The sequence below is a fragment of the Chanodichthys erythropterus genome, chromosome 18 (assembly GCF_024489055.1).
Source record: "Chanodichthys erythropterus isolate Z2021 chromosome 18, ASM2448905v1, whole genome shotgun sequence".
In the NCBI taxonomy this organism is placed as follows: domain Eukaryota; kingdom Metazoa; phylum Chordata; class Actinopteri; order Cypriniformes; family Xenocyprididae; genus Chanodichthys; species Chanodichthys erythropterus.
The window spans coordinates 15226645-15370823 of record NC_090238.1 but is presented as its reverse complement, the minus strand read 5'-3'; positions in this window follow the sequence as shown (position 1 = coordinate 15370823).

The following is a 144179-nucleotide window of genomic DNA, read 5'->3' as shown; positions in this document are numbered from 1 at the left end:
ACAAATATAGTTTAACCTGTTAACGGTCACCACTCCCTTTGAAATACAGACCTAATGTTTGTTTTAAAAAAAAAAAGACCACTGAGAGGTGAAAGCACTTCAAAAAATGAAAGTGTAAAATAGTTATAAAAGTTTAAGTTTACTGTAAAGCAAATGTCATGAATAAATACAAAATATATACGTCATAAAACATTTTGGAATTGCTAAAAAAAAAAAAAAAAAAAAAAAATCAAAGTTTCTAACCAAGTTGTGTTTCAAATTTGAAGTTGACTGAAAAACTGAGCCTGTTAAAAGGGTTTAAATTCCTGTTTCCATGGTAATGCAGTTTTAAAAGTTTTCACAAGATGAATGTTGATCATTTAAGCTTTCAAATGAAACCTAATTTTTGATGATTACTAAAATATGTGATAAGGAAAAAGGGCAATAAAAAGCATGGGACATACAGTTAACATGCTATAACTAGGGATGCTCATTTCGGTTAAATTTCTCGACCGACAACCGACGCTCGTTATCCGATTATTAACCGTTAACTGATAAGATTATAATATTGTATAGCCTATATGATGATAATATGACATATATAGGCTATGACATTAAATAAAAAATACAATTGACGAGTGTCTGTGTCTTCCACGGGTTTATTTTAACATGCAAACAGCAGCATAGAACAGATAAACAACAGAACCTGGATTCACATTATCAAATTGTCACGCACCTGCAGTGTTTCTGACAACAGAAAAAAATAATTTAAATAAAAGGCATAAAATAAATAGGCCTACACTAAAATTATTTTTCACTTAAATGTTTAACTAATTAAGATGACAAACAACCGGTATTTTAGACATTTTTTCCATCAAATATAAATAGCAGGCCTACTGTACCTCAAGCATTGTTATTGTTATGACCACGGTGCAAGTGTGCATACCGAACGCATCTTTCCGCACTCATGGGCAATGGATTTTCTTTGAAAGGCTCGCACACGAGACTAAGCGGAATGCGGGAAATGAAGTATACCATGGCCCTAAATTGTAATGGACTGGAGCTCACGGTTCACATCGAGAGAAATGGGAACGCGGGGGCACCGCGATGCGACCGCAAAAGGCACTTTCACTTTCGTTATCAAAGTGCATGCCACTGATAAGCTTTGTATTATGCAGTATTACAGTAGCATACACATTCCAATTAAACGCGCAGGTCTCCTCTCGTGCGTCCTCCCCACTGTGTCGCCGGTCGAAGCAATAATTTTCATTTCGCTTTTAGATATCTCTTTTATACATGCCATCAATGCTTTTAACTCAAAACAGTCCATAAACTACAAATCCTCACGAAAACTTCAGTCAAGCCAGCTCGCGCGTCAATCTGAGAGATCAGCCTCTTACCTTAAAGTGTCAAATTTCTCGGTTTCTGAATGGACGGTTTTGCTTGATTGACAAAAGCTAACGTTCGGGCACGATTTATATACCATCGACCTGACCTAAAACATTAGCACGCTGTGATCGATTGCTTGGAGATCGCGTGTTTCTCTGTTCGAGAGCGCATTTCCTCTTCTTCACATCTGCAACAAAACAGTTGATTATTTAAGAACGAAAGCTCACAGAAACGTGAAAATGGTCTCATTTGAAAGAAAATATCCTAAGCTAAAAGATGATATATTGTGACTGATTGAAGCAGCCCTTATCAAAAGTGCGGGGGTCGATTTCTGTCTTTTCAAAACTGTCCCCCGTGCCAACGGCGCGACCCTTTCTATCGAAATGGTCAGTACTTATTTTCGCTCGCTTCATTTTGCTTGTTGCTTAGCGAAATATGTCTGGCACGTGTGAAACGCCCTGCGAGTTAACAAATAAGCATATATGTATATATAGCATATTTTTCTTTAACCATGCATCAAAAAAAAAATAAAAAATAAAAAAAAATTTAACTGATTGTATTAATCGGTTAAAATTCTTACTTTCGGTTAACGGTTAAACGGTCAATGTGAGCATCCCTAGCTATAACCATGAATTGTGTATTAATAAAGTCCCTTTAAGTCAAGTCATTTCTCTCAGCGGCCATCTTTGAAAAGGCCTCTTGGGCATGCAAGTGCGGCTCCTGTCTCTTTGAACGGGGAAACATCAAATTCTCCAAGCTTTCGATTATATTTGAAATCACCAATGAAATCTGACAACAACTGTCTCATGAAGTTTGTTTCTTAACACTCAAATCATGACCAAAAAAAAAAAAAAACCTGTATTTTTCTGGCTGGATCAAGCTAATGCACAGTCCTAATTGCACATCTCTACAGGAAGCACGCATCTGACTGTTTCTATAGGAACCGGAGCTTCTAACAGCCGCAAGAAGCTCTTATTTAGAAGGTGGGACTTATTCCGGCATATTGCGTGTTGCACTTTCTCCCATTTAAAACAATATGAATGATCCATCTTGTAATAATTTTCTAGTTTAGCATTAAAGGGATAGTTCACCCAAAAATGAAAATTCTGTCATTACTCCCCCTCAATTTGTTCCAAACCTGTATGAATTTCTTAATGCTGTCATACACAAAGGAAGATATTTGGAAAAATGTTTGTAACCAAGCAGATCTCACCCCCCATTGACTACCATAGTAAGAAAAAAATACTTAATACTTGCATTAAATAATGGCACAAATACCAGTACGTTAACTAGCGCAAACCTTAGTAATTTATTCACCTTAGTGATTCATTTATATACTCTCCTCCCATAAATTTTACATCTGAAAGGGAATCTCCTATAATGCATATCCAATATGGTCAGATGCAAAAATAACTGTCCGCGCCTTTTCAACACTAATTTTCCCTGCATCTTTAGTAAATCCTGACAGTACTTTTTAATGTCAAGAGAATTTGCACTGACAGAAGCTGTTAGTAAATCTGACCCTTGATCTATTTATGTATTAGCTACTTGAAATGTTAGGTTAATGTTAAACGGGACATCGGATGCAAAATTCAATTTTACATGGTGTTTGGACATACATGTGTGTTGGCTGTATATCTACACAACCACCCTATAATGATAAAAATCCACCCCACAATATTATCCCCACAAATCATAAGCACTTTGTCAGATCAAGCCATTCACAGATTCTTGGCAAAGTGAAATAAATTTGCACAGGCCCCTCCCACGACTCTTGACAGTCGTTTTAGCATAGACCTGCCCTGAGTGAGCTGTAACCGTCAGCCATTGTTTCGACGCCACGCAGGTGTAGACAAGAATGTCTCCAAAACAACTGAGTCATTTTGTTATTGGATATAAGAATGAACATAGCAGTCTTCCTTTACTCTCGACATCTGAGCGGCTGAAGACGCAGTGGATTCATTTTGTTTAAGGGAATGCGCCCCCAGATCTACCTATATGCGTTTATGTATGTGCTAAAAAGTTTGTTTTGCTAAAAAGTTTGTTTTGCTAAAAAGTTTGTTTTGCTAAAAAGTTCCTGAAGAGTGGATCAGTACCTCCAGAAGACATGAGTAACGTTAGTTTTTTTTTTTTTTTTTTAATTTCATTTCCTAATAATGTGCTAGTTAGCATGTTCCATGATGAATGCAGCTAAAGTTAAAGGCCAGGTCACACCGCACAGATAAACCCCGACAAACACGTCTGTTGGAGTTTGTAGGATCAGGACTCAGCCTAGCGTGATACCCCTGTCGGCGTCTGTTGCCGTTGGTCGGAGTTTGTTTTCACCTGACTGAACACATTTAATTGCCGTTTGTTGGGTCGGGGAATGTCTGAGCAGTGTGGTATGATTTTCCAACAAACGACAACAAACTCTGACGTAATCTGACCTGGCCACGAACCGTTGCCATGACGATGAGGCAAGTCCCTTGCAAAGACTGCTGTTTGATCGCGCCGGCGCCTCACGCACACACAGCAAAGCACTGCAGACGAGACATCACAGCTTGTTCATTATCAAAATAATACAGTCGAACAAACATATATGTCATCATTTCTATTTAGAACCTTCTCACTGTAATTCATAACTGCACATTTATAATGAACAATACATTAAAGTGATTGTCTTATTACAAATTGTGTACATTTTATGTAAAGATAGCATGGTAACAATACGATAAGGTTTATAAAGGTGTTAGTTAATGACTAACAATTCATTTTCAAATGTATTTTAATCGTTTTTGAACATGTATAACTGTATAAATAAGAATGTTGAGTTCAGTGCAATGGGGTATATGTTGAACGTCACATGGAAAACTGGGCTCATTGCATCCGTTTGTCAGAGAAAGTGTTAACAGCAGTATGAACTGATGGCATATCTTTGGACTTTTAAGGTAATCAGAGAAACTATCTAGTTCACATTGTTATAGGTTTTTTATTCTATTAAATATCTAAACGTTAGTGTAAAGAAGAAAAATTAAAAAAAGCTTTTAAATATCAGTCTGCATATGCGGGGGACATCAGTTATGCTAATCTTGGCTCGCTCCTTTTAAGTTATCTTGAATAAACAGCACATTTTTCATGAAGTACATACAAAAGGCCTTGAACCGGAAGCGATCTAATCTGTTTTACAGAAAATGGAAGTTAGATTGCGCATAACCCCTATACCTGCCATATAGTGTTTACAGCCAGCCCGCAGAAGATAGGGGTGGGGTGAACAATAGCTCATTATCATTTAAAGGGACATGCACCGAAACGGCTTGCTGTGAACAGAGCTGTTTTTGACGAGGTAAAAAGGGTGTTTTTTTACACAACCATTAAGAAAATTTAATCAAAGTATGTTATAGACTTTTCATGAAGACCCTAAAGAATCATTCTAACTGGCATCCGATGTCCCTTTTAAGTTATAGTTTTAACATATCTATCTCAAGACTCAGGGACTTGTGCCTCCGATGTTTCAAAAAATGTCACTGCACACCAGAGTGAGCAGTATTTATGTAAAGTACCAACTGTAAAAAGCATAGATGTGACTGTTGCACTAACAATGAGAACAAAGCCTACACATCAATGAGCCTTGAAATTCTTTGTCACACTGCTCAGCTCAGCTCATTTGAGTTCAGAATCAATTAAAATCTAAATATAATCTCCAGTCTTCATTCTAATGATCCTGTGTTGTTTTTATTGAGATATTCAGTTTAAACAGAGAAAGCCAAAAGCACTGCACATCCACTCTCATACACCTACTAACAGTCTCTCTTCACAACACACTCATTATACAATGTCCAATTATTCTTTTATTCACTTTCAAAAAACACTAAGCAACACAAAAAGGGAGATGCCATTGCCTAATTATAGGTGACTGCGGTTTAGTTGTCTTATAAGCAGCTACTTGCTCCACAGCACAGGTTGTTTATGCAAATTATTAGCAATTTGTCATTGACATGATAGACTGCAGCATAGTATGCCTGTATCAGTAACACCTCTGCTGCTGTTCTCCTGCTGGATTTTAGTGTCATTTATCCTATTGTCAAGATATTATTTATAATGTCACCCCTCCTTTTTTATCATGATGGTCTAAAATAATGCCTGAAGCAGGACATAAGCGAAGGTCACCACACACTGGTACGTTTGCTCAAGTATGGTATATTATCAGCTTCTAGTAAATATACTAGTATAAATAAACAATTCATCTGCCAAGTAGTATAGTTCTTTATCCTGTATGTAGGCTGTTTGCAGCCAGCAAGCAACATATGGCACAGTAATATTTAGGACATTCAATCAGAATTTAGGGCTGGATAATGGATATTTTTTTCATTTATGTACTACATAAATGGAAAAAAAAAAAAAAAATGAAAAAAAGAAAGAAAGAAAATTGACCTATCTATCTATCGATCGATCGATCGATCGATAGATAGTCAATCAACAGTTTCAGAAACAGATTCTCTTAAATGTAAGCAAATAAACACCAACTGGTCATTCAAATACAATACAGCCTCTTCTATTTTACTGTTACATATAGGGATGCACCAATAGGATTTTTGGGGCCGATAAGATACAGATTTTAACAAACAATTATTGGCCAATACCGATATTTGTCACTTTATGCGATTTGAAATTTTGTCGATTTGTAGTATTTTGATCATGTTCTAAATCAGCAAAGTTCAAAAACACCTGCATTAAATTATACTAGCTAGTTTTTTGCTGCATCATCAAATAATTTCTAATGAACATCGATTGGATCCATTTAACATTCAGCAGGCCTACATAAATACAACTGAACAAAGATACATATGAAATAAACAGTGCTTTTTAAGTAGGTTTAATACTTTTCAGGTAGCCTACAGAAATAAAGTAAACAAATGTAAAATAACACTGCATATTCTTCACTTTATAAATTAAATACACGTTAATCCGTTATTGTAACAGACTTTATTATGATTAATCTTCTAATTTGTTTTTGTATACATTTTGATATTTTTTGTAAGTTTAAATATGTATGAGATCTGCGGGATTATTTTGAAGGGTGTTCTAATCTACGGAGCTATATGGGTAATGACAAGGAGTGCATGTAGTTCTTCAGAGATATTTTGCAGATGTAAAGTTTGTCATTTTATTAAGCACACCCCAAAAAGGCATAAGATCTGCATGTATTTATTTACTGTTAGTTGTAATAAGTGTTTTGTTTAATTCGCTGTATGTTGATGAAAATGCAACGGAGAGAGAGATTTTTATGTGCACTTCTTGTTTAGCTCTTATGGTGATTATTGCGTCCATTTATGTCTGTTATGAAAGTTACAAAAGTTGTTTAGTCATGAATAGTGTGAAATCTTTTGTTATTTGATTAGCATTGAAGCGCAGACAGCAGCGTTCGCATTATGCAACATCATACAGCTCAGTGCCTTCATGCAGTTAATTAATAAACTAGTTATACTGGCCTTTTTCCTGCTAAAGCCGATATGCCAATAGTTGTAAATTGAGAAAAAATTGGCTGATAAATTCTCCCTCGGGTCAAAAAACTGGCGCGGAGCACTAGGAGAAGAGCGAGCACTTTCAACTTCACTATAAATGAAAAACACTCTGTTTCAGAGGACACATACAGTCAAACTGCAATAAAAGTCATTACCCATTTGCCGCTTCTCTGCCGTTTCTGTTTGTAAGTTTCTCTGACAACGTACATGACGAGCTGCTTCTTCTTCGCTTTTGTTTTGATACTCAACACGACCGTGGACACTGCCTCCTAGTGATCTGCATGCACGTCGACGCAGACGACGCAGAAGTATAAATGAAAACAGACGCATAGCCTACGGCGCAGAGGCTCCGGCGTTTTTGTTGGTCAATGGCGCAGTCTTTTTCAGTTGCCTCAAAATAGCAACACACCAACAACATGCCTGAACAAACCTCATTTTCAGACCAGCACACCCATGGGCGAACAGATTGGCATGAGTGCATTTGCTATTTAAACAATGAGGCGCTGGACATGAAAATGATAACTGCGTCAGGCTGAAACTAGCAAAAAAAACACTTGCGTCATGCCTAGCATCACATTGCACCAGACGTATGATATGTCATGATTCTGGTTCCTTAGTGCATGTGTCTTGTTTTCATGTGTCGTGTTCTCATTGGTTGTCATAGTCATGTGTTCAAGTCAAGTCCTTGTTCATATATTAACACACTAATTAAATTATACAGTCAAGAGTTAAAGGGATAGTTCATCCAAAAATGAAAATTTGATGTTTATCTGCTTACCCCCAGCGCATCCAAGATGTTGGTGACTTTGTTGCTTCAGTAGAACACAAATGAGGATTTTTAACTCCAATCGTTGCCGTCTGTCAGTCAAATAATGTGGGTGGATGGGAACTACTACTATAAGAGTAAATAAAACTTGCATAGACAAGTCCAAATTAAACCCTGCGGCTCGTGACGACACATTGATGTCCTAAGACACAAAACGATCGGTTTGTGCAATAAACTGAACAGTATTTATATCATTTTTTAACTCTAATACACCACTATGTCCAACTACATTCAGCATTCGCTTAGTGAGGTCTGATCATGCTCTGACTACGGTAGTGATGTCTCGCGCTTAAACTTCAATGAGAGCAAGACATCACTGCCGCTGTCAGAGCGCGATCAGACCTCACTAAGCGAATGCTGAACACCGTTGGACATAGTGGTGTTTTAGAGGGAAAAATATGATATAAATAGTTATTCAGTTTCTCGCACAAACCGATCGTTTCGTGTCTTAGGACATCAATGTGTCGTCACGAGCCACAGGGTTTAATTTGGACTTGTCTATGCAAGTTTTATTTACTCTTATAGTAGAAGTTCCCATCCACTCGCATTATTTGACTGACAGACGGCAACGGTTGGAGTTAAAAATCATTTGTGTTCTACTGAGGAAACAAAGTCACCTACATCTTGGATGCGCTGGGGGTAAGCAGATAAACATCAAATTTTAATTTTTGGGTGAACTATCCCTTTAAGATTATGGACTGTATTGCTTAGCATAGCATAAGTGTTTACTGTCATTATTATAAATATCATAATTTGTACAAAGTTGTAAATATTTCTATGCTTTAATCAGTGAGACAGTCAAAAAGAGAGAATGTTCTTTTTCAGCAGTTGTGCATCTAATGTAGGAGAAAATAAAGGTCATTATTCATAACTGGGCACATACAATGAATTAGAAGAAGCTGTATTGTATTTGAATAACTGAAATGGACTCCATTAAAATGACGTTTGCAATAATCTCCCTGCAGTATTCATATTGCAGTTTGTATATCAGTGTGGTGTCTCTAATGGTTAGTGTTACGTAACTGCTCTTTACACAGCATAATCTGGAAATGCTTTAAAAGCTTTTAAAGGAAGCACTGCATGTTTAATGCATGAAGTTTACACATTTTCACTCAATCCAATCATGCTTTCACCATGGCCAATATGTGTAAACAGTATTTTTGAAGTCTCCAATGTCTGATCATAAATTTCACTGTGTCACTGCTTCAGCATTATAATATTTGTATTGATTTTTTTTTTTTCATGATCAATATTACAAAGTTGTTTGTTCAGGTTTGGGAAGATACTGCATGCATCTGTGAATTACACGGTGCTACATGCGCAGCTATGATTCAATTTCAGCTGAAGGATAACCCCTCTCAAATTAAGTTGGCTTCATATTTTAAAGTCCCTAACTCCCATACGGAGCATGACAAATAACGCTGGGCTGAGGATGTCCCTCGAGGAGCGGGCTGTAAAATAGACACTCTAATATTCATTCTAGCTCATCTTCCCTTCCAACACAGATGCTATTAAAATGCAAACAGTTTAAACACTTTGCCGCCTACCATTAAAACAAAATGATATGCACAGAATTAAGTGGCCGCTGTCCTTGAGTGTGCCTTTGCAGGATCATATTCTCTGTGATTTATCTAGTGCATTCCGCTCATAGCCCTTTAGCAGACATGATTGAATCTCTAAAGATCCTGCTGTAATCTGGGCCATGTTAGACGCAGAGGTATTGTGTTCAGTTTGTTCGTGTTGCGCCATTGAAGAGTCCTGTTTCCAACATCATCGTATTCCTGCTCACTTAAAGCCATAGTGCCACAACCACAGTCAGATACTTGATCGCGAGGCCAGGAAAGGCTGGAATCAATCAATCAATGACATCCGTCAAAGGCCTCTTAGCCACCAATTGAATCTTCTCATTTTTTGTCAATAGTCTTTTCTTTCTATATAGCTTATATGCTGCAATTCGTTATGTGCTTTGTGAATGCAAGGACGATGCTGGGGTTAACATACACTTCTTAATTGAGGCTCTTCAACCCAAAATACAATGATACACCATCAAGGAATCACCAGAAAATGTGATTCTGTTGACCATTATGCAGCTAAAGAGATCAATAAATGACATAAAAGAAAGGTCAGTCATTTAGAGGAGTCTAGAGTGCATTACATAAGGCTGCTGATAGCTGCCTAATAGAATGCCAAACAGCATATAATTAACATATTGATCTGGAACACATTAAAGAAATTCCTTATTTCCCTAGATGTTCCTACTAACACTAAGAAATTAAAGATAATCAATACAGCTGCTCTGGTTTACTTGCTTTCACTTACATGCCTAATAAACAGACTGCTTTTTTGTCTGTGTAGATGTACAAACTACATTTCCAAGTCGTCAAACCTTAACATGTTAATGAAACAGTTGCACTCAGCATTAAAAACTTCTTGTCTTGTTTACTAACCTTTTGTAATTTAAATTAATCAGGTACTAAATGCCCCAAAATAGTGCTTCTCCATATTTAAATCACTGTCATTCTTTAGTGTAAATGCCTCATATGTAAATTAGGCTCATTATAAATTGTGTCTTTCTCAGAAAACTCATCACTTTTGTCCTGGTGCAATTAATGTCATGCTGTTGCAGCACATGGAACGCAGGCGGTAAACATGATTTTATTCAAAATGGATATTTACGTGCATTTTCTAGTGATTATGGTGGGAGTAATTTATCAAGCAATGATCAAATGATGGAGAAGACAACATGACCAGGCACATATCCAGATCTGTGCTGTATTCAAATGCACTTTCTGCATTGCAGAGATGCTGGCATCATTCTGCCAGATTGTGGTAGTCATAATGTAAAATTCTCATGTGAGATTGAGAATTGCACCATGCAAATTGCATTCAGCTCTAAAGTTTTGGGAGTGTTTGTGCCCCCCGCTAGCAAAAATATGTTTGGCTAACATTCTTATTGAGTTACAAAAATGACATTTTTGAGCTAACTTTTTCAGAACATCATTACAAACCATACAAACAATGCATCTGAAAGCAGAACAAATAAGTGTTCTATTGATGTATGGTTTGTTAGGTTAGGACAATATTTGGCCGAGATACAACTATTTGAAAATCTGGAATCTGACGGTGCAAAAAAATCAAAATATTGAGAAAATCGCCTTTAAAGTTGTCCAAATGAAGTCCTTAGCAATGCATTTCCTCTCACAAAAATAAATTTATGATATATTTACAGTAGGAAATTTACAAAATATCTTCATGGAACATGATCTTTACTTAATATCCTAATGATTTTTGGCATAAAAGAAAAATCCATAATTTTGACCCATACATTGTATTGTGGTCCAGAGTCACATTTATTTCTGGTTAGGTATATTTTCAGTGTGCTTTATGCTGGGTACACATTACAAGATAATCGAGCTGATTTTGGGCCGATTTTTCCCCTTCAGACAATCCAAGGCAGTGTTGGGCATGTTACTTTATAAAGTAATTAGTTATAGTTACTAGTTACTTCTCACAAATAGTAACTGAGTTAGTAACTGAGTTACATCATTATAAATGTTACCAGGGAAAGTAACTATTGCGTTAGGTAAAAAAAAAAATAAATAAAGTCTAGAGTCTAAAAGTCTAAAAATAAATTATTCTTGATCTGACGTATCATATAATCGTACATTATTATCAGTTTAAAATTATATTTGTGCTTTGCAGGTCTATCATCTCTAGTCACACACCAATCATCATCAGTTAGCATGTGACCCACCCCAACACACACACCAGAGAAAAACTTTGCAGGTCCTATGGCTGAGAGAGAGCCTACCCAGATGAAAACCGCTTCAGTGAGCTCAATTATAGTAACGCAGCACTTTTTTGTCAGTAACAGTAACGGCATTGTAATGGGAGAAAAAGTAATTAGTTTTATTACTCGTTACTGAAAAAAGTAACGCCGTTAGTAGTGCCATTTATTTATAATGCCATTATTCCTATCACTGATCCTAGGTAATATCCCGATTATCTTGATGGTTCTACAGATTATCTTATCAGATTTTCCTGTGGTGTGAGGTGTATTAAGAGTGGCTGAATCTGCTCGGAAGAACGTCGGAGGTGCCCCGATTGCGAATCAATCGCATGTTGAATATTTACGATCAGAAATCATAAGGTGTGGGGGGAACCCCGAGGACAAACGCGTGTATGCTATGGAGATTATGACGTGAAACTAAACAATATCCTATCAGAAAGCGAGCTGGCAGAAGACAGAAGCATAACAAACACAGTTGAATTGTGGCAACAGCATGAGTGTTTATACAAAGTGTCCTCTAAAACATACCAAAATCATTCTAAACACTATCAATGCAATTTCTTCCTGCCCATCATCCGTCATGTTTATTCTGAAATGAAGATTTTGCGAGATTTCCTGTGTTCACAGTCGGGACTCTGGTTGAAAATTTGTTTGTGTGTGGTGTGCTGTGTTTGTCACATCATGGCACACCACACACTATAGGAGCAAAACAGTTAAATCTAAGATTTTTTTGTCTTCTTGTTTGTGGTCTCTCACATTTTGAAAATCTTATACGTTTTAAAAAATCTTTTAGTGTGTTGCCACCATTAGTAACTTAGTTAACTAAACACCACTTAAAATGAGTGTCTGCAAAAAAAAAAAAAAAAAAAAATTTAAAATCTGGACATTTTCAGAGATGGTCACAGAAGAAGGGATATTCTGATGATTACAGTGTAAAAAAAAAAAAAAAACTCAACAGAACATGAAGATTTAATACAACCCAAGACAATCTGAGAAAGCAGCGGCTGGTAACCAAACATAGCTGATTATTTCATCACATGATGTCAGTGCGCTAATGAGAGTGAGAGCTGATGACTAAGGCTACGTTCACACTGTTATTTTTTGGATTTAACAACTGCTTTTACTCACAGGTGTGTCTCAAAATGTCTCGTTCAAATACTGCCTGTATGGCAACAGGCGTCAAGCTCATATTCAGCGACTTTGACCAAAGTAACAAAGATGGCGGCATCCATAAAACTTAAGTGTCTTATCGCTTTTAACGCAAGAGCCTAATGGAGCTGCAAATTCATCCGTTAAATCTTCATTAACCGACAGAAGCTTTTATATTAGTCACGTGTAGAACACAAAGCTCTGGTAGAGAACAATGACTGGATCTAAAACGTTCAAATGACACACATGTAAGTTAATAAAACCACACATATATTTACAGTATATGTCAATTTTCATTGTCGAACATTTCACTCTGTAATTTAAATGTGTTAAAATTCTTAATATTCAAAGTAGTAGCGCTGTCAACGCATTACTGTTTAAGATTATAATTTAACATTAAATTTAAATTTATTTTAAGGCATGTACCATGCATTCCTTCATTCAACTATGTTAAAAGACTAGAATAAGAGCACCAATGCCTTTTTTGCAGTCAAATTCATTTTCAATATTAAACTCAACAGGTATGAACTATGAACAGTAAGAGAAAAGCAGTTAATGAGCAGACCAGCACTGGACTGCTGCAGGTTAGTGGAGAAATATATTTATTATTCAGAAGGCACATTTATTTATAGAAACATTCAGCAGGTTCAAGATAATTGTGCAAAAAATTGATTCTTAGCAAACTCTCCACAAGACGTCTTTGAATGTTAACTTTACAACAAACGTTTCACAATATGCTGTTCACACATCCAAGCTTAATCTTTTGTTCACATGAGTAGTGAACTAGAAAGAAAGAAAAAGTCCATTCTTATCTTCAGAGGGCACAGACTTGTTTCAAATAAAAATATCTGATTCCACAATTTAATTCAGCTGCACTGGAGCACAGAGATGTGAGCGTCAACTCTGTGCATAATCATCCACCTTCAGACTGAGTGCTGGCCTTCAAAAGAAATCGCCTTTCTTTCTCTCATCTTGGCCTGAGATTGCTTTTCTGAATGGAAATGCATATGAAAGTAGGTTAATGAACTGTGAAAGAAGGTCCTACCAGCAAGTGAGTGTGTTGGAAAGAGATGCTTTCTCATGTGGTTTGTATCTCAAATCACCCTTAACTATTTCCCTTTATGAGATACCTGTGTCCTGTCTCACAAAAAAAAAAAGGTCCTTGAAAACCAGTGTGTACAATGGCAAGAATACAAGAGCAGCTTTTTTCAAAATACTTTAAAACATTGGTAGCTGTTGTATTCATCATGGCCTGGGACATTATATACAGCCAGGTCATAAAGACATTCACGTAGAACCCAGAGTTCCTCGGGATCTACAAGATGGTCCATAATGAATAAATAGATCTCAGTAGCACCCAAAAAAGACTGGAAGGCTCACAAGATAAAAAAGAAATCACACAAATATAACCAGGTAACCTGCAAACTAAAACTAACCTTCTGAAGATCTACTAAAGAATTTTAATGGTCTTAACCATTTTAATCACAAATCACTGGTTGGGAAATTAGCAAGAATTGCACACATACTGTAACTTGACATCTCTTCCTCCATGCTTCACTGTGGTAAAAGATGCATTTATTATTATATTCCTCACCAGATTTTCGAAGACACCACTCTGAAACATCACCATGTGATTCAAGTTTCATTGTGATTCATAACTCCAAATAGTTCTGCTGAACCACTCTGAATCTAACTTACCATATTCTGCCAAAACTTCACTGTTTTGAGACAGCTATGGATTTTTAAGGTTATGATAAAAAAGCTTTTGGCCTCTTTTTTTCTTTTTCTTTTATATAGACTCCACTAGATATTAAATATATACATATTATATATCTTTTTAACCATATACTTATAGTATAAGTAAAGATATAATCCCATGTCCTTGTCCTTCACCACTGTTGGAGATGTTAGCTTTCACTAAATGTTTCACTCCATACCACCATGATGATTTTCGGTGGTTCACACAGTGTAACGTTTCACATTTACATTTTTCACATGCCAAAACGAAATGCTTTTCTGAATGAGATTTTGTTATCTGATATATGCACAAATTGCAGATTTGTTCAGTAATGGATGCAGATCTGTCCTTATGATAACTTTGTATAATATGTTTCATATTCTAGTGCCTTTATTTTGTCATAAAAATAGATTTTCTCCAGCATGTAATGTTAGTTGCTGCAATATGGCCTACAGCTGCATGTGGATGGTGGGAAGATCTGCAGAGGTGTCAAGCTACAGGCCTGACCTTGACAGAAGGCAGAGAATGAGAACGAATGAGACAGAAAGACACAGCAATGGTCTGGTCAGCATACATCTGTAATACTATCACATCAGGGTGCCACTGAATCCAGACGGGTCTTTTACGTGAGGGGCCAGTGCTGGAGACTTAATCGGCTGTGTATTAATATAAGAATCAGCTCCCCGGTGACTGAAGCAGGCAGGTTAAAACTCTTTGACATCCGATAGCCCTTCCATTAGCTATATAGTGTATGTCTGTGTGCAAAAGCAAGCAGCTCTCAATTTAACATTTAAAGTTCGTAAAAGTACAAGTTCAGAAAACTATGCTTGTGCTCTTGACTAAAATATGGCTTACTAAGTCTAGAAGGAATAAAATACCAATAATAATAATAAAAAAAAAAAAACTGATAATGGCAGGTGGTTGCTAGGCCACACTAGATGGTTCTAGATGGTTGCTATGGTATTTTATGTAGTTGCTAGGTTGATCTGTGTGGTTGTTAGATGATTGCTTTACAAAGAGTTGATAAAGCAATCACATAGCATCTCAAGCAAACACCGCTAATAATTTGATGAAATTTCCATACAACTAAATTTTGTAATTGGCATTGTAAATGGCTGAGGAGCACGGATCTGTGGTGTTCCAGCTCGACTTGCGAACGGGCTAGAATGAGCCAGTCGTTGAGATAATTCAGGACTTGGATTCCCGCCTGTCTGAGAGGGGAAAGTGCCGCGTCCATGCACTTGGTGAAAGTGCGAGGAGCCAGAGACAGCCCGAAGGGCAGGACCGTATATTGGTATGCCACTCCCTCGTATGCGAATCTCAAGAATCGTCTGTGACGAGGGGCTATCTGGATGTGAAAATACGCATCCTTCAGGTCCAGCGAGCAGAACCAGTCCTCGGGGCAGATGTGCGCGAGGATCTGTTTCAGTGTCAGCATTTTGAACTTCCGTCTCATGAGGGAATGATTCAAAAGTCTGAGATCCAAGATGGGTCTGAGACCACCATCTTTCTTGGGGACCAGAAAATAGCGGCTGTAGAAGCCTGACTCGCTTTCCGCGGGGGGGAACTATTTCCACAGCCCCTTTTCTTAGCAACGTCATGACTTCGGCTCGGAGGACATGGGCGTCGTCCGGATTGACCAAAGTTTGAAGCACCCCGCCGAAGCGAGGGGGCCGGCGTGCAAACTGGAGCGAGTAACCCTGAGTTACGATCCCCATGACCCAATCTGACACATCGGGGACGGCCTGCCAAGCCTCGGCCCGAGTGGCAAGGGGTTGAATGATATCGTGTGACAGACCGCCGCTGAGGGGGTTGTACACCGAGAGTAGCGGAAGAGGAAATTTGCTCTCTTTTAGATGATATAAAAATTTGTTCACCGTGAAAACGGCGTTTGGAGTGGGCGCAACAGTTGTGGGCCCAGCTGTCACTTGAAACATGTTTCCCACGCCCGGATTTAAACGAGGCGGAGGGGAAAATGTTCGTGGGAGCTTTTGGGGTGGTCCGGTCGCGACGGGATGATTTCCCATCCTCTTCCTTCCTGGCAGATCAGGATGACTTCGGAGGCACCGGGTCCAGCACAATCTTGGGCCGGGGTCCCTGGCGTCTCGGGAAGGGATGGCGCTTGGCAGAGCGCGAGCGCTGGCGTTGCTCCTTAGGTGGCGCTGACTGCGGTGCTGCAGGTGGAGCGGGCTTGTGCTGCTGAGCCGACGCAGTCCTGGGGCGGCTGGAAGCAGAGCTGGAGCGCTTGGGCAGGAAATGTCTCATGGCCTGAGACGATTTCTGTGCCGCTGTGAAGCGCTCAGTGAAGCCATCCACTGCAGGGCCGAAGAGACCAGAGGGAGAGACCGGGGCGTCTAAGAAGGCCGTCTTGTCATTGTCCTTGATCTCCATCAAGTTAAGCCACAGGTGGCGCTCCAACACTACCAGGCTGGCCATGGAACGGCCGATGGCCTGAACCGTAGCCTTCGTGGCTCGCAGGGCAAGGTCAGTAGCGCTGCGAAGGTCCTTGAAAGCCGGCGTGTCAATCCCAGACTCGTCCAGAGAGCGGAGGAGTTTGGCCTGGAAGACTTGGAATATGGCCATGGAGTGTAGCGCAGAAGCGGCCTGTCCTGCCGAAGTGTAAGCTCGACCAGCTAAGGTGGAAGTAGTCCGGCAGGGCTTGGAAGGGAGTGACCTCTTAGCTTTCCATCCCACAGCCGCGGGAGGGCAGAGGTGAGCAGCCACTGCTTCGTCAAGGGGTGGCAGGTGCTCGTATCCCTTTTCCTCTGCGCCGTCGACGGCAGTGAGGGCGGAGCGGTGCGTGGTATGAAGGCGGGCGGAGTACGGAGCGCGCCACGACTTCGTCAGCTCCTCGTGGACCTCGGGAAAAAAGGGCGCTGCTCGCTGGCGAGGGGCTTGGCGGCGGCCAGGCAGGAACCACTCGTCAAGGCGACTGCGCGACGGCTCCTCAGGTGGGGCCCAGTCGAGGTCCAGCTCTTCTACGGCTCTGGATAGGATGCGGAAGAGCTCGGCATCCATACCCTGGCCATGTTCAATGGGCTCCAAGGCAGGCGGGGGGGCGGGATCGTCCGATTCGCCAGCCCACACTTCTGCTTCGGAAGCCGCAAGAGACATGGAGTCGTCCTGCTCGTCGTCTGTTCCACCGAATGAGACGAGGTCACTCGCTTCCGCAGAGGGACGCTGCTCAGGCCGAGAGAACAGGACGGGAGAGGGTTCCCTCGGAGGAGAGGGCGAGGCACGCGGGAGCTGGGCCGGCGTGAGCTCGCCTATCTCCTGGCGCTGGGTCGCTCTGCCTCGCTGTCTCTTCCTAGCCGGCTCGTGGGAGGAAGGATACGGGAGGGCGCGAGCGGCGAGATCACCCTCTGTGAAGAAGGCGACCCGCGAGCGCAGGGAACTGAGACTTATGCACTCGCAGTGCGGGCATGAGTCCCCAGCGAGCGCGCCGTCTGCATGGGGCTTGCCCAGGCAAGCAACGCACTCGCTGTGACCATCACCGTCGTGCAGGGGGGCCCTGCACGTGCCACACGAGTGGCGGGGCATCTGAGAAGACGCCGTTGCCGTGAAAACGGCACTTGGGTGGCTCTTTTAGAGCGGCGAGGGCCGCGGAAGCTCTAGAAGCGGTGAAAACCGCTGAAATACGCTCTTTTAGAGCGGCGTTAAGCCGCGGTGAAGCTCTCAAGACGGCGCGCCGGATGGCGGCAGGGGACACACAGGAAGCGGCCGGGAGCGGGAAGCGGGAGGCGGCGACTCGGCGACGGCGCTGACGCTGCAGTCGGAGAGGGCGCCGGCGCTCTCCTCAGTCCGGCGAGTCCAGGCGAGTCCGCTGCGGGAGCCTCTTCAGACGGCGGCGAGAGCAGTCAGGAAGGCGGCGAGCTTCTCGGCTTCAGGCGGAGATCAGCGAGGAGATGATGAGGTCGTCGCTGAAGGAGAAAACACTGAAATCCTATGGCGAAACGCCTGCTTATATAGCCCTTAACCCCGCCCATTTCGGCGGGAATATTCGCGCGCTTTGTCGCCATAGGCCGCGCAGCTATGCCGCGCCGTCATTGGTTCAACAACTTGTCTATGAGTGAACCAATGACGGTGCAGTTACACTGCGTTATTGAAAAAGGCTTCAGCAGCGGGGAAAAAGGGAGACCTTTCCCCATACGCAGTACGAGTAAAGTATCGAAAGGGAACTAAAGTTTGAAACATGGGATCACGAAGAACGGGACCTTTAAAGGTGCAAATGTAATATTTTTGCAGTAAAATATTCAAAAACAACTAGGCCAGTGTTATATATTTTGTTCACTTGAGTAATATCCCAAATGTTTCCAACTATTTGTAAATTGTGAGAAAATTGCAATTTTAACCAAGGCTCCGGGATGTGTGAGGAGTCGCCTTTCAATGGACCCTTCGCTAAGCCACGCCCGAAAAGCGCCACAGGCCAATCGTGGTTTAGCAACCGTTACTAGGCGCGGGAGGTCTGTCAAGCTTTCGAGCGAAGGAACGTGCCGAAGCATTGTGCTTTATGGATTGTGTTAACCTGATACCCGGTATCTTAAATGTTTGGACGTGGTGGTGGAATTTTTTTCCCTTCCCGAAACCTAAAACCCAAGGGGAGAAATGCCGGTGTTCTGACAATTTGTGCTACCCTGTCCGATTTTGCTACCTCCCATTGAAACAGTAGTTAACGTTAGCAAAATCTGAAAAATGCTAACGTTACCCATCAGATTGTGCTTCCAGCATGATATTAACATGGTCTATGGCTTTATTACCATCTACACCTACCCCAACATTAAACCTACCCTTACAATAATGCATATATGCAATAATGCTTCATACTACAGTAACGTTAATAATCCCATCCATGAACATGATTTCTTCCCGAGTCCTATCCATATTTTTTTGCACCGTCCGTTGAGATGGAGACCACATGTCCCAAGATTCCGCTCTCAGACTTGGCGTCATCAAGCTACGCCTTTGTTTTGAATAGGCCTCTAGCGACCTCTAGCGGACAGAATTCTTACATACTGCACCTTTGACTACATCAGTTAACATGAACTAATAATTTTCTACAGCATTTATTAATCTTTGTTATTGTTAATTTCAACATTTACTAATACATTATTAAAATCATGAGTTGTATTTGTTAACAATAGTTAATGCACTGTGAGCATGAACAAACAATGAACTGCTTTATTTTTATTAACTAAGATTAAAGTTTAAAAAATAAAGTAACAAACGTATTGCTCACGGTTAGTTCATGTTAGTTAATACATTATCTAATGTTAACAAATGAACCTTATTATAAAGTGTTACCACATAAATAAATAAAAACATACAAACATGCACAAAGTACATAGAAACAATAAAATGTTGTGTTTCACATATTGAAGTTTTTTCATCTTAAATACCTGTTACTATAATAAACAATTTTTATTTGTATTGCACCTTTCATAGATAAAATTCAGCTCAAAGTGCATTATATATCAGCACAGAAACATTTTTTAAATAAATAAAAAAATAAATACAAAATAATTAGATGATTGAAAATAAGGAGTCCCCTGCACAGATGCCTGATCCAATTGGCATAATGAGAGGAAAAGAAGTGTAGATTTCAGAGGAATAATCCTCAAACCAATGATCACTCATTCAGCAACTCTGCACAAACCCACAGACACACAGCTATATTTAGCTCGAGATCACTGCACCTCCTGCTGAAGATTAATGGCCTGTAATGGCAGGAGAAACTGCAGGTGAAGACATGGCGGATGGATGGTGAACAATTGGCACTCGACGGAGCAAACAAACATGGTTCCTCATTAGAGGCTTGATCCAGTTCCTGTTCACATTGCTAACTTTGATAAAGACCCACTCAAACAAGTAGGTCCTGTTCTATGTTCTGATTAAAAAGACTATTTGTCAGGTAAAGCATGTAACACCTGCACGGGAAGACATTAGAAAATGCACATAGGAGAATGAATATTATAATATGAACTACTTTTTTTTTTTTTTTGTATTTAGCTCACCTCTGTGCACCATTTACTTTTGCATTTGCTAAAGTAAATTTAAAATTAAATTGAAAAAAATTGAATAAACTATAGACCTATATAATCTAATAATCTAAATGGATCTTTTTGTCAGGGTTCTGTCACTTCTGTCTAGTTTATTTCTTGGTTTTGTGACAGAGCTCTGACAGTCCCGTTTTGTCTTGTCTTTGTGTGAGCGTACGGTCTCGAGTTCTCAAGCCGTTGTCTCTCGTCTGTGTGTCATGTTTCATGTTGGGCACATGGTGTTCGGATCCCGGCATTCATGTCTGTTTCGGTTTTGTGTTGGGGATCGGACACTCACACTCCGTTACTTTCACTCACCGTGCGCTCTTGTCTCGTATGTCTTGTGTGTGCCTGGTTTATTTTTATTGGCCTGGTTTATCGTGTGTTGTCATGAACTGTGTAGCATGCGGTTTGTTTACACCTGCCATGTGCTTTCATGTCATGTTTTGTGTGAACACGCAGTCTGTGAGTTCTCATAGTTGCTTGTTCATGTCTCGTTTTGTATGAGCACGTCTTGTGGTTTGTTTTCACTGGCCATGTGCTTGTGTTTTTGTCTTGTTTGGTGTGAGCACATGGCTTATCATGTGCTCTCTTGTCTATTGTCTTGACCCCGCCCATCTTTTTACCTGATTATTGGTTCATTTGCCCCACCTGTCCTCCCTCTTTCCCTGCCTTGTTTGCTCTCTTATTGATTCTTCTTGTGTTTACAGTCCTGTGCTGGATCGTTGTCGAATGCGTTTCATTTTACCATTCCCTTGTGTGTATTCCTGCAGTCCAGTCCAGTCCAGTCAAGTCTTGTTCCTTTCAGTTGGTCACGTCTGACGTACGTCAGAAGTGAACCGACGAATTGGGATATCACTAGAGAGCCCAATCACCTTCGAGTGTAAACTAAATGAGGCAATGGATATTGGCGTGCATGATTAATAACACCTGCTCCGGATGCAGATGTACGCACACTTTGTCTTTTGCTTCGGAGCCAAGCATTTGTGTTCCTGCAAGATCGCCTTTACTGAGTAAAGCACAAGTCTTTTGGAGAGAAGAAAGCCTTCTTGTGAAGTCTGTGCCGGTGTTAAGGCACTTGTAGCGGCGACCGCGAACTACAGAGCTCTCAACTGCTGTTTTTACAGCAAAGCTGTTTTTATCCGGTCAGTTTGCGATTTCGGTACCGGTTCCTTCTCTGTGTGTATGACTACAGGCGTTTAGCATGTACTCGCAGTCACACCGCGGCTGATCCCCTGTGTGCTTCAGCACAACACAAAGAGCTGTCTCCTTCCCCCTTCCAAAAGAGTTTCACAGATGGACACTGCATCTTTTTCAAGTCATTCCGTCTGTGCGTTTCTGGAGGTGGTCGTTTCCTATCCTCACTGACGGCCACAATCACTTTTTCTCATGTCTGCATAGCGTGCCGAGACTGTTTTCGGTTGGTTCATGTTCTCTCATGAGAGCATGCCCACGTCGGCGCGTTGTTCGTCTTCCCTTTCCCGTAAGGGCTTGAGTACTCAGCGCGCCATGTGCCGTCGAGCTGCCGGCTGACAGCAAGGATTGTCATAGCAACTCAGTGCATTGTTCGGTGCTTTAAATGCACAGTTCGGACTTGAGTGCCTCAAATGAGGTGGAGTCCCCTCACCTATTCCCTGATCAATTTTTTTTTTTCTTTTTCTGAATCAGAAAAGTGCTACTTTGGTGAATAAGCCAGGGTGACCTGAGGATCACAGTGGGGCAAATACCCACCGAGCTGATCTCCATGGGCCCCCCACTCCTGTAGCGCACCGCAAACATGCTGTGACTGCATTCGTGGGTGGTTTAGGTTTAGAAAGAACATGGTCAAGTCGGCGCTCAGCGCGCCGTGTGTTGTCCAGTTAGACGGCCATGTTCTCGGTCCCACATGGCTGGTTACTTCTGGGTGGATTGCTGGTCCTTTTCATGGAGGACCTAACGTTTCAGTCAGGGCTTTAGCAGAGGATCAGATGTTGATGGGGGCACCCTGTGGCACCCACGTCCGGACCTCTGGAAACTTCATGTCTTGTGCCTAAATGGAATGCAGAAGTTCTAAGTGATCTACCCCAGTCGGTTGTAGACACTATCACTTCTGCTAGAGCTCCTTGTATGAGGAATCTCTGTGCTCTGAAGTGGAACCTGTTTGTCGATTGGTGCTCCTCTCACCGAGAGGATCCCTGATCATGTTCGGTCAGGTCAGTGCTTTCCTTCTTGTAAGAGGGATTGGAGCGAAGGCTGTCTCGCTCCACCCTCAAGGTGTATGCTACCGTTATTGCTGCACATCTCGATGCAATCAATGGTAAGTCTTTGGGGAAGCATGACCTGATCATTAGGTTCCTGAGGGGGACGAGGAGACTGAATCCACCTTGCCATCCCTCTATACCCTCTTGGGATCTCTCCTTGGTACTTACATCTCTCATCCCTTCGAGCCTTTGCAGTCAGTGGAGTTAAAAGTACTGTCCCTTAAGACCATCCTCCTAGTTGCATTGGCCTCGGTTAAAAGTTATCCTGAGACCCAGGCCTGGTTATGTGCCCTAGGTTCCTACCACTCCCTTCAGAGATCAGACAGTGAACCTGCAAGCGCTGTCTTCGGCTTTTCTCTGTCCCGTCCGTGCTCTGCGTTTTTACGTAGCCAGAACGCAAAGTTTTAGGACCTCAGATCAGCTATTCGCCTGTTACGGAGGCTAGCAGAAGGGAAAGGCTGTCTCCAAGTAAAGGATGGCCCACTGGATAGTGGGTGCCTTGCCCGCTTGGGTTAAAAGCTCACTCCACTAGAGGAGTTGCCTCTTCCTGGGTGCTGGCACACAGCATCTCACTGACAGATATATGTAGAGCTGCAGGCTGGGTGATACCAAACACGTTCGCTAGATTCTATAGCCTTCGTGTGGAACCGGTATCTTCCCATGTACTCACTTCAAGAAGCCGTTAACTTCAAGGACCCGTTCTAGTGTCAGCTTGCTATGCCATTCCCGCCCTCTGGGCCGGATACGGACACGGCCAGTCCATATGTGTATTTCTATGTAATACCTCCCCCTGGGTAGGTTGGGGCTTCCGCAGGGTCCCCTATGGGTTCGCTTCCGCAGTCTAAGTCTCACTGAACGGGTCTTGCGGAACAGCAGTAAACTCTCTCAGTGTAAGCTTGCCCCCTTCTCCGCCCCAAGGTGCGCCGGGTGGCTGGAGCTTACGCTGGGTGCTGGAAGCGGTCAGTAACTGTGGCGTTTTATTTGGGATCCCAATTCGCCGGTTCACTTCTGACATACATCGAACGTGACCCACTGAAAGGGAATGTCTCGGTTACATATGTAACCCTCGTTCCCTGAAGGAGGGAATGGAGATGTACGTCCTGTCACCACAGTTCCTGTGCCTTCACTGTAGCGCAGACTCATGCTTGTCTCCTCAGTGAAAAACAAAGTGCGCGTGCATCTGCATCCATACTTATACCCGCACTGTGGGACGGAGCAGGTGCTATTAATCACGCATGCCAATATCCATTGGCTCGTTTGGTTTACACTCAAAGGTGATAGGGCTCTCTAGCGATATCCAAATTAGTCAGTTCACTTCTGACGTACATTCCGTAGGTTCCCTTACTAAAACCTGACACTACTATGAATTTTTAATATACACACTTTTATTATGCAAGATATATATGAGCAATATGACACTCGTAGCCATGCGATATGGCTGCATATCAGCACGGATGTGATTCAGCTGTAGGCAATCACAGCGTGCTGATATACAGCCATATTGCACGACTACGAGTGTGATATTGCGTTTATACAATAGTTCGACGGCACAAGTGTGTAAATAAGAACAACGGATTGTCTTTAAAAACCCTCCTTTGTGAGGAACTACTTTCCACCACCTACTTTCCACAAGCCTCCATTACTACTTCTAAAACATCACTTTAGAACTAATAACGAAGGAACGTTGAGTTGTTTCATTGAAACTCACTGTACTATGTAGAGTATTATGAGAGAGAGAAATCGCCTGAGTGAGTGAATTACCTGCATCTAGCTGATATTCAGGTCAATCTTATATTCATAATCAAAAAATCTGTTTGAATGTCCACTGAGGAAAGTGATATCTTTGTATTTGTCCTTTTAACATTTCAGACATTCCCATGACACCGTTAGTCAATGCATCCTTGTTTCCTTGCTTCCCAGTCCATTTCAATATAAATGTCTTCACGAGTCTTCGCTACCATCTAATGCCGTTAATGTAACTTCCACTTAAGTTGAAATCACTAACAGACTCTGTCAATACCAAAAAATACAGCATGTTATTTATATAAAATATTATTTATTGAACTTAAATTAACAACAATAGCCATTATAACAGTATAAGAAGTAAAATAGGAAATAAGCAAACAGTTCAGTCGAACATACCAAAGCAGCGCTTCAGTTAGTAAAGGAGCCAAATCTATTAGCTCTGGAACAAGTAATAGATTAATAAGAATAAAGATTGTGTTTGGGTATATCAAACAGGCTTCTACATAAGAGCCAGCAGCAAATTCCCGAAGGACTGGCCGAGACGAAACTGTTCTTTTTGGGTACATGAGTGCTAAACCGTTGCTCATGACCTTGAGCTCGCATCTCAGAAAGCGTCTAAACAAAATTTCAAATAGGTGCTATGTTTACATATAAATCGCATATCTGAGGTCTAAACAATTATATTCTCGCCTAAAAAACTCCTAAAACTACATTTCATTACGAAATAGCAGTAGTATCTATAAAAATATGGTGAGTTTGCTCATACGCCATGACACACACTGTAAGAATGCTGACAGCGTGGTGATTCAAATGGTGAAACGGTTGCCGTGGCAATATTAGTAGAATATCGCATGGCTGAAAAACCTCTCAGATATATATTTTATTTAGATATTTAGAGCAGATTTATTGCACCATGTAAGTAATTATGTTCAATAGCTGAGATTTCCTGCCAGTTCTTTGAATGAGTGGCATTGCTAATCCATGGCCAATTAACCAGCTGCTTTAGCTTTCAATACAACTCCATCAACAGGACCCTTAAACAAACAGGCTGCATTGCCTACAAACTATACATAGATTAAAAAACTCACTGACAGAAATGGAGTATATTCTGTGGATTTTTGACAGAAATCACCCCTCCTCCCAAAATACATGCTGATATCTGTCAGAGCATTTTCTCTGCTCTCTGCCAGAGAAAATCACAGCAATTAGTGATTCACAGAGCATAACATTAATTACAGAGTAGATGAGAAAACAAACAAACTATGTCTTTAAATGCCCATCATATTTTATCTTTTAAACAGCATGACTATTAAAATTTCATCTGTATTCTGTATAACAGTATGGATATGAATACACTACATACACTTGTAATGATAGATAGATAGATAGATAGATAGATAGATAGATAGATAGATAGATAGATAGATAGATAGATAGATAGATAGATAGATAGATAGATAGATAGATAGATAGATAGATAGATAGATAGATAGATAGATAGATAGATAGAAAATAATTCCTCATCAAATTAACATAATAAAATTGGACTAAATTCAACAGGAAATGCATACTCAACATTGTACTGTGTTCTATCACATTATGTCACAACAGATCAAAAAGAAGCAGCTGGGGTTAATGTAATTTTAACCATATTACTTTGTGACAGCAGATTTATAATGACAAGGCCTCTTATAGTTAAGAGCAGACATGCAAACCACATCCCATGTCATTCCCTATATAACCTCTTGATTTTACAGTACAGTGTGTCAAATTATCCTTAAAGGACCTTTAACTGGATAGAAGCAATGCAGCACACAAAGGCTTCTTCAGCAACTTAATTCCATGTCTATAGAAGACTTAAAAGAATGTTAAAAACCTTGCACTATAATATGAATGGTTTATATGCAATCAAAAAGGTCTGTAAAACCCCATTACTTCCAAATGAATAAGATTATAACTTCAGTTCTGACCTACCTGATTTAGTAACATGTATGACGTACAGTGATCTTGTATGTATTACAAGTTCACTTCTCCAAGGCCAGTGCCATTCAATTAATTAATCATGAAAACAAGTTTTATTATTTATTTGATACGAGTTAGGAATTGCATGAAAAGTACTATAGGTATGGTCTAAAAAACAAGGTGTTGAGATGCATAAGAATGGAGTTGGCGCTTAGCTCAAGTGTGTGCAATTAATGTGCATGGATCAACGAGATGGATTGGTGGGTATTTTCCATCCCCCAGACAAATCTGCAGTCTTATAAAGCGAAATAAAAGCACTCTCGGGTCACACTGCATGATTTTTAAAGCTGGTTTTTGTATTGATATCAAATTAATGCAATAGCTGAACTGTGCTTAATGACTTGAAATGATAGTCCATTTAATAAGCCTGTTGAGCACAGTACAGGTTTTTCACATTATCATAACCACAATAGAGCCGCCTTTGGATGCACTTTTCAACCTGCATAAAAACAAAGATTTATTTTTTAAATTTTTTTTAATTATTATTTTTAGGATTATGAATCAGATTTAATGTGTGTTCTAAAGTTCCGTTCACTACTTTTCTACTAAATTCCTTCATCAGCTTTTTTATTAAATCAAGTTGACTGTTTTTCAATTTATTTATTTTTTATTTTTTATGGATTGCATTATTGTATCATAACAAAAATAAATACAGACAAGGCTAGAAAAAGCTCATCACAGACATCTTTGTACCCAGAATCCCTGCTGTCTGCAGCTGTCTGCTATTATCCACCAGTACTCCAGACCACTTTGACTCAAAACGTTTATTATTGTTATTACGTGCTTTACCATATACTTACTGAGCCATTTGAGACATCTAAGGGATGCACTAGCATTTGCATCTTGTTTGTGATTTGCAGTAGCAAGTGGTGCTTAATTATTCAAAATTATTTAAAGGTGCCATCGAATGAAAAATTGAATTTACCTTGGCATAGTTGAATGACAAGAGTTCAGTACATGGAAACGACATACAGTGAGTCTCAAACACCATTGTTTCCTCCTTATATAAATCTCATTTGTTTAAAAGACCTCCGAACAGGCGAATCTCAACATAACACCGACTGTGACGTAATGGTCGTGATCATTAATATGTACACCCCCAATATTTGCATATGCCAACCCATGTTCAAGGCATTACACAAGGGCAGCCAGTATTAACGTCTGGATCTGTGCACAGCAGAATCATCAGACTAGGTAAGCAAGCAAGAACAATAGCGAAAAATGGCAGATGGAGCAATAATAACTGACATGATTCATGAAAACATAATATTTTTAGTGATATTTGTAAATTGTGTTTCTAAATGTTTCGTTAGCATGTTGCTAATGTACTGTTAAATGTGGTTAAAGTTACCATCGTTTATTACTGTATTCACGGAGACAAGAGCCGTCGCTATTTTCATTTTTTTAAACACTTGCAGTCTGTATAATTCATAAACACAACTTCATTCTTTATAAATCTCTCCAACAGTGTAGCATTAGCCATTAGCCGGAGCATAGCTTCAAACTCATTAAGAATCAAATGTAAACATCCAAATAAATACAATACTCACATGATCCAATGCATGCATGCAGTATGCATGACAAACACTTTGTAAAGATCTATTTTGAGGGTTATATTAGCTGTGTGAACTTTGAAAATGCACTGTATAATAGTCGAGAGCTCAAGGGGCAGGGAGCGGAGGATTTAAAGGGGCCGCACATGCTTAATCGGTGCATAGTTAATGATGCTTCAAAATAGGCAGTTAAAAAAATTTATTAAAAAAAAAATCTATGGGGTATTTTAAGCTGAAACTTCACAGACACATTCAGGGGACACCTTAGACTTATATTACATCTTGTGAAAACTGGTTCTAGGGCACCTTTAATAATCAACACTTAAATAGCTTAAATTGAGTTGTAAAAAACATTTCAATTGCACTTCAGGCAGTTTATCTCAACTTTTCCATAAAAAAAAATCTTGATCTTATGTCTTTTCCCAATTTCAAACCTGCCTTTTATCTCAAAGATTATGGAGGAAGTTATACTGGTTCAATTGCAATCTTTCTTGTCAGATAATTCTATCAATAAAGTTTATCAAAGCTTTACATAGCACTGAATCTGCTCTTTTAAGAGTCTCAAATGACATCTTTCTCACGACAGATTCAGGGAAATCCATGGCTCTGGTCCTTTAGATCTAAGCGCTGCATTTGACTTTTGTCAAACAGGTGGTTTTACTGTTTGCTTGGGGCATTAACTCATCTTCCAAGATACCTCTTGGTTGTGGTGTTGCACAGGGATTAATCCTTGGACCTGTGTTGTTTTCCCTGTATTTGCACCCCATGGTGTCTCTTTTCATCTATATGCCGATGATACCCAAATCTTCGCAACAAAAAATATTTTCTTCAGCGACTGTTATTGCTTAAACTTAAGTCATGGCTCTCAAGCTTTTTTTTTTTTTTTGTTACACAAAATGATGTTTTATTAAAGTTCAGGAGGAGAACTTGCAAATGATCTATCCAATCAACTCGTCATCAGCAATTACCATGTCTATCCTATTAGCATGAGAGGAAGCCTATATATAGGGTTCAGGCCAAATACGCATACCATTTATTCAATCAGACTTATTTTTAAGTGTGAACTCGTGAAAATGTAAATAAATCTGAAATTATTATGTTTGGTCCTAAGGAAAACTGTGTTTTTGATTTTGATCTCTGCTTTTTGTGCCATATAATATTCAGTGTGCCAGGGCATCCTAATTGACTAGTATTTGTCATGTTTTTGTGACAAATCTCTGTAAAGTTAAGTCCTTTTCTATCCAGGAGCAATATTGAAAGCACAATCCATGCCTTTGTAACATCTCATTTTGACTTCTGTAACTTGCTGTATTACACTCTTAGAAAAAAAGGTTCTTTGGGGTTCTATATAGAACCCTAGGGTTATTTAACCAACTTTATAGAACCCTTTCTGCCTAAACGGTTCTATATAAGGAGAAAGAACCCTTTTGGCACAAAGGGTTATTTGGGCTAAATGTGCTTTACATGTTTTTTTTTCAAGAAGCAAAAAGAAGAAATGTGGTTTACGGTGCTGTCCGGCCAGGCCTGCGCTATTCTCCGCCAGGAGGTTTATCATTTCTCATTTCTTATATGAATTCCTAAAATCTCTGTTAAAACGGTTGTGGACTGATCAATAATGGTGGCTAGAGTTCATGTTATATCCTAATACACTTTTCTTTGTACTGTAGATTGTATTGGACCTAGAAAACGCATAAAACGTCGTTTCAGGAGCAGTCAAATCACGTGATCACAGCCAGACCGCAAGAGAAACCCCGAAGAACAAAGAGAGGAGCTGATGATGTTTCTTCTGTGGATATAGCTGTGAGTATGTGGTGTTTGCAGTTATAGCAAACTTCTTTTCTGAATTAATTGAAGGCCTAATTTATGCTAAACACTGTATTTGGTTCTTGAAGATGTATTATGAAATGAAGATGAAGAAAAGACCTTCAACTGCAAACCAATGACACAAAATAGTAAAGTTTTACTCACAGTACCAGGTTTGGGAAACTTATGAAGCGGCTTATATTTGTTTTTCTATTTTCCATGTTTAATGCAATAATTTATAATAATAAATTAATATTTCTGTTTGCACTCTCACTGCAGGGATGGACTCTGGAGTGCAGCATTACTTGAATAAGATGAAAATAACACACTCCTCTATGATTCACGTAAGTTTTAAGATGTAATTGTGATAGATTACTTTGTTTTCTGTTGTACTGTACTCTCCATAAGTCTAATAAATGTTTTTCTGACTTGCATCTCCATCTTAGGATGTCAGGCCCCCTGAACGCAAAGAGTCTGCATCAAAATGGACGTGAACCTGATTGAAAACACAGGATGTCAAAAGTACCTATTGGCTGTTTACTTTTTGTTCAATATGGAGTATCCAAAAGCCAGTTTCTTTCATTCAGCACTATTTAGCCCTTCTCAGTACTGAATTTACCATGGGTCATTTGTTTTTATTGTTTAAATGCTTATCTGAATGTTGTAGCAAATTAGCTCAAAATAAATATAATTAATCATAACTAGTTATAATTATTAATATTTTAATCAGTTAATAAAATTAACTTAATGTAATAAAATTAATATTACAATCAATTAACCTGTTGTTCAGTGAACACACAGTGTTAATTGTTTATTAACTAAGAAATGTTCATTTCCAGGTTATGGGAAATAATCTTATTCTACTAAAAGCCTGTAGTCAGGACCGACATGAATAGGGACTCCCGTATATGAGCGCAAAGCACAGACAACTTTACGTGTGATATGAACAAGACTTTTTTAACTAGACTAAACATTTAAACTACTCTAACATTCACACACATACGTGCATACAGTTTACCAGGAGAGAGAGCTAAAAAAAAAAAAAAAAAAAAAAAAAAAAAAACAGTAAAGCAGGAAGTTACAGCATTGTTGGACATTCAGCAGATCAACAGCCTTGAGCAAACCATCAGTTTAGTTTTAACAGGCCCTTCTTTAAAAGGGGTAAGGATACTCAATGTATCAAAACTGTCCTGATGAATCTTTGCTGATATTGTCTTGATGAAGAGAACCAGTTGGATTCTATCTTTGGTGAATTGAAGGTCTAGGCCGAGGCCTGGCACAAGCTTGGGGTTCCTTAGAAGCTTCTAGCTTCTTACAGCATCATCTTGACGTCAGCATTTGTCAGTAAAAGAGAAGAAGAGGAGGAAGAGCAGGAAGAGAGGAGTTTGATCTTGTGATCAGTGAATATAAGAGGTGAAGATGTCACACCCTCTCTTAAGGTGTCTGAGCCAATAAGGAGTTTCCCCCTTGGAGGGAAGTTTTACGAGTCTTTGTTCTGTAGCAAGATATTAGCATAAGACACTGGATTGGATGAATGAGAAAAGAACCCTCTAAATTCTTATAATACTAAAGTGTCACAGAGTTGGTAACATGTAACATAAATTACCAAATAGGAAATTAAAGTTGGAGTCCGTAGATACCAAACATGCTGCCAATGTGATCTCAGTCAACTATACATTTGCAACTATGGAACATTAATACCAAAATAGTTCAAGAGAGAGAATTAATACATAGAATAAAGCCTATAAAAGGAAAGTCGTGATATGGGAAAATTGGATACATGTTTACACATTTCCCAAGTGGTTATATAGAGAATACATAGGATTAAGAGAATTTATTTGTCCTTCTCAGGAAGAATGAGTCACTGGTCTCTGCAAAATTGTTCCTGATCGTAAAAGGTCCAAGTATCTGTAACAGGACACCTAGTTCTTCCTGTAGTTTAGCTAGTTTGGGATGCTAGTTGCAGTTTTAGGGGGATGGGTTCACAGAGCTTTGATAAAGTGAGTTTATAGGTAATCCATTAAATATATTGAATAATTTTGTGTGCCCGATTAGTCCAGACGCTACAATGTTAAATTATCATTTAACGCTTATGAATTTAAAAACAATTCTACTAGCTAGTCTTTGTTCTTTTTTTTTAGAAACATTTATGTTAACTCTAACTATTGCTCTATGAATTGCAGTGTGTTTTATGTTGCTTGTGTCATTGTAAATGCTAATAAAAATGTCTTAAATGATTACATATGTTGATGTGTTATGCCTATGGGTATTTAAGTTTTTCTAGTGATAAAGTAACTATATTACATAAAATGTAATTAAAATAAATTAAAAACTAAATCAATAAAATGAACCCCTAAAAAGGTTCTATATAGAACCTTTTCTTCTAAGAGTGTATGGCAATTCTCAGGCTTCCATCTTTTGTCTGCAGTTGGTTCAAAACACAGCCGCTAGACTGCTCGAAAGGAAGCGGAAATATGACCATATAACACATTTATCATTGATCTGATTTAAAATCTTATTTGTCTGCAAAGCCCTCAATAACATGGCACCTCGATACTTAACCAATCTATTGCTACTGTATACCCCTTCTAGAAATCTGATCTTGTGACCTTGGCCTACTCACAGTTCTTAGAGTTAAACTTATAAATTGTGGTGATTGCACTTTTGCTAATGCTGGACCAAAACTTTGGGATAGCCTTCCTATCTACAACATATTAGGCATTCCCATTTATCAGTACTTTTAAATCTTATTTCAAGACATATTTATTCTCCCTGGCTTTTAACACTCGTTATGTTGCATACTGTGGATTGCTTATTGTTTGTTATTGTTTGTGTACTGTTTTTTACTTTTGCATTTTATTTTATTCATTCTGATTCCATTTTTCCTTGTAAAGCACTTTGGTCAACCTCAGTTGTTTAAATGTGCAATAAATAAACATTGATCGATTTGCTGTTTGCATTTATTATTCACCATTAGCATTTTGTTCTGTCAAACTTGTCGCCAAAATGAATGCATCCTTAAATTTGCTTCAATAATGTTGTCCGACGTAATTGTGTCAATATTTTATTTTATTTTTAATTTCATATAATTATGCTGAAATGCTCAATACAGCCATTAAAAAGACTTCACACCATCTCTTGTGCCCATTATAAATGTCATTGGAGGGATTCTGGGAATAAATCTTAGATTCATCTTTCACAGACATGTTGCTGATGCTTATTTCCTTTGAGCTCAACCTCAGACTCCCACAATCCCTCACTGGAGCCCAGTCTGGCAGCTTTGTCTGCTTCGATTTCCATGACAACCTTCAGCAGAATGAGGAATAACAAAAGGGAAGATAAATGATTGTGCTTGGAAAAGAAACCTAGAATAGCAAACAGTGTTTATTATGATAAACTATGGGGGCAGCTATGTGATCAGCCACCAACCTAGCAAACTTTGGTAAATCCAGTGAATTATTCATCCTCAAAATGTTGGTCCCTGGTAAACGTAACTTTGATTCCTGGCAGACTGGTTTAAAAAAAAAAATTGCAATGTGCAATATGATATGATGATCAGACAGCCTGTGGCCGGTCAATAGACATAAGTCCGAGAGTATGAGCCAGATCACATTATTTTAACATGTATCTAACAATGCAATGGGCAGGATATCTAACTTCGTGAATGACAGATATTCCAATTCTGTGGAAGTTTCTGTGGGTGCAGATTCTGTGTGGGCTTGCTTACGGATTCATTCTTGATAAGAAACAGAGCTCAATAACAAGGGCTGTATGTTGAAATGATGAGAACAGCTTTTGGGTTTGAACCAACTGCATTATCGGTGAGATTTATTGCCGAACAAGTGCTGCCCTGGCACATTGCTGTATTTAACCTAAATAATATTTGGGTTTGTGATTAATGGAACTATTTTAGCAATCTATTACAATTCACTTACAGGACATCTTCAAATAGTGCACCTCTGCATTTCTTCATAGAGTTCCATAATCTACCTTTAACATAGACATTTATACTTAGTTGAAGCAAAATCATTTTGGACTGCTTTCAAGCAATACTCCATTAGAGGAAACTCACAAAGGGAATGAGAACAGTCTGGAGAATGAAGATAAGGCCTTTTGATTTTTTTCAAAAACACTCTTTTTACTTTGCATTTTAACCCTATTATTTTGTAAGTAGTAAGATGCATGCTTGGTTAAAAGCATGTCCTACACGTATATTGTTAGGACAGTGTTAGCAAATGTATGATAATGTATAACTGCAAATGAGCTATAGTTCTGCTCAGCCAGTGAGATGAAAATGTTTCATTCACACCATTTCCCTGTAGTCTTCAATTCCTTCCAGCATCATCAACAAGACCTCATATTAAGACCCCGAATTAGCAACACATGACTGTTCTTCCCATGAGCAAGCTCTAAAATGTTATGCCAGTGGGCTATTTTGGTCTCTGTGTGAGGATATTCTGTCCCCGATGAGCGTATAACTTTACAAAGGCAACATGGGAGGATATTTTGTGTGTGTGGGCAGCAATGCCAAGCTATCTGTGCCAAGAAAAGTGTCTAGCCTAGCACTTCCTGTATAATATGACGTTAGAAAGTTATAAGGTGACAACTTCATCTAAGCAGGTTATATCACATGGCTATCAGATTTAAGGTAAAAAGGGTCATTGTACCATGAATAGTAACTTTGAGGTCAGAAAATTAAAAAAAAAATATATATATATATTCTGACCGTTTTTGACAACCAAAACCATTAACATTATAAGTAGACCTAAAAACAAGTAATGAATGCAATGTAATTGCATTCTTGTTGCATTTTCTTCTTAAAATGTAACAATCATGCTGAATTTCAAAGGTGCATACTTATTTAGAGCTGTCCACTTCTCACTCAAGCTATTTTTGGTAGTGATATTTCACCTTGCACATGACACAAACAGACAATGAAATATCACAGAGAGGGATGATGCCCCATCGAGTCCGGAGGGCAAAAACATCGGGGTTAATAGACTCATGACATTTAAATTGGTGAGTCACAGCCATGTTTCTTTAGACTGCCAAAGCCACGTTTGCCCCATTACCTGATTGAAAATAGGTTCCCCCTCAAAACCACACAGGTCTTGAAGAAAATTCAAGTGGTAGTTGGTTAAAATATGCCCTCTGCACACCCCATGCCTCTAAATGTAACATTTACCATCATATATTTATCTGCATGTGACAATTGCAGCTCAGTTATGACTAGCTTTTCTTAAGTAGTGTAAACGTCTTTGTTCGTGTGCAATAGAGCATCATGGATATTAATGAGAGTGGAAATATTGGAAGCATAATGTATTAGTGTATTTAAATTTTCATATGCCTTGGGCAGGTAAGTCTGGAGGAAATCTACTTTTAATACAGTACCATTAAAAATTAAACAAGATTGACATGGGTGAATTTTGTTTTTTATTTAAGTTATGGAAAAAACTCTCTCTATTAAATTGAGGATGAATCTGGAAGGAAGCTTTGCCCTATTTGTCCTTTGTGCCACAATTAACTGATCTGCATAGAGACTTGTATGAAATGAGGAGTTTGAGCTACCGTTAAATCCTTCAATTCAATTATGTGAAAAAAGAAGCTATTTATGTATAATCCAGTGGAAATTAAGCTCCATAAAAGCATTATGGCTTTCTCTGTGCAATGCCAGTGGTTGTAATCTGCTAACTGTAACTTATACAACTGTTCATCAATTATTTACAGAGAGGACTAGGGCAAGTTTTCTAATAGCATACACTAAATAATAAATAGAAGCCCTTCTATGACTTTTCATTTTTTCGTGGAAGCAATGCCTGGACAGCTGGAATCAAAGATGCAGAGTGTTGTCCGAGAGGGCCTGAAAGGGTGAAAACAAGATATAGATATAGTATGTTCTCAAATACTGATAGTTCTGTGTGACAGTCTGTGTTGGGGGGTAACACATTCAAACTCTGTAATCAGATCACTTTTTTACATTTACAACAAAATATGATTGCTTTTTCAAATAAGTAATGCAAGTTACTTTGTTTTCCAATTATTGACTGACAACAGTATTCCATCAGTATTCCTCAAAATGAATAAAAATGGTGAAATGCAAACTCTGAATTTTACACAAACCTGAAATAATTAAATTAAATTTGTATTTAATCTCATTTTATTAACCATTGTCTTTGCTGCAGATCTTCGATGATCCAATTCAAGCATACTAAGAAGCAAAAAATTACTTTAGTTAAATGTAGCGTGAAACTTGTTTAGCGTGTCACACTAGTATAATATTCAATATGGGCCGATTGATCAGAAGAAAGGTGCGACTACTGGAGAGAGGAAGGTAACAGCAGGTGAGTGAACAACCAACACTGAGCCTCTTAACTGAATAAAGCTGGATTTTATATTAGAAAATGGTTTTCTTGTTTTTCTTTGAATAAATGAATCGCATATGATTACAATCTGACAGTGTAAAATTAATTACAATGTTTCCTCTTATTACTCTTTGGAACTTTCTAGGCACTTGGAATCAGCAGGTTAAACAGTTCAAGTTGAAACAATTGTCATGCGATTGACATAGTAGGGGAAATCAAATAAAGTAGGGATGCTCGCATTGACCGTTTAACCGTTAACCGAAAGTAAGAATTTTAACCGATTAATACTATCAGTTAAACGATTTTTTTGTTTTTTTTGCTGCATGGTTAAAGAAAAATATGCTATATATATACATATATGCTTATTTGTTAACTCACCGGGCGTTTCACACGTGCCAGACATATTTCGCTAAGCAACAAGCAAAATAAAGCGAGCGAAAAGAAGTACTGACCATTTCCAAGCAATCGATCACAGCGTGCTAACGTTTTAGGACAGGTCGATGGTATATAAATCGTGGCCGAACGTTAGCGTTTGTCAATCAAGCAAAACCGTCCATTCAGAAACCGAGAAATTTGACACTTTAAGGTAAGAGGCTGATCTCTCAGATTGACGCGCGAGCTGGCTTGACTGAAGGATTTGTAGTTTATGGACTGTTTTGAGTTAAAAGCATTGATGGCATCAATAAAAGAGATATCTAAAAGCGAAACGAAAATTATTGCCTCGACCGGCGACACAGTGGGGAGGACGCACGAGAGGAGACCTGCGCGTTTAATTGGTATGTGTATGCTACTGTAATACTGCATAATACAAAGCTTATCAGTGGCATGCACTTTGATCACGAAAGTGAAAGTGCCTTTTGCGGTCGCATAGCGGTGCCCCCGCGTTCCCATTTCTCTCGATGTGAACCGTGAGCTCCAGTCCATTACAATTCAGGGCCATGGTATACTTCATTTCCCGCATTCCGCTTAGTCTCGTGCGCGAGCCTTTCAAAGAAACTCCTTTGCCCATGAGCGCGGAAAGACGCGTTCGGTGTGCACACGTGCACCGTCTGTGGTCATAACAATAACAATCCTTGAGGTAGGCCTGCTATTTTTATTTGACGGAAAAAATGTCTAAAATACCGGTTGTTAAAAGCTTCAATGGATTCACCGTGTTTTTGTTTTGTCATCTTAATTTGTTAAACATTTAAGTGAAAAATATTTAGTGTAGGCCTATTTATTTTATGCCTTTTATTTAAATTATTTTTTTCTGCTGTCAGAAACGCTGCAGGTGCGTGACAATTTGATAATGTGAATCCAGGTTCTGTTGTTTATCTGTTCTATGCTGCTGTTTGCATGTTAAAATAAACCCGTGGAAGACACAGACACTCGTCAATTGTATTTTTTATTTAATGTCATATTATATAGGCTATACAATATTATAATCTTATCAGTTAACGGTTAATAATCGGATAACGAGCGTCGGTTGTCGGTCGAGAAATTTAACCGAAATGAGCATCCCTAAAATAAAGAATCTTTGAATAGAAAATATTTGAATAGTCTGCAACCCAAATGAAATAAAATAAAATGTAACTTAATACTCAAACAAAATGTTACAATCAATAATTCAAATATTCAGATAAACACTCAATATGATTCAATATACAGAATGTGATTCAGTAAATTATCTTGCAAATTCAATTGATCACTTTTCCCTTTGAAAAATCAATATCGTTTCAGCTGTGTAAATACTCAATGAAGACTCAAGAACCAGTGAATTGGTTAAACAACCAGAGTCCATGAACTAAATTATTCAATTCAAAGAACCGTTGATTCTTTTGAAACAGTTCGAGTTCAAAGTTTACGTCCTTTGATTGTGAATCCAGAGGAATAGCGATGGGAAGTTCGGTTCTTTCCCACAAACCGGTTCTTTCGGACAGTTCGATTCAATAAACCGGTTGAAAACGGTTCACTGGTTCTTTTACGCTCCAGTCAGTTACTGTTGGAGTAACTGAATAACTCTGGGATGTTAGTTTATTTCGAGAGGTAGTGTCAGGCACGTCAAAAAGTGAGAAACTTTAGTAATTTGTGGATTCGTCTTTGCTAACTGGAGATGCGAACTGTTTGGAACGATTCAGACCGATTCACTGAAAAGAACGATCCGAACCGGACATCACTACAGAGGAAAATTAATGAAGATAACAGTTCTCAATGAGTTCAGGTCCCGTTTTTCCAAGAACAAAATGAAAAGGATTCTCCTACCAGTTTGGTGGTTCAGAAACACAGTTCAGCAGAGAAAACTGTTCCGTGGGCGGCTCGCCATGAACAAATTGCAACTCGTGCGTCCAGCATGAATTCAGGAAACTTGTCAAAGAAGAGCTAAAATTTCACAAAAAAAAAACCCAGCCTTGTAGAAACAAAAGGCAGAATAATCAATGTTCAATTCAAACAATTTCATCATCAAATCACGTGTGCACTTCAAATAATACATTAACTTGACACTTTAACACTTATTGAACACAATGAGACTTAAATAACATTTTATGATACTTCGTTAGCTCATAAGCATTTTTGCAAGTGCGTTAGCTTTAGCCCATATGCTATCAACTTCGGCACGCACGCGGCCTATATAAACACACTCCTTATTGATTCTCTATCAAATTCGCAGCACTTTATCTGCATTAATATCAAGGTAGTGTTTTAATCGTAACTCACCAAGGAAAGGAACTGATATATTTCTAAATAAGGACGTTCAATTGTGGCACTTTGATGCTCCGTGCGTCTGCATTGGTCTCTATTTCACAAGCCCCTGCCTCATCCGCTTCTTAACCCGGCGACAGCTTCTTCATATTATAGCATCAGCTCAGAAATTCGGGTTTTCTGATGGATCCGAACACTTTGGTTTCTAAATTGATTGGTTAATGTGGAAGCCAGGGATTGAAGATCACTTCGTGCAGTTGCCTCGTCTCACTCTCTCTCCTCTCTCGGAAACTCTCTCTCACGCTGACAGTGCAGCAGCGCCGGCGCAGCCTGTGGGCGGGACTTATGAGGCTCAAGAGTCAGTCACTGGAATGAGAGCAGTGATTGGACAGAGTTTTCCTTCTAGAACTTTTCTCTTTTTTCCTTCTTCTTTGCTTTCTTTAAATAATTTTTAAGTCATCGTTTTAATCATTTAACTGGTAACCTGATTACCCGGGTTACATAAACATCACATTTGTTTTATTTATTTATTTTTTTGTATATATTGCTGAAGAATGCTGAACTTTCTTCTCATCTGTCCTATTCTCCTGCGATCCAATATGGCAGCACAGCTGAAAGGTTTTTTGAGCTGTGCCTCCAACTGTACAGGTGTGAGTTTGCATTTTATTCAGCCTACTTATTCATTTGACTTTTGGTGTAAGAGAACCTTTACATTTGCCAAAAGTATAAAATTTTTTGGTTATTAAAAACAAACAAACAAACAAGCTCAGTACAGGTGAGACAAAGTAATCCAAAAGTAACGTAACACTTTACTTTCCATAAAGCGTAACTATAATAAACACATAGGTTGTTTGCATTATACATAATTGCTGTGGCGCGAAATGCAGCTGGAGGGCAGGAAGTGATTTTTATATATAGGAATCGCTATCACAAACTCAAAATTCCTATTGAGCTTTTATTGTTAATGTAACTTTTAACATTTTTTTTTGCGTTTGCTTATAATGAAATTAATATGGATACCTGCTTTGTTTTTGAAATATTCACATTCTTCATGGTATCTTTTGCAGGGAAGAGAAACTATTTTATCCCATTGCACGATCATTTGGTGCTTTCACTTTCACAAGTTTTGTAGAATCCTGTTCACTGTTGATCTGTTTACCGTAAAAACAGTGTCACACACTGCTGCTTCAGCCATCATATGGTAGAAAATATCCAAATAAAAAAATGTGTACAAGCTGATGGAAGTCGATCCATTTCTTTGTTGGAAGGGTTGTAAATCTAACTGTAGTTTTAATGTTGTGTTTGTAGACATTCACTTTCCCATATAGCCACGGAGGAGAATCGGAGGGTCACATTTAGCACACAGACACTGACAACAATTTATTTCAACAAATGACAACCAAAATCAAACCCACTGAAGCTCGTGAACAGTGTTGAAGTGGCTGCGTGCAAGTTTTGGTCATTTACAAGCCGAGTGAGAGTCGCAAATGTAATGTTAATTATTAAAACAAACAAAATACAAAACTTTCAAAAACACTCAGCTTTATTTTATTGAGTGATAGGCAGTGGGTTTATTAGATTTGCTATATGGCGTCTTCCCGTCACCTCATCAATCTGTTTCACTTAGTGATTTTTACAAATAGAAAAGGCAAAAATTTTACAACGTCTAGTTTTCCCCCCCCGGAATGAGGATGTGAGTTTATTGTAATTCTCGATTCAGCATGAATCATGTATAATGGCAAAATTTTTCACAATAACGACAGAGACCTTTCTCCATCTCTTCAATTCTAATTTTCACTTCCTCCAACTGAATTTCTAGAGTAATTAGAATCTCGTGATTGCAAGCAAGCTATTAGTTCTCTATATACCTATAGAAAGTCATCATACCCCTTACAAATATAGTTTTTATTTATTTACAGTGCAATTATTCAAATACCACTGATTTAATGTAGAAAATTAGGTTTTAAAACTGCATGCAGATAAAAACTTACTGGATCTAATCTTACAGTTATTGTACTAAGTATGCGATTCTGATTCGGAATGATCTACAGGATGTGATGTTGCTCTAAATAGATAAACAAACAAACTGGGAAAATATTAGGTATTTGATTAGAAATTCAGTCTCACTTAATCAAAGGCCAGTGGAGGTTGGAAATAATTTCCTCTTTGTCAACACCTCATGAACAACATTTCACTATTATAAATGTGCCATCACCTGTGAAATGCCGTTATCGGTTTGGCTTCCGTCCTTAACTGTGTTTCATAACAAATTCATTATTCTAATTAAACAAACAAATGAAGGAAGATGCTGTAATAAGATATGGGGGAATACGAGTGAGTTATATAAGAGATGTAGCAAACTAGGAGGTTTGGTGCATGGTGGATTGATTCGTTCAACTCATGTGGCGAGTGAGCGTGCTGATTCTGTCCCAGGGGATTTTTACTGCAACAATGCTACACCACCAGGCCAAAGAAACAGCAAGAAAGACTATTGTGTGAGTGTTCATAGTGACCCCAAGTGCACTGACAATTCTTTTTTCTCCTGTTTACTGTTTCAGGCCATCTAAGGACATTCAGATGCACACAGATGCACAATTCTTTCGAATACTTTTACTCAGTCCAAAACAACACTTCTCACTGTTTTACTGCTGTTTGTAGTTGTGATCTAACTTCTCTTCACTGATCAACATTAACTGCTAATTCACACTGACTTTTCAATTAAGAGAGAGACAGAGAGAGAAAGGAGTATTTTAACATTAACATTAAACTTAAATTCTGTAGAAGTATTGTTTATTGCTAGTTCATGGTAACTACAAATGTCTTATTGTAAAGTGTTACCCATTTTTTTATTATTATTATCAATGTTAAAGCTGCAGTCTGTAACTTTTTTTAGTTAAAAATGATCCAAAATCAGTTTTTGAGCTAGTACATAACCAGCCAGAGTTGAAAATTATCTCCTTTGCCCGATTCACAATGGTAAGCTTGTAATTATGTTTCCTAATTCTGATGGTACTGGTAGGTTTCTGTGGGAAATTCAAGCATGCAGCCTTTGTTTCCCTAGAGAAGGAGTCCCAGCTTGTAGGCATGTATATGGCGTGTGAGGATACTACAGATGGCGGATCATTTATAGCTTTTCTCACAGCAGCTGCAATAATTACACTTATGACTTATCAGTTTGATGGCAGATTGTCATCCAGAAAGGTTCAAATGACAATCATCAGTGATAACTGGAGATTCACCCATAGTCAAAAGCAAAAGACTTTGGACGGCAGAGTGGTTACAGAAATTGAAATCTACAGGTAACGCTAATACACACTAAATACACATTGTTGTTAACATTAACCATTTGAGAACAAAGTATAACAATAATAATAATAATCGGCATGGTTTGACGTGATCCAAGCTAAGTTATATTTAATCACCATTGGCAGTGCAATTTATTGTTATGCTTTTTTCTGTTGGTCAGAACAAAAGTGGCAGACATGTTACTTGTTCAGATGACATTTTCCGGTGAAAATTATTTCTTTTGGTCATACTTCCAAGACGTAGAATCTGTGATTCCGAAGTACAGTATCCACACCGGTGTGGTGACTGACAGCAAACATTAGATTAATCCGTGCTGAGGAGCTGTGCCGAAGCACAACCCACGTAAAGATGATAATTCCACAAATAACTGCAATTGCAGGTTCCAAACAGAGATGGCAACACTTATGGACTGCAGCTTTAAGTGCCCCTATTATACATATACATATTGTAATATAGGTGTTTGTGAGTGTTAGAGATCTGCAAAGTTTTATAGATCAAAATGCAAGGCAAATAAAGTTATCCTAAAAGAAGACACATATGATTTTCATTGGCTGTCGCAAACAACATCTGTTTTCAGCATCCCTCAAACACTGTACTTGGTTCATGTTGTGGACACACTATATTGCCAAAAGTACTGGGCCACCCCTCCAAATCATTGAATTCAGATGTTCCAATCACTTCCATGGCCACAGGTGTATAAAATCAAGCACCTAGGCATGCAGACTGCTTCTACAAACATTTGTGAAAGAATGGGTCACTCTCAGGAGCTCAGCAAATTCAAGCATGGTACCGTGATGCAATAAGTCCATTCATGAAATTTCTTTACTACTAAATATTCCACGGTCAACTGTTAGTGGTATCATAACAAAGTGGAAGAAATAGGGAACAACAGCAACTCAGTCACGGAGTGGCAGGCCACGTAAAATCCCAGAGCAGGGTCAGCGCATGCTGAGGCGCACAGTGCGCAGAAGTCGCCAACTTTCTGCAGTCAATAGCTACAGACCTCCAAACTTCATGTGGCCTTCAGATTAGCTCAAGAACCGTGCGTAGAGAGTTTCATGGAATGGGTTTCCACGGCCGAACAGCTGCATCCGAGCCTTACATTACCAAGTGCAATGCAAAGCGTCGGATGCAGTGGTGTAAAGCACACCGCCACTGGACTCTAGAGCAGTGGAGACGTGTTCTCTTGAGTGACGAATCACGCTTCTCTGTCTGGCAATCCGATGGACGAGTCTGGGTTCGGCGGTTGCCAGGAGAACGGTACTTGCCTGACTGCATTGTGTCAAGAGTAAAGTTTGGTGGAGGGGGGATTATGGTGTGGGGTTGTTTTTCAGGGGTTGGGCTTGGCCCCTTAGTTCTAGTGAAGTGAAAGGAACTCTTAATGCTTCAGCATATCAAAACATTTTGGACAATTTCATGCTCCCAAATTTGTGGGAACAGTTTGGGGATGGCCCATTCCTGTTCCAACATGACTGCGCACCAGTGCACAAAGCAAGGTCCATAAAGACATGAATGAGCTAGTTTGGTGTGAAGGAACTTGACAGGCCTGCACTGAGTCCTGACCTCAATTGGATAGAACACCTTTGGGATAAATTAGAGTGGAGACTGCGAACCAGGCCTTCTCGCCAACATCACTGCCTGACCTCACAAATTCTAGAAGAATAGAAAAAAATTCCCATAAACACACTCCTAAACATTGTGGAAAGCCTTTCCAGAAGAGTTGAGGCTGTAATAGCTGCAAAGGGTGGGCCAACTCCATATTAAACCCTATGGATTAAGAATGGGAAGTCATTAAAATTCATGTGCACATAAAGTCAGACCTCTCAAAACTTTTGGCAATATAGTATATAGTATGATTTCTGCAATGCAGAAAACGTGGACGGAATCGTGGAATTCAGTCATAAAAACAGAATTTAGCACATAACGCGGAATGTCACGGAATTTGTCAATTTTTTTAAGAATGAATTAAAAGCAGATCAGTACACTTAAATCATATCACGATATAGACTAGTGTCTGTGAATATTAAACTGCATAAAGACTATTTAAATATGAATCCTACATGCCTGTATGCCTCTGAAATGAATGACGCGGAAACGCGGTTTAATTTACCTCACACACATGAGCACACGCACACTCAGAAGCCATTGATCTTCAGTGCCTCTCTGAAAGTCACTTCGTCAACGTTTAACAGCTCCATTTAAGAAAACTATCATTATAAACACAGTAACTCAAAACTCTAGGCAACCCATCAAAATAAAAGTTTGATTTAACTTGACAGAAACATATTACTGTTGTACAGTAGAATTTAGATATAATTTATTATTAAATTAATTTAACTATTTTTAAGAAATAATCTTAGTTTTTCTTCCATGTTTTAATTTTAACTGTAAAGTGCTGTTGTGCAGCACAGTGTTTGACAAGAAAGTTTAATTTCATGATTAAAAGACCATTTAAATGATATGCATTAATTTGATTGTCTGAAAAAATAAAATACACAACTGAAACTGAAAAAAAAATCATAAAAATATATTTTGAATTAATACATTTTGTTGTTTTTAAGTATTCAATTAATTAGACATGCTTTTTGATTACTAAAATTTAATTTAACCATGTAAAAAATAATAAATCAAACAGAAAAAAAATAAATAAACGGAATTTGGGAAAAAATTAAGTTCATAGATTTCATAGGTGTTACAGTACAGAAGGGACGGAGGCAAATGCAAAACAAACAGTATGGTTTATTGATACCAGCAGGGGTTGACAGAAGTGCAGGTGAGTAATACGTGATGTAGAGATGGATATAGCAATGCAGAATAGTGATACTGTCCTTTATGTGGTCGTAGGATAGAAGAACCAGGATGGCGCTGGAGACTTGGAACACTAGAGACTTGGAACACTCACGCACAGGAGGAGAAGCACACGAGGGAAACAGGAGACGTTGGAGACTGGTAAGTAGTTCGTCTGGAGTCCTTAAGGTAAGCATACAGGTACGTATGATACAACAAGACCGGACAGTGAGTGTGTGTGAGTGTTGGCTTCTTATAGTGCTGGTGATTGCGGTGATGATGATGTGCAGGTGGCGGTGATTAGTATTCGGGTGATTGAGTGCGCTGGGACTGAGTGAGGGTGGAGCCTGGCGTGTCTGTGACAGTACCCCCCACCCTCGGCCCGCTCCTGAGGGCCGAGGACCCCGACGTCGTGGTGGTCGTCCTCTTCCACGTGGGGCAGGTGTGTCAGGGTGGCTGGCGTGGAATGTTTCAAGAAGATTGGGATCGAGGATATCATTTCTAGGGACCCAAGAGCGCTCCTCGGGACTGTAGCCTTCCCAGTCCACTAGGTATTCTAGCTGACCACCACGGTCCTGGGAGTCCAGGATTTCACAAACCTCGTAGGCTGCGCCGTCATCTAGGAAGAGTGGAAGGGGGGGCTCGGCGGCTGCCACGTCAGGCTCTGTGGAAGGAGAAACAGAAGGGTGTTGAGGCTTGAGTAAAGACACATGGAAAGTGGGGTGAATTCTGTACTGTGGAGGGAGCTGTAGTTGGTAAGTGACCGGGTTGATCTGTTGGGTGATGGTGAATGGGCCAATGAACCTGGGACTCAGCTTCTTGCAGGGCAGACGCAGCCTAATGTCCCTGGTTGACAGCCAGACCTTCTGTCCCGGTTGGTAGGAGGGAGCATTGGAACGTCGAAGGTCTGCTGTCGTTCTGTGTCTGCGCAGGGCCCTCTGCAGTTGGTGATGAGCTGAGTCCCACACCCTCTCGCTCTCCCGGAACCAGTAGTCGACTACAGGAACATTGGATGGTTCCCCATCCTAGGGGAACAGAGGGGGTTGGAAACTGAGCACGCACTGGAATGGAGTGAGTCCGGTGGTTGACTGTCGTAGGGAGTTCTGTGCATACTCGGCCCAACCCAAGTACTGGTTCCAGGAGTCCTGGTGGCCGTTGCAGAAGGTACACAGGAAGCGGCCGATCGGTCACACCCAGGAGGGATAGGAACGCCTTCCATACACGAGAGATGAATTGGGGTCCTCTGTCTGAGACAATGTCTTCGGGGATACTAAAGTATCGGAATACATGGTTAAACATGACTTCAGCTGTTTCCATGGCGGTAGGTAGACCTCTCAGGGGAATCAGACGACAGGACTTGGAAAAGCGGTCTACTACTATCAGGATGCATGTGTGACCATCAGAGGCTGGGAGGTCTGTGATGAAGTCCACTCCCAGGTGTGACCAGGGTCGCTCAGGATCGGGCAGAGGATTCAGCTTGCCGGCTGGGAGATGACGAGGGCTCTTCGAGACGGCGCACTCCCTGCAGCCCTGCACGTACCTTCTGACGTCGTTGGCCATATTGGGCCACCAGAAGCGCTCTTTTAGCAGCGAGAGGGTCTCATTGACCCCCGGGTGGCCAGTGCCAAGTGACGTGTGCACAGAGTGGATCAGTGGAGTGCGTTGTATCCTGGTGATGTACTGCAAGCTTTGGGGGCAACCCGGCGGAGCGTTGGTGGAGGCATTGGAGGAGGGTAAGGTCTCTTCTGACCAGGAGATGGGGCTCACAAAGATGGACTCAGGTAGAATAGTTCCGGGTTCTTTGTTCTTTTCTTCGGAAGCATGGAGACGGGACAAGGCGTCTGCCTTTACATTTTTGGAGCCAGGACGATAGGAAATCGAGAAGTCGAATCTGGAGAAAAACATGGCCCACCGTGCTTGACGGGGGTTGAGTCTCTTGGCAGCTCTCAGGTATTCCAAGTTTTTATGATCCATTAAGACCAGGAAAGAGTGCTTGGCTCCCTCCAACCAATGCCTCCACTCTTCCAAGGCAAGCTTGATGGCTAGGAGCCGTCGTCACCGATGTCGTAGTTGACCTCCACCAGGTTGAGCTTGCGGGAGAAGAAGGTGCATGGGTGCAGTCTACTTGGCATCCCCTGCTGCTGAGATAGTACTGCTCCCACTCCTGTGGTGGAAGTATCCACCTCTACGACGAAGGGCAGCTCTGGGTTAGGGTGGACGAGGAGGGGAGCGGTGGTGAAGGCTTTCTTGAGGGCTTCGAAAGCATTGGTTGCTGTTTGATCCCAGGACAGAGACTTGGGCTGGTTGCGGAGTAGGTTGGTGAGTGGATGAACGATGGAGCTGTAGTTCTTTATGAAGCGGCGGTAGAAGTTTGCAAAACCAAGGAAGCGTTGGAGTTCTTTTATGGTGGATGGAGTGGGCCAGGATTTGATAGCTTCCACCTTCCCCTCGTCCATCCGGATGCCACTGTGATCAATGATGTATCCGAGGAAGTGTACTGAGGGTTGGTGGAATGAACATTTTTCTGCTTTTAGGAAGAGATGGAACTGTCGCAGGCATTGGAGGACCTCCGCAACATGGCGGCGATGTTCGGCCAGGCTCCGGGAGTAGATGAGTATGTCGTCTATGTAGACCAGGACAAACCAATGGAGAAACTCCTGGAGCACCTCATGGATGAAATCCTGGAATACGGAGGGGGCATTGACCAGGCCATACGGCATGACCAGATATTCATAGTGGCCGGTGGGCATGACGAAGGCGGTCTTCCACTCGTCCCCCTCGCGTATCCGGATGAGGTTGTACGCACTGCGAAGGCCCAGCTTGGTGAACACAGTGGCACCACGGAGATGTTCTAGGGCAGCTGGGACGAGAGGAAGGGGGTACCGGAACTTGACTGTTATCTTGTTCAGTGCATGATAATCTATACAGGGCTGCAAGCTTCCGTCCTTTTTAGGCATGAAGAAGAAACTCGAAGCAGCAGGGGAAGTAGATGAGCGGATGTGACCCTGGTTAAGTGCCTCTTTGATGTAATCCTCCATGGCCTTCTCCTCCGGTACAGACAGGGGGTAAATCCTTCCCCTGGGCACTGGCTCACCCGGTACCAAATCGATGGTACAGTCCCATGGCCGGTGTGGAGGCAGCTTGGAGGCTCTTTGAGGGCAGAAGACGTCGCTGAAGGGGGGCGTAACAGGCTGGTATATCCACGGAGCGTTTCTCAATCGGGCTCTTGATGGAGGTGGTACAGAGGGAGAGTGCTTGGTGATTGCGGTGATAATGATGTGCAGGTGGCGGTGATTAGTATTCGGGTGATTGAGTGCGCTGGGACTGAGTGAGGGTGGAGCCTGGCATGTCTGTGACAATAGGGCCCTACATATTGTTGGTTCAAGTTGTTGACATATCTCACCAAAAGCAAATTATTTTTGTATACACTCCCAAAGTATGAGGTTATGAAGAGTCAGTGGTTAAAATTCTCTTTTACTCCATAACTCCAACCTTTTGTTGTGCTCTCATCAATGTACTGATGGCTGCTTCTCTAATTTCAATGAGGTCAACAGGATTTTCAAAACGCTCATCCATTAAAGATGGGGTAGTACCCATTTTATTTGGACCAACTTGCTCACAACCGATAAGTATGACACAACCGATGAGTATGATTAATTATCAATTAATAATCAATTAACTTGCTGAAGTACTCTCTCTCAGTAAACACCCACAACAATGTCCAACTTACCACTGAGAAATGTCCTGCTCAAGTCATGAGAGCGATGGTAAAAAAAATATAAAATCAATGCCATCGTTACTGTCCTTACAGTGTGCACAATTGCTGTGAATTAAGGAAGTCTCCGGAGCTGAAATTCAGATATGGCAATGGATGTTTTATTTCCGACACACTGACCATTTTTCATTTCATTTTCATTCGTACAATGAAAGGGAAAAAAATACTTTTCAAATTTGGTTCTTGGTATATGTCTTAAAAGACAACTGTTTTCTTTCTGTTTTGTGCTTTCTGCAGAACACTTGAAATGAGCTTCTAATTTTTTGCAAATTCTGCAGAATCATTGAAGCTAAAGGCAGATGGAATACAATGATACTGTTTACGAAATATTATTTATTGTTTCTTAATGTGTTCATTTTATCTTGTTTCCCTTTTATGCTGCATATGGTGCACAGACCCTTCTGATTGCAACACTGATCAAATATAATTTATGAGAATTTGGTTATGGGCAAAGCAACTGACAGTTGGTCTACTTGGTCATCTCAAGTAATTATACTGTCATCATGAATATTTGTATCCTTCACCATCACCCCCCTTTACTCTAATTACGTCTTTTTAATTGTGTGGAGGAGGAAGTATTTTCCCTGCAGCCTCCGGTGGCCCTTGGTGGGTGGGCGTTCGGCTGGAGACACAGATGCAAACCTTTGAACTTCAAGGAGACAAACAAGCAGCTCTGTGCGTGCAAAAGCAGAGAGACCTCGCTGTGTGAACCAGTGTGAAGGCAGAGTACATTCTCAGTTCAGAGTATACCGTGCCAAGGGCTCTGCTGCTTAAAACCTCCCCCTCATTATATCTCCACATATGCCACATTAAAGTCTGTACTTTTCAGATTCACTTATAAAAATTTAAGAAGACTGGATAGTAACAGGGCATGCATAATTTGCCATAAGGAAAAAAAAAAGAGGCAAACTAAAGTTCTCACTACCAAGGTCTCTTAACCCCCCAACTTTTCCTGTAAACACAGAGCTTTCTCTCAGACATTGAGGGTATGTTTACATGACAACGATGTACCAAAAATGGAAAGTTTTTCCTTTGCGGTTTTGAAAAATTTTATGTGCAGACATTGATTCCAGGTCACACGGATCTGCCACAACAACTAAACGCTGTATTATGCATGCCAGGTCAGTAGGTGATGTCACTTTAGGAACTAGGGCTGGAACGACACATCAACGTAATCAATTACGTCAATTATGTTTATGTTCATCCCTAATCCCCTGTCATGTTTCACACAAAACAAAACTCTAGAGCAGATCCCCGCTAGAAATTTTTACGTTCCCAGAACATTCTCAGAACGTCCCCACTGGTGTTAAGGACGTTGCCTAGTAACGTTCCCAGTATGTTCAGAGTCAGCCATGATGTGGAGTTGTTTTAAGGTTTGGGGGACATTATTTTGCGGACCTTCAGGGAACATTCAAGACATTCTCTGAATGTCCCCTTAAAACAACTCCACATTGTGACCATCTCTGAACAGACTGGGAACGTTATTAGACAACGTCTTTAATACCAGTTGGGACGTTCTGAGATTTTTCTGGGAACTTAAAATATCTAGCGGGGAAATAACCTAGTAATGTTCCCAGAACGTTCAGAGATGGTCATGATGTGGAGTTTTTTAAGGTTTGGGGAACGTTATTTGGTGGACCTTCAGGAATCATTCAGGACGTTCTGGCAATGTTTAGGGGACTATTACTATAGGACATTCTGATAACTTCCCAAATGTCCTCTTTGTAACATTCTCGCGTGACCATAAAATAACCAAAATAGAACGTCCCCGTAAAAACTCACATCGGGAATGTTATTAAATGACCAACAGAGGACCGTGTGGGAACGTTTTGTTAATGTCCCAAATGTCGTCTTTGTAATGTTCTTTTCTGACCATAAAATAACCAAAATGGAACGTCCCCCTAAAGTCATATAAGGAACCTTAAATTGCAGCACTTTCATTACCAAAAGAGGATGTTTTAGGAACGTCCCGAATGTTCTGTAAAGGTTCAGAATTTTTGTCACCTTTAGAGAACTTTTTGGGAATGTTGCGCAAGGTCCTGAGAACGTCGCCTTCTACGTGGGATGCTAATGGCTAGTATGGCAGCGCCGCTTGATATGAACGTGCACATTTTCAGGACAACCACATTCAGCATCAAAAATGACAATGTCCATAACATTGGGAAGTTTTATCACAATTGACAGCGTGTTATTAAATAAACTGAGGTGTGAGTTCATCCATACGATATTTTAAACAACTAACAATGACTGTAAATGCACAGTTACCGAGTGTATACGGTAAAAAAAATAAATATTCTATATATATATATATATATATATATTATATTATATATATATATATATATATATATATATATATATATATATATATATATATATATATATATATATATATATAATATTCCACTACTACACACATGTTGATGGCACATGAAAATAAATAAATATTCCACATCATTTTTTGGTTCATTTTGGAACATTTTATTGATTTTTTTTTTTACCCCCACCCTCCCCCCATCCCAAAATATTTTTTCGTTGTGCAACAACGGTACAGAATCATAGAGACATTTATCATCAAAATCACTTTTTTTTTTAAATGTCAAGAAATCATCAAGAAAAAAGGGAAAAAACACATGAAAGACATTGATATATTGGATTTGATACAGGCATAGGTTTATATCATATAGTGTGTCATGCCATATAATGTACTACATGTAAAAAGATTTCACTCCGTACGAAACTTCAAAAAGCAGTTCTTCTCTGCTGTGAAATAGAGCTGTATATTACAATTTTTGCACATCATTTTGGGTGTTCCAATGCACCCAGGAACCCTGCCTCTTCCCTTCTCATAATATGTTATGGCCAATGTGAGTTATTGTCCAAAACATCCTTGAAAATACCCCTTATCGCACAACGTTGCCCTGAGGCAATGAAAAGAAAAACTGAATTTCTGAACATACAAAATAAAAAATAAAAACTTCATAAAACCTGACAAAAGGCTTCTCTACACCTTCATACACACACTTTTTTTTTTTTTTTTATGTGCAGATGTGCGTTTATGTACGTTAATCTCATTTTAAATAAGATTACTAAAGCAAATAATCCTGCCTTCTTCTCACACCATGTGCTCCTGTGACCATGTGTCAGAACAGGACATCCCACCTTTAAATGGTGCTTGATAGTGACTCCCACACCTTACTAGACTGTTCTTTGGTACTTTCTCGACATTTCTAATTGGTTGTAATCATTTAGAGAAAAATTTACTAAACATAGGGCTTAAAGGTGCCCTAGAACCTTTTAAAAAAAGATGTAATATAAGTTTAAGGTGGCCCCTGAATGTGTCCGTGAAGTTTCAGCTCAAAATAGCCCATAGATTTTTTTAATTCATTTTTTTAACTGCCTATTTTGGGACATCATTATAAATGAGCCGATTCAGGGCTACTGTCCCTTTAATTCTCGTGCTCCACGCCCACGGAGCTCGCGCTTGCTTTGAACAGTGCATAAACAAAGTTTACACAGCTAATATAACCCTCAAATGGATCTTTACAAAATGTTTGTCATGCGGCATGCATGCGTCGGATTATGTGAGTATTGTATACTGTTATATTGTTTACATTCGATTCTGAATGAATTTGAGGCTCTGCTCCGTGGCTAAAGCTAACATTACACAATGTTGGAGAGATTTATAAAGAATGAAGTTGTGTTTATGCATTATACAGACTGCAAGTGTTTAATAATGAAAATAGCGATGACTCTCTTGTCTCCGTGAATACAGTAAGAAACGATGGTAACTTTAACCACATTTAACAGTACATTAGCAACATGCTAACAAAACATTTAGAAAGACAATTTACAAATATCACTAAAAATATCATGATATCATGGATCATGTCAGTTATTATTGCTCCATCTGCCATTTTTCGCTGTTGTTCTTGTTTGATTACCTAGTCTGATGATTCAGCTGTGCAGATCCAGACGTTACTGGCTGCCCTTGTCTAATGCCTTTCATAATGTTGGGAACATGGGCTGGCATATGCAAATATTAGGGCCATACACCCTAACTGTTACGTAACAGTCTGTGTTATGTTGAGATTCGCCTGTTCTTCGGAGGTCTTTTAAACAAGTGAGATTTATATAAGAAGGAAGAAACAATGGAGTTTGAGACTCACTGTATGTCATTTCCATGTACTGAACTCTTGTTATTTGACTATGCCAAGATAAATACAATTTTTCATTCGACGGCACTTTAAGAAAACTTTCACTTGCTTGAGGGCAACGCTGTGTTGTAAAGGGACATTTATATATATAAATATATATATATTTTTTTCCCATAGCTATTTGACCTTCCTTGACATTACAAGGACATTAAAAAACATTTTCTTTTTCCCTGGGAATAGACTGCACAATGAATCTTTCACAAATAAAGTGTATTATAGTCAAGTAAGTATATAAAAGTAAGCTGTATTATTGACAATAAACAACCCACATAACAAGTCTATTGGTCTCACAAGTCTTGAACAAATCAATTATGTTGTTTATATTATTTTGAAAAGCTGTATCGATGAGGTAAGTTGCTTGTCTTCCTTCCTCAGAAGCACAATTGTTTACTCTAAACATTCAAGCACACATTATTAGGAAAGAAGACTGCTAGATATTGAATCTTTAAGAGGCCTCTTTCATTCTCAGATTGCTTATTTCACATGCTGGAAAAAATGGTGAGTAAATGATTAAACGGTAAGAATCTTCCATACTGTCAGAAGATAAAAAAAACCCTCTTATGGCACACATCCTGCCTGTCCTTATGGTACTTCAACCCTCTCAAAACCGAATAAATGTACTCCATCGTGGGCACATCAGTATTTACATTTAACATTATATCAACGTGGGTGGTTTGAGTGAATGGAAAAAGTTCCCTCATTACGAATAATATTACAGTCAACACTACAACAAGAGCAACTATTACTGCCAAGTGAAAACAAAACCAGGGCAACAAAACATGTCACAGAAAATCAACAGCATTCTTCGAGAACATTTGCAGAAATCTTAAGGCAAAGTTTAACGGGTTAAGTCTACCGGTTTAAAAATACCTGAGAATACATGACACTTCAGAACCTAAATGATGGAGGAACAATCTATCCCAGCATGCAGCCTGTGCAAGAAGGTGGGAGGTGTTTATGCCTTTCACATCACTGGCCTCCTTTTTCTCACATTCATCTTCTCTAGCATGATTGACAGGTTGTGAGCTGTCAGTCAGCTCAAATGAGAAGAGCCATCTGTCTAAATCACAAGGGTTCCAAAGCGCCATCAACACGTGACACTCCGAGACGAAGAAACAGCAAAAATGCTATCCGCTATTAAAGAGCAGAACGAAAGTACCCTGTCAATCTTTCAGTTATTAGCATCGCATTATGTTCATTAAGCCTTTATTGATCTGTTTACATCATAAAGGAAGTTGTAAATTGAGGGGCGTGTGCTTTCCGGAACCCAGGCTGTAAACATGACTCCCCACATGCTGTGAGAATCCATGTTTGAATCTCACTTTGTGTGTGATGTAACATGCTGGAAAGATGTCACCAAAAAGAACGCATAAACAACAACTTTGGCAGAGAATGATATTTTGCTATGATTAACAAGAAGTCATCCAAAAAGTCCAAACTACAATATATTTTACAATATGTGTTTTAGTTTCTTGCAATATATTTCAGAGCTGTCAATTTAATCACATTATAAAAATAGCAATGAAAATATTAAAATATAATTGAAATATTATAACAATACAGTATATAAATTAGGACTGGGACAATACACCGATTCTTGATTCACAATACAATGATTCTGAATCGATTCTGAGCAGATGGCACCCTAGGCTAGTTTTTAACCACACACTCAAATGCTCACGAAGAAGAGTGCTGGACAGCGATCGTGCATTTGGCTGAGTCTTGTAAGTGGTTAAATGTACTTGGACCTCGGCTCAGAATGCTTTTATGATGCAAGATTAATGTAAACACATTCAACCTATTTGAACTTCATGAATGATTATTTTAGGTCTAAGTGGTGTGTGTAAAGGAACTGGAAGCAAGCAGAGTACGGGTGTTTCTAAAGCATGTAGTGCCATCTGCTGTTAAAAACTAAGCTCAGAATCGATTCGAGTGAGAATCCCGATACATTGGAAAATATCAGAATTGCTATTATTGCAATACAAAGAATCAGATTCTTTGTATTGCGAATCGCGAATTGATGCATTGTCCCAACCCTTGTCCTAAGCATTAATAAATAATACAATAGTATTCAAATGATAATCTTTAATAATCAAGTTCATTGATAGCAAATTAAAAGCTCCCCATATGCATTCACAAATATTATATTATTTTATTTTATTTTAAAGGTGCCATCGAATGTAATATATGTCTAAGGTGTCCTGCGAATGTGTCTGTGAAGGTTCAGCTCAAAATACCCCATAGATTTTTTTTTTTTATTAATTTTTTTTAGCTGCCTATTTTGGGGCATAATTAGAAATGCGCTGATTCAGGCTGAGGCCCCTTTAATTGCTCGTACTCTCCGCCCCCTCCCGAGCATAAACAAAGTTCACACAGCTAATATAACCCTCAAAATGGATCTTTACAAAGTGTTTGTCATGCATGCTGCATGCATACATCGGATTATGTGAGTATTGTATTTATTTGAATGTTTACATTTGATTCTGAATGAGTTTGAGGCTGTGCTCAGTGGCTAACAGCTAATGCTACACTGTTGGAGAGATTTATAAAGAATGAAGTTGTGTTTATGAATTATACAGACTGCAAGTGTTTAAAAATGAAAATAGCGACGGCTCTTGTCTCCGTGAATACAGTAATAAACGATGGTAACTTTAACCACATTTAACAGTACATTAGCAACATGCTAACGAAACATTTAGAAAGACAGTTTACAAATATCACTAAAAATATCATGTTATCATGGATCATGTCAGTTATTATTGCTCCATCTGCCATTTTTTGCTATTGTTCTTGCTTGCTTACCTAGTCTGATGATTTAGCTGTGCACAGATCCAGACGTTAATACTGCCTGCCCTTGTGTAATGCCTTGAACATGAGCTGGCATATTCAAATATTGGGGTCATACATATTAATGATCCTGACTGTTACGTAACAATCTGTGTTATGTTGAGATTCGCCTGTTCTTCGGAGGTCTTTTAAACAAATGAGCTTTATATAAGAAGGAGGAAACAATGGAGTTTGAGACTCACTGTATGTAATTTCCATGCACTGAACTCTTGTTATTTAACTATGCCAAGATACATTGAAGTTTTAATTCTAGGGCACCTTTAAAACATAGGTACAGTACATAGTTGTATATTTTCCCACCCTGGTTTGTGGGGATTTGCTGGGTTGATTTAGCCTATAGGGCACTATGACCATAATCCCATTAACAACAGTAAAATCATTGTAAAGCCAGCCTTTTTTAAAATATTGCATTATGCATATATGTGAAAGTAAAACTATATGAGTAGCACAAGGTTTTAAGTGTGTCAGTACATGTCTATTGGACACATGCAGTCTCAGCAATAAACCGCTATCTTTGCTGCCTGTCTTCTGTTCCTGAAAAGAACTTGTGAATATTCCGTTGATTCTGTGCTTCCCTCAAACTCGCAGAACTCACAGCAGTCACAGCAGTCAAACTCCTTAACAATGCTACATAATTACTCACATAATAATGCCCATTTATCCAGTAATTGCAATCATCAGACTGTCAGCACACACTTGCATTAATTAGCGTGGTCTTGGACTTAATGGGATCATCTGCTGACTTATGATGGTCTATGGAGAGGTAATTTTAAGATGCTGTGTGTATAATTGCCTGCTTTTTTTGATTGGATGTTTACACCTCGATCGCTTCTTTGTCATGTCTCAGAAAAGCATCTGACTTGCTTTTGGATGATGTTTAGTGAGAATGAAAACAGTGATAATCTGGCACTGTCGGTTTGAAACCAGTTTGAACCATGATTGTTTTCTTACCGAACAAATAGTGGAAAATATGGGGCCAAAAAAGTCACAGGGGGAAGTGGTCATAAACAGTAATTTCACTAATTATAAGGTTTTGTGTCAAAAGTCCAATTAAGTGAATTATTGTGTTCTCTACCAGAGGTATGTATACTGGCGAAAACATAAAATTTTTTGGCAATTCTATGTTGCACCAGTGTTAACTAATTAAGTATTATAATGTGAATGCAACAAATCCACAGTGCCATACATTCAAGCAATGGTCAACTATAGAACTACAGTGAGGGCTAAGGTCATCGAATCTGATTGACTTAGAGGTCTTTCCAGCCATGCAGTATTCTACCAGCAGCATTTCTCATGGCAAGTGTCATGACTGAGGAGCTATTATTTTACTATAATTTGACATAAATTGTATACATATATAAATTGAAAATAGCTCTAAATTCAGATTACCGTGATTTTAACAGTAAAAGACTGTAAAAATGCTGCGGTGAAAAACTGTTAATTGGTTTACAGAAAGTTTCCGTACTATATATGGTGAATAACTGTAATAGATCTAACGGTACATTTAATGTAATTTTACAGTAAAATACCGTTAAATTCAGTTTTTGAAAGTGAAAAATAACAATTCATTGAAAAATTTACAGTGAAAAACCGTAAATTGACATTCCCACAATTCCCTGCGTGACACTTCACATTTGATATATTTTTGTTGAAATAGCTCGTTTCTTCTTAGTTTTTCTCATTTTTTTCTAATCAGTTATGTACATTAGGGTTTTATGTTACATCTAATGTTGTTAAATTAATGTTTATTGCATTTTGTTAAATTTCATGCATGTTACCATGATGGTGTTTAGTGTGTGTGTGAATGACACTGTGTGCACCTTCTATATGTTAGTGTTGTCCTTCTCAGCTTGTGGAAAAGCAGCTTGTGAAGAACTTTGATTCATCGTGTGACTCTTATCGCCACTGTGTTTGGTGACTGTCAGTGCATTATAAAGATACAAAACAGATATTAGTACTTCATTAGGTTGGTAAATTAACATTATATCAGTTAATGAAATATGTTATTTTACCGTAAATTTTACTGGGATTTTTTTTTTACAGTGTACTGAAATCCAATGTTAAATATACATATTTAAAATGTAAAATTCACATGTAACTCCGTAAGTATGTTTACGGTTTGATGTCATTTTTACAGTATTGTTCTGGTAACCACAGCTGCCGGTATTTTTCCGTAGAAACAACGGGATTTTTTTTACAGTGTATGTTGTACATACTTTTATTTTGGTCTTCACAGCTCATCATTACACCTTCACTATATCAAAGCCAGATTATGAGTGTCACCATTATGTTCAGTTTAGCTTTGTTCATGGACTTTTAGTTTGTAATTCTTCAGTTCATGTGTTATTTTGTTAGATTTTCCTGCCACTAATCTGTAACCATGGACACTAACTATCATCACAGCTGTTTGTCATTCAGCTTCTCATTTTGATTGCACATTAAAAACCCGAACAGTCTGTTTTCTGGCCATTTAAAGTTTGATTTTGAAGTGACATAAAATGGTGATATCTAAGTGACAGTTGTTTGCTTTTTAATTAGTCTCCTATTAAAAGCATCATGCAAACAAGGTGGGATTTATCACAAACCAATCATATCCAATCATAGCGCAATAGAGACATTGCCTCTACTCATATGACTTTCCCCCATTCATTCTCAATTACCCCCCACTAAGCCCACCACATGCTTTGTGACTTTTACAATGTCACATTTTGTAATATTGATTATTTTCATATGAATTAATTTGTTCTCAGTTTTATTTATTTTATTTTATTTATTTATTTATTTATTTTAATTCCTCCCTTGGTTCCTCAGAAGAAATGCCTCTGATTTCAACAAGGAATTAAATGTCTGTAAAACAGGGTTATTGTAGTGAATGAAAAATTTTAACTTTCTCAGGAATTGTCTTCTGTTGACAGAGGTGCCATCTGTCTGGGAAACAGAAAGTGAGGTAAATAATGAAAGTGAAGAGCACTGAGCTGGAGAATTCCACTGTAGAGAGCTGCCATGTGTTTCAGTGTGGTGTGGCAGCACCTTTTTTTTTATTTTGTGAAATGTAAAATGTTCCTGTGCAACTCTGGTGCTCAGCACATGAGTATCACAGCTTGAATCTATCTCATGGTGAATAAGCACAACAATGCTCAGCCAACACCTCCTGTTTTGAGATAATTTTAGGGCAGAATCACACATAAGAAAAAGTGAAGTGTTAAATGGCAGTTCATTGAGTTTGTTGTATTCGTAAGCTCGTGAAAATAATTCAAATACATTATTTGTGAATGATAAGCATTGGATAGAAAAGTTGGTTTTAGATGTCAATATATTAGTGTTTTATTTTCATATCATTAATTGTAAGTATTTATTCATGGCAAGGTCAAGGGGCATGATTTAATGGAATTATGGTCCAGTGGTTTAATCAAACAGTCTAATCTGAAAGCGTTCTGATTCTGTATACAGTTCTGAATGACTACAGTGTTTGCACAGCAGGAGTGTGTACTGTGGATGCTATTGATTGCCACACTTCATTTGTAGTAATAATCTCTGCTTCGCTTACAGCTGATAGATCAGTCATGATCGCAAACATTGACTTTCTATTATAGAGTGTGAAGGTAGGAGGGATGTGCTTTGTGTTTTTGATGTGTTTTGCCAAATTCTATTCTCTTGAAGCTATGTGTATGTATGTATATATATATACAGTATATAATAATTTAATAGCATCAAAGCGATTAACTGTTTTATCCAAATCCACATGAATGGACCATTCAATGTTCAGTAGCCTACTGCAATGTCTGAGAGTCTCTCCTGTCTCATGATATTTCTCATGTATGTTTTCAGTCGGCGCAAGCAATAAACTTTCTTTCATTTTTTTTTTTTCAATGTTCATCGGTCTAGAAAATCTGTTCATCACAGTCAAGAAAAAGGAGGTTGCCAATGTTTACTAGAATGAATGTGGACTAGTTTTGATTCTCCGAACAGTGAGTTTTTCTTGCTTGTGCCCTTAACTGGGCATTATGTGGAATAGGCTCTCACTCAGGATGCGTGCTGTCTGTGGAGGCCTGACTCAAGCCCAAAGTATACTTGGCCATCCACATTTTTTCTGTGTAATTTTAGCCATGAGGAGGGTTAGTGGATGTCTGCATACCCCTTCCATGTGCAGCCAAATTTTTGTGACCGCACAGGCGGTGCGCGTACAACTGTGTATGTGCGAGTGACTTGAATGCTTGTAAAGTCCATTAGATAGTGACCATGCACTGAACAGTGGATTCTCACCGGCCCCCGCTCCCTCTCCTGTAAAAGTCACGTTGGATCCAGAGATCCGTTAACGGCTCTGGTTGGTTCTATTGACGGAAATGAGAGGGAGGAGGAGAGAGAGCGGGGGCCGGTGAGAGGACTTTTCACGAGTGAAGATATTACTGCGCCAAGTCAAAGTGCTCCCGAGCACTTGCTGTGGTATTCCGCCATACAATATAGTTATCCATTTTACACGCTTAGAAAAGCGCAACGTTTTGTTCTGTGTCACCGTCCTAGGTCGAGTTACACTACTTGAGTAACTGTATTTAAATAGGGAAAACGTGGAGGTGTTTGGTAGCTTCTCTGCTTGGCCCCTATTGAATGAACTGGGCTAAGCTAAGTGCTAACAAAGTTTTGCCGCAAGACAGAGCGATTTAGTGCACGCACTGAGACGAGAGAGGTATGTATCAACTCGTCTTAGTTAAGGGAATAACATAGTTTAATATGAAAAAACGGTGGAGTATCCCTTTAACCCCAGCCCGATTGCTGCTGGCATGCAAGACAAATGCGCTACCAATGACGCTAAACACCGCATTCTTTAGCAATCATCAGTGTGCAATAGTTTAACTGCTTGCCTAGTCATAAACCTTCATTCCAGTGATATTCTTTTGAGCTGTTTTGTATTGTATCCCATCTCTCGTTCTGCAGTTTTTTTTCTTTCTTATTTTCAAATCTCCCTCTTGCACGTTCTCTCTCCTCGACCGTCATATGCCCCCTAACGCTGATTGATTAGACGTTTGTTGTTGGTATCAGCCCGACTAACTTCCAAACAGTGTAGTTGAAAAATGGATACCCCACCTTTAACCGCTCCAAATTGTAGCGGAGCTCACATTGGGAAACTTCATGACTAAAATATATATGTGGGGCATCTGCCAGCCTTGCCGCTGACGTGTTTTGGTTGTTCTGAATTGCCTGGGCAAAGTCTGTTGTCAAAGTGGTTCAGACTGAACTGTTTTACACGACTGCGTTCTCAACCAGCAGGCATCAGCCTCAGAAAGCAAGAGAACTTTATTGTATTTCATTAAAGTCCCTTTTATGTCCCTAAAGTCTGTTCACTCAGTGATCACAATTGCAACTCCAGGCAGCTGTTTCAGGCATCCAAGACCTAGTGCTATCTATTTGAATGAGAGAATCCTGAAATCCGAAACACTACTTGACGAACTCACAATTAAATAACATATTTCAAATCAGCAACCACATCTGACATGAACAGTCCTATAAATGTTGTTTCTTATGCACAAAGTGTATTTTTCAGGCTAGACCAGCCAATGTGCATGAGCAGTCCTAAGTGAGATTCTCGGGTTTGTATGGGAAACGGAGCCTCTAACTCAGTGACTTTACCAATCAACAATGTGCTCTTTTACTTAGAAGGGGGGATGTATTCCATCCATTGCTTGTTGACGTTTCTCCCATTCATTAATAAAAGTAGTTTATTACTATCTTTCTATATAGTCTTTGGTTTCGTCTGCACTCTGAGGCACAGGTAATATATTATTTACGTAAGTATTGTATACAGTGGTTTCTGCTGCAGCAATTTAAATTTTTCTTAGTGATATTTAGAACCAGTTTACCAGGATTTTATTATCTTCTCTGCTATTCATAATAATAATAATCTTTTAAATCATGATTTGATTACGCATTTTATTGATATCTGGTATTCCACACATTATAGTTACCTGTGCAAAGTTTACTCTAATCTTAGAATATTGTAGGTAAAAAAATGTAACAGTTTTGGTGAATTTCTTAGTTTTTAAGCTGAAATATGTCACACAGCCTAGGCGATTCATGCAGAAACCATAGATTTTTCGTGTGCAGGTGGTTGGCAGAATCCGTAAATTGTTAGCCTTCTATTAAAATGACTTCTACTGATCGACCGAACTCAGCATACGCTAGGTAATAGAAGATGTTAGGTTTGCAGGACTTCAAAGAACAGCCTCTGATTCACAAAATGTACTGTCAAATGCCGAGACAAGGAACAGTTTGTGGTGTCAGTGCTTATATACTTTAAATATGTTTGTATCTATAAGCTACAAAAACTGTGGAAGAATTGATGCAGCCTAATATTCTGGAATAGCGATAGTAAATGCATTAATAATTTAGGCCTATGTTTTGGCCTCTATAATTTAAAAGTATAATGTAATATGATGATATTGCTGTAATTATACAGTAAATGCTAGAGTAAAGTTTTATTATTTAAAAGCATGACGCCCCGGTTGACCATCATCCTCAAGTCCATTTTAAAAGGGAAAGCTGCGTGTTTTTCCTGAGAGCGGATTCATCAAAATATGGGAGCGCCGTGTGAAACCTAATTAGATTAGGTCTTGGTTATATTTCTATAATTAGTCCCATGGTGATTATCAATGGAAGAGAGCAGCCATGTTCTTCCTAATCAGTTTTATTGTCTGTAAATCAGGTTAAAGGCTGTTCCTCTTTCATTATAAAAAAACACAAAGATATGACAAGAAATGAATGCCCATTCTCAGCCGAACACACTGTGTGCAAACACATTTTGGGGTAAAGAGAGAGTTTTCTGAGTAATACATCAATGCTCTCCCGACTGAAAATGAGCACAGGTATCAGAGAATCTAGCAGTCTCTACTCTAATGTGTTTTTCATCACCTTCGTCAAAGCGAGGTCCCCATCAAAGAGTCACGCAATTCAGATACGCCAGGCTTTTCCACATTATTCTCTATAAAGCCTCAGTCAGTTGATTTCACAGAAAGACTATGCCACGGCTCCTTGACACATCCACATCCGTTGCCTGTTTCCTTTGTTAATCTTCTTGGCAAATGTCACTATCTATCAATCTCTGTGAAATTAACACTTTGAAAGATGTTTTTTCAGCTCAGAAATGAATATATGATTATTCATTCACATAGTGAAACACACTACGAAAGTATTTTACTGTACTGATTTGCACACAAAGTATGCATTGATGACATTTGAAATGCAGGTATTTTTCTTTGTTCTGCAGTAAAAAATAAATAAATAAAAATCTAATAAAATGAAATACATTACATTCAACATACTGTTAGCCATAAATATTATATTATATTATACACTCACCTAAAGGATTATTAGGAACACCATACTAATACTGTGTTTGACCCCCTTTCGCCTTCAGAACTGCCTTAATTCTACGTGGCATTGATTCAACAAGGTGCTGAAAGCATTCTTTAGAAATGTTGGCCCATATCGATAGGATAGCATCTTGCAGTTGATGGAGATTTGTGGGATGCACATCCAGGGCACGAAGCTCCCATTCCACCTCATCCCAAAGACGCTCTATTGGGTTGAGATCTGGTGACTGTGGAGGCCATTTTAGTACAGTGAACTCATTGTCATGTTCAAGAAACCAATTTGAAATGATTCGAGCTTTGTGACGTGGTGCATTATCCTGCTGGAAGTAGCCATCAGAGGATGGGTACGTGGTGGTCATAAAGGGATGGACATGGTCAGAAACAATGCTCAGGTAGGCCGTGGCATTTAAACGATGCCCAATTGGCACTAAGGGGCCTAAAGTGTGCCAAGAAAACATCCCCCACACCATTACACCACCACCACCAGCCTGCACAGTGGTAACAAGGCATGATGGATCCATGTTCTCATTCTGTTTACGCCAAATTCTGACTCTACCATCTGAATGTCTGAACAGAAATCGAGACTCATCAGACCAGGCAACATTTTTCCAGTCTTCAACTGTCCAATTTTGGTGAGCTTGTGCAAATTGTAGCCTCTTTTTCCTATTTGTAGTGGAGATGAGTGGTACCCGGTGGGGTCTTCTGCTGTTGTAGCCCATCCACCTCAAAGTTGTGCGTGTTGTGGCTTCACAAATGCTTTGCTGCATACCTCGGTTGTAACGAGTGGATATTTCAGTCAAAGTTGCTCTTCTATCAGCTTGAATCAGTCGGCCCATTCTCCTCTGACCTCTAGCATCAACAAGGCATTTTCGCCCACAGGACTGCCGCATACTGGATGTTTTTCCCTTTTCACACCATTCTTTGTAAACCCTAGAAATGGTTGTGCATGAAAATCCCAGTAACTGAGCAGATTGTGAAATACTCAGACCGGCCCATCTGGCACCAACAACCATGCCACACTCAAAATTGCTTAAATCACCTTTCTTTCCCATTCTGACATTCAGTTTGGAGTTCAGGAGATTGTCTTGACCAGGACCACACCCCTAAATGCATTGAAGTAACTGCCATGTGATTGGTTGATTAGATAATTGCATTAATGAGAAATTGAACAGGTGTTCCTAATAATCCTTTAGGTGAGTGTATATTATAGAGAATTATACACATATCTAATATCTACATAAAACACGCTAGACCAACAATATTGCCACAGATGTTTTCAACTAGCCTAAAAAGTTGCTGATGTATTACGTGCATTTCCCACCATGCATTGCAGAATGAATAAATGAACAAATGAAAACAATTCTCAACAATTATCGCATTTTAACAGTGTTAGAAAATGAATATAATTAATGTAAATCACCCATGTGCAATGTGTTCTGAAATATAAATTGAATAACAGGTTGATTTCCTTTCTTTGTTATTTCATAAATGAACTTAATTTTAATTCATTTTACTAACAGTGACAACTGTGATGCAGATGAGTATGCTTTGTGATGGTTTTCTGACACAATGTATAGAAAAAATACCTACACAACTGACATCAAATAATTTAAAAAGCCATGAAATAACTTTGTTCCCATTGTTGCCACAGTTGGGCATCATTTCAAGTTTGATGATAATGAATGTGCCTGCTTTTTAAAGCATGACAAAAGAAGTTAAATGTAAAAGGAAATGTAAATTCTCTACTTTGCTTTATAATTAAAGAACAGGTTAGAGACAAAGCGGTCCTCTTCTTGTACTTTAGACTCTGTATGAACGAGGATCTGCATGCATTATATTATACATCATCAACAAATTTTTTGAATTTTGTTCTTATTTATAGAGCCTGAATGTATTGATTATAATAAATAAGAGCAATACAGTTTTTGTTGTAGTACTGCTGGTGTATCACACGACGAGGAAGATAATAGTTACACAAGTCTTTACTTGATAGTCCAACGGGAGAATGCAGAACCCAGACAGGAACATACACCAACATAGAACAAATGATACCCGACAATGAACTATATCAAAATAAAGCATTGATATAAACCACAAATATATGTATGTAGCTCATTTAAAAAATAATGGTTAAGTTTATCTTTGTTGATTTCCTTGTTTCCTCCAGGAAAAGTCTTCCAAAAAGTTCAGGTCCTTCTCCTGTTTGAATTTCAAAGTCCTAACAACTTTCTTTTTTTTTTTTTTTTTATCTCAATCTTTCAGATTCCTGCACATGACATGATAGGGACATTTTGAAACGCTTAATGTGAAAAATGCTTAAAGGTGCCCTAGAATCAAAAATTGAATTTACCTCGGCATAGTTGAATAACAAGAGTTCAGTACATGGAAAAGACATACGTTGAGTTTCAAACTCCATTGCTTCCTTCTTCTTATATAAATCTCATTTGTTTAAAAGACCTCCGGAAAACAGGCAAATCTCAACATAACACAGACTGTTACGTAACAGTCAGGATCATTAATATGTATGACCCCAATATTTGCATATGCCAGCCCATGTTCAAGGCATTACACAAGGGCAGAACGTCTGGATGTGCACAGCTGAATCATCAGACTAGGTAAGCAAGCAAGAACAATAGCGAAAAATGGCAGATGGAGCAATAATAACTGACATGATCCAAGATTACATGATATTTTAGTGATATTTGAAAATTGTCTTTCTAAATGTTTCGTTAGCATGTTGCTAATGTACTGTTAAATGTGGTTAAAGTTACCATCGTTTATTACTGTATTCACGGAGACAAGAGCCGTCGTTATTTTAATTTTTAAACACTTGCAGTCTGTATAATTCATACACACAACTTCATTCTTTGTAAATCTCTCAAACAGTGTAGCATTAGCTGTTAGCCACAGAGCATAGCCTCAAACTCATTCAGAATCAAATGTAAACATCCAAATAAATACTATACTTACAGGAATCGATGCATGCATGCAGCATGAATGACGAACATCTTGTAAAGATCCATTTGAGGGTTATATTAGCTGTGTGAACTTTGTTTATGCACTGCATAACTGCACTTATATTTGAGAGCTCGGGAGGGCAGGGAGCGAGAAATTTAAAGGGGCCGTGCAGCCTGAATCGGTGCATAGTTAATGATGCCCCAAAATAGGCAGTTAAAAAAATGAATTAAAAAAAAAATCTATGGGGTATTTTGAGCTGAAACTTCACAGACACATTCTGGGGACACCTTAGACTTATATTACATCTTTTGAAAAGACGTTCTACGGCACCTTTAACGTGGCTAAAACAGAGATGTTAATAAACCATACTATGTACAGAAAAGCAGTTGAGCCCAGAATTTGATCAATTTCACATTGAGCATTTTCCTCCCATAGAAAATGCTTAACATCGCTTAATATACTAAGACAGTGATATTAAAAGAAAGAACTCCGTAAACATCATACTAATAAACCATACTATGCACAGAAAAGCAGATGAAATAGAACACAATTCATTTTACTACACACTGTGTTTTCATCCCATAGAAAACCGTTATAAAGAAAAAGCTCTGAACATCGCTTAATGTAGCCTACTAAGTGATTTTAAAAGATCAAATTCTGCACAAACCATTTTTTTTCTGTATAGTATGCTTAGTATGCACTATATTAGTATAGTGTTTACAAAGTTTGGTCTTTTAATATCACTGTCTTAATCATCTTAATGGGATGAAAATGTTTAATTAAACATGTTGCATTCATATTCTGGGCTCATCTGCTTTTCTGTACATAGTATGCTTTATTAGGATGGTGTTTACTAAGTTTGGTTTTGTTAATAACACTGTCTTAGTAAATTAAGCCATGTTAAGCTTTTCCAAGTTAAGCGTTTTAGAACGTCCCGACTGAAATGCTTTACTGTAATAAAACTGCAATAAAACGTGCTAACTAACCCAACAAAACAGATGGCTGTATTTTTATATATTTTTTTGTCTTTTATCTCAGTATTCCTATAAGTGTTGTAGGGTTTTTATGTTTAATAGTAACCATAAAATGACATGAAAGAGTTTAGAATGTGTTAATTAATTGGGTCACAAAATTAGATTGCGTCCATTTGTACCCCTCCAGGCTTTTGTAGGCTTTTAAAGCATCTCCAGAGTAGGACGAGGGAAAGTTGATAAGGTAGTTGTAGATATCAGGATACTGCAGGTCAGAAAAGTTATCCGTTCCTTTATCGATATATGTTAAAAGCACCCCGGAGCATTATAGGGATCTGTTATGTTTAATCTATTAAAGGTGCCCTAGAACTTTTTTTTTAAAAGATGTAATATAAGTCTAAGGTGTCCCCTGAATGTGTCTGTGAAGTTTCAGCTCAAAATACCCCAATGATTTTTTTTTTATAAATTTTTTTATCTGCCTATTTTGGGGCATCATTATAAATGAGCCGATTCAGGGTGTGTGGCCCTTTAAATCTCGTGCTCCACGCCCCAAGAGCTTGCGCTTGCCTTAAACAACATAAAAAAAAGTTCAAACAGCTAATATAACCCTCAAAATGGATCTTTACAAAGTGTTCGTCATGCAGCATGTCTAATCGCGTAAGTACAGTGTTTATTTGGATATTTACATTTGGATATGAATGAATTTGAGGCTGTGCTCCATGGCTAACGGCTAATGCTACACTGTTGGAGAGATTTATAAAGAATGAAGTTGTGTTTATGAATTATACAGACTGCAAGTGTTTAAAAATGAAAATAGCGACGGCTCGTCTCCATGAATACAGTAATAAACGATGGTAACTTTAACCACATTTAACAGTACATTAGCAACATGTTAATGAAACATTTAGAAAGACAATTTACAAATATCACTAAAAATATCATGATATCATGGATCATGTCAGTTATTATTGCTCCATCTGTCATTTTTCGCTATTGTCCTTGCTTGCTTACCTAGTCTGATGATTCAGCTGTGCACATCCAGACGTGTAATCCTTTTCATAATGTTGGGAACATGGGCTGGCATATGCAAATATTGGGGGCGTACTTATTAATGATCCCGACTGTTACGTAACAGTAGGTGTTATGTTGAGATTCGCCTGTTCTTCTGAGGTCTTAGAAACAAATTAGGTCAAATTAGATTTATATAAGAAGGAAGAAACAATGGAGTTTGAGACTCACTGTATGTCATTTCCATTTAACTATGCCAAGGTAAATTCAATTTTTGAATCTAGGACATCTTTAAGTTTTGCTATGTACAGGTCTTTGTTTTTAGTTAAAGTACGCAGAGAACTCTGTTGCCTTGAAACTCCATTCATTTTATATTCGCTCCTGCCTGTCCCTGCCTGCCAGCATGGTGGTGTAAACAGAATGGGACGTCCGGAGCTCTATGTCATGTTCTGCCATTAATCTAATAGTCTGGTTTCCAGTGAGTTTTAAACAACACAGGTGAAAAAGTATTTTAGCTTTATGACAGAATAATCACAGTGTTTTTGTTGAACAGTAATATGATTTGTTCTGTTAGCAAGTTTATTGTCTTGTTAGCAAGTTTATTCTTGTGAAACGGCCCACAGCAGTCACGCTCTCTCTGCCGATGGGAAGCAGCTCAGGGTTTCTCACCCCGGCACATATCTAGGCAACCGTTTGCTTCCTGGCCTAAAGGCAGCCCTCCAGATGTTTACCATCAGATAACACTATAGATTTAAAAAAATAATACGAATAATAAAATAACAGCAAAACCTGAGTCCCCCTACTGAACTTACTAGCAATGGGTTTGAGGGAATTTCAATTATTAATATGGTTTTTCACATTTTCTTTTTGTGCTAGAGGAACAAGCAGATTTATATTGTTTGTTTTCCTTCTTTTCTACTGAAACTCAGTGATGAATTAACTAAAGTTGCATCATGTTTGCACATATTTCAGCACAAAGACCTGCTTTCTTTTGGATCACACAATCCAGTCTAACCAAGTACTAAAATGAGCTGAAATACAGCTGTGTTGTGATTATTTAGGTCATATTTGAGGTCAATGCCAAATTTGGCTCAGCAAACACACAGTATTTTTTACATAAATTAGTCTTATTATAGGTTCTATTTTTAATGGCACAGTTAATTTCAAACGGCACAATTCACAATGAGCGGAATGCATTTTGTGACACGCTGAATCATAAAATAATAATAATAACAATAAAAACATTTAGTAGACAATGCATTTTGTTTAACCTGTTTTCTACACAAGATGCAAATCTCATTTAAAGACAGAGCATTCATGGAGTTTGTTACATTTTTTTCACAAAAGATATTTTTGGTTAACCACAAAATGAAAAGTACATTCACTATTATGTGCATGAAATGGAAGATACTTCATGCATGAAAACAGATTTGTTTGAAATTTTGTGTGCAGAATTATTTAACATTTCTTTTGATGAAAAGCAACTGGATTTTTCTTTCTGTCTACAAAATGCATTAAACTGTAAACTGCATTTTTCCATGAAATACTTGGTGCTCCATGTCTTTGCATTCATGTATCTACACTTGATCTTTTAAGTCCAGACATAAAAATTCACACTCAGTGTATGTATTTTATTGAAGAGCGGTTGTATGTAGAAAAAAACAATTCAGATTGTGAAAGGGTGCTTTGACTAGTAATACATTGCAGATAATTTCTACTGTCCTTTGCCTTTAATTGCTCTCAATGAGAGAAAGTAGTCATTCATAAATGCATGTACATGTACCCATAACCACATGGAAAAGCACACGAGAGATTTCATAGATGACTGGGATATAAAAGGCTTTTGGGTGATGTATTGATAATAACTCCTAGGGTGCCATTTGATGGATGCATTCATGGTGACATATTTCATGCATTTAAATCATATCTGCACTGTAACGATCCTTTGGAAATGACTCCCAGTGGTCACATTTAATCAGCCAATTTAAAGACCTGGGTGGAGAAGTTTCAGTTCGAGTGATAAATAATTATTCCACCCGAAAGTCCAATAAAATCAGTATTGCATGATTCAGTCTGTGCGGGAGCAAGGAACCATGCATGTTTTTCTCAAACCCAATTATAGCCGTTGTTTAGTTATGCGCCCGAAGAAAAATGAAGCAGGTTGCTTATTTACATGGCGAAGAGGTTTATCACCATAGATCTCTTAAAACATATGACCCAATTTATATGTAAACACCATCCCCAGGCCCTCCAAATTACTTTACACATTATACTCTTTATGGTTCACCCAGATTCGATGATGGAAGTTCATTTGAACAATAAATGCTTAAATGCACAACTAAACTGATTTATAATGTGATCTAAAAACATAACATGACATAATGTGCGGGGCCATCACTGGACCGGAGAGTGAAAAACTGCTGACGCAAGTTCTCTTCATGTAGCTGACACCTCACGCAACTGCTGACACATTCTCTGTGATGAGTGCAGCTGGTGCGCCTGAATCACTGCTTTCTGTGTCCATGTATCTACATAGATCGCAACCTTACAACGTCCTCCTTCCAACACCCCCCCCTCCAGCCCAAACAAACATGCCCCCATGACACTAGTGCATCCGATTTAAGGACACGTTTATGCTGTGGATCAGCAAAACTGGTGATGCCTGTTGTGAATTTGTACAGGGGTCTGGTTCTGTTGCTACTAGGTTCATGCTTACATACATAACACATTGTACATTTACTTGACAAATGACATGTCTGCACACAAGCCTGTGATAGAAACAAGTCTGCTCTATTGCCCTTAAAGGGGCCTTCATTCTACACACCTGTAGCATTTTATTACCCACTTAAAATGGTTTCTTGCACTCAAAATTTAGTTTTATATGACTATTTTCCACACTCTTGCTAACTCTTAAAATGAAAGGCATATTTACTCATTCAAATGTTGTTCTGAATGGTGTTATTTTTTTCCATGGATCATAAAAGGAAGGAATATTCTGAGGAATATTTAATCATAGTGAGCATGGCTGTGAAGTTTGAAAAAAAAGAAAAACAATGTAAATTCATGCAAATGTAATGTTTCATATCATAGCTGTTGGGAAGAAACCTTGTATCTCCACATTCCATTATTCCTATATAAATACTAACCGTTGGTCACTCATTATGCTTGTTTGTGGGGTTTGCAAATACCAATGAAAGGTATTAAAAAGAGGATACGAATAAACATCGTAACTCCAGTGGATCCTCAAACTGTCAGTCGAACCTCATAATTCCATTCTGCCTCGATTTTAAATGAAAGTTCTGCATGCAGTTTGGACCTTCTCTGCTTGTTTGCAATGCAATGATAAATAAAGAACAGGGTTTTTTTTGTTGCTGTTGTTGTTGTTGTTTTGAACAAGTACAGCATTTTCTTTACTTAAGAAACATGAGATGTTGGCCAAATGACAGAGAGAGAGAGAGAGAGAGAGAGAGAGAGAGAGAGAGAGAGAGAGAGAGAGAGAGAGAAAGAAAGATTGCACACAAAGCTACAAAAACTTTGTGACCTGCAAGTTGATGAAACCATAATGCAATGCACTTACTGCCATTATAATGATGGACAAAACACATATGTCTGAAATTCGCTGTTCATAGGAACCTTGTAACTCCATTTGAGCTTGATTTTTGCAAAATGTTAAAATGACACATGCAAGTGTCTGGCCATATATAAAACCACAATATCAACATAACAACACAGTGTTCAATTGTTTAAAAATATGTTTTCTTTTTCTTTCTGAAAAGTAGTGTTTTTGGAGGTATGAAGTTTCTTCCCAACAACGACAATAGATAATTTATTTGAACCCATGTAACACCCCAAGGTGCTATTATGGAATTGAACACAAGCATGAAACAGTTGTGAGCTCAGATCGGAAGATTAAAAAAATCGTCTTGGGTTACGAGTGTAACCCTTGTTCCCTGAGTAAGGGAACGAGACGCTACGTCAATGACGTGATGGGAATCCTCTGCATTTTTGTGTTCGTGAAGCACTATTGTATCCAACCAATGAGAGAACGTGACGTCAGAGGCGGGCGACGTCGCGGACCGGAACCTATAAAGCATGCCCAGAAACAAAGAACGCTAGCTTCTGTGATATGTCTGAAGTAAGCGCTCCAGGCATGCTGGAGGTACGGCAACGTGACGTAGCGTCTCGTTCCCTTACTCAGGGAACAAGGGTTACACTCGTAACCCAAGACGTTCCCTTTTGTGGGAACTATCGACGCTACGTCAATGACGTGATGGGAACGCTGTCCCCACTACGCCGTGCCTCCGAGTGCCTGGCTGCTATCTTGTAACACCAAAGCACCCGGAGTACTACTCACATTAAGATTATAAAATCTGATGAAGGTGTGCTGGGATGACCATCCAGCAGCACCACAAATATCCGCCAAGGAAACTCCTGACATGTGAGCTCTTGAAGCAGCCATACCTCTAGTTGAGTGTGCCCTAACATCCAAGGGGCATGGACGCCCCAGAGCTTTATACGATAATGAGATGGCCTCAACCACCCATTTACTCATCCTCTGCTTGGACGCTGGGCCCCCTCGACTCGGGGACCCATAACATACAAATAGTTGGTCTGATTTTCTCCACAGGGCAGCTCTGTGAACATAAGCGTCCAACGCCCTCACAGGACACAGCAGATTAAGTTTTTCCTGATCCGGATCAGTAAACGGAGGGGGATAAAAGCCTCCAGAACGATAGGACCTGGGACCCTAGTGGGGACCTTAGGAATGTAACCAGGCCTTGTATGTAGAAAGGCCTTAACCATCCCTGGTGCAAACTCTAAACATGATGGTGAAACCGAAAGAGCTTGAAGGTCACCTATCCTTTTCAAGGATGAGATGGCCAGTAAAAACACAGTCTTCAATGTGAGCATTTTATCTGACACATCTTCCAAAGGTTCAAAGGGCGCATCAGCCAACCCTTGTAACACGATGGCTAAGTCCCAGGTCAGAGATTTTGGGCGTACTGAAGGCCTCAGCCTCAGTGCGCCACGAAGGAAGCGAACAACTAAGGGGTCTCGACCTACCGAGACACCACCCATAGGAACATGATAGGCTGAAATCGCAGCCACATACACTTTTAATGTGGAGTGAGTTAAGCCTTCTGAAAGCTTTTCTTGGAGGAATTGAAGCACATAGCTGACAGATGAGTGGACTGGGTCCACCCTATGATGGCTACACCATGTAGCGAAAACCTTCCACTTATACATATAAAGCTTCCTTGTAGATGGAGCTCTGGACTGAAGGATGGTCTCCACAACCTCGGTTGGGAGACCAGATTCTATGAGCCTTGCCCCCTCAGGGGCCAGGCCCACAGTTTCCACATTTCTGGACGGGGATGTAAAACCATGCCGCCCGCTTGGGACAGGAGATCCTGTCTGACTGGAAGCTCCAGAGGAGAGCCGTGAAGAAGCGAAACTAGGTCCGCAAACCATATTCTTGTTGGCCAGAAAGGAGCCACCAATATCAGGTCTACCCCTTCCTGACGGACTTTGTCCAGAACTCCCGGGAGCAGAGAGACTGGGGGAAAAGCATACAGACGTCGCCTCGGCCACGTCTGTATCATGGCATCCAACCCCAGAGGAGCTGGGTGCCTCAGAGAGTACCACAGAGGGCATTGAGTTGACTCCTCTGTGGCAAAGAGATCGACTTCCGCTCGACCGAATGTTTTCCATATGAGCTCCACTGCCTCTGAGTGAAGCTTCCATTCCCCGGACTCGCGCTCTGCCCCTCGACAGAGCGTCCGCCCCCATATTCAAATACCCCGGAATATACGACGCCTTTAGCGAGAGTAATTTCCCCTGGGTCCACAGGAGGATGTGACTGACCAGTTTGCATAGTGGCCGAGACCGCAGTCCCCCTTGGTGATTTATGTAGGAGACCACCGTAGTGTTGTCTGTCTGAACCAACACATGGTGGCCCCTCAGGTCGGGGAGGAAGTGCTTCAGAGCCTGAAACACTGCCAGCATCTCCAGCCGATTTATGTGCCAGGAGAGCTGGTGTACCTCCCAGTGACCTTGAGCTGAGCGACCACTCATGATCGCTCCCCAGCCCGTGAGGGACGCATCTGTCGTAAGCATTACGCGACGACATGAAGTTCCCAACACGGGTCCCTGGGACAGGAACCAAGGCTTTTTCCACATGACCAGAGCACGAAGGCACCGCCGCGTGACTTTGATCATGCGAAAAGGATTTCCCCTCGGAGAAAATCCCTTGGTCCTGAGCCACCACTGTAAGGGTCTCATGTGCAGAAGGCCAAAAGTAACAACGTTGGACGCAGCTGCCATCAGACCCAACAGTCTCTGAAACTGTTTTACAGTGAGTGACCGGCCTAACTTCACCCCATTCACGGCCCCGAGAATGGAAGTCACACGAGCGGGAGTCAATTGCGCCCGCATCGTGATGGAATCCCAGATTACCCCAAGATAGTTGGCAACCTGACTCGGAACCAGCACACTTTTCTTGGCGTTGAGCCTCAGCCCAAGCTTCTTCATGTGCGACAACACAACATCTCGATGTTGAGCTGCCAGACGTTCTGTTTGAGCTAAAATCAACCAATCGTCGATATAGTTCAGCACGCGGATGCCTTGGAGTCTCAGCGGAGCCAAGGCTGCATCCACGCACTTCGTGAACGTGCGGGGTGATAGTGATAGGCCGAAGGGAAGAACCTTGTATTGGTATGCTTCGCCCCGAAAGCAAACCTGAGGAACTTCCTGTGAGAAGGATGGATGGAAATGTGAAAATATGCGTCCTTTAGATCTATCGCCACAAACCAGTCCTCGGATCTGATCTGTGGAATAATCTGTTTGAGTGTAAGCATCTTGAACTTCAACTTCTTTACAGATCGATTTAGTATACGAAGATCTATGATCGGACGCAACCCCCATCCTTCTTTGGAACAATGAAGTAGCGGCTGTAAAAGCCCGACATTTTGCTGGGAGAGGGAACCCGTTCTATAGCCCCTTTTTGCAAAAGCGTCGTAACCTCCTGTTCCATTACCAGAGACTGCTCTGGAGCTACCACTGTGTGAATCACTCCACTGAACCTGGGCGGAAGAGAACCGAACTGAATTCTGTAACCCTGTTCTACCATGAGCAGCACCCATTTCGAAATATTCGGAAGAAGTTTCCATTCCCCCAAAAATTCTACTAAGGGAACCAGCCTCTCGAGACTGGTCTCTGGTGTTTTTTGAGCACTTGGCTCGTTTATCTGGCACGGCGCACCGGCAGATGAGCGAATCATGTGCTGGCTGACCCTCCTCGAAGGATCGACGGGGACTGCTGCGCCCTGTCGCACACTGGGTGGCAGGGTTGGCAGAACAGCCCCCTGAGGGCACCGATGGGGAACGATAGATGTTAATCGTCGAACCCCTTCGGAGGGGACTGCCCTCAGAAACCCTGACCCATGATCGTCAGGATTTCTTTTGGGAAGCCTTCCGGGAAATAATGACGGTCCTCAGATCCGCCCTACCCCCAGAAGGCTTCTGCTGTACAGCGCGCACCGGTCCCCAAGCTTTCCGCGGGGGAGCACGGGCGGCCACACTAGCCTTCTGCTGGGACCTGTATCCCGAGGAGCCGGCTATTGGCTGAGGCTGCTCCCGCCCAGCAGCCTCAGGGGGATGAGATTTCCGGGGAAGGAATCTTTGGAACGCCGCTTTCTGTTTTTTCGCCTCCTCGAACCTGTCGACGACAGTAGCAACTGCGTCACCGAACAGGCCCTCGGAGGAAAGCGGCGCATCCATAAGGATATGTTTGTCTTTATCCTTAATATCTGCGAGATTGAGCCACAGATGTCTCTCCGTGGCCACCATGGCTGCCATAGAACGGCCTACTGACTTGGCCGTCTCCTTGGTGGCACGGAGAGCTAAATCTGCGGCTTTTCTCAACTCCTGAATTGTATCAAAAGTCGCTTCCCCAGACTCCTCAATCTCCCCCAGCAGATCAGCTTGGTATGCCTGCAGTATAGACATTGTGTGCAGACATGCCGCAGCCTGACCCGCTGCCGAATAAGCCTTGCCCACCAAACTCGATGTTTGTTTTAGTGGTTTGGTGGGCAACGTCGGGGATTTCAGGGACGATGCAGACTCGGGCGAGAGATAGCTCGCAAGCGTCTCCTCAACCCGAGGCATCGCCCCCATAACCGTGTTGCTTCAGCCCCGTAATATTACTATACATTGTCGTTTGTGGGCTGAAGACACGGTACTGCACGGGTCTATTCCACGACCTCGACACCTCGGTGTGGAGGTCGGGGAAAGAACGGCAGTCCCCGACGCTGGGGTAGTGACCTATCTGGGAGGAAGCGTTCATCTAACTTGCTTTTTATTTTAGGAACGCTCTCCTCCGCGGGCCAGCTTATTTTCAGTTTTTCTACTGCCCGGGTCACTACCTCCATAAGCTCCTCATGGGCTGGAGATGAGGATGACGGTCCCTCATCACCACCCTCAACACCTTCAACATCAACCTCCTCGGAGGAAGATATATTCAGTGTCGGTGCCTCCCTTTGCGGGGAAGAAACCGCAGCGCGTGCTTCCACCACCAAAGGAGAGACACTAGATCTAGCAGGTAAGGGAAGCGATAAGGCAGAGCCCGTCTCTCCCCCCTCTGCTAGATCCATCTGTGAACCCCACGAGTGCAGCCTTCGCTGTGCCTCGGCAGCAGCGGGACCAGACCCGCGGGGAACACTCGCCGCGGCGCCCTCCTCAAAGAGCGCCCGGCGTGAGCGCAGCGCCCTGAGAGTGAGCCGCTCACAGTGCACACAGACAGCCCCCTCAAGAGCTGCCTGTGCGTGCTCAACTCCCAGGCATTTCACACACATCTCGTGTGTATCTCCCTCCACGATGAATCGCGGACAAGGAGGTGCACACTTAGTGAAACGCTGGCCTTTCTCCGTCATTTTATATATATATATATGTCTATGCTTATTTCACTTGTTTGGAAACTCTTGTCCTCAGACAAAGAGATCACTTTCTGGCGAGATGGTAGACAGACAACAATAAATAAGACAGACAAGATACAAATAGCGCTTACTGAAGACAACAGAAGCTAGCGTTCTTTGTTTCTGGGCATGCTTTATAGGTTCCGGTCCGCGACGTCGCCCGCCTCTGACGTCACGTTCTCTCATTGGTTGGATACAATAGTGCTTCACGAACACAAAAATGCAGAGGATTCCCATCACGTCATTGACGTAGCGTCGATAGTTCCCACGAAAGGGAACACTTAAATTTCAGTCTATTCTCAAATAAAGCTATTGTATGACTTCAGAAGACTTGGAATACATTACTGAAATCATATAACTTTTATGGTGATTTTTCCATGTCTATGGACCAGTGTTTTATTAAAACAAAGAGTTATATTCTTCAAAATTTCCTTTTTTTTGCTGTTCTACAGAAAAACAAAACAGCATGTGGGATAGGAAACACATGAGATATATACAGAAATATACGGAAATATACATTTCATTGTGTGTATGAATATTCCTTAAAATGCTGTTTTTTTTTTACTTAAATGTTTTAAACTTATATGTAAATGACCTCTGTTGTGAATGGATAACATCTAGATTACTATTGTAACCCTGAATGAGGGAATGGAGATGTTAACGTCAGTGAATGACAAATTGGGATCTCGCCTGAGAGCCCAATCATCTTTGAGTGGTCCCAGAACAAGGCAAGCTAATACTCACATTAAACAATTAAGCACTCTTTGGGACAGAAGAGGGAACATTTGTTCCATTTAACCTGCCCTTATGGAAAGAAAATATATTTTCCTATATATGAATGATCAATATATTACATGATTCAACAGTATATTTGAAAATATACAGAAAAATATATTTCATAAATATATTACAATATATTGAATAATGCATAAGGAATTGCCGCTTTTCATATATTGAAAAATATGTGATAATATATTTACTAATATATCATATATGTACACAATAAAGGATAAAACTGTATGAATGTAATGCTATTTTTGTCTTTATTTATAAATACTTTATATTTTCCCATATATGGAAATGTATTATGTAATATATTGCATTATATTTTGCAGTGTATTCCCATATATTTTTGTTCTGTAAGGGTGTACAGTGAGACTGTTAGATAACACTGGAAAAGAGTACCAATTCCAATCTGGAAAGGAACAATGTGGAGACAACATCCTGCCCACAGGGAGGTAACATACTTATATGGACAGACAAGGGCAGTACTACAAATGGAAGATCTCTGTGGTAGATCCCGCCTAAACAGGGATGGAGTCAATATCGTACAGAAATGGCAGCGAGGATTCTGCACTTGCCAATGGGGAAGCCGTACCATGGAAATACACATATGGGGTCAGCCAGAGGGAGGAAATCAACATATGGGCATCTAGTCTAGAACGGGCATAGCACACTAGTAGTAGACCTGGCGTCAGATGCCTCCACCGCATCTGACTGCCGATGATGCTGGAGGAACTCTACAGGGCTCACCAGCCGGAGAACTCATCTGAAGGGCAAAATAGGCGATCTTACCCATCCTGAGAAGGGGAATGGTGCTGCAAGCGAGACACCGAGCCATTCTTCCCACACATTACCTGTTTGTACACAGCACACGGGAAGACACTGGCTCCACTCAGAGATTATAGAATCTCGCAAATGTGTTACAGTAGGTGTCGCTCAGCCCGCAGCTCTACATATGTCTGCCAGAGAGGCGCCATGCACCAACGCCCAGGAGGAAGCAACATTTTGTGTTGAGAGAGCTCTCACTTTAAGGGGACACGGCTCATCTCGAGACAGCCTTTCCCTTCTGTTGGCCTTCATAGCAGACAAAGACCTGTTCTGAAGTTTTGAAGCTCTGTGTGCAGTCCACGTAAAAACTCATGGCGTGAACGGGACACAGCAATGCAAGGGCTGGGCTGCCTTGCACTTTCACCACCTTTTCCCTGAAAGGAGTGGTGGGAATTTTGGGCATGTATCCAGGCCAGGGTCTCAGGATGATGTGAGACTTCATTGATGGATGTGAGTGCAGTCAGGAGGGACAGGATCTTTATCTCGACTGACTGTCAGGGCTCAAAGGGAGCTCTCTGCAGGGCCATCAAGATCAGAGAGAGATCCTAAGAGGGGATGAGGTTTGGCTGAGGAGGGTTCAATCTCCTGGCACCTCTCAGGAACCTGATGATGTGCGGCAATAGCAGCAACATACACTTTCAGGGTGGAGGGAAACAGCCTTTGCTCCAACCCATCTTGCAAGAAAGAAAGAACAAAATTGATAGGGCATCTATTATTCTGTCATTCCGGTCGTTCGCTGCAAACCAATCTTGGTTGTGAATGCATGTGAGAATGCATTTCTGTGTCAACATCTTGAACAGGAGCCTTGTGAAGGGCCTGGTTCAAGATTCTTTATTGCGTCCTTTGCCAGTAGGACTGCAAATCTTTACATGCAGGACAGGAGCATCCTTGTCTACTACTGAGGTAAACCGGACGCTGCTGAACCAAGGGGGGTGCCAGGCGAACTGAATCGTATAGCCGAGTTTGACCGTCCAAATGACCCAGAAAGAAAGGCTCCAGACCCCGTGCAAGTGGGACCAAAGGGACAACAGATGTACCCATGGTGGGGCAACCCAGGGGCCCCCCTCGGAAGGTACAGCATCCAGACTTGGGGGCCATGGGTGCGGTGACACACTTACCTGGCTCCATGGTTCCAGTGAGGGAAAGGCTGTTGGCGCTTGAGAAGGTGTTGCGTCCTCAAACCGCAGACTCCTGACTGTTGGCAAAAGTAGAGGGGGGTGAGAAGAAGAGAGGGGTTAAAAGTGCAAGGCACTACGTTGCTCACATTCAACCTTGCCCTCTTGTAACCCAGAGAATGAGGAAACTGCTCTTTTGCTGAGATTTTGGGTACCACTGGCCTCTAATTAAATAAACTCTTTGTGAAAAACTAAATATTCTCTGCCCGGCCTCCACCGGGGGAAGAATCAGTACATTTACCACCTCCTCAAGAGCAGATCCCTCCATCTCTGGGTTGCCCGTCTTGGGGCCGCTTTGCTGACCACTTGGATGGTTTGGCAGGCACTGAGACGGGCGATGTCACCTTCCTGCAGGGGGCTTGGCGCTGTGGCCTGGGTGAAGATGGACGAATGTTGGCAGCAGCATCATGCCAGGGCAGGTTGTGTTTGATCGCCTCCATCTGCTTTTGGACTGCCGATAAATGCTGGTGGAATTTCTCGACAGTGTAGCCAAAAAGGCCAGCCAGGGAGATGGGGCGTCAAGAAAGCAACCTCCTTCATCTCAGCCAGGTTTAGCCAGAGATGGCTAGCATGGACATGCCTTACATGCCTTGGATCGGAGACGAGGACGGGCCCTCCAGGTGGCATCATTTTGCAGGCATAACTTCACCTCAACTGCGTGCTCCACCAGAGGGATGTCCACATACTTTTTGGCCACCCCACCATAGTGAGAGGGTAGTGAGAGCAGAGGAGGCAGTGGAGTGGCTTTAGGCAGAAATAGGTGCCTTCCACAACTTTGTGACCTCCTATTGCCCTTGTGGGAAGTAAGGCACTGGAGCAGGATGCTGCTGTTCAGCATGCCTCCGCCCCAAGATACCAATCAACCAGCCGTAAATGTTTGGGCCATGGAGGAGGGTTCCACTGAAGCTTGACACTCACAGCTGCCTGGGAAAGCATAGCTGTCAGCTCTGGATCAGACTCGAACAATGTTGCTCTCTCCGAAGGGTGCAACACAGCTGAATCTTCTTCTCCAGAGGACTCAAGCCTGCCCTCTGATGCAGTGATCGACATTCCAGTCATCCGCGAGAGCCCCGAATGAGATGTTCGGTCCTCCATGAGAAGGACCAGCAACCACAGCCGGAAGCCCCACAGTCTGCGATGCAAGAGGGGTGAGAGGGCCACAGGGAGTTCACCCAGCAGACACACTCCCACCGTTATCCTCAGGTCACCATGTGCATCCACCAAAGAGGTCCTCTTTTGTGCAGAAGAACCAGATCGGGGGATAGCAGAGGTGACTCCACCCCTTTCGAGGTATCTCAGTCTCCACCTCAACATCCTGCAGTGGGAATTTGAGTCATCTACAAACACAACCTCGGCATGCTTACGGCCCAGACATTGTGGCTGTCAGATGAGGCCGTCAGATTGTGGCTGTCAGATGAGGCCAGGAAACAAATGCATCCAGAAACACATGGTGGAATGCCATCTTTAAAAAGACATAAGACATAATTTACTCTATTACAGAAATTTGCTCTTTGATGTTGAAGCACCCAGGAAAACTGGCTTCAGGCAAGATCCCAATTCGTCAGTCACTGATGTTAACGTCAAACATGACTGACATGACTGAAAGGGAACTTCAGATTACTAGCATTGGTTACATTATCCTTTATCAAGGTGGGCCAAATCAAAGAACACTAAGAAATTGTTGTTATTTTAAATATGGGTGTACAAATGCTAATACATGCATGGTTTTAATATATGCATATGCCTTTTCGGTTGTTAAGTCTAACGTCACGTGGCAGCGCTTCCGGGTCCAAACGAATATCTCATACCACAAGAAAAAACAACAAACAGTGTTAATATACACACACAATGTGGTGTAATACTAAAAAAAAAAAAATTAATCATAACCTTTATCTCCATACCAAAATTTCAGATGGCCAGACAGTGATTCATCTTTTATAAATCGTTAAAATGTTAATGTCTGTGACGCTGTGAGCATGGAGACTGTTGTGTAGACTGTAAGTATTTAAAATGCTTAACTTTTAAAAATGTTTCATGTTTAATATAAATAAATAGCGCTCATAAACGGCCGTCGATGGCATTTGCAAGTGAAAAGAGTTGAGGCTTTGACCCAGAAACGGCATTCCTTTCATTACAACTTAACAAGCAGATACCTCCAGAGCAAGACACTGATGAACAGTTATACATCATCACACCATAAGCCCCACCCACTGGCATTCAGTCACTTAACGGCTGACATTTGCATACACTGGATGTGAGCATTGTGTCGCTTCAAAAGAAAATAGAAAACATTATAAACACTGATGCTGTGCGCATTCAGTTTCTGACATACTCCACGCACTTGAGTCTGTCGGCAACAGGACAAATGAAGAGTGAAAGAACTTTCTCGTTGACGCGTCCAGTTTAAACAGCTTGTTTGTGTCTTCAGCATCAGCAACAAGTGGATGATTTATTTTCAATAGTGTCCCGGATTGTCATCAGACAATTATTTGTTTGTTCTGAGCTTCTTTTTTTTTTCTTCTTGTAAACAAAGCACAGTGTAATGGAGAGGTTGCCAAGAATTTTTTGTTGAAAGATGTCATCTTTATTGGATCTGACAACAGCTACATCATCAACCGTAAGTAAATAATTTCATAATGCTTTGTCTTTAAATACAGATAATGTTTTCAAAATACTTGTGCAATAGCCATTTTTTTTCCAAAAAACTTTATTAACATTATAAGTGAACCTAAAGGAACATATTAAAATAATAATAAAAAAAGAAAGTCCATGTCATGACCCCTTTAATAAATGGTCTACACCTCTAGAGGAGTAAATACAAAACTAACATCTCATTGAAGCTTGCTGCAAATGCTGTTGCAAGGTATACTTTCAGGAAAAAAACATCAAATGTGCTGGTTCTTTAAATGGGAGACGGCTTGATTTAGTTAAGCAGCCAACAAAACCCAGTACAGGCTGCATCAGACACCAGCTGGAAAAAGAAAACAGTGCCATCTGTTGATCTGCTTTGGAAAATAGGCAGTTAAAAGTTCTGAAAATCAAGATGAGATTATATATACATACATACATAATATATATATATATATATATATATATATATATATATATATATATACACACATACATACATATATATATATATATATATATATATATATATATATATATATATATATATATATATATATATATATACACACATACATATATATATATGTAACTGTTAGATCATGGTAAACAGGGCACATGTAAAACCATGCTTCTCATTACCATGGGTATTTAGCTTCTAAAATAAAAAATAAACTATAGATTGTGTAATAAAAATATTATAAATTTAGAAAATACAAAAACAGTCTTTGGAATGACAATATCATGGCAAAATGCATGGACTTTTTTTCTCATTTTATTATTCATATCCCAAGTACACTTTCATAGAAGGCCTTGAGGGACATGACAAAATAGGTGGTGTCAACTGAAAAGGAGGGACTCAAATCGTACAGAATGACTCTCATAGGGCATCAGAAACGCAGTGCATGTACATCAGCTGCAGCGGTGAGTGGGTATTTGCCTTTTGCAGTTTCCCATGCGCTCCAAATAAAAACAAAAAGAGCGCGGGAGGGGGAGGTCTCTCTCACTTTGGCCTGTCAAATCAGAAGACAAACCAATGGGCCGCTGTCCCTGTGTAATGGGCCAGTCCATGGCAATAAATAAATAAATAACCTTGTATCATCGTGTCCACCGGGAAAATGTCCGGAATGCCAGATTACCACCCTAGTGAAAAAAAATAGTATACTTAAGCACAATTTATTTGTATGTACTTTAGTATAATTAAATGTATTTGTGGCAAGCTATAAATTGGTATTCTTAAAGTCTGCTAAATTGGAACAACTAATTTTGTACTAAATGCATTTTAGTTGTCCAAAAGCAGTGCTGAAGTTCAACTAAAGTTGTATTAAATATACTTGTTTGTGCTAAAGTGAAACTATTCCAAGTATACTTAAGTACACTTTAAATATACTCTTGTATTTAAGTTTTGAAATGCAGAATTCACTCAGCATAAACTTTAAATGTATTTTGGTGACATTAGAATTGCAATTCAATTACATTATAAGAGTGTTGAACATACATTAATATTATACTGATAACAAACCTTTAGTGATTTTAAAACACATTGCAATGGCATTCCAAGTGAACTTGTAGTGTGCTAATGGCATCATTTAGTGTGCTTCAAAAAGTATTTTTTATAAATCAAGTCACAGCTTTAGAGTATGCCTTTTACAGACAGGCCCAGTATACCAGTAACTTTCTTATCCAGTGAACATCAGTGAGACAATTGGAACAGATTTATATTGAATGCAGGAACCAGTACAGGCTGGAATCGAACCCTGGTCACGCGGCTGTCGCACAAGAACACTCGGCTTACCTGTTGCGCCACCACACAGATATAGATTCTGCGCTAAACTGGTGTTACTTTGTGTTCTCCCTATACTGTTACAAGTACAGCTATAAGCGCACGGACATTATTAATGTCAACTATTAATGACAGCACAAATTATATGGATTAAATGACTGTGAATCGCCGACAAAATTATTAATATAGACACAGTAAGTGGAGCGTGAAAATAAACGCTAAACGCCCTGTGTCACAGACACGTCAGGCTCCACCTCCCGTCAGTATCCACGAACCCAATCACCAGAGTTCTGATCGTCAACACCTGCACATCATCAGTCATTCAATCACCAGCACTATTTAACCCACACTCACACACACACCAGTTGTCCGGTCTCGTTTGTATTACAGACTCATGTATACGAACCTCAAGGACTCTACCAGCAACTTACCTGCTACCAGCGATCCCTATTGCCCCGTTGTCTCCAGTCCTCCTCCTGTGTTCCTCCTTCCGTGTGTGTGAGTGTTCCTCGTCCACCATACTCCATCTCCTCGACTACCAACTCCATCTGCAATTACAAGGACAGTATCAAACCTCTACCTTCTCATTGAAACCCTCCATCTTCCATTTACTCACCTGCTTATTGCTGATTCTCTAATAAACCACTATACCTGCTTTTACTTCTGCCTCCATGCCGTCTGTATCATAACAGAAGACCGGACCGGTAAATACGGCTAGAGATCAGCATGAGCCAGCAAGATCCATTCCAGGAGCTCGTGAGCGCGCTGCGCCGAGCATTCACTCCACCACAACCACCGTCACCAGCAGTACGATACATCGATACATCCTCATCTACTCCCGGAGCCTGGCCGAACATCGCCACCACGTTGCGGAGGTCCTCAAACGCTTACGGCAGTTCCAGCTGTTCCTCAAGGCGGAAAAATGCTCCTTCCACCAGTCTTCCGTCCACTTCCTCGGCTACTACATTGATCACAGTGGCATCCGGATGGACGAGGGGAAGGTGCACGCCATCCGGTCCTGGCCCACTCCGACTACCATTAAAGAACTCCAACGCTTCTTAGGCTTCTCCAACTTCTACCGCCGTTTCATCAAGGGCTACAGTTCCATCGTCTACCCACTCACCAACCTTCTACGCTATCAGCCCAAGTCTCTGTCCTGGTCCGAAGAAGCCACACAAGCGTTCGAAGCCCTTAAGGAAGCCTTCACCACCGCTCCCCTCCTCGTCCACCCTGATCCCAACCGGCCATTCATCGTCGAGGTAGACGCTTCGACCACAGGAGTGGGAGCGGTACTATCACAGCAGCAGGGGCAACCCAGTAGACTCCATCCATGCGCCTTCTCCCGCAAGCTCAACCCGGCGGAGGTCAACTATGATATCGGTGACCGCGAACTCCTGGCTGTCAAGCTCGCGTTGGAGGAATGGAGGCATTGGCTGGAGGGAGCCAAGCACCCCTTCCAAGTTTTAACCGACCATAAAAACCTGGAGTATCTTAAAGCTGCTAAAAGACTAAACCCCCGACAAGCCCGCTGGGCCATGTTCTTTTCAAGATTCAATTTCACCATCTCCTATCGTCCCGGCTCCAAAAACCTCAAGGCTGACGCCTTATCCCGTCTCCATGCTCCAGATGAGAAATCTGAAGATCCTGAAACCGTCCTTCCAGAAACCATCTTTGTGAATCCCATCCAATGGTCTGAAGAGACTCTGCCCTCCAATGCCTCCTCCAACACTCCGCCGGGTTGTCCTCCCGGTCTCCAGTATATCACCAGAGCACGACACACTCAACTCATCCACGCAGCCCACTCATCACTTGGCACTGGTCACCCGGGGGTCAATGGAACCCTCTCGCGGCTCAAAGCACGTTTCTGGTGGCCCAACTTAGCCAGGGATGTCAGAAGGTACGTGCAGGGCTGCAGGGAGTGCGCCATCTCGAAGAGCTCTCGTCAACTGCCGGCCGGCAAGCTCCTTCCTCTGCCCGTTCCTGAGCGACCATGGTCACACCTGGGAGTTGACTTTGTGACAGATCTCCCACCTTCTGATGGTCATACCTGCATACTCGTGGTAGTGGGCAGATTCTCCAAGGCCTGCCGACTGATTCCTCTCCAAGGTCTACCTACCGCTCTCACTACTGCTGAGTTAATGTTTAACCACGTCTTCCGCCACTATGGAATCCCCGAAGACATAGTATCTGATAGGGGCCCCCAGTTCATCTCCCGGGTCTGGAGGGCCTTTCTGTCGCTACTGGGTGTGACCGTCAGCCTGTCATCGGGATACCACCCTCAGACGAACGGGCAGACGGAACGGAAAATCCAGGAGATCGGCTGCTTCCTGTGTACCTTCTGTCACGGCCACCAGGACTCCTGGAACCAGTATCTGGGTTGGGCCGAGTACGCCCAGAACTCTCTCCGCCAACCTTCCACCGGATTAACACCTTTTCAATGCGTACTCGGCTACCAACCCCCATTGTTCCCCTGGGATGGGGAACCCTCCAACGTTCCTGCCGTCGATTACTGGTTCCGGGAAAGCGAGAGGGTGTGGGACTCAGCCCACCATCAGTTGCAGAGGGCCCTGCGTAGACGCAGGATGACAGCCGACCTTCGTCGCTCCAACGCTCCCAACTACCAACCTGGGCAGAAGGTCTGGCTGTCGACAAGGGACATCAGACTGCGTCTGCCATGCAAGAAGCTGAGTCCCCGCTTCATTGGCCCATTCACCATCCTTCAGCAGATCAATCCCGTCACGTATCGTCTTCAGCTCCCTCCTGAGTATAAGATTCACCCCACTTTCCACGTGTCTTTACTCAAACCTCACCACCCTTCTCTCTCTCCTTCCACAGAGCCTGACGTGACAGCCGCCGAGCCCCCCCTTCCACTTCTTCTGGAGGATGGGACTGTTTACGAGGTTCGGGAGATTCTGGACTCCCGGCGCCGTGGTGGTCTCCTGGAGTACCTCGTCGACTGGGAGGGCTACGGGCCAGAGGAGCGGTCGTGGGTCCCGCGGAACGACATCCTTGATCCCAACCTGCTACAAGTCTACCACTCCAGCCACCCAGACAGACCTGCCCCACGCCCTCGAGGTCGGCCACCACGACGTCGGGGTCCTCGGCCCTCAGGAGCGGGCCGTGGGAGGGGGGGTACTGTCACAGACACATCAAGCTCCACCTCCCGTCAGTATCCACAAACCCAATCACCAGAGTTCTGATCGTCAACACCTGCACATCATCAGTCATTCAATCACCAGCACTATTTAACCCACACTCACTCACACACACACACACCAGTTGTCCGGTATCGTTTGTATTACAGACTCATGTATACGAACCTCAAGGACTCTACCAGCAACTTACCTGCTACTTACCTGCTACCAGCGATCCCTATCGCCCCGTTGTCTCCAGTCCTCCTCCTGTGTTCCTCCTTCTGTGTGTGTGAGTGTTCCTCGTCCACCATACTCCATCTCCTCGACTACCAACTCCATCTGCAATTACAAGGACAGTATCAAACCTCTACCTTCTCATTGAAACCCTCCATCTTCCATTTACTCACCTGCTCATTGCTGATTCTCTAATAAACCACTATACCTGCTTTTACTTCTGCCTCCGTGCCGTCTGTATCATAACACCCTGTTGCTATATAACACGAACGTGCATTAAACTTTAAGCTGTTGAACAAATAAAACCATTAGACGCAACATTAAATATCAAGAATGTTTTGCTTCCCTTTTACCTGGCATTATCTGTCTTTAACGCAACATGAAGCAAATGTATAAACCGGCACATTAGTTTTATTCTTGTGCGCGCACTAAAACAATTGTGGACAAAAATGTGAACGTGCAGATCTGCTTGTGCAACTGCTTGTGTTTCCGTGTGTGCGGAAGAAATATAATCCGTAACATTCCTCTGCCGATTGTCTCTGCGCGCTTCAACTCTCAATGCACCACAACTGCTCCTGACAAAAACACAATTAACCCTCTACCGCATAGTGTTGCCATATGGCAACATACACTTTGTGTTCATTTCCTTGCCACTGTCTCTTTAAGAGAACATTCTCGTTTTTTTTTGTTGGTAAGAGAAGACCTTAGTTTAGCCAATGATGTGCTTTGGTCACATGACATGCAATTTTTTTCTGAGGCGCGATTTTCTGACAGACTGCCATCTCTTGTATGTAGTTGCTGAAAGCAAATTAAAACGTCAGTAACAAACAAGGACCCGCCCATGTCACATTCACAAAAAAATTGTTAACATCATCTCAGGTAAGTTATGATAACATATTCACCACTCAAAAAATATATATTTAATTAGTTTTTGGTAAATCGATAAAATGTCTGTGTTGCCATATGGCAACACTGCGCAATAATGGAATGGCATTATTATAATAGGTTAGATAGCTAGCAAAGGCCAGCTGCAGTCTGTTAAGCTATGACAATAACAACATTAATGCTAGAGATATAATGTTGATTGTATGTTAAGGACTGCCATGACATTTATATTATGGATTAAATCAACATCGGAGACCTGCCACCACAGCCAGTATACTGGCCCAGACCAACCACTGGCCTACCATAGTGTCTCAAAAAGGCAGGTGCAAGTGGATGTAAGTGTATTGTTAGGGTGAAGTGCATCAAATGTGATATGTATATGTGTCTCACCTCTGAGAAAAAAAAAAAAAAAATGCTTTTTGAAGTTTCATACAGAAAAAAGGTGAAGTTTCAAGGATTATGGGGGGTTCATGTTCATAACCTTCCTCTCATAAGATTGCGTAATGTTCAATTTTCATAAACTACAATGTTTTTGGTTTTATGTCAATGTTTTATGATACATGATGAACAGTATTAGATTTGTTTTTAACTGTCTACATTTGCAATTTAAATAATATTCACGAAAAACTTATTGAAATTCAAAGAATATAAAGCATTATTCAGCAAAAGAATAAATTCCATAAATAAAAGCACAAGATGTTGGAAAATAAGTATAAGGTGTTGTTTACTGCTAAAGCTTATAATAGCACCAATTCATTCAATACAAACAACATTTCTGAGGAAAAATATTAACTATATACACTTACACTTATTTCCACTATTGCGCTTTTTTTTTTTACAGCACTTCAAGTTAACCCATTCTAAGAAAAGAAAAAGAGTCAAATATTTTTTTTTTTTTTTTTTTTTTTATAAATTTATCATAATGCGTGCGGTGGAGGGTTAAATGATTTGCCGGTCTTGCGGATTTATATGTGACGCATAAATTAAAATGATTTACTTTTCATGCAGTAAACGTTTCTGGATTTATTTGACATTTTAACTTTCTGTGTTTTTTTTTTTTTTTTTTTTTGCTCAGGATCAGTTTAATAAATGTAATGAATTAATTTAATAATTCATAATATTTTGACAGCCCAAAGGGCTGCAGTCCATATTTTGAAGTGCAAATAAGGGCTATTAAAGTAGCATTAATGGGAAAAGTGTATTATAGTAGGTGCATTGAAGTGCATTAGGAATACACTAATGTAATAAAACTTCTGATCAGGTACGTGAATTTCTTTCACCATTTCAAACTGACTATATGTTGTTTTCTTTATTTGTCATAATTACAAATATTTATTATAACTACTTTCTATGAGTATGGCTATATCTGTTTGCAACCATGCAAAGTTGTGAAAAGTGCTATTGAATTAAATTAAATTAAATTAAACAATAGCCTACCTGATATTCAAAGTGTGAGCAAATTATTAAAAAAGGTAAAGGTCATAATTATAAAACTTACTTATGATTATGATTTTTTGCAACTCAAAACATATTTCCTTTAAACTTTTATCTAAGTCAATACTATTGATTTTTACTAAACAAGTAGAACTCAAATACTGTTCACTTAATTGTATTTATTCATAACAGGGCAACATATTATTCAACAAAAAATAAATTACTGAAGTAAAAATGTAACAAATGAAATCATTTATTTGCAAATTTCTCATGGTTACGTCTGAGCTGTAGGCAAAAGTTGGATTTGAAAATTCTACCCTTACAGCTAATTAGCAGAAACAAACTAGATGCTTCAGTTCATACCTCATGTTTTCTGTGGTTTGCACAAAAAGAAAGTCTCATCTAAAAAATATTATATAGCATTATCTAAAAATAATTTGATCATTCTCAGATTTGAAATACATGGTGAGACTTGTGTCTTTAGCTACAATGACTTTCTAGACTCTAAAGTTTCCTTCTGACAAATGTGCCAAAATCTGCAACACAGATTCTCAATAGTGTGCACTCCAGTGAGTTCGGCTGTTTAGCAAAAGTACAGCAAACCGACTGTTGGTGAGTGTGATGGCATTGGCTTTATGGCGTGTTCAAAACATATCAATCATTGTGGTTCAACCAATAGTAGGACGTTGGGGCAGGCCAAAGGGAATCAAGGTTTAGCTTCAGTAGTTACAGTGTTTTCAAGTCATGTTAGAAAGAATGTATTTAAAATGCACATGAACATCAGCACAACTCATAATTATGAGTTAATTTCCTTAAGAGTTTCCGAGTTAAGTAGGCAATGGATGCAGAGTCTGCCTAGTGAAAAAACCCTACCAAAATGTATTTAAAATAGTAGGCCTATTTTAAATACATTTTGGTAGGGTTTGGTAGGGTTTTTTCACTAGGCAGACTCTGCATCCATTAATTTCACACTAACTAAAAACCCATTAATATACAGTAGTCAGCATTTGAAGTGGATCAAAAAAGGAAGATTTTAGCTGATGATTTTCAGATGTTGACTATTTAGAGATATACTGACAAAAGTATTTTAATTAAACTTTATTTGCAGTTCTTCATTGCACAATGCATATTTACATGTATTCATTTATTTCTAAATATTAAGCATAAAATGTGTTTAATATCACTATTAGTAAGGATAGTATGATCACTGTATAATTTGAATGCAAGATGTATATACTTGTACTAAAGTATACTTGCAATAGTTCCACTTTAGCACAATCAAATATACTTAAGTATATCTTTAGTTGGACCTTAACACAAAAATATAGACTTTAAGTATACCAATTTAGTATACTAAAAGTACAATTGCAGGGAATTTACATTAATTATGCAAATGTAAATGCAGTTGTAGTACACTTAGCATAAAATAAATGTATTTTAAATATATTTTAGTATATTTATTTTTCACTATAGGGCAGTCCAGCCCTGAGTGGGATAGAAAGACATTGCTGCAAACCTCTATGGTACTTCCTTTTCTCAAATATTCTCTCAACGTTTGACAAGTATGTCTCATGCTAGATGAGAGTATAATGCATGTCTAAAAATAGGGAAACTGATTACAATACAAAACAAACTATGTTTATATGCCCGTCTCGTGAGGATTGTGACATGCCTGGAAGCAGGAATCATAATATATACATAGACATAGATACACACACACAGGCAAGTTATGCATCATATTTAATATGAAATATTGGATAACTTCTTTCCTTCTCCTCTTTTATTTGTTTCACACATGTTCACACAGCAACAGCAATTGTTTGTCAGTAATGTTCATTTTGTATAAAATATATATAAAAGTCCCTAAAAAAACAATTTCTATTGAAATATTTTAAGGCTGAGCATAATTAAAACTTTGTGATAGTTAAATTCCATTACTTTTCCTCTGATTACATATTTTTATATGAACTACCTTAAGCTACCCATTTGTATACAGAATTATGCCAATATTGTATGAAGAGTGAGATTCATCAGTCACACTTGTTACTAAAAACAAACTGCAATATTATGTGCATATTGTCTCCAGCAATAGGAAAACCACGTTAGAACCACTTAAACTGTGTCACATGAGGACCTCTATAACTAATAAACATTCTTTGTAACCAAAAATAAGATACATGAAGGGCTTTGGATAAAAACTGCCAAATGCATAAAAATGTAAAATAAACAAAGTATAAGTGAAGTACATTACAATGGAAGTATATTACAATGTATGCAATTTCAGACTTAATTTGACTCATTACAGTGTTCATTTGTTTGCAATATCACTCTCTTCATGCTGCTGTGCATCTGACATAATACCTTTATGAGATTGCGGGGGCGCATGCTTTAAATGAATATTGCATGATGACTTTCTGTGATTATCTTTCAGCAATCCTGATAATCTTGCTAAACCATTATACAATTTCAGAAAGCATAGGACATCTGTTTAAATAGTATTGTGAGGTTTGAGAGTAATTGCTGCGATATAAGTATTCTGACTGTTATGAATCATCATTGTTTCTCAGCTAAATGCTCAAAAGATCTTTGGTTTATCCTGTAGAAAGCAAACGTTGCACTGGGTTTATTGAAACTATTGCATTTCTCTTCTTCATTTTTGTAATCTTTGATCAAGCAGACCCACAAGAACAGGGGACATGCTGTTACGCTTGTGATAAGGATTTGAGATACTAAACCTCAGTCAACCTGTGAATGTCTCTCTCTCTGAGGAGTTTACATTTAATGACTTTTTTTGAAGTAAAGATGGGAATTTGACATTTCAATTTATGGCACTCTAATCAACAGCCAGCTCTCATTTGGCATCGAACTGTCACAGTTTCTATAACATTTCGACTAATAAAATAAGCTAATGCTGGTAACCAAAAATTACTATGCTAATATAATTACAGAAAAACCTTGTTGTGAAGCTGGTTTAGCTGTATTTTAAACTGTGGTAAACCTACGGAGTCCTTAAAGGGATATGGTGATTGAAAAATGAGAAAAATATTTTTTTGCGTCACCTGAGAAAATTAGCAAAATCTTTGTGTTCCCTGGCAAAAACGTCTGCATTTGCTTGCAAACCTTTTGAGTTAATTGAAAGCAAAACAATTTCTAGAGAACATATATGAATATGACATATAATAAATATGATGTATATAAATGATACTTAATTTCTTTTGTATTAACCAGTTCTTCACCATTTATGAATGAATGAATGAATGAATGAATGAATGAAAAGATATATTTAAAAAAAGAGAGAAAAAAAATTACATTTAGGTAATTAAAATAACAAAATAAACATTTTGTCACAACATAATTTCATTGCATGCAATCACATTAAATTTGCAAAACTGAATAGGTTATCTGGAAATCCAGGGCCAGACCATCATAGATGCATTGGAAATTATTGTGTTTTTGTTTTAATATATAATTCACCTATTGAAATTAAAGTCCACACTGCAAAACTTGAACAAATCCTTTAATACTAATTACTTTACATCAAAAAGGCTTAATTTAGTTTTTTTTTTTTTCTTTTTTTTTTCTCACTGACAAGTTTGTCAACATGCTAAAACCCATTTAAAATCTGTCACTATTTTGAGTTGGTTTTAAGCTGGATTAGAATAAAAGAAATCAAATTGAAATTGAAAAAGAGTGTGAGACTGCAATGGTAAACACGGTTAAACATTCGACCACACATAATGACAGAGAATCTCTTTTAGGGAAGCAGTACATTTTTCAAATGACTATAAACCCGCTCTGCAGATCCTTCAAAGCAGTATTGGCAAAACTAGAGCTTGTCAAGGTTGAAAGAGAAAGAAAAATCAGTTCTGTCGAAGCGTGTGGTAGTCGAGCCTATCGGTGAGGAATATTGATTGGATCAGTCAGTGTGGACGGGATGGAGATGAAGCGAGAACATTGGGCTTCTGCTGAGGGGATTCTAAAGGATGAGTCAAAAGCTCCACAGGAGGATGAGCAAAGTGGCGGCACCACTGGACCTGCCAGTGGGAAATGAAAAACACTTCTTGCTTTTATCCAACAGAGGAAAAAAAGAAAAAAAAAAGAAAAGAAAAGGGGGATAAAAAATGAGAGGATAAGAGAGAAAGCCAGAGAAAGACAGGAAAAGTGACAGAGAGTAGCTCTGTTGCTCAGTTCTTTTTTGTTTTGTTTTTACTTGTGATATAGTGTCTCAGTCTCAATGTTGGAATTAACATTAAATAGGATCAATAAATGCTTTAGTGTTGATTAATAATTCTAATATGTATATATATATATATATATATATATATATATATATATATATATATATATATATATATATATATATATATATATATATATATATATATATACACTTTTTAACAATTAATTAATCATTCAAAATTCAGATTAATAGTAAGACAATGTTGTCAACTGTACAAACATCTGTTTTCCCTCTTTTATTGTACATCGTTGTCGTGTAAATAATTTTAGCTGGTTTTGGAATGATTTTTAAAATTTGAGTTGTGTAGTAAATAAAGGCTTTTTGCAAGGTTATAAGTGAAGAGTGCTGCCTGCAGCGTTTGCTGGCCAGGTGTCTTGAACACTGGCAATGGCGGCGGCTTTAGATAAAGTGGCGTTTGAGCGACTCTCACTTAGGCACGAAATTAAAATTGTGCAGGGAGAGGAGAGGACTGATAGTGCTAATGTTGTAACTGCTGAAGATGGTGATGGAGGTGTGGGAGAGCACAAATATGACAGATGGTGAAAAAAGAAGAAAAAATGTATGTGGGTAAACAGGTAAATGAAATGAAGATAGAAGGGACAGATGGGGGAGAAGATGGATGGGGGATGAGGGATGGGGGAAGGGGGAAGATGCCCCTCTTAGAAACAATGTGATTTTACTTTTACATTATAACATATTTAGATATAAGTTTAGCATGTGCAGGATGATGATGCAGCACCCAATGTGTTACTATAGGAAATAAATAGAATCATTTTGCTAATTTAGTTATAGACTAGGATGATTCAGATGAGGCAACTGACATCAAAAACAGAGAAGTGACTATTCTTTTGTGAAAATCAGGGATTTTCCTGAAAAAAAGAATAATAATATAAAAAATAAAATAAATAGCATGAAAAATGTATAGAATGTGGAGTTTTTTCCTAATCAGTGGATGTCTAGTGAGTTGGAACACTAATGAGGGGCAATATCCAAGAGATTTACAGGAAAAAAAAAAAAAGGTTTGTTGCTAAACTTAGACAAGAATTACAAACAGAAAAAGATTTTGAAACAACAATTTTCTTACTAGTATAAATACAACTTTGCAGAATTGTGAAACTGATATGTGTTTTTGGGTTGGGACTTTAATTGCAAAGAAAATTAAATGTTGAACAGGAAATATGTGAAGCCTCATGCAGCTTTAAGTCGAGAGCTTGTGATATATGGAGAGAATTTAATGGTAATGTGAAACAGTATACGTGGTCCAAGAGATCATTTTCTATGGCATGACTTGATAGATTTTATTGTTTTAAACATTTACATAATGTTGTGGGGAAAATGTAAAACTGTGCCAGCTGGTTGTACTTATAATTTTTTTTTAGTTTTATGTCAGGTTATTATTGCAAACATTAAGGCAAAAAGTGCATATTGGGATTTTAATACATCCTTGTTAAGTTATTTGAATTTTAAAAAATTTTAAAGGCCTCTGTTTGTTTTGGAGTCAATTTAAATTTAGAAATGTTTTAACAATTTAAGACAATGGTGGGATTATGGAAAGACTGAAATAAAAATGCTTTTTCAAAAGTATACTTTCAATGTTTCTCAAAACATGGAGTCATAAGAAAGTTGGAATCTGAAATTGTACATTTTTAAGCGTTGGCAGATGTTAAAAAAGAACCAAGACAAGATGAGATGTTAAAGTCTTTTTTGGAGAATATGCTTGTTATAAAGACACAAGGAGCTCTGGTAAGGGCAAGGTATCAGAACTTAACTCGAATGGACACCCCATCAAAATTTTTCTGTAGCCTGGGGCGAAAAGGCCAATGCAGGTATATTCACTCTTTATGGCCAGAAAGTGGCCAGGAGTTAACAGAGTCAAGTTATATAAGAAGAGCTGTAAGGGTCTATCGTGAGCTGTTTAAGAGTGAATACAAAGAAAAATATAGCTGCAAGCAGCAATACAGGGCCAAGCCCCTGAAGAAGCTGGAAGTGTGTGGAAGAGCTGGAAGAGCAAAAACAGCAGAAATAGAACGTACATAAAAAAAAAAAAAAGGTACAGAAGAACAGGTAATAATAAACTCAGAATTAACAACTTCAGAGGAGAATGAACACGGAATGAGCAAAAAGACATTTATTTCTAATCCAAGAGGAAGAAAGATTAGTACAATGCTTACCCTGAAAATAAAAGTATCAAAATGGCAACATTACACACAATTTCACAAGTTGTACCACACAGGACTTGAACCCACAATCTCTGGGTTAGGTGCCTGTCACTAATCTTGTTGTGCCATTGGGAAGACGTGTGTTTACACAGATGCCGAAAGTTCTGTAGTTCTAGTGAGAATCAGTGTTAATTTTGACAACAATTTTTGATTTAGTCTTAGTCTTTATCTTCAGACAAAAATGCTCTCTAGTCTTAGTCACATTTTAGTCATTTTTGTCTTTCATATTTTAGTCACATTTTAAAAAATTAAACAGTGGTGGTAAGTCACTGTTTTTATGAGTGAATCATCGAGTCATTCATTCTTTCAGTATCAAAGAAAGTGGCTGTATTTATGAATGGGCCATTGAATCATTGAAGATTCATTCACGAAACATCTTGTGTGCGGCAGTTCTGCTGTGGCTTTCGTTGCAAAAAAGAGCAAAAATACTGACAAAAGTCTACTGTTTAAAATGTACATCTCTTAATATTACCCTTTTGTTTGTTTAACTGTTGCATAAAATCAATCTCACATTTGAAATTGTGTGGATATTAGGGAAACAATGCATTCTTGCTGGTATAATATGATCAGAATTAAAAACAATAACTCACAGAAGGTATGTTTTTGTATCGAAGAGAGTTTTAATCTTAAATCTCTATGCAGTCTGTGTCTATATTTGTTCTTCATGCTAGTAGTGCTAAATCCACACTTTTACAAAGATATATTGTCGAGAACAGCACTAATGTAGCACGATTTGCTGGCGTGGATGCAGTTTTGAATGCGAAGATGTGGTATTTTGACTGAATGTCATGTATTTACAGCATTTTACCTGCAAGAAATACATGGCAAAACATTTTGTTCGCATATGTCAGTTTGAGAACCACTGCTGGATATTAGTCTACACTTGGTTGCAGATTTAGTCAGCAAATGAGCTGCGTAATATAGACCAATTGAATGACACTTTAATTTAAGTAGAAAATCTCAAGTGAAGATCACTTAAATCCAGCTTACTTGTCTGTGTTTTCATCCACGCTTCTTCCTCAGTGTAAAAGAGAGCGCATGTCTGTGGTTGCCAGATTTTAAAGATGAAGTAAAACGTGTTCTTTTAACAGAAAATCTCTGATTGGGGTTTAAATTCTGGAAATCTGGCATCTTTCTCCATCAGCATGAACGCTCATACTATTTTGTCTCCTTTATTCGACAAAATCAAAAAGTGATTTCAAAAGAGTGATTTTGATAAAGTTTTTAGTCTTTTAGCCACATTTCAGTCTTGTCTTTTTTCCTCAACGATATTGCATGTGTTGATTTAATCACAGTTATCGTTAAATGGCATTGGTGTCATCTCTCATTGTATAGTCTTAGTCATGGAAAAAAAGGTTGTCAACGAACATTTTTCATTAACGAAATTAACACTGGTGAGAATCAACTCAAAAGAAATATTTTGTAACCACCTTTTTCCTGAGTAAACAATGAGCACCCTCATGAGGAGTTCTAACTCTCATTTGGATGCTGTCCTGTTCCAGTCTCCATAGGAACACATTATCAAAACAGGATAAAAAGAGCGTCTAAATTTACTAAACAAACTTTTTTGAACATTACAAAAAAAAAAATTAATGTGCTCAGGGTTAAGCTGTGCTGATGTTGGCTGTTACTTAACCAATAAGATGAAGAAATTATTGGAATGCACATGTTTTGAATCTGAAGAGAATGTCCATATTCAGCACTGTATGCCTTACATTTTATGCCTGGTAAGCGAAAACGAGCATGGCTTGAAGCACTTAAGTTAAATTCTCCCCAAAGAGGATATGTGCGTTCTAATCATTTTGAGGACAAAATCCCACAAGCTTCATTCTGATCAGGAGCTGCAAGTAAGATATGTGTGCTCGTATGTTTTCAGTTCAACTAACTTCGGACAGCTTCGGGTCACGTAAGCGCTCATTAAACTTTGATGAGTGAGGTGCTGACAAAAGACAGTTATTGCTATGCTGTAAAGTGATGGCACTGTAGAGCCATGTGCTTTTTATACTATTTTCATAGGTTTAACATTACATTATCAATGTTACGTCCCCCTGGCGTCTAGACGGTATGGAGACGTAACATGAGAAAAGGTTAACTATTAAAATGCTGTTAAAAGAATGGACTCATTTATCAAGGAGATATGATGTGTGCGATGAAGAAACAGGCAGAGAAGAAAACTGAATTTATAGTTGCTTTTAGTAAGGGAAAATAATTCAATGTAACAAAACACCAATGATACAATAAGCAGTGAACCAAACATACATCCAAAACAAACAAACACCTATTTACAAATTATGTACAAAAGTAAAATAAACGATAACAAAGCGAGGGACGAGAGCGGTGCTAAAACAAAGAAATCAATAAAACAAAACAAGTTAACTAAACCCCAACAAATTCTAAACTAATCAAAAGAAAGCAAGGAAAATAACATCTTCAGTGTAGAACACCGCTATCTACACTAACTAACAAACATAAATACATAAATTGGCACCCGCTCATAAACTAGTGTGTTTAAACAACTTTACTCTACGTGTTGCGAGGTGTAAGTCACGTGACATACTAACCTGGTCCCATCACTATGTATCGGAGAAGGACTTGAACAAACTCTGACAAATCAAGAGTCGAGTCACGCCATAACCACAGTATCAGTAGTAGGGCATGATGAACACAGTTTCAAGTGAAGAAAACACAATAAACAAATCAAACTAAACAAGAGCAAAAATACGACAGCAAACGCAGGAGAGCAAACAAAACAAAGCAAACGCTTTTTTTGCGCTCGTGTCGCATCCGGGTCTTTATATGCGCCCACTAGAGTCTCATTGGTTCTCGGGATGTCGCGAGACTCCGATGACTGGCCGCGACGTCATCCAATTACGGGACCTGTAACAAGTGACAGTGAAGGAGAGAGAGAGAGAGAGAGAGAGAGAGAGAGAACGCTACGGGACGTAACACCCCCACCCTTAAAAAAACAAACATACACATGTTTGATAGAACCAACCTATACCAGTAGGTACTCTTCCTTAGACCCGAGACAGAGCGTCTGCCACGACATTATCTGTACCCTTCTTGTACCGGATCTCAAGATTGTAGTTCTCGAAGTGTTGGATTGCCAACAGCAAAGCCAAAGCCTCCTTCTCTATCGTTGAATAGTTCCGTTGACTTCTATTAAACTTTTTAGAGAAATAACAGACCGGGTGATCGATTCCATCCTTATCCTCTTGTATGAGTACGGCACCAGCTCCTAAATCACTGGCATCCACCTCCAGTTTGAACGCCAAGGAGAAATTTGGAGCAGACAGAACAGGCTTACTACACAGAAACACTTTAATATTTTCAAATGCTGTTTGACAATCAGTTGACCAAACAAAAGGTTCTGAAGGACTGAGTAAAGTAGTTAATGGTGCAGCCACGGAGGAGAAATTACGACAAAAACACCGATAGAAACCGGCCATGCCCAGGAATCTACGCAGCTCACGTCGGGTCTTAGGTACTGGAAAGTCATTTATCGCTGAAATTTTGGCCATCACCGGACGTACTTGACCATACCCCACCTGCTTACCAAGGTAAGTCACTGTAGCCTTACCGATTTCACACTTGGAGAAATTCAAAGTCAATGAAGCCTCCTGCAAACGCTTGAACACAGTCTCTAAAAGAGATACATGCTCACTCCAACTCTGTGAATAAACCACAATATCATCAAGATAAGCGTTACAATTCGGGACATCAGCAAGAACCAAATTAACCAGCCTCTGAAAAGTGGCTGCGGCATAACCTTGTATTGAAGAAAACAATCTGGTGTTACAAAAGCTGAAATTTCAGAAGCTCTGGGCGTTAATGGTACTTGCCAATATCCCTTGAGCAAATCTAGCTTACTCACAAATTTGGCGGAACCAATGCTGTCAACGCAGTCCTCTATCCGTGGCATCGGGAAACAATCAGGAACAGTTACAGCATTGACGCGTCGGTAATCTGTACAAAAGCGTGCAGTACCATCTGACTTTTGTACTAAAAGGCATGGTGAACTCCATGAACTAATGCTAGGACTGGCTAAACCCTTCTCCAATAGGTACTGAGTTTCTTTCTTCATTGCAGCTCTTTTAATAAAGTTAACTCTATAAGGGTGCTGCTTAATCGGCTGGGCCTCCCCTGCATTGATATCATGCTGTAAAACATTGGTTAGTGTAGGAGTGTCCCCCAGTATAGAAGAAAAATTGCTAAGGAGCTTAATGACATCATCCCTCTGATCAGTATTAAAATGTGCCAAGAAACTTGACAAATTGGCTAGAGTTTCAGAATTGGACAATCTAGCAGATAACAATGGGGTATCTAACTCCAATAAGCCTTCCGCATTGTCTTGATCGTCAGCAAATGAGCTCTTGTCACATGCCACACCTACTGGACGGACAGAATCGTCCTCCTTCTCCTTAGGTGACTCCCTGTCATCTCTGGTATGGTAAGCTTTTAACATATTGATATGACATACCCGTTTCTGACGTCTCCTGTCTGGTGTACGCAATACATAATCTGTCTCTCCTCTCTTCTCCAAGATCTCATAAGGCCCTGAAAACCGTGCAGTTAATGCAGACCCTGGAACGGGAAGTAGAACCAACACCTGATCGCCAACTGCAAAAGATCTGTTGACAGCAGATTTATCATACCACATTTTCATCTTGCCTTGAGCTTTAGCCAATGTCTCACGAGCTAGCATACATGATTTCTGAAGTTGATCATGGAATTTGCTTACATAGTCTAACACGTTTGTTTTCTTAGAGTCCTCAATGCCTAACATCCTCTCTTTTAGGACTTTCAATGGTCCTCTAACAGTATGGCCAAAGACCAGCTCTGATGGGCTGAACTTGAGGGACTCCTGCACTGTTTCACGAATTGAAAATAAAAGCAAGGGAACACCTTCATCCCACTCGGACCCTGTCTCGAGGCAGTATTTCCTAAGCATTGCTTTTAGGGTCTGATGGAACCTTTCCAAGGACCCCTGACTTTCTGGGTGATAGGCACTGGCTATGCGATGTGTAATATTGAGTGACTTAAAAACTTGAGCACACAACTTAGACAGAAAATTAGTCCCCTGATCAGTCTGGACAATTCTTGGTAAACCAAATGTGGTAAAAAACTTTGTTAAAACTTTAACGACTGCTCGGGATGTGATTTTGCGTAGTGGAATTGCTTCTGGGTATCTGGTAGCTGAACACATAATAGTCAATAAAAACTGATTACCAGATTTGGTCTTTGGCAAAGGACCAACGCAATCCACAATCACATGTTCAAAAGGTTCGCCCATGACGGGAATTGGAATTAAAGGGGCTGGTGGAATCACCTGGTTTGGCTTTCCAGCATACTGGCAAACATGACAAGTCTTGCAGTACTTTACAACGTCACGCTTCAAACCGTACCAAAAGAAATGCTGTAGAACACGATTGTATGTTTTCGTCACTCCTAAGTGTCCGGAGAGCAGATGATCGTGCGCCAACGACAATACCTGTTGACGAAAAATGGAAGGAACCACCACCTGATAAACAACGTTCCACTCATCCTCGACAGCATTATTTTTATGCCACTTCCGCACCAGCAGTCCATCTCTCACTAAAAATGAGACATTGTTAAGCACAGGTTTCTCAGCCAGTTTAAAACATTTTACAAGTGAAATATCATTCTTCTGAGCTTCTATTAGTTTTTCACGAGTTACCGTCAATATTAATGGGTCGCTTACGACAACCTCATGCCCCTGATCACTGACATGAGACTCATCTGCAAGACTTCCCTCAGCCTCTTGATCTGCACATAAGAAAGAGTCAAATAAAGACACACCACCATCTTTCTTTGATTGAGCTCATGTGATGACGCAAGCAGTAAATGCACTTGGATATTTCTGAGCCAATTCATCAGAGCTATGCTCTGTCAGAGTATCAACTACCTCAAGTGAAGGTACCACCTTCCCTCCGGCCAAATCATTACCCAAAATGAAGGATACATCTTTCACTGGTAAAGCAGGGCGTACTCCTACCTCCACAAAACCGGACACCAAGTCTGTCTGCAGATGGATACGATGAACCGGAACTCTCATGACCTCCATGCTGAAACTCTGTACGAGTCTATTAGATCCAACTGATGTCTGGTCTGAAAAAGGCAAAACATCTGCACACACAAAAGATTGGGCAGCGCCCGTGTCTCTTAACACCCGCACTTCTACCTGATCTTCCTCCTTACCTGAAAATGACACGTAACCTTTAGAAAGAAATGGTACATAAACACTGTCAACCTCACATTGAGTCTGTTCGAGATGTGCACCCGAATCAATGGCATTCACAAATGCAACCTCTTTTGTTTGGGTCTGCTGCTTACGCTTCAGAGTCAAACAATCTGCTATAACATGTCCCTTCTTATGACAGTAAAAACATTCCCGCATTTCTTTGGGCTTCTCACCATTTAATTTAGGTTGCTGAACTTTCGTCGGTACCCTAAAAAAGGTCTTTTCAACGCTTGCTGGCTGAAAAACATTTCTGTGCGTGAGCACAAACTCATCCGCTAACACTGCTGCCTGAGATAAAGTTGCCACTTTCTGTTCATTCAAATACAGCACCATTCTCTCTGGAAGACACTGTTTAAAATCTTCTAGTAGCATAAGCTCTCTAAGCGATGTGAAATCATCCACCTTACTAGAAGCGCACCACCTATCAAAAAGGATTCCCTTGTCTCGGGCAAATTCGACGTACGTTTGACTGGCGTTTTTTCTACGAGTACGAAATTGCTGCCTATAGGCCTCTGGGACTAATTCATAAGCTTTAAGTACAGCTAGCTTAACCACCTCATACTTAAGACTGTCTTCTAAAGACAGGGTTGAATAAACCTCTAAAGCTTTCCCAGCTAATTTACATTGCAACAACAATGACCATACCTCTTTTGGCCAACCCAAAGAAGTTGCAATTCTTTCGAAAGCGTTAAAATAGCTATCCACTTCCGTTTCACGAAAACTTGGCACTAAGGCAATATGTTTGCCAAAATCAAAAGTGGCTGAAGTCGAATTAGCTGAATTGTCACTTACCGATGAAGAGTTCTGTGGAACAGAGGAAACCGCAGCAGCCTTCGCCGCCTCGATGTCCAACTGTCGAAGCTTAACCTCCTTATCGGCTTCAATTTCGAGCTTGCGCACCTGTAGACGCAGATCTAGTTCTGCTTGGCGGGATTGTGCTCTTTCTCGAGCTTCCATACGGAGCCGTTCAATCCGCACTCTCAACTGCGCCTCCCCTGTTGACCTGGGAGAGACTGGTGAAAAAGGTTCAAAAGGTGGAAGAGTTGCCCCAACGGTAGCCTCCGCTTCTGCTGTGACTAACTCGCCCTCACCTTCACCTACTTTCCCAGCATTCTGCTCCACGCCCGCAAGATCTGCCCCTCGGTCTACCACAGGCAAGCTTAACACTCCAGAGTCAATTAAGCAGTCAATCAATTCAGCTTTAATTTTCTTTTTTGAAGTTTGCTTTGGAATCGCAATTTGGAAGTGGTTAGCTATAATTAACAACTCATCTTTTCTGCACTTCTCAATCACCTCTAATGAGGGACTATTAACAAAGCTCTGCAAGTTAAACGCCATCAAAACTCATCAACATATGCCACAAGACCAAATTTGCTCAACCTGCATTCACACAAAATTCTGCCTGTAACCACACACACCTTATTCCTTAACAAAGGAGACAGCATCGTTTTGGGACGAGCCCCCAATTATGTTACGTCCCCCTGGCGTCTAGAGGGTATGGAGACGTAACATGAGAAAAGGTTAACTATTAAAATGCTGTTAAAAGAATGGACTCATTTATCAAGGAGATATGATGTGTGCGATGAAGAAACAGGCAGAGAAGAAAACTGAATTTATAGTTGCTTTTAGTAAGGGAAAATAATTCAATGTAACAAAACACCAATGATACAATAAGCAGTGAACCAAACATACATCCAAAACAAACAAACACCTATTTACAAATTATGTACAAAAGTAAAATAAACGATAACAAAGCGAGGGACGAGAGCGGTGCTAAAACAAAGAAATCAATAAAACAAAACAAGTTAACTAAACCCCAACAAATTCTAAACTAATCAAAAGAAAGCAAGGAAAATAACATCTTCAGTGTAGAACACCGCTATCTACACTAACTAACAAACATAAATACATAAATTGGCACCCGCTCATAAACTAGTGTGTTTAAACAACTTTACTCTACGTGTTGCGAGGTGTAAGTCACGTGACATACTAACCTGGTCCCATCACTATGTATCGGAGAAGGACTTGAACAAACTCTGACAAATCAAGAGTCGAGTCACGCCATAACCACAGTATCAGTAGTAGGGCATGATGAACACAGTTTCAAGTGAAGAAAACACACAATAAACAAATCAAACTAAACAAGAGCAAAAATACGACAGCAAACGCAGGAGAGCAAACAAAACAAAGCAAACGCTTTTTTTGCGCTCGTGTCGCATCCGGGTCTTTATACGCGCCCACTAGAGTCTCATTGGTTCTCGGGATGTCGCGAGACTCCGATGACTGGCCGCGACGTCATCCAATTACGGGACCTGTAACAAGTGACAGTGAAGGAGAGAGAGAGAGAGAGAGAGAGAACGCTACGGGACGTAACAATCAACTTACCAGAGAACAGAAATGTAAAGCATCGTTCCAGTGCAAGTCAGGCAAGACTTCAGTGTTCATAATATTTAATAATTTCAGATTAGATCATTCTCAGAAAGACACAACCCACAACCTGAAAGGTTCAGGGCAGGTTGTTTAACATACTGCGCTACTTAGTTGACGCACATTCACCAGGCTGCAGAGGAGAGCCTTCAGTGTGAGAATGAGCACACAAAAGCATAGCAGATTAACCAGGTTAGCATAAGCCTAAGCTAAGTTAATGCCAATAAATCTTATGGTTAACCTGATAGCTTGAACCCAGAAGCTGGTTATCATGGTAACCAATTAGCATGCTAAGCTAACTAATATAAGACAACAAACAAAGGCAAAGTTAACTTTGGAGGGAAATTTTGCGGAAGCGAATATTAAAAATCCGTTCAGTCATTTCTGTGCAGCTCTGTCAAAAGATCATCTGATCAGATTTTGGACAAAATTCGGACAGAGAAAACAAAACGTGGACAATGTTTTCAAAAGTTATAAGCATTGTTGCAAAAATCCTCATATCTCTGGAACACTAGGTGACACTGGAGATTCTCAGGAGATGATATGGACAAGGGGGATTTTAAATATTTGCAAGTATAGCTTGGTCAGGAAGCTGTACAGCAGAAGAAATGGGAGGGAATTGTTGAAAAGATAGAGAGATTTAATAAAATGCACAAATGTCTTTTCGAGGAAGAATGCTAGTAATTAATTAATTTAGTAGCATCAACATTGTGGCATAAATTGTCTTGTGTAGATCCACCTGTTGGCCTTTTGCAGAAATTACAGGCATTTTTAGTCAATTTTTCTTGGGACAATTTGTCTTGGGACAATTTTTATTGGGAACTACTTTGGATACCTCAAAATGCTCTTTATTTGCCCAAAGAGGAGAGTGGACAGGGCATGGTGTACTGTTGGCCTACAAATTGTTCAAAAGTTTTTGAAAGGGTTTGCAGATCTAGTATGGCGAATGATGGCTAAAACAGTTTTATAAAGAGTTAAAGGTTTTGGTATGGATGCTTCACTTTTTTAAATGGACATTTGTCATTTGTCTCAATGGAGTGTCATCTTTTTATTGTGGACATTTAAGTTTAGAGACATTTTATTATTCATAGATAGACAGGAAAAAGCAGACTCTTTGTTCGGGTAACTTGAAGAAGCCTTGGTTAAAGGAGCTGGGCTGAATGTAACAGAGGAGAGCATGATGGGTCTCATTCAGATGGTGTGCACCTCCAGAATTGTTAAATTGCCTGGACCTGAATTGAATGATATAAATTCAGTGGCCACTTTGCTGGGGCAGATGTCAACTTGTTATTCTGCAAAAATAGTTAAACTTTGGAAAAGAAACTTAACAGAAGTAGACTTTAAGTTGATCAAAGGATTCCAAACTTGGACTTACATTGAATTTAAAAGATACCACAGGACCTTTATTGGATTTGGAAGAGATACAATATTTGGACTTGACTATGTCGGGGTGTGTGTGTGTGTGGGTGGGGGTTGATGTACAAATGTACAAATGATTTGTGAAATTGTATAATAAAACAATGTTAAATAAAAAAAAAAAGAACCGATACACTTGCACTATGAGGGAATAAAAGCAGTGTGGAGGGTGCTGAATAAACCACCATTGACAAAACGTGTTGGTGATTTACAATGGAGAATATTACATATAGGATTGTGGCAGTTAATGCTTTTAAAATGTTGATAATAAGTGTATTTTTTTGTGGACACAGAGAGACTCTTTCGTTGCAATTTGGAATGTAGTAATGCCATTGTTTGACATGTTAAGCAAGGTAATATACATAGCATGGAGATTTTGCTTTTAATGCATTAGTAAAGTCTAGGATTGTAATAGATTTTAGGTACTATAGAGCAATGAATGATGTTGAATCATTGCAGTGCAGTTATAATGATGCTATCTATACTGTGGTGGAGGGATAATTGTGTTTTGGTAATTTGTGGTGTTAAATCTTTGATGAAATGAAAAAGTGATGTAATAAAGTTGATGTAGTAAAGATAAAATATCTCTGTCTCTTTCTCTCTCTCAAACACACACACACACACATATTATATATATATATATATATATATATATATATATATAGAGAGAGAGAGAGAGAGAGAGAGAGAGAGAGAGAGAGAGAGAGAGAGAGAGAGAGATTAGATACAGTGCAATGTATTATCTGTGATGGTGTATAGTTTGGCAAAAATGCTTTTTCTTATAAAGCAGCATAATTTTGCTACCTGTTTAGAATGACCTTCACATCAGGAACATGTGAATAGCAGCTTAGAACATTACCTAAGTAGTTTTTGTAACAGTGCTAATGTGTGTATGTGAGGGTAATTGCTTGTATAGATTAAAAAAAAAAAAAAAAAAAAGCAATTATACAAGCTGAAACCAACAATGAAACACATTTGTGGCGCAAGCTTACAGCAAAGACTATTACAGCTTTTGTGTTCAGAATCATCTTCATTAGAACTACCCTGCTGAGCTGTGATGTTTGCTTTCACAGGGGCCAAAAGACTGGAAAAATACTCTCCTGTATCTAATCTAGAGAGTTTGGAAAGCTTCAGGAATTCATTAAACAGCAATAAAGGAAAGCAAAGAACAAGAAAGGATTTTGTTGTTAGGGAAAGTGAATGGAATGCGGACCCTCATGTTCAAGGCACCACTGAGAGAAAGCTCCTGTTAGTAGACATCTCATTACACTATTCAGAGGGGATTATTTGTGCTACTCTAAACTGGTCACCAAGGAGACCATATTGAAGACACTCGAGCAGAAAATGGTGCACTGATTTATGCCTAGTGCCTTTTACAACCTAAGCCAAAGAGAGAGAGAGAGAAAACATTACAGTACAAGTGGCTCAGACAACACCCGAACTGAAAACAACAACAAAACAACAATCATACAGCAATCAAAAAAGTTCAAATTAGTTTTTTTAGACTGAATATATAATACTGAAGGAGCATCAAACCAATTATACTGTATATAGGCATATATAATGATGAAAATGCTTTTCAAAGTGGAGCTTGTAAAAGATATGAACCATAAACCATCTGTGATATACTTTCCTAGAAACAACCATCGCTCATTTTGGCATAAACCACTTCTAAATTCTGTGCTGTTGAGCTTAAAAAATGAAAAACCTTTTAGGAGATTATATTTGATGGATATCTTTTTATGTGAAGTCATTATCGCCCTCGTTATCGCACATTAGGTGTCTTTCTAAAGAGATTAAAATAAAGAGTATTAAGGTTTAAGCCTCAAATGAAATGCACCAGTTGAGAGATTGTAATCTAAATGAAAACATTCACCGAATCAAATCCAGAAGGCAAAGTTACACTAGGTCTCTCTCTCTCTAGTTCTGAAATTCGTCATTTGCATTTATGACGTTAGACGTATATTGGATGTCGAAAGGTCTTTCCACAGAATGATAATACGATGACCCCATTACTACAAATATTACAGCTTTCATCAAAAAGAAAGATGCATTACAATAGGTTTGCCATGTACGTTCACTGTAGGCGGAACTAGTTCCTAGTTAGTTAGTGTTAGATCAAAATCTCAGTAATAGGTAGAATATTTGTAATTCCAGTCATCGGTTAAGAAACAGGCGCCTCAACCCGTGATGTGTGGCAGCAGCAGCAGCGCGAGATCTCGGGAGAATGACCAAGCAGACACAGATCAAGTGTGGTACAAAGCATTCTCAGATTTATTCAGGAAGAAGGGTCATATTTATAGACATAGGTTAAACAACAATCTCCAGGATGGCTTGAGCATCCAATCATACAACTTACCATGTAAACCTTACCATGTATGGCATTTCACAAAATATAATAACAAATAAGAAATGTATGTGCGTAAATGTGTGTGTGTCTTCAACTTCTGGTTACGTGTGAGAGTGTCAGTGTGTCCAAGGACTACTACTTGTTGTTTTGTCTAGGTAGGCACATGAGCTGCACAATGGAAAAATCCAAAGACACAGAGAAAGTCAGAAAGTGAAGCCCAAGAAATAAAAAATATTTAACAGTTAGCATGTGAGCAGAGTGACCTGCTTTGAGTGACACTGAGTTGGCCACACTTTGACTGAGGCAGATGGAGCTGCTGATAAATGATGACGCATTAAGTTGAATAAAACATCAGTGGGAGATTAGATAGATAGATAGATAGATAGATAGATAGATAGATAGATAGATAGATAGATAGATAGATAGATAGATAGATAGATAGATAGATAGATAGATAGATAGATAGATAGATAGATAGATAGATAGATAGATAGATAGATAGATAGATGAAACAGCATAATATACAGTACCTACTTCTCACTCAGGGCGGGGTCTATGTTAATAGGGCAGAGTCAGCCAGCAGTCATTCTCTGACGTCACAAAAGCTACAATCTGCAAAAGGCTTGCTCTGAGACACTGCTTATGATTTATGGGGATTTAAAAAAAAAATGGGTGGATTTTTACCATTATAGGGTGGTTGTGTACACACACTGCCAACACACATTAATGTTCAAACACCATATAAAAGTTAATTTTGCATAATAAGTCCCCTTTAATGCTTTACAATATTGCGTTACGATTATGTAACTGATGATACTTGTAATGTGTTACCCCCAACACTGTTTTTATTCAAACTAACTTGAAGCACACTTACACACTGTATGCTTCAAGTACAATATGTGCATTGACCGTCACATACTGTAAATGTACATGAAGTCCATAAGACAGCAGGGTGTCCCGTTTTACAAATCAGATTACGAGCACATCAGTTACGCGAGAGAGTGTGATTGTTTTGTGTTGGCTTGCTTGCTGAGTGAATCAATCAGTAGTCTTTAATGCTGCAATATGCAAATTGCGACATTAAAATGTTTAGTAGTGTTGACAAGAATTAACTGCATCGTATAAATATTGCCATTACATACAGCTGCTGAGGGAACAACAGTAAATATGGCACCTGCTAAACCTTTGCTAAATCTCATTTTTACCACATACTAAATCCAGAAATGGTCCATTGATCACCTTTTTATGAAGTCTGAACTTCAAATCTTTCAGTTATTACTCCAGATCTCTCTATCCATCCATCCATCCATCCGATATCTTGAACATGTTTAATTTGTTTACATTTTTAATCAATTGGCGGCCATAATAAATATGTATTAGGCCTACCTGCGCCTGAATATATTTATAGCAATTCGAAAATAAAACTTTTTAAACATTTTAAAAATGGAAATAAACATAAACAACACAAAATAAAGGAGTAAACATTCCTCAGACAACCCACTGGCCAAAACAACTATTAAACACACATCAGTGAAATAAACTTTTGTGAATGGCTTAATGATATTGTGTCTAATTTAAAGCTAATTAACTTTTAACTATGTGATTTACAGGCTTTAGTGCACTTGTTGTTTTCATCCTCTGCCATGCAACACTGACCAGATTGATATTCAGAGCGCAGCCATTCCACGATTCCCTCCTTCCACGGTTCGCTCCTTCCACAGTGGCAAAACTGTTCATTGATTCCTAAGAGCCATAGTAAATGACCTGTAGCCCATCTATGGAATTGCCCTGATTGTAAATTGAGGGCCATAAAAAAGATATTGCTTGTTTTCAATGGAATGTGGAATGGCAGAATACTGAATTTGTCCGTGATGAAGGTAGGTTTGGAACTCTGTAATTAGGGAGGTACATGCAGGCTGAGCTAATTGAGTTAATTGTACCGGTTATCCAACATGTACTTAATGCTGCTTAAAAATAAATAAATAAATAAATAAATAAAAAATCCTCAAATTTTAGATCTCATTCTCCTTGTACTGTACCTGCTTGTTTTTCTTTTGAATTCTATGTGTAAAGGCTTTTGGCTGCTATGTACTATGGATTAGTACTTTCACATTGGTAATAAGACCAGCCAAAAACCACTAGCCTCCACTCAAGATCATTATTAATGAACTTAAAGGCCTGGGGTCTCATTTATAAAACTGTGCGTAGGATCCCTACGCACAGTACGTACGCGCAAAAGCTAGATTCTGCGTACGCACAAAAAAAATCTGATTTATAAAACCATGCGTACGCCAGAACCTGCGCACAAATCCCTTTATAAATCCCAGTCAGCGGAAGATTGTGAGTACGTGCATCTCCTCCCCGAAATAACCATATATGGAGCTTATGACGCCTAGTTTTACTATACATAACCTCATCTGCATATCATTTCCATACAAGTTCCCAAACACGTGACACCATGGTTAACACCGTCAAAGGTACAAGACATTGGAAAATATTAGATATGGACTATAAATGCCATTTGTGCCACACATTATATTGATAAAGATCATCCAATATCCTCTTTATGTTTTAGAATAAATATATCAAAATATCCATAAAAACAAAATCTTATAAAATACTTCAGATAAAGGTTTTAGAGTAGAGATGATTCATACATTTCCACAGGCCAGATAGTATTTTAATAGTTTTAAACAATTCAAATCAAATTTATGCAGTTTTGCTGATGAGGTGAACATATATTTTAGGAAGTTTATAGGCTATTTTTAGTGGAAACAGATCGGACTACTTATTTATTGCAGTGTAAATACAGTTGTCTGACTCAGCGCGTCACTGACAAAGTATTTTAAAAAGAAAACATGCAAATCTTACCGTTTTCCCCAAATGATATCCTTCAAATGGTAATTGTTTGAAGATCCTTCACACGACATCAACACCTCCTGCAGCTGTGGCTGTACAGTAAGATGTTATTGGACCTATTCATACTGGACAACAAACCGTTCGACCACCGAATCTAGCAGTGTCTTCCATAATATCGAAGTTAAGTGTGCATCACTGATCGTCATTCTCGAAAAAATATTTTGTCATAACATCTGCAGTTTAGTTTAAAGAGGAATTATTGTGCTTCCAGCGCTCCTCGCTGTCATTAAAACAGCGTGCCACTGGAAAAGTGATCGAAAGTAGCACATCTACTATCTCAATTCATATCACTTTGTCTCCAGAATGTGCGTACGCACGGCTCAAAGTTTGCTTACAGGTGCGCACATTCTTCCGTCAAGTTTGTTTTTATAGATCACAACCTTTGCGCGGGAACTGGCGTACGCACGCTTCCAGCCCCGTTTCGTGCGTACGCACGCTTTATAAATGAGACCCCTGGTGTCTATCAAAAACATACAATACTTGCTTATTATTGAATAATATTGACCAAAGTTACAGCACTGTGTAAAAGTTCTTGCTGGTTTTATTTCAAATACTGTAGGCCTGTGAAAAGTGCAAAAATATTTTATAAACTGGGATGGTTGGTGGATCTCAAATGTCTGCATGCAGTGTGTACATTTTTCAACTCAACTGCTTACATCCACAAGATGTACAGCTCATGAGTCACTGCTGAGCATTTCAGAGCAAATTCACACGGTCTGCAATTTCTTACAGAGGCAGCTACAGACAGAGTAAGCTTTCCCACAAAACACTGACTCATCATAACTAAGACATCACAGGTTATGGGACATAATAGATCCCAGACAAACACTTGAAATACTTCCTTCCAGACATTCTGAGCCAGAATACAAGACACATATTGTAATATTTGTTTTAAAAGTAATTAAAATCACACTTACGTTGAATGACTTGTTATTGTCTGAAAATTGATATGCATTAGAATCACCAAGATGTTCTTCCTATGAGTAAATCAGTTGTCAGTAAAGGTGTAGCCAAAGATTAGCTGTGGTACACATGTGATACTCAAGAGTTTAAATATGTTTACCTCTGCTAGTTAGTGCAGTAATTATAGGAAATAAATGTGTCACGTTAGGCACAGAGACAAACAGGTAAGGTCCATTTGCAGCTTTTAATGGGGTAATCCAAAATGTAATCCAGAACAGGCAGGGTCAAAATCCAAAGAACAGTCCATACAAAACAAAGAAAACAGAACAGAAAAACCAGTGACCATAAATGAAACCTCAATGACAAAAGCAGAAACAAACAGGGTATAAATAGACAGACACAAATGATCAAACACAAAACAGCTGGAAGCAATGACGGGATAATGAGTCCGGGAAGTGGTTTGTGGGAAATGAAGTCCAAAAGAGGTGAGAAACAGTCCGGGTTGGAGTGCCCTCTGGTGGCTAAATAGGGCACTCCAACTTGTGATCATGACAATTTTCCATCTTCAATATTAATCATTTTAAAATGTTCTTAGTATGACATGAATTAATGCCAAATGCAACTTTCTCAAAACATACTTTGAGTAATTTGTGCAATTAATTTTTACCAACTGGTAATTTTAAGTGGATGTATAACAGACTAACTACAGGTGCCAACTCAAAATTTAATTAACTATGAATTTTCCACTAACATTTGAAAACCAGAACATGTCCAAATTCGTTTTATGAAATATTTTGCATAAAGCCTGTTTGTACTCTTTCTTTAAAGTCGGCATGAATTGAAAATTCACCCTATTTTTGAAATGCATATTATAGATCTTATTGGGAATATTTCTTGATTTATTTATTTTTTTCTAATTGTTTTTACTGTGTAATAACCAAAATGTCATATGCATGGTGACGTATGGACTCATCCAATCATTTAATCCACTTAAACTCCACCCCTGCAAGCTCATGTTCATCTGTTTTTGCTTTTGAGTGCGACACCTACATCTCAAAATCAACTGACGCATAGAACCAAGTCTCCTCCCTACTGTACATTTGTTCTTTTTCAATAATCCATGACACTGGTACATACATTACAATGCATAGGCCGATATCCATTGCTTCTTACGTTTCGTTGTGACTTCTGCCTAAGGTTTGATGTTTTGTTATAGAATTCTGTCTGTTATAATACATTCTTGTCTAGATACTTTTTTCAGTAAGAATTTCACCAGATTCAAAGGAAAAATAAAATGTATTTCATTTCACAGGAAGCTCGTCTAACATAGATTTTTGCACACATACCACAAATACGATTAACACAGTGAGATAGAAGAATCCTCCCTCTTCTGTTACACCTCACAGAGAAACTTTTTCTTTGAGGTGGAGTTATTTATTACTTGTACGCCTGTACGGAACCCACACTCCTCTTATTCAGTGTAAAATCCATCATTCTACACGGCGAGAGTAATTGGATTTCAGATCTGATTAGCTGTTCACAATGGATCTCCATACCTATGCCAGCAGCAGAAGATTTATTGAGCTTGCCAAGGCACAGCAGAAGGGAAAGGCTCCTTCTCTGACAGGCACTGACATACAGTCAATTACTTTATGAGAAATGCTAGTGGTGGCACTTCCTGTAGCAAGAGTGACTCGAGGGTTAATTCTCAGAGGATGCTGCGTTCCTCACTTCTAAAAGGTGACGGCTGTAATGGCGGAGAAAAGGAAGAGGACCTCTTTTTCAGCCTGCTACGGTTCAAAAGAGCATAGAATTTTTCATCGTTCCCAGCCCACTTGGGCTTGGTGTCGCGGGGAGATGTTGTCCGCTTTAATGTATCTGCGTGTCTGTAGCTGTCACGCTGGTGGGAGCCATGGGAGTGTGTGTTTGTGAATGCTCTCGGCAGAGATATTTTCACACTCTGTTGGAGTGGCAGTTTGACAATGATGACACAACAACCATCAATCCAATCCTCTTCCTTTTTAAGCACCAACCCGCCCCAGCCGATCTCCCGTTCTCATAGTCAAAACTCGCAGCTCTCTGGCCAAACTTCACAACCTTTCCCCGGTGTTACAGAACGAGGTACAGGAAGTCCATAGCAAGAGTCAAGGGCTTCGCATTAATAGGATTACCAAATTTGTACTCCCGTAAATCCCTTATCTCGGCTACCCACATGTGATTGCTTTTTTATGTGCCTGTTTACAGCCTGACGGTCACAAGCTGCATTATTCTAATTCACATCATTACCTACTAATCTCTGCTCTCCCCCTGTCGGCACCGGAGCAACAGTCCCTGCCAATGTGAAAGAGCCCATTAAACACACCCTCTTGTGTTTACACAATAGCTGCAGGTTATAGACAGTAAAGGGGGCTGTATCTCTTTCTCTCAACTGTGATTTACTGTTGAACTATTATTTTAATACATTTGATTCCGCCCTTTGCATTTTACTGTTAGTATGGGTGAAAATTTTCGCAAAAAAAAAAAAAAATTAAAAAAAAATAAATAAATATATAATAATAAGATCTATCTACACATTTTAAAATTCTGAAAAATATAACAAAATGTGCAGAAATGCCCATATTATAACAATAATAATATAGATAAGAATATAGAATTTTGCTGCTTTTAAAACGTGCAAAAATCTTAAGTATAACATATAGGAAATAATTAGGAAACAAGATATACTGCATCATCTATATAAGCAAAATACAACCATCTCACAAGGAAAATATTTTTACGAGAATTTGGTATGAATTTGTGTGATGTAAAACAATTTTCTGTAAAATGTGTAAGCAAATTGTATGAATATATATAAATGAGAGTATACAAATTCATATGAATTATCTACCAAAACATAAAGTAGTTACAAATTATCATGTGAGTGTGCTGGAAAAATGTCACTTCTTAGTAAAAGATGTTTTATTAGTTTAATTAGTTGGGTAAGATGGTAGCACTTTAAAATAAGGTTCAATTCCTTAACATTATTTACAATTATTTACAACAAGCAAGATTTTTTACAGCATTTATCTATTTTTTAATAATATATTTTGTATATGTATAAATAAAAAAAAAAATGCTCATTCATTTATAAATTCACAAAACAACAAAAAATTGGTTACACTTTATTTTGATCATCCACTTTAGACATTCAATAAACATTGCATAACAATCTCCATGACTTCATCAAACTTTTTAAACTTTTTTTTTTTTTCACACACATTTTCTGTAAAAAGCAGTTCAAACACTTTTATCGCCATTATTCCAAAGTCACATTTGACCACAAAATATTTTGCAAGATTTCCCATGTTCACAGTTGGGTCGCGGTTTGTAAATGGAATCACTTGTAATATGCAAGTATTACAAAAGGTTCAGACATTCACTGATGCTCCAGAAGGAAACACAATGCATTAAAGGTGCCCTAGAATTAAAAATTGAATTTACCTTGGCATAGTTAAATAACAAGAGTTCAGTACATGGAAATGAAATACAGTGAGTCTCAAACTCCATTGTTTCCTCCTCCTTATATAAATCTCATTTGTTTAAAAGACCTCAGAAGAACAGGCGAATCTCAACATAACACCGACTGTTACGTAACAGTCGGGGTGTATGCCCCAATATTTGCATATGCCAGCCCATGTTCAAGGCATTACACAAGGGCAGCCAGTATTAATGTCTGGATGTGTTCACAGATGTGCACAGCTGAATCATCAAACTAGGTAAGCAAGCAAGGACAATAGCGAAAAATGGCAGATGGAGCAATAATAACTGACATGATCCATGATATCATGATATTTTTAGATATTTTTAAACTGTCTTTCTAAATGTTTCGTTAGCATGTTGCTAATGTACTGTTAAATGTGGTTACAGTTACCATCGTTTCTTACTGTATTCAAGGAGACAAGAGCCGTTGTTATTTTCATTTTTAAACACTTGCAGTCTGTATAATTCATAAACACAACTTCATTCTTTATAAATCTCTCCAACAGTGTAGCATTAGCCATTAGCCACAGAACATAGCCTCAAATTAATTCAGAATCAAATGTAAGCATCCAAATAAATACAATACTCACATAATCCGATGTATGCATGCAGCATGCATGACGAACACTTTGTAATGATCCATTTTTGAGGGTTATATTAGTTGTGTGAACTTTGTTAAAAAAAATCTATGGGGTATTTTGAGCTGAAACTTCACAGACACATTCAGAGGACACCTTAGACTTATATTACATCTTGTAAAAAACGCCTGATGGCACCTTTAAGAACCAGGTGTTGTAAAAAAAAAAAAAAAAAAAAAAAAAAGACATTTAAACAAAATTAGAAAAATGTACACATCTTCATCCTGCTGAAAAGTTTACACCCTCTGGTTCTTAATGCATCACATTTCCGAGCATTAGTGAATGTTTGAACCTTTTGTAATACTTGCGTATACTATGAGTCTCTCAGTTGTCCTCAGTGTGAACAGATATCTCAAATCATACAGTCACTGCTGTAAAGGGTTCAAATATGCAAAAAAATGTTGAAAAAACAAATAATTTGCAGGACCTGCAATTTTTTTTTCTGACATTAACTGCTCAGGACAAACAAGGAACTTAAGAACAACCATCATAAAACAAAAACAGCTGTAACGAAACGGGACTCAGACAGAGATCCATGTGCAAGCTTTTATTTACAGTGAGCATGGTCGTACAGGCTGGGTCGAACAGGAGCAAACAGGAACAGCAAGGGGCAGGCAGGGTCGTAAGTCAGGGAACAGGCAGTAGATCAAAAGGCAGCCAGATATCACTCACAGGACGTTAGACAAGGCAGAGGTCAGGACAGGCAGCAACGGGTCAAAAACAGGTAACAGGCAGGAACGGTAACAGACAGGCAAACAGGGAATAAACGCTCAGAATTGTAACAATGTTAGAAAGACTTTGCGATCAGGTGATGTGTGAGTGAGTCATAGACAGTAAAAGAAATGGACACAGCGACCCCATTGGAACTCAATTGAGTCAAGTGAAGCCCATTTTTAGCGATTTTTACTACTTCCGTTTCTGACGCGCAGACTCACACTAAGCTTGATGACGTCCGCAACCTGTCTGACAGATGTAAATCTTCTAGTAGCTGTGCGTGCAAACTGCCATTGTTAATCTTGCAGAGACGGCGAGCTTGAGCGGGGAGTTCTTTGGCGTGAGTGAGCAGGAGTAAGTATTCGGATTAATTAGTTTGTGTAGTATTTTAAAATGTAACGCCAGTACGCCATATTAAGATAATCTCCCCGATTGCCTGCGAGCTTCTCCTCCTGTCTGTACGGTAATTTCTGTACTGTGCGACAGAGAGTCGAGTGGTTATGACGCAATCGTTAGCCTATTTTTACAAAAACTGTTTCTACGGGGCCATAATGTAACATAGAAGGTAATGGAGCCCTTTATACATTGTCGTGTATCTTTGGAAATAAATAATGGACAAATTGAGTCTTTAAACGCCTCAGATGTAAAGTTATTCACTGTCAAAGTGACGCCAAAATGAAGTTGGCGTCACTTGCTAACGCAAGTGAAGTTCTGCTACAAGATGGCGGCACGCGGCCGACTTCAACTTCCGGTCGACTTCCTTGGGCACTGGAGTGATTCCTTTATAGTCCAGATACTGTGCTACAGGTGTATGTGGCAATGGATGATTGGTGTGGAGTGTGAGCATGTGACTGGCAGGGAGGATGATGGGAAATGTAGTCCGGGAATTGACAGGATTCGTGACAACAGCCATGGATCATTCAGGTAACACCACACAGTATTAAGAATCAAGGATATAAAAACTTTTAAATGGAGTAATTTTTATAAATTCAGCCTTTTTTTTTTTTTTTGCGGACTACATGTATCAAGTTTGTGTTGTATAAAAAGTTGTATTTGAAGTTGCAAAACAGTTCAATAAGTCAAAATTGTAAAAAAAAACAAAACAGAAAAACAAATTCAAATCATCATTTGTGCCTGTAGTAAGCCGTGAAAGCTGTTTAATGAATATTCATTAGTGCAACAGTGAGTAATCAAGACTGAGTCCAGTAAAGGCACAGCAGGTTCTGCCCACCTGCTTCTCCAGCAAGGTGGTTTACAGAATTCATTAAGACACAAGATTCAAATGAAATTCCATTTCCTTAATGAGTTGGGAACATGCAGCAGCCACATTGTTTGATGGTCTGGTTAAAAACAATACAAAATAATCCAATAGCAGTGGCTGATGGGAAACTCATAAGTGGTCTCAGATGTGTTTGGAGGCAGAGTTTTAAATCTCTTCAGGCTGAGCCAATGACCTCTGGTTTCAACAGGACTGAAGCAGAGGTGTAATCCTCGGCCCACAGAGACAGCCCCTACATTGTTGTTTAATTAATACGTGTGAGTGGTGTGCAGGTATGGAAGCTGAGGGGCGGCAGATAAGGGCGGGGAAACGGAGTCCCATGAGGAGCACGAACAATAGACCTGTGTTTACCCACAATCACTGCTGGCTCACGGCACAAAGAAGCAGCACAGGTGCCGTGTGCTTGAAAAGGTCCAGCGCTGATGAATTAAAAGAGAAAGATATGAGAAAGAGAGCGGGAGAAAAACAAAGAAAGAGGTTTGAAGCAGGCAATCCTCAGAAAACAGCAGCGATATCAGGAGAGTACAGTAATATTTGCAAAATCCTCAGCCAGAGTCAAAGGAAGCAAATAAGCTTAGTGTAACACTTCTAGGTAGGTAAAGCAATACAAATTAGTCTCTGTAGTTGCAATGATCCAACAATGTTGTAATGGTCTAATCATTGTCAGATTCTAACCTTTTTAAATTAACAATAACTTAATGTAACATTTAAAGGGAAAAATGTAAATGAATTCATGGGGCACCTAAATGCCTAAAAACGCATACAGTACATGACCCATGTATATAAATTTATGCTGCATTCATGCCATGTCGTAATTACTGTAATTTTGAAAAGAGCGTGTTGTTTTTGTGACTGGGAATTATGCATTTATATGGAAACACTATCAGCCTAAATTAATCTGAAGCGGTAAGGTGATACAAGTAGGAGCGCTCAGAAAATTCCTTGGTTTACAAGTAATTACGAGTTTGACGCATGACGTGAACTCTTTTTACAAGTTAGAATCTTGTAATTACAGTAATTACGACATGGTGTGAATGCACCTTTACTTTAAATAGTCACTAGAGTGTTTAAACCCCTAATTAAATATGTCAAAAATAGAATATTATTTGATCAAATGTGAAACAACTCAAAATATGTTGGGGGCATTTTTTAGTAGTTAGTGTATATTTACCAGAGCCCTGGTTATAATGATCCAAAAAAGTTGATGGCATGATTTTGCAAGGACGGATTGTGAATACATTGCAGACTTGTAAATTATTATTCTTTTTTTTTTTTTTTTAAAGTGATGTCTGTTTGTGTCTCAGTTCACTAAAAATTGAAGTTTTTTCCTGATAATTTACTCACTCCCATGTCATCCAAGATGTTCATGTCTTTCTTTCTTCAGTAGAAAAGACATTAAGGTTTTTGATGAAAACATTCCAGGATTTTTCTCCTTATAGTGGACTTCAGTAGCCTCCAAACGGTTGAAGGTCAAAATTACAATTTCAGTGCAGCTTCAAAGAGCTCTACACGATCCCAGATGAGGAAGAGTCTTATCTAGGGAAACGATTGGTCATTTTCTAAAAATTGTTTTTAAATTACATACGTTTTAACCATAAACGCTCGTCTTGAACTAGCTCTCTTCTTCTTCTTCTCTATTAGAATTCCGGCAGTGTAAACGCTGCTAAGTGTATTACTGCCCTCCTCAGGTCAAAGTTTGAACTAAATTCTCATATAAAATATGCTAGTGCAAGTATATAACAATTAGTTCAAACTTTTCACTAGATAAGACCCTTATTCCTCATCTGGGATCACGTAGAGCTCTTTGAAGCTGCACTGAAATTGTAATTTTGACCTTCAACCGTTTGGAGACCATTGAAGTCCACTATAAGGAGAATAATCCTAGAATGTTTTCATCAAATGCCTTAATTTCTTTTCGACTGAAGAAAGAAAGACATAAACCTCTTGGATGGCACGGGGGTGAGTAAATTATCAGGAAATTTCAATTTGAAAGTGGACTAATTCTTTAAAAAAAAATCTGTTAGTAACTTGCAGTTACATGTTTTAACCACAGATGGCGACAGACAGGCCAAAGTTCCATAGTGCAACTTCAAAATAGTAGTAAATAAGATGCAGGTTTTTGCACTGATAACAATGCACAAAAGTAGTGCAACTGTTTAGTCAGTTAAAAAGCAATGTTATAAAAGAAATTTCATGCTTTTTACCTGATTTGGCTGTTGCATAACTCTGAAGCCCTCATCAGAATGGAGGATACCAGAAGCAGTGCCATATGGGTCACTGCTCTCAGAACATCTCTGCCAGCCACTGAGCACTAATTTGATTTCTGTGATGAGAAATTAATAAACATGTTGAAGGGTACATTAAATGTCAATTATAAGTAAATTAAGAAGTGCAGACTGGCATAGATGTATGCTCGAGTCTCAGACAGAATGCCAGCGTCTGAAAGGGTGGCGTGTAATTTGTACCTTCAGTAATGACTTGGAAACCTACATGATAAAAAGTGTTGCAGAGAATTTGATGAGCAAAGCTGTACAGCTCTCATTGTTATTTCCTGTCAAAATGTCACCTGAATATAGTGGCAGGTGCCATAGCTTATGAGCTATGATTACTGTCATGTTGTCTGGTACTGGAGCCAACTGTCTAAAAAAAAACATTTTTGTTGGTTTTCCCATGGACAGACAGGATTTTTGCCATTAGGCATGTATTCTTCCACAATGCTAGCAAAGAGGTACAGGAAAAATGTAGGTATGTATCTGAAAAAATACTCAATATCTGCTGTATATGTACATATATTGCTGTATAAAATAGTGAAATAACTATACAAATCTACTTTCAATATAAATATAAAGAATTCTGAAGTTTCTAAAGCTATGCATGCATAATTTTTACATTTTAGATCCTGCTATTCAAGTGCATATAACTTACAAAATTGTATGTTAACACATAAACATGTAAAATACCTACTAATTCTTATGAGATCAGGTTACCCAACCATGTCCTTGACTTCTTACTAGTTACATAATGCTGATTTTGCAATGACGCAGATATACTTCATTATGCATAAACATGATCTGAATAAGAGGTCTAGTTTGGTATGTAGGAGTCAAGATCACTGCCAGTTTGAATTACAGACCTGAAAAGAAACAAAACGCATGCTTTAAACTCAACAGCGCAGAGATTGAGATGTCATTACACACAACAGTCAGCAACAATGTCAGCATTTTAAACAGTTCAGTTATTTCACATATTTCTTATTCCGTAGAACAGAATTGTTCTTCTTTTTCGGGTATGGAAAAGAGAACACCTTAAAGCATGTTAAGAAAGAAAACTCTGAGATTCCATTAAATATTTATCAAGGAAAGCTGGAGAAAGAGCGACTGTTAAAAAAAAAAAAAAAATGCAGTAAATTGTGCTGAATTCCCATCGCTCCTGTGGATTTTAGTTTCCATGTCAGAAAGTCACATTGCAACATTCTAGACATTATAAAAAAATCTTTCTATTTAACGTTTGTTCTTTATTGCTCAAGAAGAGACCATTAGAACAGACGGCATTCTGCATGGGTACTTTTATTATTATTTCATATGAAGGGCCGCTTTTCACCTGCTTTTCATCCTCTTTCAAGAAGGAAGAGGAGGTTTCTTTACACTGATTTGAATAAGCAGGATCAAAATAGACTGATTAAGAGGGTTCTGCAGAGTTCAGACTACGTAAAATTCAGAGATGAGCCACTACCTGCAGTCGTAGCAATCATTTGTTACAGCTTCAAACCAAACATCTTGTTTTTAGCTGAATCTAGTGCCTCCGCCCATGTCCACAAATGTTAGATTAGACATTTATTGCATCTGCAAGGAGTAGTACAGTAGTTGCAGTTGCTGTTATCAATTGGTGTCATTCCTTTGATGATACATTAACACTGTGGTTCTGGTTCTGGTATCTGGTTTGGCAATGGGGCCCACATTTCACCATGGTCATAAAGTGCAAATTTTTAGGAAACTGAACAAAGCAAATGTATTTCTCAAAAAGGGTTGACATATACGAACGTCAAACATAAAACCAACTTCAACACACTCATGCAGTTCCTCCCCAGCTAACACACAATGTACCAATTACGTAATACATTGGAAATTTTTGGTAGTGTCGACATAACTATGAAGATTACATGCTTGTGATTTCATTTGCTCTTTATATATAGTGAAGGGATACAGCGCACGCCTCCACATGCATACACAATTAAAGTGTGTGCGCCGCTAGCACAGTATAACATTTGACAGGAATATTCTTTTTTTTTCTCAGGTGAGAGACTTATTTTGTTATGAAAAATAATGTTAAAATAATAATGACATATAGCCTGACATTTCACCTGACAGCAGATACTGACTCAGAACAAGTTTTTCAAAAACACTCAACTGCGTCTGACAAAAACAGCTTTCACACACGTCTTTCAAAGTAAAAGTCTTGCATTAGAAAAACATTTACAATTCTGTTTTTTTGTTGTTGATGTTGTTGTTGTTTCTTGGCCTTTGCGACCCACCGGGCAAGAAACACTGCATTAACATCCATCTCTTCGAAAAGTTCAAGCTTCATATGTCACTGTCACATAACTTTGTTGGCTTCATTTTAACGCCACTTTGCCTCGATCTACAAATCTAACAGCAACCTCACTTGCATTCACACACATTCCCATTTGTATAGTAAGTGACAAGACATGCTCAAGGCACTTCTCTTTCTTTGCATTTAATCAGCAAACAAGGACTAGATTAGGCATCTCTGGGTTGGTTACCCTCTCAATAACACCTTTTTTGCCCGCAGAACTCTGTAAATATCTATGAGCAGCCTTACTAAGCAGTTTTTCCACCGCTCGCTCACTCGCTCTGTTCCTCTTCCTTTTTAATAGGCTCCATTACTCCCCTGAGGCTCAATTTCACCCTTTGAGACTTCATTGGGATCTTTGATTAGAGGAGGGATGGTAAGACCATTCACTGAGACCATTAAACCTGACACAGTTTGGATCCCTCTCATGTGTGAGTGAATCTGGGTCTGATGGGCATTCTCAGGGCACCATGTGGACATGCAACCGAATACAAGTTAGAAAAAAAAAAAAAAAAACGATTGTCAAGAAAGCTAAAACTATTTTTTATGAAGACATACCAAATATTACAGAAATTTGAACTTGATGAAACTGTGTTTCAAGTTATTGGATATCATTATATTATTATATTTTTTATTTACATAGTGTATATGAAAAAATATACTGTAAATAAAAATAATTTTATGAATTGACATATCTAAAATTTAAAATATTACACAGATTTGAACTTTATGAAATTGTTTCAAGTTATTAAATATCCATGCATGTTGCAGTTGAGCAAAACCTTTAAATAAAATAATAATAATAAAGTCATTATTATTCATTTACATATTATATACTGTAAAAGGAAAAATAATTTTATGAATTAAATGTTGAAAATATGTAAGATTTTTGGATTAAAATATCCCAAAACCACTAGAACAATGTTATATATTTTGTTAACTTGTGTACTTACATTATCCCAAATGTTTCCAAGAATGTTTAAATCCAGAGAAATAAGCAATCTTAACAAGGAGACTGGATGTGTTCGTCTATCATGTACATCATGCCCATGTTACCCTCGATTTCCAGTTTTATTTTGTAGAATGTAGATGTAGACGTGAAGACAACACCTCCCATGATTCCACGAAATCAAGTCATCATCAAGCTACACCTTTGTTTTGAATAAGCCACCTCTAGTGGCGAAAAATTACATATTGTATCTTTGACACCAAAATACTCAGGAACACTTTATACTCACAACATCTTAACATTGATGTAGCCAGGACCAGGGGTCCGTTCTTCGTAAGTGGATTACTCAATTAGCAGGATTATATAGTTGATGATCTGACATTATCCAGAATTGTTAGGTTCTTTGAAGCTCATCCCAGAGTGGCTCAAACCTGCTCGGGAGCAGGCTTATTTCACGTAAACAGGATTAGATTGCATCATTTTAAATTCTATCTGATCCTTAAATTATGTCCAAACCCCAGCTTTGTTCATACAAGAGCACCCTAGTGTGAACCAGAGACAATATGATTTAAAAATAAATCTGCAAATAATATTATAATGTTGTGTAGTCTATCATAATATAGACACAGTCAGTTTTACTCATTGAGAGATTTATTCGTGATGGAACTGTACCAATACTGGACAATAATGGACAATCGAAATAAAATGTAACCAAACAGCATATAACGCTGTACTAAAATCCACCTAGGCTACCATCTGGTTCTATTGATTTTGATCAATAAAAGCAGATAAACATCTAATCTTGGACCTGGCTTGCGTATAAACAATAAAATACAAGCAGCTCTAAAATGATGTTTTGCAACCAAATACTGTCTAAGTTAGAGTAATACTTGTTTTAATGCATTTCAGACTTGCAAGCTCAGTGTTAATGGCATGATAATGCTGTACTATGTCATGAGGAAGTACTGTAGGCTGTTGTGCACACCTGCGTATTGAATTAATGCAGGCACAGTGTGAAGTACTGTTTCTCCTGTACAGATGTTCTTTATCCACAGTCACCATAGCAACATGATGGATACCCACCCCCATCCCTGCCACTCAGTGTCTCACCTTAGCCATTCACTCAGAACAATGCCTTCACACTACAGAAAAGCACACAAACATATATATATATACATATATACACACACACACACACACACACACACACACACACACACACACACCATGCTGGATCTGTGTCACCAACTCTAGCAAGCGGTGACAGAGTGAGCCGAGTGACTGACAGCGAGCTCTGTTTTTTTTCTTTTTCTTTCAGAGGATCAGAATAGTGGAAATAATGACCACACAAGTTCTCTACTGACTGTCCTGACTGACATATCAGTCCCAGATTGCTCAGTACACTAGCTTAGGATTTGTAAGACAGTCTTATGCTTTAACTGAATATCTGGTTATGACGAAGTGCCTGCAGGGCAACCGTATAAACAAATTCTTCATAACTTTTTGGAAGTGTCTACTTATGCTACATTCAATTAGCAGATTTTGTCGGAAGGGGCTACTATTTGTAACTCTACCGACAATTACTGACACTAGTAGAATTAGCGTGTCACATATATGAGCACATAAGCCTCTTTTCCACTGTCTGCTTTCGTCACCATTAGTTTATCGGCATCGGCTTGGTGTGTTCCTGCCTTGTAAAGACCTACATCCAAGCCATTTTTTTTCCAAGAATGCCAGATCAAAACACATTTATTAGTACCCTTGGCCTTCTCTGTTTAATTAAGGCCCCAATACCACCCATGTGTAGTAGAATTTTTTTTTTACTTTTTTTTTTTTTTCAACTTCAGGGGCCAATTACAAAAATATTTTTACCCTGAGGAAAACCATTTGAACATTAAGGGATTGCATTTGTCTATGTATGTACTAATACCTATAAGGCCAGAAATCATAATTCTTGAGATAATGGTATTATACCCTAAACATGTTTTTGAGTCTGGAAATAATGAATACTTCAGGGGGCTGGGAAAAAAAAAAAAAAAAAGAAAACATAAAATTTGCAAGAAATATATTACAGAGCTCAATGTTAGGACACCAACAACAAATAAGCAAGCTATGAGCAAAATCTAACTCATTTTAGCAACAGCCTTATCTTATTTGACACAAAATGACCCATCTATCACTGCACTAATGTAAAAATGATACTATTTGTTGCTATTTAATTTTCTTATTTTTTTGGTGTAGATAGTTCTATTTTTTCTTGTGCACATTTCAAACTTCAAAAAAAAAAAAAAAAAAAAAAAAAGAAAGAAATTAAAAGCTAGTTTCCTTATCAAAATGTTGCAATATTAATTAAATAAATATATAGTCTGTTTGTGCTTTGTGTTCCAAAGCAAAGTGGCAGACAGGATGATAAAGTGCAGTGTGTCATTATAACAGTAAGGTTTAAGGACCACCTGGAAATTACTTTATTTAGATAGACACTAAAAATCCTAGAATATTGCTTTAATATATTATGTAGCATATGTAGTCCTGAAAACAAAGAATAGAGAAAATAAAATATTATCTTAAAGTAAGATTAGAGTCTTGCTATTATGAATTTTCAGACATTATTCTCTCTCTATGGCACAGCATTTGGCATAAAAAAAAACCCTTTCATATTGTATAATTGTATAATTTTTTCATATAGAATAATTTAAAACACTGTTTTGATATACATAAGAATGTTCATTTATTCCCAGCAACCTCTGACTGTAATCTGAGCCTCATTCAAAACCAAATTAATAATAAGCTAGCAAGCAAGGATGATAAAATTGCAGGGCTCACTAATTCAAAAACCCAGCAAACCTCAAAACAAAAGCTCAGCTCCATCTCCTCAGAAGCATTTATTAATGAAGATGATCTCCACTGCTTTACACCTCCAAGTTCCCTGATTACTCCATAATCAGGGGAACAATAACTAGACTCGCTCGGAAGGGTTTAAGGTCATAAATTCAAATAACATGCATTAACAAGGAAGTGCACGACAAAGGAGAATTCAAGGAAATAGTCTTTAACCTAAAAATCACAGGAAACAGATATCACAACCTGTAAACATTGACAACTCCGAACCAAGGACTAAAAGAAGACTGGACTTAAATACACAAAGGAACAAAAAAGCTAATTAAATGGACAACAGGTGAAAGGAATCAATACATCAAACACACTGGGAAACTAGGTTAAATGAGAGGGAACAGAATATAATTGTTGCGGTATTATTTATTAATTTAAACAAACAACCGACACATAAACACACAAACAAAGAAACACACATATGGGTGAACAATTTGTCATATTTGAGCACGAGATGATGATGATGCCACAAAAATACCAGGGGCCTGATGTATAAACGTTGCGTACGCACAAAATGGGCATAGAAATATGCGTACGCATTTTTCCACGCACATATCGGGATTTATAAAAAATAAACTTGGCGTAAATAAGTGCGCACCGTAAGGATGCTCTTGACCGTGCGTACGCACTCTTTTAGAAGAGTATGTGTTTTGGCGACACCAACTGGCCCAAATAGCAATAACTATTTAAAATGAAAAACTTCTAAATTATCCTATTACATCACCCAATAAATCAAATTGCATCAACCTGAATTATCATTATCAGCATTCTTAACCAGGTGCAAATACTTTGAATTTACCATTTTTTTTTTTAATGAATGGGCTATAAAAAGGTATGTACGTATATAACATATCATCATAATGGATGCTCCCACTCAGGGGAGACAAAAGTGATATGAATTGAGATAGTAGATGTGCTACTTTCGATCACTTTTCCAGTGACACACTGTTTTAATGGCAGCGAGGAGCGCTGGAAGCACAATAATTCCTCTTTAAACTAAACTGCAGATGTTATGACAAAATATGTTTTCAAGAATGACGATCAGTGATGCATACTTAACTTAGATATTATGGAAGACACTGCTGGATTCGGTGGTCGAACGGTCCGTTGTCCAGTTTGAATAGGTCCAATGATAATATCTTACTGTACAGCCACAGCTGCAGGAGGTGTTCGTGTGAAGGATCTTCAAATAATTACCATTTGAAGGATATAATTTCAGGAAAACGGTAAGATTTGCATGTTTTCTTTTAAAAATACTTTTTCAGTGACGCGCCGTTTCAGACAATTGTATTTACACTGCAATAAATAAGTGCCTATAAATAATTGTTACGGGTGGCTGGTAGAGAGATGAGGCAGATACGGATTTCCACGATAATAGAGACTTTACTTCAAACAATGGCAATGAACAACAGACAGACACCTTAACAAAACAGAGAACGGACGAGGAGTGCAGGGAGTGAGTGCATTATATAGGAGTGCTAACAATAGAGTCCAGGTGCAGGTGATCTGTGATGATGAGGAGCTGACGAGGGAAGTGAGTGCAGGTGTGGAGAACAGGAGGAACATGGGAATTGAAGTCCAGGGAAACAAGGGTTCTGTGACATTACCCCCCCCCTCCCGGTAGGCGCGTCCTCGCGCCGTAGATGTAACAACCGGGAGGGGGGCGGGCGCCCTGGAGACCTCAAGCTGGTGCAGGGGGAGGAGCAAACTGGAGTGGAGGTCTCCAGGGCAGGTTCAAAAGCCATGGCAGGTCAGGGGCTGAAGGCAGCCATGGCGGGTCAGGGGCTGAAGGCAGCCATGGCGGGTCAGGGGCTGAAGGCATCCATGGCGGGTCAGGGGCTGAAGGCAGCCATGGCGGGTCAGGGGCTGAAGGCAGCCATGGCGGGTCAGGGGCTGAAGGCAGCCATGGCGGGTCAGGTGCAGCGGGCAGCCATGGCGGGTCAGGTGCAGCGGGCAGACATGCAGCAGGCATACATGGCGGGTCAGGTGCAGCGGGCAGCCATGGCGGGTCAGGTGCAGCGGGCAGCCATGGCGGGTCAGGAGCCGAAGCCTTCGAGGCGTTGAGCCCAGGCGTCGCTGAAGGACTGGCGGGTGATGGCGGAACCGAAGGCTCCGCCGACCGAAGCGCAGCCGGGGCTCCAGAAGGCCGCAGTGAAAGCAGAAGGACAGCCAACAAAACGAACACCGGGGGGAGTGAGGAGGCCAACTGAATCCGAGGGACGGAGTGACGGAGCGGAGACGGAGGAGTGAAGTCCAGAGGGGAGGGCAGGCTGATGAATGACCAAGGTGTGAGTGGAGGCAGGATGGAGACTGGTGAAGCTGGAGGACTGATGGGCAACGGTGGAGCAGAGGGAGGTTGGAGCCGGGGTGAAGGTAATCGCCCAGAGGTCCGAGGTGGAGATCTGGGCGAGGGGGCTTGAGGTGGAGGTGCAGTATAGACATGACTTGGAGGAGGCGGGAGAGGGAGGCAGGGAGGGAAAACAGTCTTTGGGCTGGAGGGTTCAAAAACACAGTTCATAGGAGCAGTAGGTTCGGGCGGCGGCGGCTGGAGCGGCTGGCTCGGCGGCGGCGGCTGGAGCGGCTGGCTCGGCGGCGGCGGCTGGAGCGGCTGGCTCGGCGGCGGCGGCTGGAGCGGCTGGCTCGGCGGCGGCGGCTGGAGCGGCTGGCTCGGCGGCGGCGGCTGGAGCGGCTGGCTCGGCGGCGGAGACTGGAGAACTTTGCTCGGCGGCGGAGACTGGAGAACTTGGCTCGGAGGAGGAGACTGGGAGAACTTGGCTCGGAGGAGATTGGGGTTGAGGGCCATTTCATCCCCTCAAATACAATTAAAATCCCCACAGGCACTGGAGCTGGCTCTGTGGGGACTGGAGCTGGCTCTGGAGATACTGGAGCGGGCTCTGGAGATACTGGAGCGGGCTCTGGAGATACTGGAGCGGGCTCTGGAGATACTGGAGCGGGCTCTGGGAGATACAGGAGCGGGCTCTGGAGATACAGGAGCGGGCTCTGGAGGTTCTGGAGCGGGCTCTGGAGATACTGGAGCGGGCACCGGAGACACTGGAGCGGGCACTTGAGACACTGGAGCGGGCTCTGGAGATACTGGAGCGAGCTCTGGAGATACTGGAGCGGGCTCTGGAGATACTGGAGCGGGCTCTGGAGATACTGGAGCGGGCTCTGGAGATACTGGAGCGGGCTCTGGAGACATTGGGGCCGCTTTCTTCCTTCCTCCTCCGCTTACTGGGCCCAGTAGCGGAATATGGGTCCAGCCTGGGGCAGGCAGGGAGTTCGCTGGAGCGGTGTGCGGAGGAAGCCGGAGGTTGACCAACTGGCCTCTGCCAACCAGTGCTTCTGGATGGACCGGACGACAACACTGATCCTGAACCTCTTTCACTAAGAATTTGGAGCCATTCAACCACAAAATTAAATTGATAGTTTCGCTTAAGGAGAAACAAAAAACAGGTTCATCAAAACGGATAGTGTCGTCATCCAATCCATCCAAAAACAGGGAGATCAACTGAGCGTCGGGCCAGTTAGACAAGTAAGCAAGCTCAACGAACTCCTCCACATACCTCTCCAGCGAACGTCCTACCTGCAGGAGCCCGATAATGCGTTCGCTGGCTGTTAGGGTGAGAGGCGATGGAGGAGCTGGATCCAGGGAGCTGGGGAAAGTCTCCATTTTTTTTTTCGTGGAAAATCCGGTCGGTTTGGGTCCGTTCTTCTGTTACGGGTGGCTGGTAGAGAGATGAGGCAGATACGGATTTCCACGATAATAGAGACTTTACTTCAAACAATGGCAATGAACAACAGACAGACACCTTAACAAAACAGAGAACGGACGAGGAGTGCAGGGAGTGAGTGCATTATATAGGAGTGCTAACAATAGAGTCCAGGTGCAGGTGATCTGTGATGATGAGGAGCTGACGAGGGAAGTGAGTGCAGGTGTGGAGAACAGGAGGAACATGGGAATTGAAGTCCAGGGAAACAAGGGTTCTGTGACAATAATAGCCTATAAACTTCCTAAAAGATATGTTCACCTTATCAGCAAAACTGCATAAATTTGCATAAATACTATCTGGCCCGTGGAAATGAATGAATCATCTCTATTCTAAAACCTTTTTCTGAAGTATTTTATACAATTTTGTTTTATGGATATTTTGATATATTTATTCTAAAACATAAAGAGGATATTGGATTATCTTTATCAACATAATGTGTGGCACAAATGGCATTTATAGTCCATATCTAATATTTTCCAATGTCTTGTACCTTTGACGGTGTCAACCGTGGATGTCACGTGGATGAGAACGTGTATGGAAATGATATGCAGATGAGGTTATGCATAGTAAAACTAGGCATCGTAAGCTCCATATATGGTAATGTCGGGGAGGAGACAGGGTGGAGATGCACGTACGCACAATCTTCCGCTGACTGGGATTTATAAAGGGATTTGTGCGCAGGATCTGGCGTACGCATGGTTTTATAAATCTGATTTTTTTTTTGTGCGTACGCAGAATCTAGCTTTTGCGCGTACGTACACTTTTAGGATGAAATCTACGCAAAGTTTTATAAATGAGGCCCCTGATGTCTTTGTAACTTCCAATGTGGAATGTTTTAGTAATTTATTGCAGAAGACCATACATGTGTGTGTGTGTGAGTGAGTGAGTGAGTGAGTGTGTGTGTGTGTGTGTGAGTGTGTGTGTGTGTGAGTGTGAGTGTGTGTGAGTGTGTGTGTGTGTGTGTATATACTTTTTCAAATGAAATTAAACATCTTCAATAGACACTGTAGCAATGTGTGTGTAAAAACTGATGAGGAAAAACCTCAGCAAAATACTTTTAAGTTTGATTTAAAAGGTGTAATGTGAATCTAGGAAACTCTGTGTTCTTTCTGCCAACATAACTCCTTTCAGGTAGTTACTGTCAGAAAGTGAAGAATGCTTTTTTTTTTTGTGCCCGCATCTTTGAATCCTCTCTGGAGTTGTGAGTGCACAACTCAGTGCTTTAGTGTTTTTTTTTGTTGTTGTTGTTGTTGTTTTTTTTGTGCTTGTTTGTGACTGTAATTTATCTAACCTACTTCCTTATCCTAAAAGTAAAACTGGATCTTATAAGATACACATGAGTCTATTTCAGATGGGTCTTGGCCTTATTAAGTAGTCAAAATCAATGCCACTTTTTAACTAATTCACCAAAAACAATCCGCACCAACTTTCCAAACTGCTTGTTCAATACATGTATGGTCATTCCTTTACATTTTGAAACTTTTGATATATGGGAAATAACTTAAAGGTGCCCAAGAATGCTTTTTCACAAGATGTAATATAAGTCTAAGGTGTCTCCTGAATGTGTCTGTGAAGTTTCAGCTCAAAATACCCCATATATTTTTTTTAATTCATTTTTTTAACAGCCTATTTTGGGGCATCATTAACTATACACTGATTTTGGCAGCGCGCCATCCCTTTAATTCGCCTGCTCCCTGCCACACGAGCTCTCGACTATAATACAGTGCATTTACAAAGTTCACACAGCTAATATGACCCTCAAATGGATCTTTACAAGATGTTCGTCATGCATGCTGTGTACATGCTTCGAATTATGTGAGTAAAGTATTTATTTTGATGTTTACGTTTGATTCTGTATGCGTTTGAGGCTGTGCTCTGTGGCTAACGGCTAATGCTACACTGTTGGAGAGATTTATAAAGAATGAAGATGTGTTTATTCATTATACAGACTGCAAAATAGCGACGGCTCTCTTGCCTCCGTGAATACAGTAAGAAACGATGGTAACTTTAACCACATTTAACAGTACATTAGCAACATGCTAACGAAACATTTAGAAAGACAATTTACAAATAACACTAAAAATATCATGAGCTCATGGATCATGTCAGTTATTATTGCTCCATCTGCTATTTTTCGCTGTTGTTCTTGCTTGCTTACCTAGTCTGTGCACAGATCCAGACATTAATACTGCCTTTCCTTGTCTAATGCCTTGAACATGGGCTGGCATATATGCAAATATTGGGGCCATACATATTAATGATCCCGACTGTTACGTAACAGTCGGTGTTATGCATGTTTTCCGGAAGTCTTTTAAACAAATGAGATTTACATAAGAAGGAGGAAGCAATGGGGTTTGAAACTCAATGACTGGCTGCGTCCGAAACCGCCTACTCAATGAGTAGGTACTTAATTTCAATAAGTACTTACTTAACGAGCGCTAAAAGAGTAGGTACTTAACAGCCAAATCTCGTTGAGTATGAATGAGATCCGAGAATAATCCGCCATATTGACGTTATCATGTGACCTACGACGTTATCGCAAGCGCAACAGCTTAAAAGATGAGTGACAGGTTTAATTCATCTATCTGTAAATATCTTGATATTGATCAAATTGCTTATTCTGTGGTCTTGTTGAAGACACAGCTGCCAGTAATTTTGTAATTGTAGTAGGTTACAATTAATATATATTTGGGTTAATTTAAAGTTCTTATATTTTTAACTAGTGATGTGAGTTTATTTTTTGTTACAAAAACCCAAATTCGCGTGAATATATTGTTAATTTCTTTATTTTATATGCAAAAATGTCAATCCACAAGCAAAAGTGGCATAAATCTCATTTGTTTTCCTCTTTTTCTTGTTGAATTAGCTTTAGTTTCATCCCTCATGCTTATAAATTATAAACAAATAAATAACTTTTATGCATTATGATGTATTCAAAATATTTAATCTTGTCATGTTTTATGTCTGTGTATATAATCTCAAACTATCATGTATACAAACCCATATTTTTTGTTTTTTTGTCATTATTATTGTTCATTGTTTAAGATACAACCATGGTATTTTCCCTGATCTTGTAATTGTAGATCCTGCAATAAAAAAAAAGGTATGAGTGACAGGTGCACTAACACCGCACAGCACCAGTAACTCAACCCTACCTAGAGCAGATTTCCTCAGTGTTAGCAATGTCTGAAGCCGAAGAAGACATCAGCAGCTGCTCGAAGATCTCGCCTTTGGAGAAGACTGATTTTATACTCAAAAAAACTACTTAAAATTAAGATTACTCCAGAATGAATTGCTCTGCTAGCACATCCCAACACTTATACACAATAACAATGATAAATGCTGACCAAAACTTAATTATATAACTTTTCATTTTACTTCTTTTGTAAAACAAGCAAAATGTAATGTTTTGTCATATGACAGCTGTGCATGAACACACACTAGACAAATACAGCTGATATGAATATATCTCAATTTACAGTCAATTCATGCATTAATTCATTGCTTAATAAAATATATACATCTAAATGATAATAATAGCATAATTAATAAAAAAAAGTGAAATACAAGTAATAATGACAATATACAAGACAACAACACACAAAACAAAGCTTTATTCAAATGTATTGATCTAACAATCAGGTATTTACAGTCCTGTTGTCATCTCAACACAGCTGTGCCAATTCTGCAGCTTTATTCGGATGAAGCAGCTGATGAACACCTTTATCATCATGTCCCTCACTGCTGCTCTTCTCAATGGGGACAGTGTTGATCCAGAGGATGAGGAAAATGATGATGATGATGGTGGACCTCTAAACCCTCAACCTTGAAGCAGGAGTGGGAGAAGATGTGCGGGACAATCTGCTGCTGCAAACATTCATGTGTTCTCCATCAGCAGATTAAAACATTTTACAATTAATTCATGTCAGCATTCTGTTTCTTGACATATTTCATTTCATATTTTTACAATTACTTGCTAATTTTTGTTGTAGCTTCATTACATTTGTGGTGTGGTGGTCTAAACCACTGAGCTGGTCAGCAGAAGGTTTGCTGGTTTGATCTGTGCAGCGTCTCCTCCAGTGTGCCCTTGATTGAGTCACTTGAAAGGAGGAGTGATGGAGGATCTCGTCCATGACACTGAACCATTCCCAGGATCTGCTGTGGCTCTCCATCCTCAGTGCTCACACCAGTCTGAGGACATTCACATCCTACAATAATGCACAAATATAATACAAAAGCAGACAGTGTTATTTGATTTCTGTTTTAGAAATAACGAAGTGATCTTACTTTATATTATGTTTCAGGCTTTCCTCTTTATTTAACAAATGCCGTCGTCAGCTTTCCTTGCAGGTCCTGCTCCACAAAAGCTCTGCAGCAAACATACAGACATCAAGAACCAGAAAAGTGCTGTAACAAGTCTGTTTAAATTCCAATAATTAAAATAAAATAGACTTTAGATTTAAATAGACTTTGTATTCATTTCTGTAGTATCCTCACCGAAAGCTTTTGATGGCATCATTCCTCTACCTGATAAACACACGTGATCATCTGTCCCTGTAACATCAGACAAGTTTCCTGAGATTTATGTGCTCAAATCTACATTTACATGTTTATGTGTTAACTCACTTCTTATCCAACACAAATGTTCCTTAATGTATGAACAGTACTAATGGACAAATAAAATAAATTAAACTTCTGTGTAGTTACTGTAGATTTATTTGTTTACATTATTTTCATTCATGTAATGTAAGCAGTGTTGACAACAGTGAACAACAGCACAAACACATCACTCATAATACATAATCCATCACTCATAAGTCATAATACTTAAATATGTTCCTGTCAAAGGTTAAATAAACATTTAATAAGCATCTTTAAGATGTATGGTTTAGAATATGTAATTCCACTTCAGAGAATTAAGTTATGTGTGTTTACTAGAGATCCCGTTATCTACATAATACATAATAAATCGTGTTTTACAGTAAAGTCACTATAGTGTCTAGCATCTTCACACATTCAGCAGTTTACTCTACAGTAGTTCAACAAATGTGTTTTTGGCTTTCAATACTCACATTTAACAGCATCCGCGTCACTTTTCTCAAGTGTTTGATTATGACGTATCCTCTCCCGTGGCCTCCTGGGATAGAAAAGTATCTATCGAGGAATACTTCAGAATCTGGGCGGAAGTAGTAGGCCATCCGGGAACTCCTCGACTACTCATTTATGATTACTGAGGTTTCTGACATACTTATTCGCTCGCCTACTGCTTTTCCCCTTTTATATAGTAGGTAAGTAGGCGGTTTCAGACGCACTTTAAGTAGGCGCACGGCCGAATCTCGCGAGAATTATTACGTCACCTAGGTAATTTTCGCCTACTCTTTTTGCTTCTGACATACTTAATCGCTTGCCTACTGCTTTTCCCCTACTAAATAGTAGAGAAGTAGGCGGTTTCGGACGCAGGCTATGTCTTTTCCATGTACTGAACTCTTGTTATTTGACTATGCTGAGGTAAATTCAAATTTTGATTTTAGGGCACCTTTAATTTGGATCCTGTTCACACCAAAAAAACAAGTAAATTATCTCTTTCCATTTTTTCCTCACAATTCAACCTTGTTATCCAAGTTATTGTTAATAACTTGTTATTGTTTGGAAAAAAAGTCAAACAAAAATATTGCTATGTTTTGTAAAAAAATACATAATATTTATCAATTGAATATATATACATTTTTTGCTACTTTGTTCATATGAAGCTAGTCCCCACTGAGCAACATCTTATTTTAGGCCAACTTTGCTGCTAGCTATTCAGGTACAATTTGTGTTATTTTAGCTGTTTACCAAAACATATTCCAAGTTACAGTTATATAATATGGGCTTAAATGCACTCTCAGCTTTAATTTGAAGATAATCACATCCAAATTAGTCCCCACCACCCTTTTTTTTCTCTCAAGGGATCAAAAGTAATTGGACAATTGACTCAAAAGCAAAACGACAATGATATACTAAAAATGTAAAATATTTTCTTTGCATTTTTTTTGCCCCGTTCACGTGGATCGATGAAAATGACTGAAAATGCAGTATTATGCACGTTAGCCAAGTAGCTGGCAAAGTCACTTTATAAAGAAACACTTCACGCTGGTAGACGCTGCTTTTGTAGTTTACACAGAGACAATAAAGGTATTGTTTTAAAAAAATTTGAAACTGGATTTCAAAAGTTTGCATGTTCAGGCCCCCAAAACGCTGTTGTCGTGTAAATGAAAGGCCATTTTTAGTTGAAAACGGTGTTGTGTAAATGGCCCCTTAGTGTGGTATTTGCATTTGGAAGCTGTTGTGAACCCACATCATGCGGTCAAAGGAGCTCTCCACGCAAAGCCATCTTTAGGCTTCAAAAACAAGACAAATCCATCAAAGACATAGCAGGAACATTAGGAGTGGCCAAATCAACAGAAAAAAAAAACAGAAAAAAAAGAAAAGAAAAATAATGCACTGATGAGCTCAGCAACATAAAAAGGCCTCGACATCCATGGAAGACAACAGTGGTAGATGATCACAGGATCCTCTCCATTGTAAAGAAAAAGCCTTTTGCAACATCCACCCAAGTGAAGAACACTCTCCAGGAGGTAGATGTGTCATTGTCACAGTCTACATTCAAGAGAAGACTTCACAAGAGCAAATACAGAGGGTTCACTACAAGGTACAAACCATAAGACGCAAGAATAGAAAGACCTGATTAGACACTGCCAAAAAAAAAAAGTCAGAAGAGTTCTGGAAAAGGATACTTTGATATATGAAACTAAGATCAACCTGTACCAGAATGACAGGAAGAAATAAGTATGGAGAAGGCTTGGAACAGCTCATGATCCTAAGCATACAACATCATCTCTAAAACACAGTGAAGGGAGTGTGATGGCATGGGCATGCATGGCTTCCAGTGGCACTGGGTCACTGGAGTTTACTGATGATGTGACAGAAGACAGAAGCAGCCAGATCAATTCTGAAGTGCATAGGGATATACTGTCTGCCCAGATTCAGCCAAATGCAGCAAAGTTGATTGGACGGTGCTTCACAGTACAGATGGACAATGACCCAGAACACACTGCAAAAGCAACCCAGGAGTTTTTGAAGAAAAAGAAGTGGAATATTATGCAATGGCTGAGTCAATCACCTGATCTCAACTCAATCGACCAACCATTTCACTTACTGAAGATAAAACTAAAGGCAGAAAGACCCATGAACAAACAACAACTGAAGACAGCTGCAATAAAGGCAAAGCATCGCAAAGTCTTTGTGATGTCCAAGGATTCTCAGCAAAATATTAAAAATCGACCTTTTATTTATGATTATATTCATTTGTCCAATTACATTTGAGCCCCTGAAAATAGGGGAACTGTCTATAAAAATGGTTGCAATTCCCAAACTTTTCATTTATGCTCAAACCCTTGAATTAAAGCTAAAAGTCTGCACTTGTTTTATTTTAATTCTATTTTTCTTTTTCTTCTAAAAGATATTTATATTACAAAAAAATTTCAATAAGTGCTGTTATTTTGAATTGTCTATTTAGCAAAGGATCCATTAAAATTCATAATCTTAAATCTTAAAATCTTATTTTTTTTGTTTTATTAATTTTGATAGACATTACACAAATCAGGGTTTTATCAGGTACCATGATATACTTTAACTACCAGTTTTACAAAAAAAGCATACCTTAGTTTATAGAAAATAAAACAGCTCTAATATTTAGAGTGAATGTTTTCTATTATCTCCTCAAGTGGCATTGTGTGCTCCTCGTTCATAGGCATCAGCCAATCATGCTCAAGACTTCTGAACCAGGGATCAAAATGAATTTGTGGGTGACCAAATAAGTGGCTCTGAGAATAGTTTGATTGACTGAAGTGTAAAATTTAAAGTTTTACAGGGGTGAATTCAACCATAAGATGAAAGATTGGGGTTATTTTTCTTGTCACATATCAGATTTATTGCCTACAGGTCAGTGACCAAACTTTTTAGCTCTAACGCAGTTTGCAAAGTAACATTGACCTGAAATATAATGACTTTGACTGAAGAATTTCCACCTTCATGCCACAGCTCTAACAATCTCTACAAATACAATTTCATTCCTCTCTGAAAGACTTTGATTCGTTTTCTGCTTCAGACACAAATGGATAGATAACTGTTCAACTTCACTCATGGCTGATGAATTGAGCACCCCATCAGATGCTTTTTGCTGGACCTCTAATATGACCAGTCTGACGAAATGTTAAAACGGCTTTGGAATCGATGTCTGTCTGTAAAACATTAGGTTGAATGGCTATTGCTAATGTTTCAGGAGGGCAATATTGAAAGTAAAATTATGCAATTTGGATGTGGTGAATCCACAATCCAAAAAAAAAAAAAAAAAAAAAAAGTGCTTCTAAAAAAATTTCTAAGACATTTCTAAGAACCTCAATCTTTCTAAGTGGCAACACAAAGCCCTCAATGAGCATTACAGGATGACCATGTTCACTTGATTACCTGTCTTCATAACACTGCTATGTGTTATAATGGATGACTAATTTGCATAATTATGTTTCATCCCCTCTACCGCTTTAAATGAGCTCCACACCGATGCCACAAAATAGCCCACCATCATTATTTCCTTAAGGAGATGCAGGCATTGTGCAGAGTTTCTCTCCTTTTTGGGACATTAAATCAGATGGTTTATTAGACAGTCTTGGTGAACCATGGGTAATGAGCCTCAGAACCAAACGCCCTCTGCTTTGGGCCTCGCCTCGCCCCGCCTAGTTTGTTGTGGATACAGGCATAATGGAAGCATGTTTCAGTCACAGAATTAAAAAAAAGAAAGAAAGAAAGAAAAAGAAACTGTAACCAGGAACCGTGTGGAGTATGTTTATGATGGATGGACACACTTTTTTGAGCTTCAAACAGGTGGTTTCCGTGCACTGCCATTACAAAGCTTGGGAGCATCAGGGTGATTATTACTTTAACTCTGACTGTATTCGTCTGAAAGAAGAAAGTCATAGAATGTCTTGAGCGTGAGTAAATCATGGGGTAATTTTCATTTTAAAGTGAGCTAATCCTTTAAGTGTGTTTCTCTGCCCTTTTTGGATTATTGCCTGTTTGGATTAAAGTTTGTATTGGAATGTTAACATTCTGAGTCTTCGACTGTTCGCCTGCAACACACACCTGATATTGTGATAACTGGGGCCATTTTCTCAGAAGAAAGAAAATTGAGAAAGTGGAAACTTTGGAGAATTTATTTGTTAAACATGTTGTTCCAAATGTGTATGACTTTCTTCATTCCAAAGTATGAAAATCAAAAAGATCCAAAACAACAATGGACTTCATTGACATTCATTGTACAGATTAAAAAAATAAAAAAAAGTTTAAAAAACACTTTTTTTCAAAATAGAGAGAATCATTTTTCAAAGTATCATCTTTTATCTTCCACAAAAAAATCATACAGGTTTGATGAAACAAAATGACATGATGACAAATTTCATTTTTGGGTGAATTATCCATTAATTTTCTATGTCTAGAATTCCTGTGTGAAGTTCCATGCACAATCATGCTTCTTTTGTTCCCTTTCGTGGGAACTATCGACGCTACGTCGAATGACGTGATGGGAACCCTCTGTATTTTGTGTTCGTGAAGCACCTCTGTATCCAACCAATGAGAAAGACGTGACGTCAGAGGCGGGTGACGTCACGGATCAGGAAGCTATAAAGCATACCCAGAACAAAGCACGCTAGCTTCTGTTGTCTTCAGCAAGCGCTATCTGTATCTGTCTGTCTTATTTATTGTTGTATTGTCTATCATACACACTGTGGTCTCTTTGTTCGAGGACAAGAGTTCCCAAGCACAAATAAGACACATATATATATATAAGAATGGCGGAAAAGCAGCAGTTTAGGAAGTGTGCTCCTCCTTGCCCGCGTTTCATTGTGGAAGGAGACACACACGACATGTGCGTTAAATGCCTGGGGGTTGAGCATGCACAGGCGGCTCTCGAGGGAGCTGTCTGTGTACACTGCGAACGGCTCACCCTCAGAGTGCTGCGATCGCGCCGGGCGCTCTTTGAGGAGGGCGCTGGGGCGAGTGTTCCTCGCGGGTCTGGTCCCGCTGCTGCCGAGGCACAGCGAAGGCTGCACTCGTGGGGTTCACAGATGGATCTAGCAGAGGGGGAAGAGACGGGCGCTGCCCTATCGCTTCCCTTACCTGCTAGACCCAGTGTCTCTCCTTTGGTGGCGGAAGCACGCATAGCGGTTTCTTCCCCCCGAAGGGAGACACCGATGCTCAACGTATCTTCCTCCGAGGAGGTTGATGTGGAGAGCATCGATGAGGAACCGCCAGCCTCATCCCCTGCATATGAGGAGCTTTTGGAGGTGGTGACCAGGGCAGTAGAAAAATTAAATATTGACTGGCCCGCGGAGAGACCTGACAGTAAACCAAAAAGCAAGTTAGACGAAAGGTTTCTCCCCGCACGGTCACTACCCCAGCGTCGGGGTCTGCCGTTTTTTCCCGACCTCCACACCGAGGTGTCGAGGTCGTGGAAGAGACCGGTTCAGTATCGGCTATACAGTCCACAGACATCTTTGTATAGTAATATTGTTGGCCTAAAACATCATGGCTATGGGACGATGCCTCGGATCGAAGAGACGCTCGCGAGCCATCTCTCGCCTGAGTCGGCATCGTCCCTTAAGACCCCGACGTTGCCCACCAAGCCTCTAAAGACAACTTCCAGCTTGGTGGGCAAGGCTTATTCAGCAGCAGTTCAGGCGGCTGCATGCCTTCATACGATGTCAATCTTACAGGCATATCAAGCCGATCTGCTGGGGGAAATTGATGAGAGTGGGGAGGCGTCCTTTGAGGCAATTCATGAGCTAAGAAAAGCAACAGATCTAGCTCTCCGGGCCACCAAGGAGACGGCCAAGTCCATCGGCCGCTCTATGGCAGCCTTGGTGGCCACGGAGAGGCACCTTTGGCTCAATCTCTCTGATATCAAAGAAAGAGATAAAAACACGCTCATGGACGCACCGCTGTCTCCTGCTGGCCTGTTCGGCGACGCGATGTCAACCGTCGTCGACAGGTTTCAGGAGACACGGAAACAAACAGCGGCTTTCTCAAAAATTATTCCCCGCCGCTCTCATCCCGCCGAGGCTGCTGAGCGGGAGCAGCCTCGGCCGACAGCCAGCTCCTCAGCGCACAGGGCGCAACAGAAGGCCAGTGTCGCCTCCCGGGCTCCCCACGAAAATCTTGGGGACCAGGTCGGGCGGCACAGGCGAAGCCTTCCGGAGGTAGGACGGATCTGAGGACCGTCATTATCTCTCGGAAGGCTTCAAAGAAGAGGTCCTGACATCTATGATGCAGGATCTCTCGAGGGCAGCCCCCTCTGGGGAGATTCGGATATCGGGTCCTCCCCAGTGCCCTCAGGGGACCGTCCTGTCAACCCTACCACCCAGTGTGCGTCAGGGCACAGCGGTCTCCGCCGACCCTCCGAGGAGGTCGGTCAGCATGTAATTCGTTTGTCTGCCGGTGCGCCGCGTCAGATAGACGAGCCAAGTGCTCAAAAAACACCAGAGACCAGTCTCGAGAGACTGGTTCCCTTAGTAGAATATTTGGAAGAATGGAAAAGTCTCCCGAACATTTCGAAGTGGGTGCTGCTCATGATAGAACAGGGATACAGAATTCAATTTGGTTCTCGACCACCCAAGTTCAAAGGGGTGCTTCCCACAGTGGTAACCCCAGAGCAGTCTCTGGTGATGGAACAGGAGGTTACGACGCTTTTTCAAAAAGGGGCTATAGAAAGGGTTTCCCCTCCCAGCAAAATGTCGGGCTTTTACAGCCGCTACTTCATTGTTCCGAAGAAGGATGGAGGGTTGCGTCCGATCATAGATTTACGTGTGTTGAATCGATCCGTAAAAAAGCTGAAGTTCAAAATGCTTACACTCAGACAGATCATCCCTCAGATCAGGTCCGAGGACTGGTTTGTAGCGATAGATCTGAAAGACGCATACTTCCATGTATCCATCCATCCTTCTCACAGGAAGTTCCTCAGGTTTGCTTTCGGGGGCGAAGCTTACCAATACAGGGTTCTTCCCTTCGGCCTATCCCTCTCACCCCGCACGTTCACAAAGTGCGTGGATGCAGCTCTGGCTCCGCTGAGACTCCAGGGCATCCGCGTACTGTACTATATCGACGATTGGTTGATACTAGCTCAAACAGAACAATTAGCAGTTCAACATCGAGATGTTGTCCTGTCACACATGAAAAGGCTTGGGTTGAGGCTCAACGCCAAGAAGAGTGTGCTGGTCCCGAGTCAGGTTGCAAACTATCTAGGAGTAATCTGGGATTCCACCACGATGCAGGCGCAGTTGTCCCCTGCTCGTGTGAGTTCCATTCTCGGGGCTGTGAATGGGGTGAAATTAGGCCAGTCACTCACTGTAAAACAGTTTCAGAGACTGTTGGGTCTGATGGCAGCCACGTCCAACGTTATTACTTTTGGCCTCCTGCACATGAGACCCTTACAGTGGTGGCTCAGGACCAAGGGGTTTTCTCCGAGGGGAAATCCTTTTCGCACGATCAAAGTCACGCGGCGATGCCTTCGTGCTCTGGTCATGTGGAAGAAGCCTTGGTTCCTATCCCAGGGACCCGTGCTGGGGACTTCTGGTCGTCGTGTAATGCTTACGACAGATGCTTCCCTCACGGGCTGGGGGGCGATCATGAGTGGTCGCTCGGCTCAGGGTCTCTGGGAGGACCATCAACGCTCCTGGCACATAAATCGGCTGGAGATGATGGCGGTGTTTCTCGCATTGAAACACTTCCTCCCAGACCTGAGAGATCACCATGTGTTGGTCCGCACGGACAACACTGCGGTGGTCTCGTACATCAACCATCAGGGGGGTTTGCGGTCTCGCCTGTTATCAAGGTTGGCCAGTCGCATCCTCCTCTGGTCCCAGGGAAAGCTCCTCTCGCTGAGAGCAGCTTACATCCCGGGCGGTTGAATGTAGGAGCGGACGCCCTGTCGAGGCAGGGCGCGAGACCGGGGGGAATGGAAACTCCACACCGAGGTGGTGGAGTTGATATGGAAAACTTTCGGTCGAGCTCAAGTCGATCTATTTGCCACAGAGGAATCAGCTCAGTGCCCTCTGTGGTATTCCCTACAGCACCCAGCACCTCTAGGGCTGGACGCTATGCTACA